We start from the raw sequence: 142,476 nt of genomic DNA on the forward strand, positions 1-142,476 counted from the left end.
TGCTCATTCAAATATACAAGTCTGTCCTTTCCATCTGAGTTCAAATACTACTTCTCCTTGAAACATTTACGGATTAATAGCTGGAAATGATGTGTCCCTTTGGGGGACACCTTGTTTCTGATTACCTAATGTCCCTTCCCCTCGGCTTTATGTCATAGTTCTTGCTTTCCACATTTCTTCCAAGACTGGGGGAGGGGTCCTGGGGGGTGGGATTGTGTTTTATCCCTCTCTCTGTCTCCAGTTGGGCCAAGCACTCTGTCTGGCCCTGATGCCTGCATTTTCACTATTTTAAAAAATATTTATTTGACTGTACTGGGTCTTAGTTGCAGCCTGTGGGATCTAGTTCCCCTGACCAGGGATTGGACCCCGGCGCTCTGCATTGGAAGCATGGACTCTTAGCCACTGGACCAACAAGGAACCACTGATTTTCGTTATAGTTACCTCCATCCTAGCAGTTCCTGCTCTGTTTTATGTGTATGTGTCTTTCTGCCTCAATAAACTATAAATATCCATTGAATGTTTACCAGCTACAAGCCACCAGGGTTGCAGATAAACCAGCCAGAGTCCCAGTCCTTTTGGTGAGCCCAGACTAGAGGTGCAGACAAGTCATGGGTAGCATTGTTGTAAATGGGCTGGCAGATGTGTGTCCAGGGGTGGGGGTGGAACACCGGGCAGAGGTCAGTTCTGCTCTTCAGCAGAATTAGCTCAGAGCAGGTCTGGAAGGATAAGGAGAGTCAGGGGAGGGTTGGATTCTTGGGGGAGGAACTGGAGATGGTCCGCAGGGTGAGACAGACCACTCCACATAGTTTGAAAAAAAAAAAAAAGTGGGGATAGCTATCTTATCAGCTTGTATCCCAGTCCTTGCTGCAGAGCAGACGTGTAGAAAAGGTTGATGCCCTGGTGGTCTGACCGACTGAATGAATGAACCAGGGTTCTTGTGGGTGGGGACCACACTCATTTATCTTTGTTTTTTTGAGTGACAGAGGAGCCTGGCATGCTACAATCCATGGAGAGTCAGGCGACTTAGAGCCTGAAGAGCAACAGACGAGTCTCAGTCTCACGCGCACTGGAGGATGCGCTGCTTTAGCTGAGTGGGTCTCAGCCCTCGCTACTTCGTAGTCACCTGGGAGCTTTCCAAAGGCTTGGGGCAGGGCCTCTCATCCATTCTTCTTAAGAGCACTCAGGATATTGCTGGTATGTACTTTGGATGCAGAGCTGCTCTGAGGACCTCTGATTATGGCCCTCTGGTACCTAGTTGGTATGTCACCCCAGGTGAGAGTCTCAGCATCCCTCACATCACCTCTTGTGGGTCAGTGTTTCTCACCTCTTGCTGTGCATTTAGTCACCTGTGTGTGGGGGTGAGTTTAAACTTTCAATACCTACCTGCCCACCAAGATTGGTTAAATCAGAAGCTAACTGGGAGAGAAAGGGAGTGGAGAAGCTGAGACTGATTATTTTAAAGTCTTCTTTAAAAAAAATTTTTTTTTGGTTGTGCTGGGCTGTGCGTGGGTTTGCTCTAGTTGTGGACAGTGGGGGCTCCTCTCTAGTTGCAGTGTGAAAGCTTCTCATTGCAGTGACTTCTCTCATTGTTAAGGCCCCTGGAACTCATGCGGACAGGAAGCCCAGCCATGCTGATGCACTTAGAGCTGAAGCAGTCATAGACCTCTGGCGGTATGTGGAAGGACAGAAGTTTTCGCAGCCTCAGCTCTGAGAGTCAGGATTGAGCATGCCTGCCAGCTTCAATAAACCTGTGTTTCTGCCTTTAAAAATGGCTGCATGAGCCCTTCTTGTCAGATGCTCTCCCTGGGCCATCATTTCATTATTTATTCAGTATTTTCATAACTGATCCATCAGCCCAACTGTAAAAGTGCCAAGGAGAAAACTTTGTTTTTAATGATTATGCATCTCTTTGGCTTTGTTACCATAATTTCTGCGGGAGCAACAATTACCTTGTGTCTGGCTGATCTGCCTCTGAGTGCAGTGTCCTTCCAGTTGGTTTAAAGGGACCATCGTTCTCTGGGACCATCGCCTACTGCATGCTAATGTGTGGCCTCCAGCTGGGACTTGGGAATCTCAGGCAAGATGTCCGGTTTAGGAATTGCCACATCTATACACGTGTGTTGGAGAAGGCGATGGTACCCCACCCCAGGACTCTTGCCTGGAAAATCCCATGGACGGAGGAGCCTGGTGGGCTGCAGTCCATGGGGTCGCAAAGAGTCGGACGCAACTGAGCAACTTCCCTTTCACTTTTCACTTTCATGCACTGGAGAAGGAGATGGCAACCCACTCCAGTGTTCTTGCCTGGAGAATCCCAGGGATGGTGGAGCCTGGTGGGCTGCCGTCTCTGGGGTCGCATAGAGTCATACACGACTGAAGCAACTTAGCAGCAGCAGCAGCAGCACACATGTGTGTATTTGGTGAATCTGTTGAGCATCTTTTATGTGCCCAGCCCTGTGCTGGGAGCTGGAGATGGTGTGGCAAGTTGCCTCTTGGGAAATATGTTCAAAACCTAAAGAATTGAGAAATAAGTGATTAATCCTGGGGTGTGTGTGTGTCAGCCTGGGCAGCCTTCTCTAAGGAGGTGGCATTTGTCCTGGTTTCTTTTTTTACATTCTATTTTAAGCATCACTGGGTCTTTGCTGCTGCACATAGGCTTTCTCTAGTTGCGGTGAGCGGGGGCTATCCTTCATTGTCGTGTGTGGGCTTCTCACTGTGGGGGCTTCTCGTTGCAAATGCTCGTGGGCTTCAGTAGTTGGGGCACATGGATTTAGTTGCTCTGCAGCATGTGGGATCTTTCCAGAGCAGATATTGAACCTGTGTCTCCTGTATTGGCAGGCAGATTCTTAACCATGGGACCAGGGAAGTCCTGCTGTGGGTTTTAAAAAGTAAATAGGAGTCTCGCTGGAAAGGTTGTATAGCCTTGTGAGTGCTTAGTTGCTCAGTCGTGTCTGACTCTTTGCAGCCCTCTGGACTATAGCCCACCAGGCTCCTCTGTCCATGGGGATTCTCCAGGCAAGAATACTGGAGTGAGTTGCTATGCCCTCCTCCAGAGGATCTTCCCAACCCAGGGATTGAACTCAGGTCTCTCGTATTGCAGGCAGATCCTTTGTCATCTGAACCACTAGGAAAGCCTTGTATAGCCTTAGGAGTAGGCTTCAACCTGGCCAAATGATTAGAATCCCAAGCTACATTCTAGACCGTCAAATAAGAACCTCTAGGGGGTGAGGCCCAGGTGTCAGTAATCTTTAAAGCTCCCTAAATGGTTTCTAAGTTCAGCCAAGGTTGGAAACCATGCATTAAGGCAGCAGTCCCTAAACCGTTTGGCACCAGGGACTGGTTTCACGGAAGACAGTTTTTCCATGGATTGGAGTGGGGGATGGTTTCGGGATGATTCAGGCACATTACATTTGTTGTGCACTTTATTTCTAATCTAATGCCACTGCTGATCTGACAGGAGGTACCAGTCCATGGGCCAGAGGTTGGGAACCCCTTCATTAAGGAGATGGAATGGAGGCCACCTAGAAATTAAAAAAAGAATTAACATAGCCTTGAAGTTCACCCTCCACAGGTTATCAGTTCAGAAACTTCTCTCCAGCTCTTCCCAAGTGTTCCAGAGAAATGAGAGGATGGGGGCCTTGGAGGCAGACAGATGGTATGCTGACTGCTGTAACACAACTGGGCGACTGTCAGTCATTTATTCACGCAGTTGAAAATTCTATAAGTGTTTATTGATTGCTTACTTTGTGTTAGGTTCTGGGAAGCCAGCAGGGAATAAGATCAAGTTCTTCCCTTTAGGGAGCTTGTTGTCTGGTGGGGGAGAAGGACAGACACATTTCTTAATACAGTGTCAGGAGTCAGGGACAGGAAGTTTGGGGAGCCCTTGATAGGAGTACCTAGTGCAGGTCATGGGGTTAAGGAGAGTAATGGCAACCCACTCCAGTATTCTTGCCTGGAGAATCCCATGGATGGAGGAGCCTGGTGGGCTACAGTCCGCGGGGTCGCAAAGAGTCGGACACGACTGAGCGACTTCACTTTCACTTTCATTTTCCCAGAGAAAACGGCCTTAAGGAGATACCTGAAAGTTTTGGCCAGGGGAAATGGAGGAAGGAAAAGATGGAGCCATAAGTTAAGGACACTCCATGTACAAAAAGCCAAAGGCAAGAGTGAATATGGTACATTCAGGGGATTTGCAAGTGTTCACTCTGGCTGGAGTATGAAATGTGATGTGGGAGAGGGGTGAGAGAGAAGCTGAAAAAAACAGGTGGGGCCATATTATAAGAGGTCTTATTAGCTGAGTTGTGGAGTCTGATGTCCTGGTGGTATTGGGGAGCCACTGAAGGGTCTGCCTATGAGATGTGCGTGTTTGCGCTGTGTGATTAGATTGCAGGAGGGTTACAGGGATCTTTGTGAGAGATGACTGTGGTCTGAACTGTGGTGGTGCCAATGGGGATGGGGAGAAACAGAGTCAGAGGATGCTTTGATCTCTGGAGTCCTCTCTCTGGATAGCTCTGTCCTCTCGGGTCCTCTGTCCTGTGAAATCTAGCCGCCTTGGTCTCCTCAACTCAAGAAACCCGCCTAGCTCTCCTTAGGGGACCGCCACCCTGTGCTGCAGCCTGAAAACTACTCAGGGATCACTGTCCTTTGTTACTAATGTCCAGTGTCTTGAAATTTCTTTTTCTTTTTGTCTGGTTTTTGGTTGCTTCAGGCAAGAGGTACATGTAGCCTCTATTAGGCCATCTTGGCTGGAAGCAGAAGTCAGTTTTATTTTTTTTGTCCAAGTATTATTTAAGAAAGTTTTAAAAATTTCTGTGTGACAAGATCCTTTTGTTTTCTGTTGTTATACTCCACCTTTTTCTGTTGCTATACTCCACTCATAGTTATTATAAAATATTGGCTATGTTGCTGTGCTGTACAATATATTTATGTGGCTTATTTAATTTATACATAGTAGTTTGTACCTCTTGATCACCTACCCCATCATGTCCTTCCCCCTCCCTCTCTGCACTGTTAACTACTGGTTTGTTCTTTATTTATGTCTTTATATGTGGTTGAGGAATTATCCCGCATGCCCTGTGGTGTGCCCAAGAAAAACCAAGCCAAACAAACAAAAACATTGGGTGCATGCTTCTTCTTTTTTTTTTTTAAAATTATGAAAATGTAACACATTTACAGGAGACTTGGAAAATACAGGACAAAGTTGCATATAATTCCACTATATATATATTATAATTATTTTTTTAGGTAGATAAATTAAGATTTTTAGTTTGAGTTTCAATTTCAAACTCTCAAAAATTCATAGAATTAATACATGAGAAGTACAAGGATATAGTAGACCTGAAAAGCGCTATGAACCAATTCAACATAATTAAGATTTATACATTTTCACACAATAGTGGGATACAAATTCTGTTCAAGTTCCCAAAGACTATAAACTTGGAGACACTGGAACATATCCAGGGACATAAGACTGCAAAAATCTGATGGTCTAAAGGTATTGAAATCATACAGTCTGTTCTATCACTGAGGAATTATGTTAGCAATTTAATATCAGGAGATATTTGAAAATAGCCCACATATTTTCAGGTGTACTGTGACATTTGCCAAGAGAAGTCTTGGAGTTAGCCATTGAAAGCCTCAGTGCATGTACCTTTTTGGATTAGTATTTTCATTTTGGGGGGATATATATCCAGGAGTGGAATTGCTGGACCATATGGTAGTTCTGTTTTTAGTTTTTTGAAAAAGCCCCACACCCGTTTCCTCAGTGGCCGCACCAATTTACATTCCCATCAACAGTATACGAGAGTCTCTTTTCTCCACATCCTCGCCAACATTTGTTATTTGTGGTCTTTTTGATGCTAGCCATTCTGGCAGGTGACATCTCATTGTGGTTTTAATTTACATTTCTCTGCTGATTAATGGCACTGAACATCTTTCCATGTGCCTGTTGGCCATATGTATGTCTTCTTTAGAAAAAACATTATTCCTTAAAATGTGGGGATATATGTTATCTATCATTCTGCTTTTAGTCTTTAACTGAAAAATTGAGACAACAGGAAAGTTCTATCTAACTTCCTATTATAGCCATAGAGCGAAGCAAATTGTGCTTCCAGCCCTGTCTGAGGCAGGAGATTGGATACTGAGAGTCAGTACTAGTCATCTAGAGAGAAATAACCCAGGAAAGTGGCTTCCCTGGTGGCTCAGATGGTAAAGAATCTGCCTGCAATGCAGGAGACACAGGTTCAATCCCTGGGTCAGGAAGATCCCCTGGAGAAGGGAGTGACAGCCCCACTCCAGTATTCTTGCCTGGAGAGTCCCATGGACAGAGGAGCCTGACCGGCTACAGTCCACGGGGTCACAAAGAGTCAGACACAACTGAAGCGACCTCACATGAAACCCAGGAAAGTAGAAAGAAAACAGGTGGAAGGCAAGGTCCTGCCATCAGGGCGAGGAGACAGGCACCTACAGCACGAGCCACCGCGCACTGTTGGTTTTGGTGTGAGAAACCGCCTGAGAGGACCAGAGAGGGAGGGCCGCCTGGGATGGAGCGTGGGGCTGGGCAGGGCAGCGGCGCAGGTTAGGAAGGACAGAGCGAGGCCTGACTCTCCACGAGAAATGTGTGCTTCCTGCTCCACAGGGTAAAGCCCAGGGCTGCCATTTCCTCCTGGCATCCCAAGTGGTCCCCCCCATTGCTCTTGCCAGTGAAACCTGAGGCACTTCCAGGCTGGAGCTTTATTTATTGGTTTATTTAAATTATTTATTTTTGGCTACACTGAGTCTTCATTGCTGCGCACGGCTTGCTCTAATTGCGGCGAGGGAGGCTTCTCCTTGCGATGGCTTTTCTTGGTGTGGAACACTGGCTCTAGAGCACGTGGGCTTGGTTGCCCCGCAACATGTGGAATCTTCTTGGACCAGGGATCGAACCCATGTCCCCTGCCTTGGCAGGCAGATTCTTAACCACTGGACCACCAAGGAAGTCCCAGTCTGGAGTTTAAGGATGAGTGTGGCTTGTCTCAGAGAAGGCAGTGGCACCCCACTCCAGTACTCTTGCCTGGAAAATCCCATGGACAGAGGAGCCTGGCAGGCTGTGGTCCATGGGGTCGCCCAGAGTCGGACACGACTTCACTTTCACTTTTCACTTACATGCATTGGAGAAGGAAATGGCAACCCACTCCAGTGTTCTTGCCTGGAGAATCCCAGGGACGGGGGAGCCTGGTGGGCTGCCGTCTGTGGGGTCGCACAGAGTCGGATACGACTGACTCGACTTAGCAGCAGCAGCAGCAGTGGCTTGTCTCCTTGGTCCTTTCTTGGCTGGAAGAAGAGGATGCCAAGGCAGAATCTCCAGACAGCAGGAAGTTCTTTCCAAGGAGGGAGGGTACCTGCCAACCAAGAATACCTACATCGGTCTGTTACTTGAGCAAAAAGTAGATTTCTATTACAATAAGTCACTGATGGTTTGGGATTATTAAGGGTTACCTTAATTAATATGGAAGACTTCACGGAGGAGGTAACATTTGAACTGGGCCCTGAATAACATGTAGGATTTGACACTGAGTCTGCCAGAGCCTTGATCTTGGACTTCCCAGCCTCCAGAACTCTGAGAAATACATTTCTGTTGTTTAAGTCATACAGTCTATGATATTTTTGTTATAGCAGCCCGTATGGACTGAGTACTTTTTAACTACAGATAGAGAAACTGAGCCTCAGCTCATGATTTGGATCAAAATAGTTCATTGGATATTTCCTGGGAAGATTTGGCTTTGATTTGTAGTTCAGGAAAAAGGATTTTCATTCAGAGTTCAGAGAATCAGCTTGGTTCTTTCTTTTTAAAAAAAATAATTTTACTTATTTCTTTCTTTTTGGCAGTCCTGGGTCTTCGTTGCTGCTCGGGCTGCTCGTCGTGGAGGCTTCTCTTGTGAAGCACAGTAGTTGCAGTCTCTGGGCTCTGGAGCACAGGGTCAGTATTTGTGGCTTAGTTGCCCCGTGGCATGTGGGATCTTCCCGGACCAGGGATCAAACCCATGTCTCCTGTGCTGGCAGGCAGATTCTTTATCACTGAGCCACCAGGGAAGCCCCTTGGTTCTTTCTTGTTTGGGGTCCAAAAGTTAGTTTGAATTCTTGGCTCTAGGAGTCTCTGATTCTTCATAGGTATTTAAATAAGTTAAAAGCCATAAAATGGTTGTGAAGGCTGTACTTGGGCATCCAGAGGCGGTGAGTTCTTACTCTGCCTGTGGTTCTGGCAGGTAATAGCTTGTGTCCACTGAGATGGATGATGGCCGTGGGGTGTGAAAGCTGAGCGATGACTAATATTAAAGTGGATATGGGTAAACAGAAATGAATTTGCCTGGAGTCCCTTTTATAAGCCATGATCCCAGGCAGGGTGATGGTCCATAGACACAGACAGACCGAGCCCCAGCTGGTGCTGGATGGCTGGCATCTGAGTCTTTGCCCTTTCCAGTTCCAGGGCGAGGGCTGTGCCAGGCGAGGGCTCCTTGGCCAGCCCCACTTAGGCACCTCCAAAGGTCTGACTCAGAAAGTGGGGAGAAATGCCAGAGGCGGAGCTAGGCACAGGCCTGGGCAAAAATCCTGTGAGGCTGAGTGTTTATAACAGTGAGAACCTGGAAATGACCCAAATGCCCAACGGTCAGAGGGGAGAGTTCTAGCACCTACTCTGGGTCTGTGCAATCGCAAGGCTACTGGTCTCTAATTTATGGGTGAAAAACATAGTTGAGGGAGGGGGGGGCGATGAAACCTCTCCAAAAGTCGATCGAGCCCTCTTTTAGCGCAGCTTTGGTTCAAACACATCTCCAAAGGGGCTTGCCCTGCTTTCCTTCACTAGCCAGGACTGCGCTGAGAATCTCCAGGGTATTTTATTTAATTTTCAACCACTTTTAGAGAAGTAAATTTTTAACACCCGCCCCCCCCGACCCCGCCTGTTTTAGGAAAAACTGAGGCTTATTTTTTAGGGAGACGCTGAGGTCCAAAGATAAGAAGTGATTAATGTCGTGTGTGAGGAGGGCATGGCAAACCACTCCAGTATTCTTGCCTGGAGCCTGGGTGGGCTACAGTCCTTGGGGTCGCAAAGAGACAGGACTAATGCGACTTAGTCTGAACACGACTAAAACAACATGCATGTGTGGAGTGGCAGAGCCAGAATTTAAACTTAAATTTTGTAAAACTCCCATCCCTGGGCCTGGCGCCAGAATGTATGGGTTCAGATCCTAGCTTTTCTACTGACTAGTTGTGTGTACCTAGGGAAATTCCTAAATCTCTTGCAAATGGAGGTGATATAAATTCTTGCCTTTCTGGCCTGTTGGGAGGACTAAAGGAGTTAAGTAAACAGTCTGTGCCGGGCACACTCAATAAATGTTGGCCATTGTTCTTTTTATCATTGCTGTTGCTACCACTTCCCTAAGACACATGACTCTAGGAATAATCTTTAACATTGATGGAAACAGACCAGGATTGAATGCTTGCTTGTCTTGGACGCCTTGGGCCAATGTGGTAACAACAGCCTTTGCATATTCCACACATGGAGAAGTATCTAGAATAAAACTCCGGAACAGGACAGTGGAGACTCTGTTCACCCAGGCCAAGGCTGACTTCTGGAGCAGCGCCAAGGTGAGATGAGGATGCTTGTTGATGAAGTGACTGGTTCACATTGGTTTTGTGTCATCTGTAAAAAAAATGAAAGGGAAGTTGGCCTTGACCTGGTGGGTCTTGAGAAGGAGCTCTACCTGTGGTTTAAAGTCATGTCTCGTTTTCCTTCTGTTGCGTTGTGCTCCTTGTGGCTGGCTCGATGAGGTCCTACTAAGAGGCGGGGAAATGGATTAGATAATTGAGCTCTGCATCCTTTCTCCTCCATTTCCCTAGTGCTTCAAAATAATAACCCATTTCACGGAATAGGAGTTTCCAGTGCAGATTACAGACTCCGTACTGTAGACTACCAATAAGTGTGTCCTTAGCTTGACCCTGGTGGAAGACTGTCACTCTGACTGCAAAGCCTGGAGCTGCCAACCCAGTCAGGCCCCCCCCCCCACCCCCGACTCCTCTAAAATCTTCCTGGTGACAGGAGATTACGATGCGTGTAGACACGACAAGCGTGCACCGTGTCCAGTTTTCCTGCCCTCTGGGCACTCAGAAGACTATATATCAGTTGGGTGGGGCCGTGTGGTTCTGGTCAGTGGGCTGTGAGAGGGAAGGACACGTGTCCCTTCTTGGGGGAGGCGTCCAACAGCAGGCGCATGGCAGCTAAAGAGGCTGTGTGGCCTGTGGAGAAGCTCCAGAACAGGGCAGCCTCCTTCTGCTCAGTTCCCGCGTGCCTGCAGGGAGCAGGGCCCTGCCACTCCCCAGTCCTCATGGAATACGAACAAGAGTGAGAAAGAAACTTGTGTTGTGTGAAGCCACTGTGATTTTGGGGGTGTTTCGATAGCCTAACTCAGCCCCCTTAATCAATACAGGGTCCCTCCCCTGGAGGACAGCCTGCAGTGCTCCGGCCACATCCTGCCCAAGTGTACTTCTCCAAGGCGTGGCAAGACTGAGACACAGCGTGCATTTCGCTAGGCCCATGCTTCTGGGTTTCTGCTTTGTGTCTCCTCTGTGTGTCATACCTGGTGTTTGTCCTTGCCCTCTACTCGCTAGAGAAGCAATAGCATTACCTTTCTTAGTTTTTTCCTTCCCCCCAAAATTATCATTAATTTTTTGGCTGCAGTGTGCAGCTCACAACACCTTAGTGTGGCGTGTGGGATCCCCAACCAGTGATTGAACCCATGCCCTGCACAGCGGAAATACGGAGTCTTAACCACTGGACCACCAGGGAAGTCCCTAAAAATTAATTTTATATTTTTTATCAAGGTAACATGAGTATGTGGTTAAAAAATAAAAATTGGAAAGTATCGCGCCCGGTGCCAGAATCCGACTCTCTAGAGTCAAACATCGTAAACTCTAAGTCTTCCTTTGGGCATTTTCTACTGTATTTTTAAAAAATCTGTTTATAATACTGTTTCTCTTCCCTCCACCCCAGTTTTATTGTGATCTAATTGACATACATCACTGTATAACTTTCAAGTGTACACCATGATGGTTTGACTTACATGTATTATGAAATATATTCTCAACTAAAAATTTTTTTCTACATTATCTACTGACCTCCTACTTAAATAGATTTTGCTCTCCTTTTCCAGCCTGACAACTCCCTCTACAACCACTGCTCTCTTCACGCTCTTAATTCAGTTATATTGTGATTTTTGGTTGGACCAATATCTGGTGTTTGCCTTACTGTGAATATAGTTATATTGTGATTTTTGGTTGAACCAGTATCTGGGGTTTGCCTTACTGTGACTATGTAAATACTTTCCATGGTTGAGTTACATGAGGTGCAATTCTTACATCTTATTTCTTATATGATATAGTAGAAACAATGTTATGTGTTCACCCCCTATTTCCTTTTCCTGGGAAAGCAGGAGATGACATCTTCCAGCCTTCTCTGTGGTTCAGCTGGGACCATGTGACTAAGTTCTGGCCAGTGGGAATGCAAGGGGAAGTGACGCAGCCCTCGTCAGCCCCAGGCAGCCCTAGGCCTTCTCCACTCCCTGACCCTCCCCTCCAGGAAGCTGGAGCGGAGGGCCCTGAGATGGTGGCACTGCAAGATGGAAGGGGGCTGGGCTTCTGAGTCCCCACCTGGAGGAGAGCTTCCAACCAGTTTCAGCCTGTGACACAGATGAGACATAAACCTCTGTGTGTTAAGCCGCTGAGATTTTAAGATGGGTCTGTTATGGCAGCTACCATTTAATACCTAATACTTCCAGCTTTTTTTTTTTTTGTTCTCCTTTTGCTTAATATCCTTTCAATCATCCTAATTCATCCCCAAATTCTCCCACAGAATTACAAACCTCCTCTCAGTAAGGGTGAACTCCCAGTCTCTTCAGCTGTACTCTCTGCCCTTCCCCTCCCCACCCCTCAACTAACCCTTTGCCTAGTTGATGGAACTTCAGGCTTTTTCTCTGCCTCACAGAGAAGCAGGAGGCTGGTTGGCAGGGGATACAGGTTAGATTTAAGGAGAGGTGGCCTCACGTAATGGTTAAGACCTCAAGCTTTTCCAATTTAGCAGCTCTATGACTTTGGGTAATTTTCTTAGCATCCTCATCTGAAAAATAGGGATGACAGTGATCTCAACTTCAGAGAACTGTTGTGTGGATTAAAGAAGATATTCTTGTAAAGTGCTCTCAGCACAGTTTCTGGCATATTGCATGCGCTAGTGAATGCTAGTTATTATTAAGATGAAAAAGTCATGGGGAATGACTGCACTTCCCAAGTACTAGGGAATTAACCTGGGAGTGAGTTTTCTGCCTTGTTCCTAACTTTAGGCAGCTGTTCCGCAACTCTGGAGACCAGGGGAAGAAGGACCACTTGGGGAGGGCTGTCCCAAGCTGATAGCAGCAGCCTCCCCAGGGATGGGGACCATCTGCCAGGACTCTTGCTTTATCTCCTCTGCATGGACTGAGCTGGGGCCCTCTGAAGGTCTTTGATTCCCCCACTTCAGGTTTTCCCTCCCTCCCCCTTGGGTTGGGGAGTGGTGCCTCTCAATCTCCTTCCTTCAAGTGGAAAGTGAAAGTGTTAGTCACTCAGTCGTGTCTGACTCTTTGCGACTGCGGTGACTGTAGCCCACCAGGCTCCTCGTCCATGGAATTCTGGCAAGCCACCAGGGAAGCCTTTGAGTGGAGATGGGTGTCAGATAGTTTAATAGCAGATATTTATTGAGTTATCTATTACATGCCAGGTACTGTGCTAGGCGATGGATTATTAGAGTTAACGAATAGAAAGACTTTGGCATTAAAGAGTTTATAATTAAGTGGGAGAGGCAGATGGTGAACAAATGAATGTGTCATTATACACTGTAGGCTGTGCTGGAGTGGAAAACCTTGAGTCCTGGGAGGGAGTATCCGGGGTGACTGACTTCGCCTGGGGGCAGTGAACTGTCGCTATCATCAGGGAAACTTACGCAGAGTCTCACAGACCACAGGAGTTTTGAATTTAATTGAAAAGCAGAGGAGCCCCTGACTGGTTTAATCACGTCGGGGACCAACGTGATTAGATTTGTGTTTCAAAGAGGTCACTTTATCAACCACTTGCTCTCTGCCTCAACTGTCATGGGAAACCATGGTTAAAGGAGCAAGAGAGAGAAGGGAAGGACCGTGAAGAAGGATGAGACTTTAGTAATCTGACTGCGGTCAGCTTCAGCTGCCACATCTCTTGGTCCCATCCTGGAGAGTGGGTGTCACCGTGGCAACCTAAGTGGATGGACGTCTCAGGCTTTAACAAATGTTGACGTATCAGCTACCATCCAAGCAGATCTGTGTCAACGCAAATACGCATGTCTTCCCCAGCAAACCTCTTCTCCCCATACATCTGTCTGGAGGCATTTCTGATTTTGAAGCTTAGCTGATTTCTGTTCATGAGAGAGCTACACTGTGTGAGGACAAGCAATAATTAGGCCTTGAAACTGCTTTTCCGCTTAGCATCCAGAAAAATGGCTGCACCAGACTGAACCAGACCCAGCATGGTCCTGGGATAAGCAGAGCCAAAAGTTCAAAGCCAAAGGCCTGTGGATAGTCAGTCTAGTTCTCTTTTATCAGAGGTGAGAAACACCTTTGTCAGTAAGATGTCGGCAATAAACAACTTTCCAGTCCACCCCCCAGCCCCTGCAGGGTTCATGGTCCCTTCTTGGAGTTTCCATTATACTGTGAACCCATCTGTATTATGGTATTTATCACACTTCATTCACCTGTTGGTTCATTCACCAAATATTAAACGTCCAATGGTCAGATATCGTGCCAGGTGCTAGAGATGGAGTGTTGAACAAGACAAGACCCCTTTCGCATAGACTTATATTGTAGTTGAAATGTTAATAGATGGACAATGGTTCAGTCACCAAAGCGCTAAGTAAGATCCCTGCAGACAGTAATAGGGTCTCAGACAAGTAGAGGTAGTGTTAGTGGTAGCTCCTAATGTGGTTAGCAGTGAGAGACTCTTGCTATTTCTTGGATATGCTACCTTCATTCCCACATCAAGGCTTTTTCTACTTGCTGTTCCCTCTCTGGAAATTTCTCCTGCACTTTCCCAGGTGGCTCCCTTCAGCTCATTTTTGGTCTCAACTCAAAAGTCCATGCCTCCAGAAGGGCCCCTCTGAGTACCGTAACCTACCCTTATTTATGCCTTTCATTGTTTGCGACCTGACTCTGCCCACTAGAAGTACAAGTTCTCCTGAGGACAGGTTCTTTGATTTGTGGGCTGTTGTTTTTCAGCTGTGGTTTGGTCGGGAAAATAAACACTACTCTATGGATTCCACTTTTGAAGGGTTTTAATTCGTGGAATTGGAGACTCACAATTACTGGAAGGGTGATGGGAGTTAAGATGGGGTGGGCAGCCACAGGTGGGGAGAGGAAAAGTGGATGGCTTTCAAGAGCTCTCCAAGAGGCCACTGTGAATTTTGAGAAATACTGGAATTGGTGGTCAATGATTTCAGTCTGTTGCAACAAGGAAAGTAGTTTTCAAGAGTCTGCCCAGAAGCTGCTGTGAATCTTAAAGGACTTCCAGGAAGCTGCTGCTGGCTAGCACACTTGCCTGCAAGTAGGCTTCCCTGGTGGCTCAGATGGTAAAGAATCTGCCCGCAATGCAGGAGACCTGGGTTCAATCCCTGGGTCAGGAAGATCCACTGGATAAGGGAATGGCAACCCACTCCAGTATTCTTACTTGGAGAATTCCATGCACAGAGGAGCCTGATGGGCTACAGTCCCTGGGGTCCCAGAGAATTGGAAAGGGCTGAGTGACTAACACCTGGAAGTTGCTACAAGCTTCACATCCACCACTTTGAATCTGTCTCATTGACAGCCTCAAACCCAGAAATATACAGGGGAGGAGATTCTGGGAAATATGGGTCTTGTTTTTCCATTTGTAGAGCAGACTACAGAAGGAGATGGCAATTATGCCAAGTTGAAAACATACAATCCAATATGCCATTGTATCACCAGTATCTAGAACAGCTCTTGACGTATAGCTGGTGCTTTGGTGGTAGTTAAAAGACTGCAAGAATCATTCCTGGTCCTTGGTGGGGTCAAAATTTGAACCCTCAACTATCTCATTCCAAAGCCCATGCAATCTTATTCCAATACCAGCTGGACAAGCTAGGACCTTGACCCTGGAGCTCAGGCTGGAACTGCTAATAAGTCCACAGACAGGGTCTGTACCCCACGTATGCCCACAGCACTGTGCATATTAGGGACAGGAGCGGTGAGGGAGGCTGGAGAGCCCAGGGAGGTTTTGAGAGGGTAGGCTGAGAAACAGATCTCTAACCCTCTGTGATCAGTGCTCAGAAACTTATGGAGGTGGTGGCACTGTAGAGTGCACTGGGTTGAGGGAGAAATACTGGGGCTGCTCCGGGGTGGCCATCCCTGACAGCCACTTAAACCCTTGAGAGCCTGAGCATTTGGCCAGGAGTAACCTTCCTGATGGACTTCCCCAGTGGCTCAGTGGTAAAAAATCTGCCTGTAATGCAGGAGCCACAGGAGACATGAGTTCGATCCTTGGATTGGGAAGATCCCCTGGAGGAGGGCATGGCAACCCACTCCAGTATTCTTGCCTGGAGAATCCCATGGACAGAGGAGTCTGGCAGACTATAGTGTATAGGGTTGCAAACAGTCAGACACAACTGAAGCGACTTAGCGCACACACACGCTCATGTGCAAACTTCCTGACGTTAAAAAAAATTGAGAGTCTTTCATTTTACCTTTTAAATTTGTGTGACTTTCTCATGCTCTCCTATAATGCGTCTGATTGCTTTGATATGAAAGTAAGGCTGTTCTGCCCCATTCTGGAGTCACACTGATGTTCCAGGTGGTGTGTTGGGTTTAGTTGGGGGTAAGGGTGGAAGCTGCAGGTGTACCAGGCCCCAGGACCAGCTACCGTGGGGCCTGGGGCAAAATGAAAATGCGGGGCCCCTTGTTCAAAAATTAGAATTTCAGGACTGCACCAGCTGAGCATTAAACCAAGCATGGGGCCCTTCTGAGCATAAGCCCTGTGGAGCTGGTGACAAATTACTCTACACTAAGTGGCTTAAAACAATACCAATTAACCTCTCACAGTTCTGGAGCCCAGAAGTCTGACATGGCCTCACTGAGCTAGATTCAACTGGTTTCTCCCTTCCTCCTGAGACTCTAGGGGTTTCCTTGCTGCCTCTAGCCTGTGGAAGCCTCTTGCATGCCTCGGTTTGTGACCCCTTCCTCTCATCACTCCAATTTCTTGCTTCTGTTTGTGGTCACACCTCCTCCTTCCTCTGTCGTCAAGTCTTTGCTACTCTCTTATATGAGGACTGCATTTGGAGTCCATGCTGGATAATGATGATCTCAAAATTCTTAATCACATCTGCAAAGTCTCTTATGCCAGTGGTCCCCAACCTTTTAGGCCCCAGGGACCAGTTTCATGGAAGACAATTTTTCCATGGGCCCAGGGATGGGGGCGTGGTTTTGAGAAGATTCAAGCACATTACATTTATTGTGTACTTTATTTCTATTATTATTACATCAGTAGTATAATATTATTTTATACTATATTTATATTATACAATTAAATATATTTTTATATTATGTAAATATATATATATGTTTGGTTGTTGTTCAGTTGCTAAGTCATGTCCGACTCTTGCAGCCCCATGGACTGCAGCATGCCAGGTTTCCCTGTCATTCACCATCTCCCTGAGTTTATTCTAGCTCATGTCCATTGAGTCAGTGATGCCATCCAACCATCTCATCCTCTGTTGCCCCCTTCTCCTCTTGCCCTCAGTCTTTCCCAGCATCAGGGAATATAATATTCCCTGCTGCACCTCAGATCATCAGGTATGAGATCTGGAGGTGTGGACCCCTGCCTTAAGCCATAGAAGGTAACATTCACAGGTACTGGGGGTCAGGACCTGGTTGTCTTTCAGGGCCATTATTCTGCCAACCCATGTGCCCTTGAGCTAGGCCCTGCCAGGCTCACAGCTGAATCCTCAGGTTTGAAAGAGCAGCTTTTGAGGCTCAGAGCAGAAAGGCGAATGGGACAGATGTGTGAAGGAGCTGGAGAAAAACTGTCTCCCTCACCTGGACCTCTGTGCTGGCCACAGGGGTCCAGAGATTCATGGCTTTTGGGTTGCCCCTGTACTTGCCTGGTGGCTCAGACAGTGACGAATCTGCCTGTGATGCAGGAGACCTGGTTTGATCCCTGGATTGGGAAGATCCCCTGGAGAAGGGAATAGTTACCCACTCCAGTATTCTTGCCTGGAGAATCCCATGGACAGAGGAGCCTGGTGGGCTACAGTCCATGGGGTCCCAAAGAGTAGGATACAATTGAGCAACTAACACTTTTACTTTTTCACTTCATTAAGGTTGCCAGATTTAGCAATTCAAGTTGTAGGACACCCAGATATTTTATTAGGCTACTCTGTCTCTGATTCTTTATATATATATATTTAAAAAAATATATTTTTCAATTAATGGATAATTACTTTACAATATTGTGATGGTTTTTGCCATACATCAACATGTGACAACCTAGAGGGGTGGGATGAGAAGGGAAGGGGGAGGGGACGTATGTCCTCGGTTCTTAAGCCACACCACATTGCCTGCTGCCAAGGGCTGGGCTCAGCTGCAGTCTCCTGGGCCTTAATGAGATCCCAGTTGTTTTCCTCCCAGTGGAGTCTCAGGTGTGCGGCCAGAATAAGAGAGGCTGGGCCCAAGGGTTCAACGGCAGGCAGAGGGTTGACAGGGACGGACCCCAAGGCACCTGGGGAAGGAGCCTGGATTTGCTGACCTTAAGGTAAAACAGCACTTCCTTACAGGGAGGGCAAAGAATTTCCAAGGTGATTACTAGCTGTCCCACCCCACACGCACAAAGACATCATGTCCCAGCCCTGGAGGGGCCTTGAGTCTGGTGTGGCCCTCCGAGGGTCACGGGCACCCCCTAATTGCAGGACGCAGGGCTCATGAAATAAACACCACGTTTCACTTCCTCTGCAAACATCGCACATCTGAGAAACTCATTTCCGTTTCTGAGACACGTCTTTCCCAGCTGTGCAGGCCGGGGTCAGGCTTAATAAAATAGAAGTGGTGGGACAGCAGGCTGATGGAGCTGATGCCCCCCAGTATTACAGTCAGTGTGCTCCTGTGCTCTGTGAGGATACGGATCTGTCCAAGTTCCCTTCCCTGAGACAGACCACAGAAAAAACAGACCACGTGGCTCCTGTTCTCCTTCTTGACAGGATTCCGCAGAACCCGAGATCTGATGGTGATGGTAAGAAGCTTTGCCATTTCAGGTACTGACAAAGAAAGAATGCCGCCAGCTGTCTGTACTGCTGATTGTAAGGTGCACTTCAATTTCAGGGTTGTGAAACCGTGGAAAGGTGGGCACCTTGGAATCAATAAGATACGGCCTTAGGTTTACCATCAGCTCACAGCCAGTGGAATGGAACCATCTGACAGCCAAGCAGTGCCTGTGTTTGAGCTGTGTGACAGCGCCCTTCTCTTTAACAGTTAAGAAAGCTGGTTCCAAGTCAGGTGTGTGCGTGGTCGTGGATTGACTGAAGCCCCCGTCCCGTGTCCAGGTTTCTCTTCTGGGACCTCTCGCTTTTTTGTTTGTTTTTATTGCTTTACAATGTTGTGTTCTGCTGTACCTTGAAGTGAATCAGCTATGTATATGTGTGTACGCACATCTCCTCTCCCTCCTGGGCCTCCCTCCCACCCTACTCCCATCCCAGCCCTCTAGGCCATCACAGAGCACAGAGCTGGGCTCCCTGAGCTATACAGCAGCTTCCCACTCGCTACCTGTTTTACACCTCCTAGTGTATGTACGGCAATCCTAACCTTGCGGTTCGTCCCACCCTCTCCTTCCCCACACTGCGTCCGCGTGCTGTGTCTAGCTTTGGTTCCCTCTGTCTACTGAATTCTCCTCTGCTCCATCTCCCTGCCCCCGACCATGTAGTCAGGGGCCTCCCAGCTTCTGGGATCTATTGCCTGATGATCTGAAGTGGAGCTGATGTTATGATAGAAGTAAAGTGCACAGTAAATGTAATACACTTGAATCATCCCCAAACCACCCCCTCTTCCAGGTCCATGGAAAAATCATCTCCCATGAAACCAGTCCTTGGTGCCAAAAAGGTTGGGTACCACTGATGTAGATCACTGCCATTTTTAAAAAAGACTGTGATGATCTAAAGGGGTGGGATTGGGGAGGGGAGGGAGGTTTGGGAGGGAGGTTCAAGAAGGTGATTCTGTTCAGTTCAGTCGTTCAGTCACGTCTGACTGTTTGTGACCTCATGGACTGCAGCAGGCCAGGCCTCCCTGTCCATTACCAACTGCCGGAGTTTACTCAAACTCATTTCCATTGAGTCGGTGAAGCCATCCAACCGTCTCATCCTATGTCGTCCCCTTCTCCTCCCACCTTCAGTCTTTCCCAACATCAGGGTGTTTTCAAATGAGTCACTTCTTATCAATTATATCACTTATTCTAATTATATCAGGGAGGTGATATAATTATACAATTCTGACTGATTTGTGTAGTTGTATGGCAGAAACCATCGCAACATTGTAAAGCAATTTTCCTTCAATTAAAAAATTTTTAAAAAGAGATTGTGACAAAATACACATAAAATTTACCATTGTAACTATTTTAAAGTGTGTAATTCAGTGGCATTTAGAACATATCCAAGGAAGTCTTGCTTCTGCTACACCTCTCCTCCAAGACCTGGTTTCTTTTCTCTGCCCTGTATGGAGTCTACCAAAGAATCTGGAGTTTTCCCTTGATTTATCAGCTGCCAGCACAGGCTGTGGGGTATTAGCAGATGATTACTGAAAACCTAGCTCAGTTGGTAAAGAATCCACCTTCAGTGCAGGAGACCCTGGTTTGATTCCTGGGTCAGAAAGATCCCTTGGAGAAGGGAAAGGCTACCCACTCCAGTATTCTGGCCTGGAGAATTCCATGGGGTCCCAAAGAGTCGGATATGACTGAGCAACTTTCACTTTCACTGAAAACCTGAAGGAGTCAGAAGGGGGATGGCCCGCCCAGCCCAGCCTTAACTCTTAACGCTCTGTCTTCTTCCAGCCTCTGGGAGACACTGGCTGCCTCGTGGCCTCGAGTCTGCCTCCCAAGGTGTTCCCCACTTTCTCTCCTCCCCTCCGTCTCAGGCCTTCCCACCAGCTGCTTACTGGGCTGCCAAATTCCTGATTTTATCCAAAGGAGCCATTTTGCTGTCTCTTCTCTCTGACTTCTTCCCACCATCGAGAGTGTCCACCTTTCACAGGTGTTCTCTATACAGAGTCTGCCTGGCCCAGAGAGCTTAATTCCCCAGCCAAGGAGAAACCTGCTCAGCTGTCAGAGATTTTGCCGTCTCGCTGGTTGCTTTAGACATGTCTAGGCTGCCGCTTCTGCCTCACAGAGCTCTGCTCTGCAGCCATGGTTGCAAAGCCAAGTCTACGCAGTGACTGCTGTGCTCTGATGTGGGGGCACTCGGAGCCTTCCAGAGTGGAGAGGAGGGCTCCTGACTCTGGCAGGCCGGAGGCTGCAGGCTGATTTTACCAAGTTTCTGAGTTCCCGTTCCTCCATCTGGTATTTGCTCCTAGAATCCCTTTGGGAATCACAGCTCCTGCTCTCCCTGCATTTGGTTGGAGGTGGGCCCAACTCATCCTCGGGCTCTGAGGCTGAGCACACGCCACCTCCAGCCTGTTCGGCCCATCAGAACATTTCTGATACCAATGACTCGGTTCCGAGAGAAGCATGGGACCCAAGCCAGGCCAGTGAAAGCAACCTCAGGCCTTGGTCTGGAACTACTGCTGGGTCAGGGACGCTCCCATGTTGCTAGGGCTGCTCAGTGGTGGGCCGTGAGGCTGGAGACACTGATGGCCACCTGGTCACCACATGGAGTGAGCCCCCTGGAGAATGACGACAAGGTGGAAGCTGGCATCAAGAGCAGGAGATGAATGACTGGATACCAGGTGGGAAAGCCAAAAACATCACTTCTCTGCATCATGAAGCTTGAATTGGGCTTTTGTTGTCTCTGAGAACCCTGATTTACAGGAGTCTGCCAAGTGGGAGATGACAGTTGAGTAGGGCTTTGAAGTATGAGTAGGAGTTTTCAGGCAGCAAAGGTGAGGAGCACATTCTAGGCAGAGTGGGTAGCATGTGTGCAGGTGGGAAGGCAGGAGACTGGAGATGCAGGAGGCAGCTGGGTGATGGAAAGCCTTGAACTTTAGACGTGGTCTTGGAGCTGGGAGCTGTGCTGGGGTTTTTCTTCTGTGAGTTTATGCTTCCCCACCCTGCAGATGAAGGAACTGAACCTGGGAGGCATCAGGCAGGTTTGCTGTTCAATATCTCCACTAGGGGTGCCACCCAGGTCATGAGGCTCAGCCCCTCCAGGGACGCAGAGGAGGAGAGTTTTGCCGTGGCAGTCACAGGACAGAGAGATCAGGCCACGAAGGGATAGGGAGCTGCCTTTGGCCCCATGCCCAGCCCCAGACCCCCTTATGAGTCCTTCCAGCTTAGTTTTCTGGGACCATGAAGGGTGAGAAATTCTGCTGATTGCATAGACGTTCTCACTTTGACTGCACTTGAGTATCCTCCTTGGGGGATACGGGGTTAAAAACTAGAGGCGCTAGAGCAGCGCAGACCTGAACTTGGTGTGTTTCAAAGCCTTTTCAGGTGACTTTAATGGACTTAATAGATTTTCACCACTGCCCCAGGTCAACGGTTCTCAATCACCTGGTGAGATTAAGGGAGAATTAACAGAGGAGGAGCTTCCCCTGTGGCTCAGTGGCAAAGAATCTGCCTGCAAAGCAAGAGAGCTGGGTTTGATCTCTGGGTTGGAAAGATTCCCTTGAGAAGGAAATCGCAACCCACTCCAGTATTCTTGCCTGGGAAATCCCATGAAAAGAGGAGCCTGGCACTACAGTCCACGGGGTCGCACGAGAGTCAGACACGACTTAGTGGCTAAATAACAAGAACAAAACAACAGCAGATTAGTGGAGAGAAAGAACACCCCCTGGGAGTCACTGATGGACTAGGCCCTGTGCTGGTTGCTGGACTACGAGTGTCTTGTTTAATCCTCCAACAGCTTTATGGTGATATGATTCCCATTTTACAGAGGTGCTCACTGAGGCTTGGAGAGGTGTGGCAAAGGGCTGAGGCCACAGAGCTAGTATGCAGAGGAGCTGGATTTTCAACCCAGGTCTTTGTGACTCTGCACACGTGTGCTCCATCCTGGCCTCCTGAGTGGATGTCCAGTCTGTCTGGGCGAGACCCACCTTGACTGAAGCCGCTAGGGGCTGCTGTTCTCTAGCGAGGGGTCCCAGTCCTTGTGAACTGGGGCGAGGGGGAATAGGAGGAGGCTGTGCTTGGAAGCTGGGCGCCTGTGTCTTCCTCTGCAATGCTGAGGAGCGTGGGTCAAGTCACTGCCTCTCTCTGGGCCACTGTACTAGTCAGGGTTTTCCAGAAAAACAGAAGCAATAGGGTGTGTGTGTGCAGATAAAGCGATTCATTACAAAGAGCTGGCTTATGTGATTATGGAGGCTGACAAGTCCTAAGATCTTCAGGTGAGTCAGTGAGATTAAGAACCCAGGCGAGCTCAGGGTGTTGTTCCCTCTGAGTCTGAAGGTCAGAGAGAGCCAGTGGTGTCGATTCCCTGAGAAAGCTGGCAGGCTTGAGACCCAAACTGAGGCTTCAGTGTTTTGTTTCCATTTTATTGAAGTATAGTTGATCTACAATGTTGTGTTAATTTCTGCTGTACAACCAAGTGACTCAGGCACATGGATATATTCTTTTTCATATTCTTTTCCATTATGGTTTATCCCAGGATATAGACTATAGTTCTCTGTGCTATACGATAGGACCTTGTTTATCCATTCTGTGTATATTAGTTTGCATCTGCTAATTCCAAGTTCCCAATTTTTCCCTCCTCTACCCCACCTCCCCCCTTGGCAACCACAAGTCTTGTCTACATCTGTGAGTCTTTTTTGCTTTGTAGACGTGTTGATTTGTGTCATATTTTAGATTCCGTATATAAGTGGTATTGTATGGTATTTTTCTTCCTCTTTCTGACTTCACTTATGATAATCTCTAGCTCCATCCATGTTGCTGCAGATGGCATTATTTCATTCTTTTTAATGGCTGAGTAATACTCCATGTAGGGGCTTCCCAGGTGGTGTGGTGGTTAAGAATCTGCCAACCAATGCAGGAGACTCGGGAGACTCTGACTTCCCTTCCTGGCTGAGTGTGGCTGGCAGACCCTGTGGGAGCCGGGGCTGGATCTGCCTTCAAGGCTTCCTGAACAGAGGATGGTCTTGGGCTGCATGCGTGCTCTCAGTCTGGCCAGGAACAGTGGACCGAGGCCCAGTATATCCGGAGGACTGGAGGACCCCTGTGGTCCTGCCGTGGTGTGTGTGGGGGAGGTAGGTCCTGCCTGGAGGGTGACTTCTGCTTGCAGGGTAGCTTGTTTGGACATTAGGGACCCCTCTGGCTATTCTGTGTACAGTAGCTCAACATGCCTACCCCTGCCCTTAGATTCTGATTCCAGAACCTTCCATTTCTTGCTTTTGCTGCTGCCATCTTTCTGAAGCTTCCAGCTCATTCATAAGCAACACTTTGACTTTCAAGCTGTCTAAGGAAGGAGCCCCTTTTGTCAAGGCAGACCTGTGTGTCCCTTATGCTTTCTCCCACACTCTTCTGGGTTTGACATGCTTTGGTTTCTTCAGTGCTGGGTCTGTGAGGATGAGAAAGAGGAGTGAGTAGTGGGGATCACCCTCCAGATTGATGGAGAAGGACCCAGGAGGGGTGAGCTGTGAAAAGCCTCAGCGTCCCTGCAAGGGGGCTGGTTGCCTCTCAAGAGGCCCTTAGAAGGGCCACATCCCTGGGAGTTGCTGCCTAGGGTCGGGGAGGTATAGAGGGAGTGCAGGTGGCGGAGAAAAGGAGGCCTTTGGGGGTGTGTTGTTCCAATGATTCTAGCTCCATTCACTTAATAGCATCTGGGGATGCAAGTGATAACCATGGGGAGACACTGGTACTCAGCCACCTCAGGAAAGCAGGTAGTATATCTTAAGTGGCGTTCACATTAAAACATCAATTAAAAAGAAGAAAAAATGTGGGACTTGATAATACATAAACCAATATTTTTCAGAAGTATAGGCATGCCTGGTGTTTGAAGAAGTAGGGTGTGTGGAGGGCTTTGCAGAGGTGTTGGTGTGTCCGGTGGCTGAGGAGGTGGGGTACGTGCAGGGGCAGTGGGCAGAGAAGGCAGCTGGTGTGGCTGAGAGACTGGTTACATTGAGCAAATGAATGAATGAATCGAGGCTAATTGCAGTCAAGTGTCTCACAATTAGAAAAGTGATAGGCAAACATGGAAAGGGGGATGTCTAGAAAGAACCCTGAAAGGGCTGCATAGGAATAACCTCACTGACATATACATATTTATACACATATTAACACTTAGGAATTTCGTGTGTATGTATGTGTGCTAAGGCGCTTCAGTTGTGTCCAGCTCTTTGTGACCTTATGGACCGTAGCCCTCCGCACTCCTCTGTGCATGGGATTCTCCGGGCAAGAATACTGGAGTGAGTTGCCATGCCCTCCTCCAGAGGATCTTCCCAACCCAGGGATTGAACCCACATCTCCTGCAGCTCCTGAACTGAAGGTGGATTCTTTACCACTGAGCTGCTGGGAAGCCTCTGTGTGTGTGTGTGTGTGTGTGTGTGTGTGTGTGTATATACATGCAAACTTATCCACATATACACAGTGATAGGTGTTTGTACATATACTTACATATGTGCATGAATTTCCTATTACATAATTTGTAGAGGACCTAGAAGCAATAACGTTCTAGGTGTGGTGAACACACCAAGCTCCCAGATCTTGGTTTCTTTCTTTTTTTTTAATAAAATTTTTATTTATCTTATGTATTTTGGGCTGTGCTGGGTCTTCATTGCTGCACACGGGCTTTCTCTAGTTGCAGTGTGTGGGCTTCTCATTGCAGTGGCCTTTCTTACTGTGGAGCCAGGGGGTCAGTAGTTGTGGTACACAGGCTTAGTTGCCCCACGGCATGTGGAATCTTCCCAGACCAGGGATCAAACTCGTGTTCCCTGCACTGGCAAGCAGGTTCTTAACTACTGGACCACCAGGGAAGTCCTGACCATATGGATATAGTTAAGTAAATAAATTAATGGGAGAAAGGTCAGCTCTTTCTTATAAGAGATTGTCAATTACTGATGGGAATAGGAAAAATCCACATTAGGCACCCATCACAGTGATAGTGGAAAACAGGAGCCTGGCATGCTACAGTCCATGGGCAGCAAAGAGTCAGATGCAACTTAGCAACTGAACACAGCAACAGTGATGGTTGATTCAGGCTGGACTTGTCAACAATGCTAAGACCGGCAGGTGAATGTTTGAAGAATAGTCAAGTGTGATGCTGGAATGTATCTCCAGAAAATATTTCCCAACTACAAAGGGAAAAACCTGGCAGACACCAATCTGAGCAGGTGTTCAAAATGAACCAGGGCCCGATAGGCTGGGGTCATGGGCCTCCTTAGGTGATAAAGCGTCGTTTCTGTTCTATTCCTGTCAAGAAGGCATGGCCTAAGTCTCATTGAGAGGAAACAACAGTCAGCCTCAAGTTGGGGATACCCTATAAAATGAAAGATCTACACTCTTTAGAAAACAAACAAAAAAACAGCTGTCAAAGAAAGACATGAAAGATGGGGAAAAAGAGAAAATGTTGCAGTTTGAGGAGAATGGAGAGACACGACAACTAAAGGCAAAGTGTCTTCCTAGATTGGATCCTGGACCAGGAAGGAGAAGGAGACAGCGGGATAGCTGGTGAAGGGTGAGGGGGGCAAAAGTGAGAGGCTGGCGCTGTGCCAGTGTTGATTTCTCAACTGGGAAGGTTATGTTGGAGAGTATTCTTGTTTTTAGGATCTTCAAGGGGTTCAGAGAAAGACTAAGGATTGTAGATGCTGTGTGTGTGTAAAGAAGCACTGTGTGGGGGATTCCCTGGTGGTCCAGTGGGTAGGACTCGGCGCTTTCACTGCCGAGAGTCTGGGTTCAGTTCCTGGTTGCGGGACTGATATCCCACAAGCTGTGCGGTGTGGCCAAAAAAAAAAGAGATTGTGTGCACGCATGCACGCAATGAAGCAAATGTAGAAAAATGGTAACATTGGCAAACCTGAGTAAAAGGAATATGACAGTTTTTATTTTTCCTACAGATTTTCTGTAAGCCTGAAATTATTTCAAAATACATTATTGTTTAAAAGATAAACCAGTCATAACCCAACCAATCTACAGGGAACTGTATAAAGTTTTAGAGCATTTCTTCCTGGTTTATGTGAACTTTTATGTAGTTAAAATAGTGTTCTACATACAATTTTATATCCTACTGTGTCATTTAACATGGTAACATAAACATTCCCCAGTGTGTTTATTATTAAGGCTCCATAAACCTTGTTTTTAATGGCTCCATAATGCCCATTGAGAGGTTATATTGAAAATTACCATTCTAACTATTGTTGGACAGTATTCAGGTTATTTCCTTGTTAAAAAATTGTAAATCATACTGCAATGACTATCTTTGACAATAAAGCATTTGATGTGTGTCTTAGGGTAGATTTCTATGAAGGGAATCATAAAAGGATGTGAGTATCTTTCAACGATTGGTACAGTTGTTTTTCAAGAGCACACAGTCATGTAATAGTTCCCAACAGCCGTGAGTGAATACTAGTTTCCACACACCCTCACCAGCCTTTTAAAATTCTTTGTTCTTTTCTTAGGTGGAGGGCAATGACACTGTCTCATTGTTTTTTCCTTCTAATTTCTAGGAGATGTTGCAAATTATACTAGTGGTTTGTTCTTCACTGATGTCACCATGCTTTCCTTTGGCTCTACTAGACTGGCTTCTTCTCCAAGGACTGGATCCGAGTGATCTTTGTATCTAGTGCAGGGCCCTCCTCCTAGGACTGCTGGTCCCTGGTGCACATGTCTGGCTCTTCCTGGAGCCATGTGACTCCAAGGTTGCTCATGTGCCTGGCTCTTTCTTCTCCTCAGAGACTGTTTGAGGAGCCATGACTGGGTCAGCCCGTGCTGTTTCCCAATTAGTCCTTCTGGTTCCTTCCAGCTCCCAGGCCTGTGGGCTACTCTCACCCACTTTCATTAGCCATTTCCCTGTCTTTATCATTTTTGAAAAAAAAATTGGATTATTGATTTTTTTTCCCTCCTATTTATAAGAGCAATATAGAATCACTATAAAAGTTTAGGTGCTACAGAAAGGTATAAAAAAGACCATGACCTCCAGGCTTATATACCCCAGAGCTAATTGGCATTAATATTTGGAATTTTTTTTTTACAAATTTTTTTCTGTGTGTATAGGTATAGATTAACTTTTGCAAAAGCGGTCTCACTTTTTTAACATTTGATTTTTTAAAAGAACCCTTTAAAAGCCTATTTTTAAAAGTTGGCAATAGATCTCAGATTTACATATACAATTTGCATTCAGTACTTTTTTGGGTAAAATAAACCTGAACAGAGCCAAGTATCTGTTAGCTTTCATGTTAAAAACAAATTTCTGTTTGTAACGGGCAACATTCCTGAACCATTGCAGAGATTTTACTTGCATGTGTACATGTGTTTAAGAAAATGTGGTTTAACAAGTGCTTTCTTAAGCCTCAAAAACATGTTCTGAAAAAGTAAGAAAGTTGGGAAGAAAACTTCAGGTCATATATAGTCCATAAAACTTTTAGGGATCGTGGGATTTCCCTGGCAGTCCAGAGCTTTAGACTTCACCCTCCAATGCAGGGGGTGTGGGTTCGATCCCTGGTGGGGAAGCTAAGATCCCACATACCTTGCTGCCAAAGAACCAAAACATGAAACAGGCAATATTGTAAAAAATTCAATAAAGACTTAAAAAAACGGTTTAGGGATCAGCCTCCAAATACCACTGTGCCGTGTTGATTACCAATCCATTTACTTAACTAAGCACTTGCATTTGGCTTGAGCTATCTTTTCCTTTGTAAAATTATTATTCGTTTACTGCAACTGTAGGTTTTCATTAATTTTAACATGGCAGTGAAAGTCGCTCAGTCGTGTCCGACTCTTTGTTGACCCCATGGACTGTGGTCTACCACACTCCTCCGTTCATGGGATTTTCTAGGCAAGGGTACTGGAGTGGGTTGCCATTTCCTTCTCCAGAGGCTCTTCCCGACCCAGGGATCGAACCCAGGTCTTCTGCATTCTTTTTTTACTGCAATTGTAGGTTTTGAGTAATCTTAACATGGCGACATATTAGCAAATCATTAGTGGTAACAGGCTTTCAGTTTAAGATTATAAATTGCAATTAAAATGAAAACAGTATCTCCAGATGACAGATGGGTCCCCAGATCACACAGTGTTTCTTAAAGTAAGTTTATGACACTCTAACCAGGGAGCTGTAGCAATGAGCAAACTGTTGACAAAGGACAGCCAGGGAACATTTATCTCAGTACAGGCTGGAATCTGTACTTAAGAAATTGGATGATTATATTTGAAGTAGTACAAATTGCAACCAGTAAGAATCCAGTATGAATGTTTTCTCAGAACTCACAATAGAGTTAAAGTCAGTCAGATGAAGAGTCAAGTATGGAATGGCCTCCTTCATTTAGGAGATTGTCCAAAGAGCCAGCACAAAGGGAGCAACTTCTAATCAAGAGATTATGGGTCATATCAGTTGTTAGCTTATAATGCTGATTCATAAAGGCATCAATGAGGGTAAAAGTTCTGTGTGTTTAGGCTGGATCTCTATAACATAAGAACTGAAATCCAGATTACCCTTACCATAAATAAATACATTCATTTTTTGCACATATGTAAGCTGGGGGGTTTAGAGAAATTCAGGTAATAATTTGAATAAGCTCTTCTGAAAATTGGACAATGGGAAAAAACCTGTAAATAAAAAAATAGTTTGAGAAAAGACGTGTAGTATTTATTAAATCAAATGCCCCAAATCTCAAAATCCCTGAAATAGGATATAATGTTTACCAAAAGTTAAAGATTGATAGATGTTAGTGAAATGTAAAATATTTTGTAAAATGGTGATAGTTCTTTTTACCTCATTCATTGTGTAAAGATACTTTATAATCTTTTCCTGAGTATGCTCCAGCAAAGCAGATAGCTACCATCTGGGAACCAGTCTCTTTATGGTGACTGGGACCACAGAGGCCAGTTCTATGATGGATGAGTGGCCATATTTTATAGTTAATTTCAGATGATCTGCCTAAACACATCTGAGAAAGCCATGCTTCATCTGATTTCCTGTCCCCTGCCTTTTCCAGTGTTTGTTTCTTGGCTGATTGTTGTCTTTTTAGTTTGTTTTGCTTGATAGCCTCCGCTTATCTTCTTGATTCCTTTTCACACTTGATTGGCACAAACGTGGGCCCAGCCTTGGCTGTATCTTGCCTGTAGGACGCCCCCATAGACATCTTCAGCATGGTCGCCCCCAGATTGCAGGTGCTGTTTGGCGGCCACTACCACAGGTCACCAGAAGGGCTTGGCTTCAGCTAGTGCTCGGCCTTCTTGGTGAGCCGACGCGGCCACTGGTCTCATTTTGTAGCTTGGGTGCATATGTGAGATTTTTTTTTTTTTTTTCCCCTCCATCCACTATTTGTGCAAAGTAATGAAAGGGAAGGGATTCCAACCAGGGGCTTTATGGTTCTTTGTTTTTCCTCAAGTTGATTTTCCTCCAATTACTATGGGAATGAAAATCATTATAGAAAACAAGAAAAGCAAAGGGGGGAAGAAAAAAAACCCCAAGGCACCCATGCCCTTCAACAGCTGCCAACAGTTCATCTCTGATGGCTAGGTCCTAGACCACAGAGAAAGTGTTCGTCATTTACTGCTCATTTCCCTATTGTTGATATGTTATTAGTTCCGTCCTTCTATACCATGCTTTCTGTGCACAGAGGTTTTAATGGATTGTTTACTTATATATATTCTTAGAAGTGGAATTCTTAGAAGAGGATTCTTCTTAGAATTACTGGGTTAAGGGTTTTGAGACCTTCAACAAAGTGCAGTGTTTTGCTTTTGCATTTAAAGAAGACAAGCTTTATTTTTCAGAAGTGCAGCTACTAGGCAAAAGAAGAGAAGATGATGTGTTTTGAGTAGTTTGTGATTTTTAGACGAGTGGACCATCATTATGGAAAATCACAACCCAAATGGTGATGGTATTTATGGTATTTGAGTCAACAGCACAGGTATACCTGCCCATGTTGTAGCTGTTGATTCGTGGTATGATATACAGATGTATTGGGCTTCCCTTGGAACTCTGCTGGTAAAGAATCTGCCTGCAATTCCAGGTGATCCCTGGGTTGGGAAGATCCCCTGGAGAAGGGAAAGGCTACCCACTCCAGTATTCTGGCCTGGAGAATTCCATGGACTGGATAGTCTATGGGGTTCCAAAGAGTCAGACATGACTGAATGAATTTCACTCACACACATACACATGTATTAAACACACACACACAAAATAGTTGAATTCAGTTTGCTTGTATTTAGAATGTTAAATGTTAGGTTGAATCATATGAAATTCCATTTTCATAGGTTAAAAGCAGTTCCATTATCCGCAGTTTCACATGGTTCAACTTACCATTGTCCAACTTTCTTTTTAAATCAATTTGCTTATTTATTTATTCATTTTTGGCCCCACGGTTCAGCATGTGGGATCTTAGTTCCCCAAGTAGGGATCAAACCCATGCCCCCTGCAGTGGAAGCACAAGGTCTCAGCTATTTTACCTCCTGGGAAGTCCTCAAATATTGTCCAACTTCTTAATCTAAACTTATTTCTTCTTAGTCTTTGCAAGCATCTCCCTACCACATGCCCAAGCACTCACGTGTTGAAGTGTTATTTTATTGCACCCCTTTTATTCTGCATTTAAATTGCAGGTCGAATATCAAGTCTTTTCAGTTTCGTGTAAATGGATCATTTTTATCACTGAGTTTCATTTAAGAAAGGCAAAGGCGACGCTGAAAATGTTTATGAAAAGGGAGTATTGGCTCTGATGAGGCTGAGAAATACCAAGTGAGGTGTTTGCCTTCTGCAGACAGGATCTATAACTTCGTATTCTATCCAAGTGTGCTGCTTGGAAAAGTATCCACACTGTAGTTATCATGTTATCTTACAACGTGGCAAATCAGTCTCCCCACTGAATTCCTCAATGGTGTCTTAAAAACAGGAGAGGAAAACCAGCATTGAAAGGGTCTACCCACCATGTACTTGTAGTAAGAGACATTATTTCCTCTGATGCTCACAGTAAGTCCATGAGGAATTAGGACTGGCCACAGTGTGCAAATGAGGAAATTGAAGCATTGAGTAGTAAAGATTCTTACCTACGATGGTCAATCAGAGAGCAGGCATTTGAACTCAGTTCTATGGAATTCGAAGGCAACATTGTCAGATGAAATACAGGACATTCAGGTTAGTTTGAATTTCAGATGAATAGTGACTTTTTTTGTTTGTTCTCAAATGTATTATATTTATTAAAAATTTTTTTTCTTTTTTTAAAATCAGTGTATTTTTGGCTGTGCTGGGTCTTCGTTGCTGTGAGCGGGCTTTCTCTAGTTTCAAAGAGCAGGGGCTACCCTTCAGCTGCGGTGCTGGGACTTCTCACTGTGGAAGCTTCTCCTGTTGTGGCCCTGGGGCTTGGTTGCTCTGAGGCATGTGGGGTCTTTCCGGGCCAGGGGTCAGATCTGTGTCCCCTGCATTGGCTGGTAGATTCTTTGTCACCAGGGAAGTCCTGTATTTCTTTATTTAGATTTACAAAAGGTTTTTTAAATCTGTATTTTTTTGAAGTATAGTTGATTTACAATGTTGTATTAATTTTTTCTGTACAGCAAAGTGACTCAGTTATACACACCTATATCTTCTTTTTCATACTTTTCCATTATGATTTATCACAGGATATAACAGTGACTCTTAATGTTACAGAAACATGTTCCAAACGTTGCACGGGGCAGACTTATACTAAAATAGGACTTGTTTCTCTTAAGTTTCAAAATCAGCTGGATGTCTTGCATTCTTTTAAAGTCTGGCAACCCTATTCTTTCCCCCTCTGCCACTTCCCTTGCATTTTTTACTCACAGTGTCGCTCCCTAGATTTTTATTCCAAAAATGTCTTTCGGGTCCCAGCATGAGTCACAAGAGAGGCAGCGAGAAGTAACAGCCTTTCACAGGAGCGATGAGGCCCTGGGCCCCGTCCCGACCGTGGGAAAGATACACCTTCTGGAACAAGTTTTCTCATCTGTGGGGAGTTGAACTGCACCATCTCAAGGGTCAGGGAATGTCCACTGGGTTCTGAGCACGTGCCAGGCACTGTTCTGGGCTCTGGGGCACCATCAACAAACAAAATTGACAAGGTTTGCTGTCCTCAGAGAGCTAACATTCTAACGGGGGAGAAACAGACAAACAGGTAGCAGTGCCTGCTACCCTCCGCTCAGGTGCCGTGGGTCAGGCCCGCTGCTGGGGACTTCACACACAGGCTCCTCTGGTGTCCCTCTGTGCCCACCCGATCCAGGGCAGGGCTTCCCAGGTGGCGCTAGTTGTAAAGAACCCGCCTGTCAACACAGGAGACACAGGAGACCCCGGTTCGATCCCTGGGTTGCGAAGATCCCCTGGAGGAGAGCACGGCAACCCACTCCAGCCAGTATTTTCGCCTGGAGAATCCCGTGGACAGGGGAGCCTGGTGGACTATAGTTCATAGGGTCACAAAGAGTCAGACACGACTGAAATGACTTAGCACGCGTGCACATCCAAGGCATGTGACATGTTGCTGGCACACAATGGCAGCAGGGCTGGGCTCAGGTTTTGTGAGCCTGAGGACCCTCTTTAAGAAAAGTGTATAACATTACCAGACCCTTCTCAGGATCCTGGAAAGAGCCTGTGCAGGAGAGGCTCTGAAACTGAAGCCTCAATAGCGTCCCCGAAAATATGGCTCTGGGCTCAGCTGGTGATTTTTAAAATTTTATTTTATTTATTTGGCTGTGCTGGGTCTTAGTTATGGCATGTAGGATCTTTAGTTTGTGGCATGTAAACTCTGAGTGCTGACATGTGAGATCTAGTTGCCTGACCAGGGACTGAACTGGAGCCCTCTGCTTTGGGATCGCGGGGTTTTAGCCAAATACTGGACCACAAGGGAGTCCCTCAGTCAGTGATTGTTGAATGAACAACTATCTTGTCAGGTAGCTTGCCCATTTTTGACTGGGGATACTGAAGTTCAAAGAAGTGCGAGGATTTACTCAAGTTCATAGAGCCAGTGAGTGGCAGCACTGATGGTGACGTGGTTCAGCAGGGAGAGAATGTGGAACGCTCCCAGTCTTTGGAGCAAGAAAGACCTGGATTTAAATCTGACCCGTGTGTGGCCTTGCTGGGTAACTTTGGCCAAGTGTCTTAACCTCTCTGTGCCTTTGTAGCCTCATCAGTAAAATGTAGAAAGCAGTACTGCTCCTATAGGGTAGCTAGAAATGAACAGTTAATGCTCATTTGGGGGAAGGATCGTTCCCCGCTGCAGGGAAGGCCTGGGTCTCCCCTAGTGCTCTTGGCTGCCTTGGGTCTTTGGAATCCACACTAAGGACCAGTGGGGTTGGGGGTGGGACTGCCACAGGCGGCCAAGAAGCGCATTTTTGGAATGACTCATCTTTGACCTCCTTCCTGGAGGGTTCAGCCTAATGGGCTTCTCTCCAGGAACCCCTGTCAGTGTGGGCAGAGGGGAAGCACAGGAAAAGCCAGAGGTTCCTGCCAATACTGGCCATGTCCAATCCGGATATTTAGAGAAAAATCCAGGACAAATATACAGCAACAGTTTCTTTGAGTTACACACAGGAGGAGAACTGAATGGGCAAGGAAGGGAAAACTACCATTGGTGAGCCCCCTACCCCGTGCTAGGGTTTTATGTATATTTCCTAACAGTTACCAAAAATGTATATATATATTAAAAAAAAAACCAAACCTTCTTGTGTGGACTGTGCTCAGCATATTACCTGTATTAACACATTAAAACCTTACAACAGCCCATTAATGTAGTGTCTACTCCCATTTTTTTTGATGAGGAAAACTGAGCCATAGAAAATTAAGGAACTTATTCTAGTTCATATACCTACCTGATAAATGGTGGGGAAACAGGATTTAAACCCAGGTGGTTTGGCTCCACAGTTCACATGTGGTGGCCCTTATAAAGCAGGTATGACAAGCCCCTTTGACAGGTGAGAAAACTGAGGCTTGTATGAGTTCAAGCCAAGATCACACAGTAAGTGTGTGGTTAGTCACTCAGTCATGTCCAGTTCTTTGTGACCCTGTAGACTGTAGCCCACCAGGCTCCTTGGTCCATGGGATTTCTCAGGCAAGAATATTGGAGTGGATTGCCATTTCTTCCTCCAGGGAATCTTCCCAACCCAAAAATTGAACCTATGTCTTCTGTGTCTCCTGCACTGCAGGCAGGTTCTTTACCCGCTGAGCCGTTGGGAAAGCCCCCACGGAATAAGTAGCAGAGTTTGATTTCAAACCCAGGGCTCCAGACTCCAGTCAGTTCAGTCGCTCGGTCGTGTCCAACTCTTTGCGACCCCATGGACTACAGCATACCAGGCTTCCCTGTCCACCAACTGCTGGAGCAAGCTCATGTCCATCTCATTGGTGATGCCATCCAACCATCTCATCCTCTGTCATCCCCTTCTCCTCCTGCCTTCAATCTTTCCCAGCATCAGGGTCTTTTCCAGTGAATAAGTTCTTCCCATAGGGTGTCTAAAGTATTGGAGTTTCAGCTTCAGCATCAGTCCTTCCAATGAATATTCAGGACTGATTTCCTTTACGATGGACTCATTTGATCTCCTTGCAGTCTAAGGGACTCTCAAGAGTCTTTGCCAACACCACAGTTCAAAAGCATCAATTCTTCGGCACTCAGCCTTCTTTATAGTCCAACTCTCACATCCATACATGACTACTGGAAAAACCATAGCTTTGACTAGATAGGCCTTTGTCAGCAAAATAATGTCTCTGCTTTTTAATATACTACCTAGGTTTGTCATAGCTTTTCTTCCAAGGAGCAAGTGTCTTTTAATTTCATGGCTGCAGTCACCATCTGCAGTGGTTTTGGAGCCCCCCCAAATAAAGTCTGTTTATTTTGTCACTGTTTCCTTTGTTTCCACATCTATTTGCCATGAAGTGATGGGACCAGATGCTGTGATCTTAGTTTTCTGAATGTTGAGCTTTAAGCCAACTTTTTCACTCTCCTCTTTCAATTTTACTAAGAGGCTCTTTAGTTCTTCTCTTTCTGCCATAAGGGTGGTGTCATTTGGATATCTGAGGTTATTGGTATTTCTCCCTGCAATCTTGATTCCAGCTTGTGCTTCATCCAGCCTTGCACTTCACATGATGTGCTCTGCTTTTAAGTTAAATAAGCAGGGTGACAATATACAGCCTTGACATACTCCTTTCCCAATTTGAAACCAGTCTGTTTTTCCATGTCCAGTTCTAACTGTTGCTTCTTGACCTGTATACAGATTTCTCAGGAGCCTGGTAAGGTGGTCTGGTATACCCATCTCTTGAAGAATTTTCCACAGTTTGTTGTGTCTAGACTCCAGAGCCCATGCATTTTCTATTCCACCTGTATCCCTCAGCTCTTGCAGGATGTCTGGGATTCATTTCCTGAGATGCTCAGATTTCAATTCTGGTCTCATCTTGATCCTAGCCCTAGCTCGTTGCAGGATCCAATATCAGTAGAAATTAGGCCAGGTAATGTCAGAGGTGGAATGCCCTTGCTCAGTGTTAAAGTTCTGGAGGATGGGAAGTAAGACGAGGCCCTCAGCCGCCAGCTGTGCTAACTGTCAGGGCTGCGTCCCCTTTGCTGCGGTCTCTGCTGTCCAGTCCAGAGGAGAGGTACTCAGGGATGCTGAGAGAATGAGCCAGGGGGACAGGTCTCCCCAGTGCTTCCTGTCTGTGACAGTGTTTGGACGGCTGGTGCCTTGGAGGATGCAGACCTGGGTTTGAGTCCCCATCTACCCCTGTCTGGCTTGATGACACAAGTGCTCTCTGAAGTTCAGTTCAACAACAATCCCTACTTGAAAGGATCATTTTGAGAATTAAATGAAATGGTACATATGAAGAGTCCACCCAGTGCCAGGCTTAGCAGCTGATGGACTCTCGATACATATTCCCCCTCCTCTGCCCAGGGCCTGAGAGGCTCTCCTTTTTTGCCCTATCTGCACCCCCCCCTTTTTTCTTATTTTTTAAAAAATTGTGGCAAAATATATATTGGAGAAGGAATGGCAACCCACTCCAGTGTTCTTGCATGAGAAATCCCATATATATAAGTGCCATAAACTTACTATTTTAACAACTTTAAAGTGTACAATTCAGTGGCATTAAGTACCTTCACTTGTCTAGGCAACAAGTGAGCCAGAGAAAGACAAATATCAAATGATATCACTTATGTGTGGAATTGAAAAAAAAATGATACAAATGAACATATTTACAAAATAGAAATAGACTCACACACATAGAAAACAGATTTATGGTTACCAGAGGAGGAAGGGGCTGGGGGAGGGAAAACTCTGAAGTTTGGGGTAACAGATACACACGACTATCTATAAAATTATAAGGTCTTAACTGTATAGCACAGGCAGCTATATTCAGCATCTGAGTGAATGAGCCATGGAGACCATCGTCATCATCCATCGCCAGAACTTTTTCATCATCTCAAACTGAAACTCCGGACCCATTAAACAAGCTCTCTCCCTGTTCCTCTCTCCCCTCAGCCCTCCGTAATCTCTCTCCTGCTTTCTGTCTGCCTGAATCTGCCTGCTCTAGGTAACTCGTAAGTGGACTTATACAGTATTTATCCTTTTTGTGTCTGGCTTATTTCACTTAGCACATGTCTTCCAAGTCGTCTGTGTTGGAGCAGGCGTCAGAATTCCTCCTTTTTAAAGGCTAAATAATACTCTGTCATGTGCTTATGCCACATTTTGTTTATCCGTTCGCGTGTCCGTGAACTCTTGGGTTGCTTCCCCCTTTTGGCTGTCGGGAATAATGCTGCAGCGGGCAGGGGTGTGCAAGTATCGGTTTTAATCCCTGCTCCATTCTTTTCGCTATATACTCAGCAGTGGGATTGCTGGACCATATGGTAATTTTATGTTTAATTCTTTGGGGCCTCTCCCTTTTCTTTCCTCTTGTTAATTTGTCTTTTATTTTGAATTGAAGTATAGTTAATTTACAGTATCATGTCAGTTTCAAGTGTGCAGCAAAGTGACTCAGTTACACATATATCCTTTTTCAGTTTCTTGTCTATTATACTTTATTACAAGATATGGAATATAGTTCCCTGTGCTATACAGTAAGACCTTACTGTTCATTTTATATATAATAATGTGTATCTGTTATCCCAAATTCCCAATATCCCTCCCCCGCCCCCTTCCTCCTTTGGTAACCATAAATTTGTTTTCTGTGTCTGTGAGTCTGTTTCTATTTTGTGAATATGTTCATTTGTATCATTTTTTTTTCAATTCCACATATAAGTGATACCATTTGATATTTGTCTTTCTCTGGCTTATTTCACTTAGTATGATAATCCCTAGGTCCATCCATGTGGCTGCAACTGACATTAGTTCATTGGTTTTTATGGTTTAGTAGTATTCTATTGTGTGTATATTTGTATTTATACCACATCTTCTTTATCCAGTTATCTGCTGATGGACATTAGGTTCCTTCTATGTCTTGGATGCCACTCCTTCTTACACACACACACACACACACACACACACACACACACCGTACATAGTCTGTACCATCTGACCTTCATCTAGGAAGTCTTCTCATGTGTTATTTCTTCTTGATCTGGTGCACCTTTGGGAAGCTTTGAGATATCACTAGTGACTGAGACCTGCCTCCCTCTCCAGGCCCCTCCTTGCCAGGAAGTGAAAGTGAAAATGTTACTTGCTGAGTTGTGTCTGACTCTTTGCGACCCCATGGACTGTAGCCCACCAGGCCCCTCTGTCCATGGAATTCTCCAGGCAAGAATACTGGAGTGGGGTAGCTGTTCCCTACTCCAGTACTCTTGCCTGGAAAATCCCATGGACAGAGGAGCCTGGTAGGCTGCAGTCCGTGGGGACGCGAAAAGTAGGACACGACTGAGCGACTTCACTTGCACGCATTGGAGAAGGAAATGGCAACCCACTCCAGTGTTCTCACCTGGAGAATCCCAGGGACGGCGGAGCCTGGTAGGCTGCTGCTGTCTCTGGGGTTGCACAGAGTCGGACATGACTGAAGCGACTTAGCAGCAGCAACAGCAGCAGCCATTCCCTTTTCTACGGCATCTTCCTGACCCAGGGATTGAACCCAGGGCTCCTTCATTGCAGGCAGATTCTTTACCATCTGAGCCACCAGGGAAGCTCCTCCTGGCCAGAGCTGGTCAGCTACTCTAGGATCTGGAGGCTGTCTGGTTGGGACTGGTATCTGAGCAGCCACCCAGGCCCCGCAGAGACCCCTCTCTGACAGTAGGGGAAGCAAGACTTTGTGTGTGACCCCGGGTGCTTATTGCTCTGACTCAGGACAGGCTGTGCTTATTGCTCTGACCTCAGGGCATCTCTGAGCAGAGCTGCTCACACCTGACAAGATCACTCAGCAGCCATCTCCTCTACTCACCAGTTAGACTCAAAGGTGATTCTTCCAGGAGACAGCCTGGTGTCTGGGAAGAAACTTGACCTTGGGAGTCAGCTACCTCATGTTGAATCCCTACTCCGTCTCTTCCTTGTGTCACCCCTTGGTGAGCTACGCAGTCTCCCTGAGCCTCAGTTTCCATCTCTATCAAATGGGAATATCAACAGTCCCCACCTCAGTGGCCTGTTGTGCACACACGTCGATGATGCCTGTGCAGCTCTTGGCCCCATGGAAAGGCCGCAGTTACCCTTTTTGTTGACAGCTCAGAGAGCTGACAGGGACTGCTGCAGGCCAGCGGCCCCTGCCCGAGTCCTGTCCACTGCTGTCTGTCTCTCTGCCCCTCTCATCCTACGTCCGGTCTTTCCAGCTCTGAAATGGCTTTTCCAGATATTTGAATGAGAAATAAGATATCTTTTGGGAAATCAGCAAAAGGATGGCCTTTGGAACACTCCTGGTGTTGCAGCTGTCCTTTCAAGCTTGACCCAAGAATAACAGCTACTCTGTGGAGGCTTTAAGGGCTTCTTGGCGCTAGTGGTAAAGAACCTACCTGCAGATGCAGGAGACGCAGGAGACATGGGTTCCACCTCTGGGTTGGGAAGATCCCCTGGAAGAGGGCATGGCAGCTCACTCCAGCATTCTTGTGTGGAGAATCCAATGGACAGAGGAGCCTGGTGGGCTGCAGTCCATGGGGTTGCAAAGAGTCGGACAGGACTGAGGGGATTTAGAACACGAGTCCCTGGAGGCTTGACAGGCCTCTCTGGGTCTCTGGATGACACCCCTGCTGATCTTCATGTGTTTTCCAGCTCCTGATGTTCGCTCAAGCCTGGTGGGTGGGGGGGTGCGTGTGTGGGTGGGTGGATGTGTGTGTGTGTGTGGGGGGGTGGGGGGGTGGGGGTGAGCAGTGGTTTGCCCATCTATCTGTTTTAAGCTTCCATTTTGATCTGTGAGGAAGGCATGAATCTCTCTTGGAAGGTTTTGGGGTTTTTTTTTTAGGTCTTTATTGAACTTGTTACAACACTACTTCTGTTCTGTTTTGGTTTCTTGAGGCACATGGGATTTTAGCTGCTGGCCAAGGATTGATCCCATGCCCCCTGCATTGGAAGGCGATGTCCCAGCCACTGGACCCCCAGGGAAGCCCCTTTGGAAGGTATTTTAAGTGGAATGAATTTACTGAAAAAGCCTGAGGAAGAGGGTGGGGAATGGAGGAGGGTTAACAGGCCAGATAGACCAACTCTGGCCTCGCAGACGCGAGCATGCGCGCACGTCACCTGACGCAGGCGGTCTGGGGCGGGGCCTGAGGCTGGCCGCTTCTGACCCGTGGTACCAGTGCGGCCGGTCGGGGGTCCATTCGGTGAGTAGCCTCGCTAGACCTGCTCGTGTTTTCTGCGGTTTTCCACAGGCCGCTTGCCTCTGCTTCGGGCCTGGTCTCACACCACACCCTGGCTTCTTTTTCCAAATTTCATTCCTCAGCCTTTTCCTCATGCTATGCAGCCCAGTTCAGGTTTCTGTAGCAACTGGATCCAAAGCCTACCCCTGGCCCTCAGCTGGGTTTCTAAATTCAATTACTTTCAGAGAAATGAGGCTTTTTAACTGAACAATAATAAGAGCACTATTCACCCATTACAGGAAACTTGGAAATTGCTGAAAAGTTGATGGGAGCAAATGAAAAGTTATCCAGGATCCTGTAACCCTAAAATAATTATTGATGAGATTAAAAAAAATAATAAATTCTTTTTCTGTGCTGAGTCTTTGTTGCAGCACACGCAGACTTCTCTTGTTGCAGGGTATGGGCTTAATTTCCCATGCCATGTAGGATCTTAGTTCCCTGACCACAGAGTGAACCCATGTCCCCTGCATTGGAAGGCAGATTCTTCCCACTGGACCACCAGAGAAATCCCTTACCCATTTTTAAAATTGAAGTATAGTTAATATACAATGTTAGTTTCAGGTATACAGCACAGGGGTACAGTTATGTACAGGAAATCCCTTATATATGAATGAGTTCCATTCTGCAGAGTTATCCTAGGTACCAATGAGCACAATTGACTATATAGGGCAGTACTGTAATAGGTTTATAATATTTCATACAAATAATACATTAAAAACAACCCTCCAAAATAAACATTTTACATGTTACAGAACAGTGCCTTGAAAAGTACAGTAGTACAGAATAACAGCCAGCATACAGGGGCTGGCATCGAGTGAACGCACAAGAAGCGTTCCTGGCTGGAGGTGGGAGATGGCAGAGCTGAAGGACTGTCAGCAATAGGAGACGGAGGGCAAGCTGCAATTTCACTCATGCCTGACATCGATGGAAAGCATGTTCGTCTCTTTGAAAGCTCACAGCTTGAAGGTTCTTATAGGGAACTTATTGTATATGTTCTGAATATATTCTTTTTCAGATTCTTTTCCATTATAGATGATTGCAAGGTGTGGACTTGTAGTGCCCTGTGCTGTATATTGATGAGGCTTTGCTTCACTCTTTTCAGTTCCCTTTTTTCTTCTGCATGTCTATATTTTAAACTTTAATTGAAATAATACAAAAGGAACAAATTCAGGTATTGCTAAAGCCTGCTTTTCTGTTTTATGACTAGTTCTTTGAAAACACACAAAAATGACTCCATATACCATTGTTGTTCAGTCACTCAGTCATGTCTGACTCTTTGTGACCCCACGGACTTCCTGTCCTTCACTGTCTCCCAGAGTTTGCTCAAACTCATGTCCATTGAGTCAGTGATGCTATCCAACCATCTCGTCCTCTGTCACCCCCATCTCCTCCTGCCCTCAGTCTTTCCCATCATCAAGATCTCTTTCCAATGAGTTGGCTGTTCGCATCAGGTGGCCAAAGTATTGGAGTTTCAGCTTCAGTCCTTTCAATGAATACTCAGTGTTGATCTCCTTTAGGATTGACTAGTTTGATCTCCTTGCTGTTCAAGGGACTCTCAAGAGAGTCTTCTCCAGCACCACAATTTGAAAGCATCAGTTCTTCCACACTCAGCCTTCTTTATGGTCCAACATTCACATCTGTGTAAGAATACTGGAAAAACCATAGCTTTGACTAGATGGACCTTTGTCTGCAAAGTGATATCTCTGCTTTTTAATACACCAGCAAGATCTGTCACAGCTTCCCTTCCAAGGAGCAAGTGTCTTTTCATTTCGTGGCTGCAGTCACTGTCTACAGTGATTTTGGAGCCTAAGAAAATAGATACAGATAATTGCTATTGTTTATCGAGTCCTTAAGACATGAGGGTATGAGGTAAATGCCTGCTCATTGTCTCAGTTAAATAATCCATCATTTGTTTAACTGGTTTTCTGTAAATAATGCTGTGATGAACATCTCTGTGCATACATTTTAATCTAGCTTTCTAATTAGTTCTTTAGACCAGGAGTTGGCAGACTTTTGGTAAAGGGCCAGATAATAAATATTTTAAGTTTGGTGGGCCATAAAATCTCTGCCATAATGACTCAGCTCCCCATGGTAGCACAAAAGCAGCCATTAGCTACAAACTAAGCAGCCATGAAATTAAAAGACGCTTACTCCTTGGAAGAAAAGTTATGACCAACCTAGATAGCATATTCAAAAGCAGAGATATTACTTTGCCAACTAAGGTCCATCTAGTCAAGGCTATGGTTTTCCAGTAGGCATGTATGGATGTGAGAGTTGGACTGTGAAGAAGGCTGAGCGCCAAAGAATTGATGCTTTTGAACTGTGGTGTTGGAGAAGACTCTTGAGAGTCCCTTGGACTACAAGGAGATCCAACCAGTCCATTCTGAAGGAGATCAGCCCTGGGATTTCTTTGGAAGGAATGATGCGAAAGCTGAAACTCCAGTACTTTGGCCACCTCATGTGAAGAGTTGACTCATTGGAAAAGACTCTGATGCTGGGAGGGATTGGGGGCAGGAGGAGAAGGGGACGACAGAGGATGAGATGGCTGGATGGCATCACTGACTCGATGGACGTGAGTCTGAGTGAACTCTGGGAGTTGGTGATGGACAGGGAGGCCTGGCGTGCTGTGATTCATGGGGTCGCAAAGAGTCGGACATGACTGAGCGACTGAACTGAACTGAATGAGTGTGGATGTGTTCCAGTACAATTTTACTTATAAAAACAGGTGGCTGATTGGATTTGACCCACAGGCCATAGGTTGCCCACCCTGCTTTAGACTAACCAGTCAAGGATGGGCACATTTTTTTCAATAAAAGGCAGATAGAAAATAGATTTAGCTGTACCCAGTACGGTCTCTGTCATTTGCTATTTCTTCTGTCCTTCCCCTCCCCCATCTTTTCCTTCTTCTCCTTCCTCTCTTGTTCTTCTTTCTCTTCCCTCATTCTTCTTCCGACCTTTTAAGAATGTAAAAACCATTCTTAGCTTGTAGACCATACAAAAACAGGCCTTTGCCGACCTCTGGATTAGATAAATGGACGTTGAATTCCTGATTTCAGACAGTATGAACATTGAACAACCTCTTGATGAATTTGGCCTGGTTGCTTTCCAGAATGGTGGCAGTTCCAATCTAAACACCCCCGCTGGCTGTGCAGGAAAGTCTTCATCCTATTCTACCCTCACCTCATCAAGAAGTTTCTCTTATTCAATCTTTGCTAATTCAATGGATCAGCCTATCTCATACTAATTCACATCTGCTTTGATTACTAAGAAGCTGAGCATTTTTCCTCTTAATTATCCATTTGTGTTTCCCATTCTGTAAAATTTTTTGTGTGTTTTTTGTCTTTTTGTTTAAGATTTTATTGTTTTCCTTTATAGTTTTTGCATTTTGTCTTTTTGACAAAGAGAGGATTTGGAGAGTTGTCCTATTTGTTGCAGTGATTCTCCCCAGTGTTTTCTTTTGTTTGTCTTTTGATTTTAATTGTATTTGTGATTATTTCCAAGCCTTTTAATTGTAGTTGTGATTATTTTGATGGCTAGAAGTGCTTAATTTTTCTTTATCTTTTCCTTTGTGAGTTCCACTTCCTCTTTGAAACTCTTTCTTTTGATTTTCTGAATGTCAGCCACCCCGCTTTGCCCTCAGCCTCCTGATACCCCATAAGCAGTTCAGGAATGCTGTGAAGAAATGTGTCAATTGTAAATGCTTTCAGCTGAGTCTCAGAAAAGCTGATAAACAGTGGTTTAAGCAAGGCGTTCTCAAACTGTAGCACACATCAGAATCACCAAGGGGCTTCGTAAAAGTCAGATTGCAGAGCCCTCCTGTAGAATTTCAGGTTCTTATAGGTCTGGTTGGGGCCTGAGAATGTGCCTTTGTGACATATTCCCATATGCTGCTAGTGCTGCTGGCCTGGGAACATTGAGAACCACTGGCTTAAACACTTGAGAGGTTCAGTTACCTCACAGAACAAAGAGTTCAGGAGAGGGTGGTCCCAGGGCTGGTTTAAAAGCTCCATTGATATCGGGTTCTAGACTATGGCTTTACTTTCTATTGGCTGTTTCCTCAGGGTTGCAGGATGGCTGCCATAGCTCTGGGCCTTTCCTACTTAAACCAGCATTCCAAACATGAAGAAGGGGGAACATGGGGGAAAAACACTTTTCCTTTTGGCAGTGTTTGGTACGTTGGCACTTTGACCAAAGCTTATAGGTAAATATTTAGTGAGAAGAGAAGGTAGATTTTGGGTAGGAGAGAGTCTCTGCTTTAAGTGCTTTCTTGCACTGAGTGGAAAAGCACATAGTTCAGGTCCTTGGAGGCTTCCCTGGTGGCTTAGTGATAAAGATCCACCTGCCAATGCAGGAGGTGTGGGTTCGATTCCTGAGTTGGGAAGATCCCCTGGAGGAGGGCATGGCAACCCACTCCAGTGTTCTTGCCTGGAGAATCCCACAGACAGAGGAGCCTGGTGGGCTACAGTGCACAGGGTCGCAAAGAGCTGGACACGACTGCGCTTGTACACAGCTGTCCTGTCAGGCCCTTGGACCCTCAGCTGCAGCACCAGCTCTGTCTTGATGTCTTTAAGGACCCAGAGTCAGGTCAGCTTGGCCTCCAAACTGGTTTCTGATATTTTCATCACTGAAGTCTTTGGACTTCTGCCTGGTTTCTGATATAAAGACTGAACTGGCCCCTTCTTCTGGTATTTGGATGCTTTCTTGCCTGAATTCTTTGCTAAATAATTGGCCTGGCTCTTTCTAAGTTGGGAATCCTGCTTGCTTCTGCCAGTTCTTCTCCTAATCAGGAGTCCTAGCCCCAGGCCCCAGTCTGGTGCTGTGGAGCCTTCTACCTGTTGACAGGCCTGCTAAGTACCACCTGCCTGGATTCCTGGAGACACCGCTCAGTCCGGCTCTCAAAGCTCCTGAGAGCAGGAGCCTCCAACGGCTTGCTTGGATTGATTGGCTGCTGCACTTTGCCTATTGATTCAGCTTTCTCTTATCACCTGTAACCCATGTTGGAATTATTCCCATTCTTCCTTGGAGGGCAGGGCTTGCTCCACCAGCACCATCAAGAATGGAAACTGGGAGTAGGAAGTCCCTACCTTCTGCTGTGCTGTGTTTAGTCGCTCAGTCATGTCCAACTCTCTGCAACCCCATGGACTGTAGCCCTCCAGGCTTCTCTGTCCATGGGGATTCTCCAGGCAAGAACACTGGAGTTGGTTGCCATACTCTCCTCCAGGGGATCTTTCTAATCCAGGTTTCCTGCACTGCAGGTGGATTCTTTACTGTCTGTGCCACCAGGGAAGCCCAAGAATACTGGAGTGGGTAGCCTATCCTTTCTCCAGGGGAATCTTCCCAACCCAGGTATCAAACTGGGGTCTCCATCACCTGAGCTAATAGGAGATACCAAAGGCTCAAGAGGAGTGGGCTAAGGCAGGATCTATCAGAAAGTGTCAAGGTCCCAGTGGAGGGAGAATGAGGTAATCCTAACTCCATGGGAAGCCAAGGTAGATTATCTGTTAGGACCCAGCCTGGTTTAAACAAGTTAATTGGGAAGTCCAGGGGTAAACCTGGCTTTAAGAATGGCTCATTGCTTGGGTTCAAATGGTATCACTAGAATCCAGTCATGCCCATCTTCCCGTTTAGTTTCTTCTTTATTCACTTCTTTCTTCAACTGGCCCTGACCTCATGTCACAGGGTGGCTGCCAGCAGTGCTGGGGACTACATCCTTCCCACTTTCTTTCCAGAGGAGAAAAAGAAAATCAAAACTCCCAGAACTAAGCTTCCCGGTCTGGGTCACTGTCCTTCCCTGAAGGCAACCACCAGGGTCAGGAAAATGTGATGTATGGATTCATTAAGTGTTGAGTCAGAGGATTCAGCCCTAGGTTTGGGGATAGAATCGATCCCACCCAAAACCACATGGCTGAAAATGGAGGCAAGAGCACTCTCAAAGGACATTCAGGCACACTGAAGTGGGAGAAGGAGGGAATGGAGGTGGGGAAGTAAGTAAGTAAGTGAAAGTCGCTCAGTCATGTCTGACTCTTTGCGACCCCATGGACTATACAGTCCCTGGAATTCTCCAGGCCAGAATACTGGAGTGGGTAGTCTTTCCCTTCTCCAGGGGATTTTCCCAGCCCAGGGATCAAACCCAGGTCTCCCACACTGCAGGCAGGTTCTTTACCAGTTGAGCCACAAGGGAAGCCCGGATGTGGGGAGGCAACCTACAGATATTCATTCTACTTGGAGGTTGAACTTGTGTGGTGGTAGCTGAAGACTTCAGATGATGACAGGATCTTAAAGCATGCAGGGATTAAGGGATGGGGAGGAAAGGTGCTTGACTGACCTCCAGGAATGGGGTGTGTGGTTGGGTCAGGTTGCTTAAAGGGCCAGGAACAGGTGGGCACCTGGTTATAGTCCTCTCCTCTCCTGTGTGTGCTCCAGCTTCATCTGTAGGTCCAGATCAGGTCAACAAGTTCTACATCTCAGCACCTTCCAGACTGCCCATCTGGCTACAGTTAACTCATCCAGGCCTGGGATGAGCTGGACGTCTTCCTACTCAAAGGACACATGATTCAGTCCAACAGTATGCTCATTCTTTTGGCAGCGAAAATGCTGTGTAGAACGTTCATTGCCATTCTGGACACCGCCTCCTTCAAAAGCCCTTTGCGTTTACTGCTCTTGTTATTCTCTGTAGCTCAGATGTAATTTGTCAGCCCCATGTAATGTATTTCATCTTGAGTGGAGTCTCAGGGAAAAAAATTTTGTGGCCACAGATGCATTTGAATGCTTTCTATCATCAGAGGATGAAACTAATGTCAAGCTAGTATTTTGCCCACATGGGGCCAAATCGAAGCTCCAAGTCACAAATCAGTTTTTTTCCCTCAGGTGTCTGTTGATCCATACTCTCCCTGCTACCTTCATGGTCTTGTTGCCTTTTTTTGGTCCCTAATTATCATAGTCACCACTGTGTTTAGTCTTGGAAGCCTCCTAAATCCTTTTGGAATCAATCAGAGAGATTTCAAGGGAAGTAAATAAATACCATGTGATTTGTTTTCCCTCATGTATTGGTTTTCTCAGCAGGGAAGGGAAAAATGTATAATTCAGATGTAAACTTTGTCTGATTAAGATCAAATGAGATTCTCCTATTCTTTTTTTTCTTTCTGTTAACCCTTCTGCCTGCTTCTTCTCTCTGTCCCCTCCTTCCATTGTGAAAGAGTGTTTGATCCTTTGACTGAAGGGGAAGGAGAAATGTTGGGAGCTCAGAAGTGGCTGGCGGAACATGCCTGCTTCTCAACTTCCTCTGGGGTGGAAATTCATTTAAAACTTGCAGTTTCCAAAGTGGTTGCCAAAGCCACAACATGGTGAAGGGGGAGGGGCCCTTAGCATCTCCCAAGGACAGGCTGGAGCCACGCGGTGGGGGTGCAGAGTGGGCACGCCTTGCAGAGACTGTCTTTCTGAAAATGTCCCCAAGGTGTAACAGGGTGATGAGTCCAGATCCCCCGACTGCAGTCTTGTGGAGTGGGTCTCAGTTTCCACCCTGTCACTGTCTCTACTGAAACCCACAGAAGTTTCCTATTTCCTTCTTCACTAAACTCAGCCTCCTCTTCCTGATTTGTAAAAACTCTCCACAACCTGGGTGCATTCTATCAAGAATATGCCTTCATCTGTATCACCATCCAGCCTGACTGTAGGCTTTAGTGCTCTTACCTCCCAAGACGCACAGAGTTCATGTCTTTGAGTTGGAGGAGAAGACTTGAACTTGAGTCCTCAGTCTACTACTTACTGCTTGGTTGTCTTGGGAAAGTCGTGAAACCACTCAGAACCTCAGGTTCTCTTTAGGACATGGAACCAGTGACTATTTACTGAGTCCAGGAAGCTCTGCATTTATGTCCATGCATTACTATCTCTTTGGTAGCTATGCCCTAATTTTCCCCTGGAAACATCTCTGTCCCGCTTTTGGTCTGTGAACTTCTGGGCGGAGTTAGTTCTGCTCCCAGCATCAGGAGTAGAACCCATGATTCAACCCAAAGCTGAACAGTGTATCACAATGCCCCCTGATTGCCTTGTGGGTGGATGGTGGGCAGGTGACCTAAGCTGGTCTAACCAGAGTGAATTGCTGCACTTCTGCTGGGACACTTGCTCTTTTTGGCTGAATTTGGATGTGGTTGCAGCAGCCTGAGCTGGAGAATCAAGCCTGAAAATGAACTACCCTGAAGGAGTAGAGCTGAGCTGAGCAGGGGGTGGGGGGAAAGAAACCTGGTCTCAGTTAGTGCTGGAGGACCGTTTCTCTATCTGCATGAGCCATCAAATGGCTTCTTCCTCCCCTTTTGTCTGTTCAAAGCTTTCCTGATCTTTCCTCCCCTCCTTCCTTTCTTCTTTTCTGTCCCCACTCCTCTTTTAATTTGCAAAGAAAATCATGGTAAAATACACATAACATGAAATTTACCATCTTAACCATTTTTAAAGTGTACAGTTTGGGGGTGTTAAGTACATTCATGTTGTGCAACCAATCTCCAGAACTTTTTCATCTTGCAAACCTGAAACTCCATATCCATTCAACAATTCCCCATTTCTGCATTCCGTTAGCCCCTGGCAGCCACCATTCTACTTTCTGCCTTTGAGTTTGATTCCTCTAGTATACACTACCGCATATAAGTGGAGCCACACAATATTTGTCCTTTCATGTCTGGCTTGTGTGTGTGCTAAGTTGCTTCAGTTATGTCCAACTCTGTGCGACCTTATGGACTGTAGTCTGCCAGGTTCCTCTGTCCATGAAATTCTCCAGGCATGAGTGGGTTGCCGTTTCCTTCTGCATGGAATCTTCCTGGCCCAGGGATTGAACCCCTGTCTCTTATGTCTCCTGCATTGGTGGCACTCTTTACCACTAGTGCCACCTGGGGAGCTATTTCATGGAATATAATGTCTTCAAGATTCATCCCTGTTGTAACATGTCAGGATTTTCTTCCTTTTAAAGGCTGAATAATATTCCACTGAATAGATATACCACATTTGGTTTATCCATTCATCCATCAGGGGACATTTCACTTGTTTCCACTTTTTAGCTGTTGTGAGTAAGGCTGCTATGAACATGGGTGTACAGATATCTCTTTGAGACTCTGTTTTCTGTTCTTTGTGTGTATACCCGGAAGTGGAATTGCTGTGTCACATGGGGTTCTATTTCTACTTTTTGGAAGAACTGTCATATTTTCCATGAGTTGCACCCACAAGGCACAGGTTTCCAATTTCTCCATATCCTTGTCAAAACCCTTCCCAGCCTTTTTAGCCAGCATGAAGTTGTCTCCCCTGATCTCTGACCCCCACGTCCCTCATTGGTACCCACCACTGAGCGCACCAGGGGTGCCACACAACTCAGCTCAAGGTTAGATGTGAGCCTCTGTGGTTTCTAAATTTTTTAGGTCTTTCTGAGCAGAGCAAGAGCTTCCTGGAGGTGAGGTCTGTGAACCCCCATCAGGAGATGTCAGCAGGAGGCTAAGCTCCCTGGAGGTACAGAATCATTTCCTGTTTGACGTCTTTATGGGACTATTCTTTGGAGAGATTTTGTTTTTCAAGCATCTCCGTCTGTCTGGCACACAGAGGGCAGGCAGAGCCATGAAAATAGCGGTGGGGTTTAGATTCCCACCCCCGAGCTGCCCTGGATAACTGTGTGACCTTGGCAAGTCACCCACGTTTTCTCAGCTTCTGTTCTTCAGCTCTAACATGAGGCTGCGTTACCGCCCACACAGGCCTGTGTGTTTATTGAAGTAACTGGTGCAGGGGCGTAAGGGCTCTGGGAGTTCCCTCCCATGCCTTCCCAAAACTGATAGAAGCAAGTGTCATGAAAGTGAGATACAGAGTTCCTTGAGAGTCTGATACACTCAATTTTGGAATATTTGAGGATAATTGGTATTCCTAGACAATCCCCAAATTTGTTTCAGCTGATAACACTATCTTGGAGGTGGGGGGACCCAAGCTGCTAGTAAATGACTAAATAGTTCAATCAAGTTTTATGTTGATGTAACCACTGATACTTTCAAATCCAACTCAAGTGCCACTGCAAATATTGCTTCCTCCAGTAAACCTTTCTTAATCCTACAGCACTTAGACGCATCTCCATGTCAGGTTGATTGGCTTATTTCCTTGATGGGACATGTCAGCTGACATCCCCTTGTGCATTGAAGCCAGCACATAGTAGATGCTTAGTAAACATTTGTTGAATGAATGACTGAATGAATGAATAAGTTTCAATGCAATATAGGGAGGCTAAGGAAACAGCCTGGAAGATTGTAGCAGGAGAAATACCCAGAAGGGAACCTGGAGAGTTCATAGCAGACTCTCTGGATAATTGAAGGGTGCCCTGATTTCTCCATTCGAATTTCAGCTCTTAAAAAATCACTGCAGATGGTTACTGCAGTCATGAAATTAAAAGGCACTTGCTCCTTGTAAGAAAAACTATTACAAACCTAGAGAGCATATTAAAAAGGAGAGACATCACTTGGCTGACAAAGCTCCATCTAGTCAAAGCTATGGTTTTTCCAGTAGTCATGTACAGATGTGAGAGTTGGACCATAAAGAAGGCTGAGTGCCCAAGAATTGATGCTTTCAAATTGTGGTGCTGCAGAAGACTCTTGAGAGTCCTTTGGACAGCGAAGAGATCAAACCAGTCAATCCTAAAGGAAATCAACTCTGAATATTCATTGGAAGAATTGATGCTGAAGCTCCAATACTTTGGCCACATGATGTGAAGAGCCAACTCATTGGAAAAGACCTTGATGCTGGGAAAGACTGAGGATAGAGGAGAAGGGGGAGACAGAGGATGAGATGCTTGGGTGGCATTACCGACTTCCTGCACTGAGTTTGAATATACTCTGAGGGATAGTGAAGGACAGGGAAGCCTGGTGTGTTGTGGTCCATAGGTTGCAAAGAGTCAGACGCAACTGAGTGACTGAACAATAACAAAAATTACACAGCATAGCCAAAAGTGAAAGTCTCTCAGTTGTGTCTGACTCTTTGCAACTCCATGGACTGTACAGTTCTGACTCCAAGCCAGAATACTGGAGTGGGTAGCGTTTCCCTTCTTCTCCTGGGAATCTTCCCAACCCAGGGATCGAACCCAGGTCTCTCGCACTGCAGGCTGATTCTTTACCAGCTTATCAGCATAGCCAGTGGGCCCCTAAACTGGAATATGGCTTCAATTCCTGACTCCTCCACCTACTAGCTGAATGACTTTAAGCAAATTACTTGACCTCACTGGGCTGCCAGTGTGCAGCCCAGTTAGCCCTCGTTCTGGCTCTGCTCAGAGCCCCCAGCTTCCCTATCTGGCCCTTTGGGGCCGGCCTCTTCTCCAGGCCGCCTGCCGTTTACACATCTGAGAATTATGCAAGCCAGTGGAAGCACACATCCTCCAGCCCACTCGCTCCTCACGCAGGGGATTAAAATCTGTCTCATCTTCCCAGTTTGGAATGCTGAGTATTTGGTCAAGGATTCAGCTCCCCTTTTTTATGAGGCTTTAAGAAAACCCAAATTAAACCCTGATTTGTTTTTAAAGATCAGAATCCTTAATCTTGCAGCATTTGGCTCATTTTCCTTACAGGCTTAGGAGGGAACATTAAACAGATTCTGTTTCTTAGCACACTCTGCTTTTTCTCTGCTGTGTATTCGAGGGGGTGGACAAAGCTCTCGAGATTTCCTGTAGTGCTTCAGCCTGCTGGATGACCTTGGCCAAGCCTCCTTACTTCTCTGGTCTTTGGTCGTCATCTGTGGAATGAGGGTGCCGAGCATCAAGGCCTGTGTACTCTTTGAGGGATTGCTTAAAACTCCTGTGTTGCAGATGGGTGCTCAGAGAGGGGAAGGGACTTACCAAAGGACACACAGCTATTTATTGGGCAGAACCAGCTCAGGGCTTCTGGTTTTGAGAGGAGATATCTACCCCCTAGAGACTCCATTTTCTCTAAGAAAGAAGCATGGGAGCATCAACAATTCGTGTTTAATTTTCAAGCCTCCTACTTTCCTAGGTAGAGTACATAGACTTCAGGATGAAGTTAGTGTTTTCAGGGCTATAAAAATGCAGCCATGAAATTAAAAGATGCTAGGAAGAAAAGCTATGACAAACCTAGATTGTGTATTAAAAAGCAGAGACATTACTTGGCTGACAAATAGTCCATGTGATCAAAGCTATGGTTTTTCCAGTAGTCATATATAGATGTGAGAGTTGGACCAAAAAGAAGGTTGAGCACCAAAGACCTGATGCTTTCAAATTGTTGTGCTGGAGAAGACTCTTGAGAGTCTCTTGGACAGCAAGGAGATCAAACCAGTCAATCCTAAAGGAAATCAACTCTGAATACTCATTGGAAGGACTGATGCTGAAGCGCCAATACTTTGGCCACCTGGTATGAAGAGCTGACTTATTGGAAAAGACTCTGATGCTGGTAAAAATTGAGGGCAAAAGGAGAAGGGGACAGCAGAGGATGAGATGGTTAGATAGCATCACCAACTAACTGGATATGAATCTGAGCAACCTCTATGAGTTGGTGGAGGACTGGTAAGCCTGGTGTGCTGCAGTCCGCGGGGTCACAAAGAGTTGGACGTGACTTAATGGCTGAACAACAACAGCCAAAAAAAGGAAAATCCAGAAATGGGGAAGTCAGGATGTGTTGACATATTCTGTGCTTCAGATGTACCAAAAGGAAAAATGTTTGATTTAAACCAAAATGATGTGAAAACTAGCAGCCAGCAGCCGTCATAATGTTTCCCTAGCTTCGGATAATTGCCCAATATAGTGACACATTTTTCCACTTTGCCTTGGACTGAAGGGTTTCTGAGATGTGGGACGAAACCTGGAAAGTCCCAGGCAAACCAGGCTGACTCAAATGAATGGACCACCCTACTGGCTGGCTAGTAGGCTAAGAGAAAGGGCTTTAGTAGGGAGCTTGGGCTGCTCTGAGTAATGGATCAGTCACTTCTTTGCCGTGCAGCTTTGAGAGGGCCGAGCTTGACAACTCTCAGTGTTCTCATCTGATAGTTGGGCTTGAATGGGATAATTAGTTTAAACTGTCCACTTCAGTAACGGGCACAGAGCAATCACCCACTGAATGTTCAGTCTCTTCCTTCAAGGTGGGGGAAAAACTCAGTTTTTTCATTTTTGGGGGGGTGGTAATCACTGTGGGGAGAAGGCAATGGCACCCAACTCCAGTACTCTTGCCTGGAAAATCCCATGGGCGGAGGAGCCTGGTGGGCTGCAGTCCATGGGGTCGCTAAGAGTTGGACACGACTGAATGACTTCACTTTGACTTTTCGCTTTCATGCATTGGAGAAGGAAATGGCAGCCCACTCCAGTGTTCTTGCCTGGAGAATCCCAGGGATGGGGGAGCCTGGTGGGCTGCCGTCTATGTGGATTTTTCCCCCCAGCTTTATTGAGTTATAATTGACAAATAAAATTGTAAGGTATTTAAAGTAAATCAAAACAGTTAAATGCAAATTGTGGTGATATGTAAGTACCCCTTGTGAAAGGATTCCCACCATTCATGAACATATCTATCACCTCACATGTTTATCTTTTTTTTGTATAAGAAAGGTGGTGTTTTTTTTTTTGTTTTGTTTTGTTTTTGTTTTTTTTTCCTGCTTTAAATTCCCAGCCTGTAGTAAAAGAGATTACAGGTAGTGAGGGAGGATTTTATAAAATCATGCAGTATTTTCTCCAGGGTTGGGTTTTGAGTAAATCACCACGTATCCTGTTGCACTCTCGGGCAAAGCAACCATATTGTCAGTTCTTTCTCTTTTAAAATGTTTAGGGTCGCTGCTTGGCCTTTTGGCTAAGATGAAGTGTTACATCTGTTCTTATCAGTTGTATACTTATAGCTGATTCACGTGGTCATACAGCAGACACCAAGACAACACTGTAAAGCAATTTTACTCCAATTAAAAAATGTTTAGGAAAGTCATGGCTCAGCCTTGGGGTGCGAGAGGGAGCAGTGGGGTCCAGCCTTACACACAGCGTGGCTGATGCAGGCAGCAGAGGATGGTTGCTGGCATGAGATCTAGGTTAAAATTCCGGTTCTGCCCCACTTTGGCTGTCACTCGCGTTCTCTCCTGTGTCAGGTAAAGGACCATCTGTATTTGGCAAGGTTTTCATGTGGCCTCTGAGAGAGGGACACTTGCTACCTCCTGGGAGCGTGTGACTATTTTAGTCCTGTCAATTTGGGTTCCTGTCTTAGACAGTCAGAGGGTCTCAAGGTCTTCCCTGTGCCATTTGAGGCTGGGTTAAAACAGGAGCGTATGTGTTGGCTGGGGTGGGAAGCCAGCTCTCGTGGTGAGATGATTTCCCCTTGGATACCTGAAGATAAAATCCAGACCTTTGGGGACTTCCTCGGTGGTCCAGTGACTAAGACTCTGTGCTCCCGATGCAGGAGGCCCTAGGTTTGATTCCTGGTTGGGAAACTAGATCCCACCTGCCACCACTAAAGATCCCACATGCTGCATCTAAGACCTGGCGTAACCATATAAATAAAGATATTTTTTAAAATCCAGACTTTCGACTCCAGAGCCACAAAACAACCTGGCCGCTCTTGGCAGCTAAGTCCAGGGTTTCTGTCCATCCAAATCAGTAAAGAAAAGGTCAGAGGTGCTGAAGTCAGAGTCAGCCACCCCACTGACCTTGCTGGCAGGCTGTCTCAGGATTGGTTCATATCTTAGAGCCCTTTGTCTTTACTTCCCCCCAAGCCTGCAGTTTTAAGCTGTGGATATGTCTGCAGGCTGTTGCAGGGCTAGGAATGGCCCCTCTGGCCTCTTCTCTTTCCCCACCAGCTTTGAGAGGCAGCAGTGAAAAAGTGAAAGTGTTAGTCAGTCGCTCAATTGTGTCCAACTCTTTGTGACCCCATGGACTGTAGCCCACCAGGCTCCTCTGTCCATGGAATTATCCAGGCAAGGATACTAGAGTGGGTAGCCATTCCTTTTTCCAGGGGATCTTCCTGACCCAGGGATCGAACCTGGGTCTCTTGCATTGCAGGCAGATTCTTTACAGTCTGAGCCACCAGGGAAGCCCAGTGCAGGGTAGCCAATAAATGGTTCATCAGTGGCTGTGGCTCTATTCATGTAGCCCTTCCACTACAGCTGAACACTTAGGAGGCTTCCATTATAAGTAACATTGGGATGAGCACTGCAAATGGGCCTAAGTAACCCTTTAGGAAAGTTGGCAAAGAGAGAGGTAATGCTTGATTTACAGATGAGATTTCCTGAGAAGGAAAGTTGAGCAATTTAAAACAAATTCGCAAACATTTGGAAGGAAGTCTTCCTCAAATATATCTCATCCTTCCTGCCTTAGCCAAGCATTCTGATGAGACCCTTTCTCTTGCATTGGGATCAAAATTAGAGTCCTTAGTTACCACCCTACGGTGCTATAATTGCTGGTGCCTTTGAAATTAATATGAAAGCTACTTCCAGAGTCTGGGCTGAGAAGCAAGCAAAATCTCCCGTCCTCACTCAAGGTACATTGGTGGTAACAAACCTTATGTGCTTCAACACGAGACAGAAATAAACTTCAGCCCTGGCTCAGTGTCAGCTCTCCACTGCCCCAAAACACAGACCAGAAAGGGACAGTCTGTGATGCTGGCATCTTGTCTAGTCACTTTGGTTATTATATTTTCAGTTTAGTAAATTCAGTCATTTTATTTGGTTCGTTTCCATATCTGACATGTTACTGCTTATAATGTCAAGTGTTCGGCCAATCTTTTCAAATTTAGCTTTTATCTCTTTGAACATAGCAGGCACAGTTATTTTATGGTCCTGTCTGATTAATGCCAGGATCCAGGCTCCCTATTAATTTATATCTCTTGTCTATTTTTTCTGCCAGTTTTCACTCATGGTGTCTTGTCTCTTGTTTATTTGGTGTAGGAGATGGTATTGGAAAAAATTATTTGTAAAACGATGCTTTCTTTTAAGAAGATTTTAAATTTCTTTGGTAGGTGCCTGGGGGCTCTAGAATCTGAGATTAACCTGATCCAAATTTGGGGCTTGAGATTCCTGGGTTCCTCAAATATCTTGAAGCAGGTGGTGGTCCTTGAAAGAGCTGTTGGCCCACCCTTGGCTAGGGGAAGTGGGCTTTGTGAATTTTTCTACTCCCCCTACCCACACCGTACTTGCTAAACCTTCTACATACTCATCATAGGACATTTTTTTAAAAAATTAGAACAAATAATTATGCAAACAGAGATGAGAGAGGTCATTCAGTCTTAGGGTTTCTACATGGGAAAGTGCCTGGTTCTAGAGGATATCCCAGTCATCTGAGTGTCCAGAGACAGACATGGTGGATTAGCACTGGCCTGAAGAAGGCAAAAATGCTAAAGGAAATCCATACCTGCTGAAACTGAGAACAGAAACCAGAGACTGTGACCTCCTGCTCCTGCTTGGTGACCTCAAATCTTCCACCAAATCACTTGTGTATAGCACATGTCTCCTCCCCACCCTCCTCACAGAGTCCCGCAAGGAGTGGACATCACTATACAATCATAACCCTTGATTTGGGTCTTCCACCTGTTAGCAAAAACTTCCAGTAGCCAGATAAGACCCAGTACTTTGAATGACCCACATTTTACTTGATGGTTTGCCTAATGCTGACTCTCTAGCCTGTTTATGTCTCTGCTTCATTATGAAATACTTATAATGAACCTCTTTGTGTCTGGCTCTTTGCCAGCATTTTGAATGATTTCTTTGCGGGGAGATTCCTAACAATGGATCAAAGGATATGAACTCTTGTCAGGTTTCCAATAGGTATCGCCAAGTTACTTTCTAGAAAGTGTATTCCAATTAATACACCCACCAGGAGCATGCAAGAGGGTCTGCTCTGTTCCTTACCACCACCAGATATATAATTAAAATAATTTAGGAGCCTAATTTGGTAAGTGAAACATGATAGCCCTTGTCATTTAATTTGCATTGTGCACTGTCTCTCTGATGCAGATCCCTTTTGGTGAAATTACTTTTTTGTGTACCTCTTTGACAGAAGCAACCTTGAAAATGGGGGCAATTATTCCAGTGTCTAAGAGCTTTCTCTTCTTAGCTTTTATTTTAAAATATGTACAGGCTTCCCTGGTAGCTCAGTGGTAAAGAATCTGCCTGCCAATGCAGGGGACATGGGTTCAGTCCCATATGCCGGGGACTGAATGAGCCCATGTGCTACAGCTACCGAAGCCCACATCCTCTAGAAGCCACGCTCTGCAACAAGAGGAGACACTGCAATGAGAAGCCTGTGCGTCACTAGAGAAAGGCTGCACATAGCAACAAAGACCCAGCGCAGCCAAAAAGAAATCAGATTTTAAAAAAAAAGTACGTTGCATAATGCACTACATCAAAGTGTTCCATACTGAGGCCTTTATGCATCTTTCTAGGGTTCTAGCTGTTTTCTTTCTTTGAGCACGGGGTGAAATCCCAAGGCAAGGAGAGTACATTTGAAACTAGGAGGGTTAGGGATATTAATTAGAACTTCTTGAGGGCAGTTTCAAGGTGAGTCAACTGGTACTAACTTGCCTCACCTCAGAATTTCCCTTGAAATGCTTTTTATCCATTTACTTATGATTCAGAGCTCAGCCTAAGGATTGGTGGTAGGAACCGGCCTCTCAAGAGCTGCCTTGGGCCCTGCAGCCTGCCCTCCTGGCTGGTGCCTCTTTGGCAGCTACCTTGGAACCAAAGAAGTTCCAGAAAGCCCCCAAGAGTCCAGGCTGGGATGGGTTCCATCAGGCTTCAGCATCCAAGCTCCCACCTCCGGCTCTGTCCCTGGCTGAATGAAACAGCCAGAGGCAGCCTGGGAAGGACTCTGGCTTGGGCATTAGAAGTCCAGGTTTGTGCTGGGTCTTAGTTGCAGCATGTGGGATCTAGTTCCCCAACCAGGGATTGAACCCAGGCCCCCTGCATTGGGAGCTTGGAGTCAGCCACTGGACCACTAGGAAAGTCCCACCCAGGTGGTGCTAGTGGTAAAGAACCCGTCTGTCAATGCAGGAGACGTAAGAAACTCAGGTTCCATCCCTGGGTTGAGAAGATCCCCTGGGGAAGGAAATGGCAACCCACTCCAGTATTCTTGCCTGGAGAATCCCATGGACAAAGGAACCTGGTGGGGTTCAGACATGACTGAAGTGACTTAGCACGCACATATGTACATATCTCTGGACATCTTATGTGAGATAAATAACCCTGAATGTGCTGGAGTCTGGGTTAGCTGAGGTTTTTGCTACTTGTAGCCTAGGGGAGTGGAACCCTGACTGGATGAGGAACACTGCTCCTCCCTGCCAATCATGGGGCAGATGGGTCAGGACCGTTCTGATACAAAACCTCAGCCTCCACTGCAACCCAGGACCCTATGCTGCTGAGGGAGTGGAAGCTTTTTTTTTTTTTTTTTTTTTTTTAAGCCTCTTGCTGCCTTGGATTGCTGTGGGAGGGAGCGGGCAAAGGCAGCCTGGCAGACTGGGAAAGGGGCTGGTTTGCCATCAGAAGGTCAGGAGTTGAGACTGTCTCGGGTGGACATTAGCTCTGTGCTTGGGGCATGGTAGACCTTGCGGGTGGGTCAAGGGCCTTAGCTATGGGACAGGGGAAGGTGCTGAATGGTCACAGCCCAGTTAGGATGGAGGGCAGAAGTTCAGAGGAGTGCAATTGCACCGTTTATATCAAAGAAGGCTTCCTGGAGGAGGGGCCCTTGAAGGATGTAGCTGATTTGCTTGGAGAGAAGACCACAGCAGCAGGGAGGACCACATGCCTCTTGGGATGACATCTTTTTACTTTGACTCATGCAAGGCCTCGCTGGACTGTCTCTGCCCATACCTGTCTCCTCTCCATTTGTGTATTTTCTCCACCAGCCAGCCAATGAGCTCTGGAAGGGGAGGGACCATGCCTCTGTCTCGGTAGCCTGGCAAGGGGCCTTTCTTGAATTGGTGATGCTGAAAGGACTATAGGGAATGTGAGACCTTAGGGTGTCTCCAGGCCTGGAGAAGGTGGTGAGCTGATGAGTCTGGGGGTACAGTCTCTGCAGAGAGGGCAGATTGGAAAGGGAGATCTTCAAACTGTGCTTCCTGATGATATTTCAGGCCGATTCCAGGGCTCTTCCCCAAGAAGACTAGGGGTATTTTTTTCCTTTTGGTACCAGCATTAACATGCAATAGCATGCTTCCCTCTGACCACAGGCTCTTTGCATCTGACCTTGAGCTAGAGAATCTTGGAATGAAGTAGCTGAGAGCAGAATGCCTCCCATTTCCCAGGAGTTCATCTCATCTCCTGGGATCGCAGAGATGCATCAAGCTTGCTCCATGATCACTGTGACTCTGAGAGGGGGCATGTGTACAGGAGTACAAGGAGAAGAGGCCTGGATGCAGGAGGCTTAGGGTCCTGCCCTAATTCTGCCACTGACCACCTGGGTGGCTTTGAGCCGGTCTCTGCCTTTCTGGGGGCCCCAGTTTCCCTATTGGGTATGGATGACCTGCCAGCTCTGACAATCTAACTTGTCCCTTTGGGATTCTTTATCCTGGCTACCAGAATACTGGGCCCCGAGGCTGTGGGTGGAGGCGGCCCTCTTACTTGGGAGCTCCTGAACGTCCATCTTCCAGAATGGTGAAGAGGCTGGAAGTGCTAATGATAGCTGGCGTTTACTGAACATAGACATTGTGCGAGGGGACCTTGCATGCATCCTCTCACTGAACTGCCACACAAGCCCTGTAAATGATCGAGCTCCTGGCCATCTGGACACGTAAAGGAAGGCGTTATTTGTAGTATCATGAAGTGAATATCGCCCCATGTTTTGCTAGGTCAGATAACTTTACAGCGATGGAGGAATAAAGGTCTGGCTTTATTAAAGGAAATAACGGAATAAGAAGCAAGGTGGTCAGAAGGAGGATGAGTTCAAATGGAGGAAGGAGCCCCGAGAAAGTGGGATGGAAAGGTGGTGTGGGTGGAGCTGGTGTGGGGGTGAGGCTGGAAGGGACTTCTGAAATTGCTATATCTCTGGGGTCAGGGCATGGTACCCAGGTTCCTCCCACTCTGGGCCCCCAGTGAAATGACCAAGGCCATGAGCACCAGTTCAGGTTTGAGTTGCCCGGGGCTTTGCTGGGGAAACCACTAGATTCTGAAATCAGCCTTTAGGACTGATTTTGGGTCTAGCTGTTGGGTGAGCTATAATTATGTCCATTATACCTGTCTCGAATGATTCACAGATGGTAGGGGCTTACGTAGGAGCAATGTTCCTCTTAATTTTTTTTTTTTAACTTACATTTTCCGGTGACTCACTGGAGTTGAGAGTACAGTCTCATTGATGGGAGAGAAGAAAAAGTGGGGAGACAGAAAACAGGAAAATGTCATCAGGTCCATTGGAGACAAATGAAATTGTCCAAACCGTGTCCAGGTGATTCTGTCCTATAGGTTCAGACCTGTCGCCCACTCTCCCGTCTGTTGACTCTCCCCTTCCTGGAGGTGGGAGGGAGCCCTGGAGGCAGTGGAGGTACATCTGATGCTGGGAAGTTTGTGTTTTGAACCAGAAGCATCTGGCTTCAAATCTCTGCTCTCGCCTTAATGCTTGCTGTGTGACCCTGAGTCACTTTTTAAACCTCTCTGAAATAGATGGGGAAACAGTGGAAACAGTGTCAGACTTTATTTTGGGGGGCTCCAAAATCACTGCAGATGGTGACTGCAGCCATGAAATTAAAAGACGCTTACTTCTTGGAAGAAAAGTTATGACCAACCTAGATAGCACATTCAAAAGCAGAGACATTACTTTGCCGACTAAGGTCCGTCTAGTCAAGGCTATGGTTTTGCCAGTGGTCATGTATGGATGTGAGAGTTGGACTGTGAAGAAGGCTGAGCGCCAAAGAATTGATGCTTTTGAACTGTGGTGTTGGAGAAGACTCTTGAGAGTCCCTCGGACTGCAAGGAGATCCAACCAGTCCATTCTGAAGGAGATCAACCCTGGGATTTCTTTGGAAGGAATGATGCTAGAGCTGAAACTCCAGTACTTTGGCCACCTCATGGGAAGAGTTGACTCACTGGAAAAGACTGTGATGCTGGGAGGGATTGGGGGCAGGAGGAGAAGGGGACGACAGAGGATGAGATGGCTGGATGGCATCACTGACTCGATGGACGTGAGTCTGAGTGAACTCCGGGAGTTGGTGATGGACAGGGAGGCCTGGCGTGCTGCGATTCATGGGGTCGCAAAGAGTCGAACACGACTGAGCGACTGAGCTGAACTGAGCCTCTTTTGTCTCTCCTGCAAATTGGGAAAAGAACAGCTTTGCAGATTGCTGGGAGGATGACATGAGGTTATATATGTTAAGAACTTGACATATAGTAATGTTAGTCACTCAGTTGTACCCGATTCTTTGCAACCCCATGGACTGTAGCCTATCAGGCTCCTCTGTCCATAGATTTCCCAGGCAAGAATACTGGAGTGGGTTGCCATTCCCTTCTCTTAAGAGATCTGCCCAACCCAGGTCTCCTGCATTGCAGGAAGATTCTTTACTGTCTGAGCCACCAGGGAAGTTCAGTAATAAGAATAACAGCAAATATTTATCAGCAGTTATAATGCACCAGGCACTTTACGTGTGGTGTCTTAGTCCTTTCGATAATCCTTAGGGTGTGTACTATTATTACCCTCAGTTTACAAGGTGAGGAAACTAAGCTCAGAGAGATTAAACAATTGAACCAAGACGACACAACTCGTGAATGGAAGCGCTTTGGGGGCTGGCGCTCAGTTTAGCTGACTTTATTTTTTAATTAATTTACTTTAAAAAATAATTTTTACTAATTTTTGGCCTTCCTGCATAGCATGTGGGATCTTCAGTCCCCAATCAGGAGTCAAACCCACTCTCCCTGCAGTGGAAATGCAGAATGTTAACCACTGGACCTCCAGGAAAGTCCCTCTAGCTGACTTTAAAACCCACTGTAGGAAGACCTACTGTATAGCACAGGGAACTCTGTTCAGTGTTATGTGGCCACCAGGACGAGAGGGGAGTTTGGGAGAGAATGGATACATGCATGTGTATTGCTTTGTCCCTTTGCTACTCACTTGAAACTGTCACAACTTTGGTAAGTGGCTATACTCCAATATAAAATAAAAGCTTAAGAAAATCCACTGTAGGAAAGTAGACTTAAGCCGCAACCCCAGTGCCTTGTCCTTCCTGTTCCTCAAAGCAAACCTGCCTGAGTTTGAGCCCCCAGACTACTCTCTTCCTGCTAAAGGCCCCACCAGCCTCTCAGACAACCTCGTCAGAAACTCAGGGTCAAAAAAAAAAAAAAAGAAAGAAACTCAGGGTCGTCTTTGGCCCCTCTGCTCACTTGCCCATCCCTGCCATGTCATACTTGCTGGCACCATTCAGCCAGGCGCCAAGACCCAGATCTGTATGTCTTCAGAGTAGGTTTGTTTCTTTATCTTCTTCTTCCCCCTCCTGCTGAGTTCTTGCCGTATCTCCCAGCTCCCATTGCAGGCAATTTCAGCCATCCCCTAGTCGGTCTCTTCTCTGCCTATTTCAGGCTTGTCACTCCCTCCCTGGAACCTTCCCTGGCTCCCCAGTGCCTGCTACACTTAGCTCCAGCTCCTTAGCCCGACCCCGACTCCACGTAGGCCCTGGCCCACGTGTCAGTGTCCCTGGCCCAGTCCTCCCCACTCTCTGGTCCCAGTTTCCCCAGCTGTGGAACAAAACCCTGCCTGGGTAACTTTTCCACACTCATAAGGAGAACAGATCCAAGCCAAGTTCTGGGACTTCCCTGGTGTTCCAGTGGCTAAGACTCTGCTTTCCCAATGGAAGGGGCCTGGGCTCGATTCCTGGTCAGGGAACTAAGATCCTGCATTGTGCAACTACGAGTTTACATGCCACAGCTAAAGAGCCTGTGTACTGCACTAAGACCTGTCATAGCCAAATAAACACATATTTGATTAAAAAAAAAAAAAGCTAAGCTCCCACATGGGAGGAGGGGCCCAGGTCTTGGCTGTGCTGCCCGTGTCTGGGGTCCTGGGGTTCCCTGGGACACAGTGATGACCATTGGGCTGGGTGACCTTTGAGGTCTTTTGGGGGCCATGTGCTTTTATCCTGAGCCTCCCTGGGGGTCATGAGACGTGAGTGGGTGCTGGGTTTCTGGGCCCTCCTAACTGGAGTGTCTGAGGGGGCCGGTGGTTTGGAACCGCCCTCCCATGTCTCACCCACTTTGGGGCAGTGTCAGGAGGAAGACCCGAGGAAGGTCTCCGTGTCAGTGGGTTAGCCAACCAGCTGTCCAGCCCCAGCATCTCAGTTGCCAAGGCCAGGGTGTTGGCTCAGCTCACAGGCACTGTCATCCCCTCCCTGACCTCCTATCTGAATAGAAGTGAGGCTTTTCTACACTGCAGGAGGTAATCTCCCCCAGGGCTTCTTGGCTACTTCCTGTTGACCTCCAGCTGGTGGGTCGTTGTGGGGGGTGGAGGGCGGGGTGGCTCCCTCCCTCGGCTTTCCCAGAAGAAATCTGGAACGTCCATTCCACAGAGTGCGCCAGGCTCTGAGAGCCCTGGTCTTCAGGCCAGAAAAGGGGAGAGGGCCGAGCCAGAGGGGGAGCCAAATGGCCCAGGGCGGGCGGGCGAGTCTTCCCAAAAGTGAGTTTTACTCTGAGGCCCACACTGGGCGCCCCGGGATGAGGGGAGACCCCAAGGGGTCGATGCCTCGTGTGAGATGTGGCTGCTTCTGGTTCTGAGGAACTGGCTAGTCTGACCGGAGATGCAGTGTGAGGAGCCCAGGTGAGAACAGAGCGACCTGGGCATCGGTTCCTCCAGCGAGCATTACTGGGCCTGGGACCCTGCAGGTGCTGGGGACAGACAGCAACACATCCTCCCCACTCAAGGAGCTTACAGTCCTATTGTGGAAACAGAAGCCATCGTCCCGTGATTCGTGGTTTATTGGAGAATGTTAATTCACAGGCGTCTAAACAGGAAGCATTTTTATTTTTTCACATTGCTTTCCATTATGCTAGGTGAAACCCCCCTTTCCTGTCCCTTGACATTTTTGGGGTGGCTTCCTGAGTCCTTTCGGGGCTTGTGCTTTATGGTGCCTGGGCAAGCCCTGCCTCCCCTTCCCAGTGTGGAGCTACCAGGTTCTTAGCTCCTTTTGTTCTCAGCTTTGGGACTTGGCCCTGTTCTGGGCCAGTTGAATGCTTTCCATGATCCGTGATTTGATGGAGTACAGGGACCCGTGGAAGCCAAGAGGAGGGCGCCCAGCCTGGCCTCAGGGGGATCAGGAAAAACTTCTGGGCTACCTCTCCCCACCCTGGGCTGGACTCAGATTTCCTCTGGGCATAGGGCTTCATTATCCTGATGGTGGTCTCCCCTTCGACAAGTTTCCTAAGATTTCTGAGTCATTGTGAACTTGAGGGCAGGGGCTGTCTGTGTCCCCAGCGCCCATCAGGCATGCCGACTGTAGGGGAATGAAGGAGCTGATTCTGGTTGAAGAGTTTTGTTTTCCCATGCCTCAGTGGATGAGGTCTCTTGGGATCCTAGAACAGTCTGAATTTTTTGGAGGAATTTCTAGAAGGTGAGATGGCTTGGTCTGATCCAGGGAGTGGCGGGCTGTGAGTGGGGCTTAGCTCAGCCTTACGGGAGGCTGGTCCCTGTCAGTCCCCTGCAGCATCTGCCTCTTGCTAAGTGTCTGCTTCCTCTTCCACCATAGCCCGTCAGGGCGCTCCCTCTGCGTTTCTCTTGGAACCCAGTTCTCAGGTATGTGGCACCTTCTTCTCCCTCCAAGGTTGTGCCTCTGGGACTGTGTCCTTTCCAATGACTTTCTGATCGCTGGTCTATTTATAACAATGACTCACCCACCACCTAAACTGCTACAGGAAGAGTTGGCTTAGCAGCCAGCTCCCCTGGAATGTAAAACAATTTGTGCTTGTAAATGACTACCATTTCATTTCCCTGAGAAGGGTGCTTCCTTGGCCTCCTCTTGACCCTGTGGCCAGATCTCAGTGATCCTCCCACCCCGACCCTGCTCTGGTGCCACCGTCCCCTCTTGTTTATCAGAATTCCTGCTGACCCTGTGACCTGCACGGCCGGGCGAGTTCCTCTTTCCCCGTTAACCTTGAGACCGAGACTTCCTCGCTCCGCAGAGGGGAAGGCCCCTGCTGGATAATTTTCCTTTGTTTTCCTAGCATTTGCTTGTGAAGGAGCTCCAGTTGGGATGAGGGCAGGGGGTGGATGAAACTGGGAGAGAGCCCTTACCCTTGACCTGAGACGGCCTTCCCTCCTGGGACCCCAGCCTCCGCCAGGAAGGCGCCCACGGAGGCCCCTTGTGCCCTGGTGCTTGCAGGCTGTGCCAACTGTAAAGTGGCCACTGGCCACAGGGGCAGTCATCCGCCAAAGCAGGTTATGCCTCTGCTCCAGACAGGAACACTGGAGGGTTGCCATACCCTCCTCCAGGAGCTCTTCCCAACTCAGGGGTCGAACCCATGTCTCTTTACATCTCTTGGATTGGCAGGCGGGTTCTTTACCACTAGCGCCATCAGGAAGGGGACGACAGAGGATGAGATGGTTGGATGGCATCACGACTCAGTGGACATGAGTTTGAGCAAGCTCCAGGAGATAGTGAAGGACGGGGAAGTCTGGCGTGCTGCAGTCCATGGGGTCTCAAAGAGACTTAACTGAGCGACTGAACAACAACTGCCTCTTCTCCGGCCACTCCGGGACAGCCTCTCAGCATCCCCTGCGGCAGCTGTCTGCTGTCTCCTATGGTGGCTGAACTTGAAGGACGCTAGCACGGACAGGCATGTGCAGTCAGGCTGGGGAGACGAGGTGGCCCCCTCCCGTTTGTCGGCAGACACCCTTGTTGCCTCTGTCATAGGAGAATATAATATAGACCATTCACGGAGTCCTTTGGTTTCCTGTCCATGTCCCAACTATAAGCTCCCCACATCCCCAGCCCTCCCAGCCACTTCTTTCTGGCTTCTATCTCATGGGATCCTCCCTTCACCACATCGTCAATGATTGTCACTCCGTCCAGAGTTCCACCCCTATTGACAGTGAATGTCTGTGTACTCGCCACCCAATTTGGGGAAAAAGAATATGACCATCACTTTTTAAAATAATTTTGTTTATTCTTTATTTACGTTTGGTTGTGCCGGGTCTTTGTGGCTGCGCAGGCTTCTCTCTCATCGTGGCGAGTGGGGGCCACTCTTGGCTGCAGGGGCGGGCTTCTCATTGCGGTGGCCTCTCTGTGGAGCGCGGGCTCTAGCGTGCATGGGCTTCCGTGGCTGCAGCCCATGGCCTCAGGAGTTGTGCCTCGCGGGCTCCAGAGCACAGGCACCATAGTTGTGGCACATGGGCTTCATTGCTCCTTGGCACGTAGGTTCTTCCTGGACCAGGGATTGAACCTGTGTCTCCTGCATTGGTGGGCAGCTTCTTTAACACTGAGCCACCAGGGAAGCCCAACCATCACTTCTAAAGTCCATCTGAAACCCTCCTCATCCCATCCCCTTTGCTCCCTTCTCAGAGGTAACCAGGATCCTGAGTTGTGTGTTTGACATTCTGGCTTTTCTCCATACTTATGCCAAATGTATTTGCATCCCTCAACAATAGGTGGTTTAGTTTTACGGTTTTTTTTAAAAAACTTTATGTATATGAAATGCACAGTTTATGTTCTTCTGTGGCTAGTTGTTTAACATTTTATTCTGACATTGTGTCTGTCCTGGAGTTCATTTATTTTCACTGATGATTTTTATTCCGTAATATGAACTCACCATACAGTAAGTCCCCTACACACAAATGAGTCCTGTTCTGAGAGCACGTTCATTAGGTTCAGTTTGTTCGTTAAGTCCAACAAAGTTAGCCTAGGTACCCAGCTAACACAATCAGCTATGTAGTCCTGTCCCATAATAGGTTTATAATACTTTTCACACAAATAATACATAAAAAAATAAGTACAAAAATGAAACATTTTTAATCTTACAGGATAGTACCTTGAAAAGTATCATAGTACAGGACAACAGCTGGCATACAGGGCTGGCATCACGTGAACAGGCAAGAAGAGTTACTGACTGGAGGAGGGAGCGGAAGTGGGAGATGGTAGAGCTGAAGGATAGGAGATGGAGGGCAAGCTGCAATTTCACTCGTGCCTGATGTGATTGTACACGCAAACACGTTCACGTCTTTGAAAGCTCGCAATGTGGAGGTTGGTATGTAGGGGATTTCCTGCACTTAATCTGTTCCCTTGCTGATAGATGCAGTAAATATTGTTAGACTTTCCCTTTCCTCACCTGACTTTCATTCTCTTTTTCTTTTTTCTCCTGTTGTAAACAGTGCTGCAGTGAGGATCCCTGCCGGACACACGGGAGAGATGCAGATGCCGTCCAGCTGAAGATCCCTGGGGCACACCTGGCATGGAACTGTAAGGTATGAGCATCTTCACTATTCCCAGGTACCGCCAATCTGTGTTCCCATGCTCGGAGCAGGGTATCCAAATCCAGTTTTTCTGTGGTCTTACCAGTGCTCAATATCCCCAGACTTCAAAATCTTTGTGCGTCCAAAGGATATGAAGTGCTGTCCTGGATATGGGATGACTTGGATATGGGATAAAGGATATGACTGCTGGTGAGGTTGAGCACATTTTCTTAATCTATTCTCTTGCTGATAGATACAGTAGATATTGTTAGCCTTTCCCTTTCTTCACCTGAAGAAAAAAAATATTTTTTTTTTCTTCTGTGATTTGCTGGTTGCTGTCCTTTGCCTGTTCTATTTGATGATTTTATTGATCTGTGGTGGTTTTTTATAGCTTTTTAACATGAATCTCTTGGCAGGTAAAGATCTTCTCCCAGGCTGTAGTTTGTCTTTTAGGGGGAATGGGAGGTTTGTTTGTTTTTCTTAAATACGGTGAAACACACAAATCTTAATGGCTGCAGTTTGGTGGGTTTTGACGGATGTATGGAACCATGTAGCCTACTCCTCTGTCGTGTCGTGGAAGACTTCCATCACCACAGTAGAGTCTGTTCTCTTTTCCAGGCAACCACTATTTTAGCATCTTTTACCATATTGTATTAATCTTGCTTGATTTAGAACTTTATATAAATTTAATCATACAGTGAGTGTGTCCGGCTTCTTGCTCAGGATAATGCTGTAAGATTCATCCATGTTGTTGTGTAGATTTTTTTTATTGCTGAGTAGATTGCTGTTGTATAAATACACCGCAATATGTTTATCCTTTCTCCTGTTGATGGACAGTGTGGTTGTTTCAGGTTTTGGCTACCATGGATAAAATGGCTATAAACATTCTTGTACCTGTCTTTCTGTGGGCATGTGTTTTCATTTCTCTAGGGTAAATAACTCGGAGTGAAATTGTTGGGCTGTAGAGAAGGTGTATGTTTAACTTTGTGAGAAACGCTGGGTTTCATCTTTTGACTCTGTTAAGGTCAATGTCTGTCATCAGATTTGACAATCTTTTCCTTTATGGTTTTTGCTTGCTTTTAAGCACTCTTTTTCTGAGGTCATAAAGATTTTCTGCTGTATTTCCTTTGGAAGGTTTTAAACTTCGTGTTTCACTTTTGGGTCTTGAATTCACCTGAAATTGATTTTTGTCTACTGTGTGAGATAAGAATCTGTTTTGCCCCCGTTCTCCATTTGGGTAACCAATATTCCCCAAACTGTTATTGACTAGAGCATCGCCCCCGCCCCCAGTTGCAGTGCTTTGTCATAAATGAGATTTCCACATGGATTTAGATTTGTATCTGGGCTCTATTCTGTGCCATTGGTTTATTTTTCTATCCCTATGCCAATACCACACTGTGCTAATTACTGTAATTCATAAAATGTCTGGCTATCTGATCGGGTAAGTCATTCTACTTCATTCTTGAAAATCAGCTGGTCTACTTAGGGTCTTTACTCTTTCTTATAAACTTTAGGATCAGTTTGTTGGGTGGCAGGCATGTGTGTGCGTGTGCAGGCATGTGTATATGTGTGCAGGCATGTGTAGGCATGTGTGTGCGTGTGCAGGCATGTATGTGCGTGTGCAGGCATGTGTGCATGTGCAGGCATGTGTATATGTGTGCAGGCATGTGTAGGCATGTGTGTACGTGTGCAGGCATGTGTGTACGTGTGCAGGCATGTGTGTGCGTGTGCAGGCATGTGTATATGTGTGCAGGCAGGTGTGTGCGTGTGCAGGCATGTGCGTGTGCAGGCGTGTGTGTGCGTGTGCAGGCATGTGTGTGCGTGTGCAGGCATGTGTATATGTGTGCAGGCATGTGTGTGCGTGTGCAGGCATGTGTATATGTGTGCAGGCATGTGTGTGCGTGTGCAGGCACACACATTCAACACAGCTGAAATTCGTTTAATTTTGTCTGCATCTGCATTGTATTTATTGATTTGGAGAGAAGATTGCCAATTTTATGACTCCAAGTCTTCTCATTCATGAACACAGTTTATGTCTCTTTTTTGGTTTCCTAAGGTCTTTTAATAAAGTTATGTGCTTTTTCTCTTAAAGACGTTTGTGCATTTTTTGTTGGATTAATTTTTGGTATCTTCCAGTTTTTTTGTTTTTGTAAATATGATTGTAAAAATGACATTTTAAATCATCTGTTGCTGATTAGAGGAGCATAGTTGATTTTTTGCACACTGGTGGTTTAGCAAGCACTTTTCTGAACCCTTTTATTTGCACCTATGGTTTGGCAGTAACTGCTTCTTACATTTTCTATATGGACAATCCTATAATCTGTAGTGAATGTTTCATTTTTTCCTCTCAAATCTTTAAAGCTTTAATTTTCTCTCTTGTATTTGAGCACTGTCTAGAACCTCCAGAATAATGGTGACTAGAAGGGGAGATAATGGATCTCCTGGTCTTGCTCCTGCCTCTGAAGGAATGCTTTTAATATTTGCCCATAAAGCTTGATGTTCATTCCAAACTTTTCATAGATACACTTTAAGTTATAAAGTCTCCTTCAAATCTTAGTTTGCTAAGACCTTTATATCATAAATGGATGTTGAATTTTTAAAAGAATTTTTCTGTTTATTGAATAGTCGTATAATTTCCCTCTTTGATCTATGAATTCTATAAATAGATTTTCTAATATTAAATCATCTTTTTATTCCTAGAACCAACCTCACTGGTTTATGTTGATGGTGGTTATTATTGTACATAGTATTGTACAATGTACAGTTGTATTGTGTATTATATTGAATGGCAAATGTTAAGATTTTCGCATTTATGTTGAAAAGTGAGATTGTGCTGTAATTTTCCTTTCTTATGTTTTCCTTGCTGTTGTTTTTGGTATTTAGGGTATTTTTACCTTACAAAATAGTTGGGGGAAATTTCTTTCTTTTCCTAGTCTTTGGAGTAGTTGGCATGAGGTTGAATTACCTATTCTTCAAATGTTTGATAGAACTAACTTGTAAAATCACTTGGGCCAGGCTTTGTGTGTTTGTGTGAATGTGTAGGTTTTTAAAACATGGATTCAGTTTATTTAATGATTATTTGTATGTTCAGATTTTCTAGTTCTTATTCAATAGTTTTGGTGAGTTTTTATTTTTTTCTGGGGAAATTTCCATTTCATCTAAACTTTCTAATTATTGGCATAATCTCATTCATGGTATTCTGTTGTTTTAAATTTTCTTTCCTCCCTCTTTCACTTCTAATGTTATCTATTTGTGCCTTTTCGTATTTTGATCCGTCAGTTCAGATGTCTGTGTATTTTACTGATATTTTCAAAGACCCAAACTTAATTACCTCTTCTGTTATTCCTTTGTTTTGCATTTTGTTAATACCTGGCTCTTTCTTTATGATTTCCTATTTTCTTTGGATTTACTCTGTTGTATATATAACATCCTGAATTTGTTACTTAATCCATTAATTTTTCCACTGTCTCCTACTACATGTTTTTATGGTGTGACTTCTAAGTGCCATTTGTAGCTGCATCCCAAACTTTGATGTGTAGAATTTTATTAATTCAGTTGGAAATGACAACCCACTCCAGTATTCTTGCCTAGAGAATCCCATGGACGGAGGAGCTTGGTGGGCTATAGTCCATGGGTCGCAAAGAGTCGGACACGGCAGAGCGACTTCACTTTCACTTTCTAAATATTTTCTTTTCCTATGTTAATTTCTTCTTTGATTCATTTGTTGTTAAGAAGTGTGCTAAGATCCCAACTTCAGCTGTCATGGTTTATTTAGATTCATCTAAATTTATCAATTTAATCAATTGAATTGCTCATCATTGTTTATTGCTTCTCCTTTCTTTTCTATGTTTAATTTTCTTCTCCCTGAATACATCCTTTAGGTCTTTTTCTCAGCATGAATATGGTAAACTCTCTTCTTAGTCTGAGCAAACATAGTTTGTTTTCTTACATCTAGCTGGGTATAGAATTCTTGGTTGAACTTTATTTTCTCTGAGCAGTTTGAAGGTATTTTTTCATTGTCTCCTGGTTTATGTTGAAAAGTCTGCTGCATTCTACATTGTTTGCTTTTTAAGCAATATGTGTTTTCTCTGTGATTGTGGCTTCACCAGGATCTGGTTTGCCCTGGGCAATCCTGATAGCACCTGTTACCCTTGCATAACTGTTAAGAGCATCTCTCTCATTCTAAAAAATATCCAATGTAGAGTGATAAATTATGTGATCATCCTAACTATAATGTACATAAGTATAATTTCATTTTCACTTACCCTCTAAGGACTCGCCGTGTGCTTCCTGTGTCTGAAAATCCATCAGTTATAGTGAGTGCTTAACCATTTTCTCTTTTTAGAAGGCCTGCATTAAAAACCTTTTATTTTACTTTGTATCATAAGACAAAAGTTAATATATCATCAACTTAATATGTCCTTTTCTTCTCCAATTGTCTGATCTGCCAGTACCCTTTAAAGCTATCATGACTGCTATTATAACACGCTAGATATTGTTACTAAGTCCAAGCTCATATTGCTCACTACATAACAGGTCAATAAATTGAGAGATGAATTGTTGGGGCAAGGACTAGAGACTTTATGTGGAAAGACACCATACTGAGAAGATGGTGAATTAGTGTCCTAAAGAACCATCTTCTTTGAGTTAGAATTCAGCCTTCTTCTATACTAAAAGATGAGGGTTGATTGCTTTAAACTTCTTGATGCCAGAATCCTTTGTTCTTGCAGCTGTCCATGTATGTCTGGGTACAATGTTCCTGTAAACCTTCAACAAGACAAATTGTATTATCTGTTCTGCAATGTTTTATTTCTATTTGAATGAAAAAGTGTCATATCTTTAAAGGTCAGAGCCTTGAGAATGGGCTGTCCTGTATCCTTCAGGCTATAGGCAACATTCTTCACTTGCAGCAAAAGCAGCAGACTACAAAGGCTAAAGTAAAAGAAACAGATCCAATATGAAGCCAGATTTGTCCTTCTCTATTACAGTATCACATAGAATGGTCCGTTTTTTTTTGCAGCCTCAGTTCTGTGACACTTGCTTTAACCCTCTGTGTGTTTACTTTTATCGTGTATCATACATAAACATGTATATAAAACATATTCCAAAGAATGATGCACTCAGCATTCAGGTTGACAGAACATTACCTAATACCTTATATCCTCCTTTTGTGCCTCTGCTCAAGGGCATCCTGCCCCACTCTCTGTATGTGTTTAAATTTTTAATTTAGGCACCGTGATTGTAATCTGCGGTTCCTTTACTCTCAGTTTTGTTGAGCATGTTCTCATATTTATTTCACATTTGTCTTTTCAGTGGGATTCCTGTTTTTGCCTTTCATCTGCATCCTTTGGGATTATTTTCCTTATTCTTATTGATTTATAAGCATTCTTTACACGTTCTGGAAGTTAATCCTTTGTCATATGTGTTGCTTTTCATCTCCAAGTTGGTGGCTTGTTTTTTCTCATTCTATATGAAGTCTCTGGAAAACCAGAAGATTTTTTAAATATTAATTTTGCTCCAGGTCTTAGTTATGATACTCAGGATCTTCCATCTTCTTTGCTGCATGCAGGGTCTTTAGTTGCAACATGCAGGAGCTAGTTCCCAAACCAGGGGTCAATCCTGGGTTCCCTGCATTGGGAGTGCACAGTCTTAGCCCCTGGACCCCCAGGGAAATCCCCAGAAATTCTTAATTTACCTATGTTGTTGTTGTTTTTAAAGGTAAATGCTTTTTTTTTTATACCTTATTTAAGAACTCCTCTATCCCGAGGGCCTAAAATTATTATTCTATATTGTGTTCTAATTTTTGTTACAGTTTTATCATTCATATTTGTGTTTAATCTGCCCTGAATTGATTTTTATGTAGGACATGAAGAAGGAATTAATCTTTTTCTGTATGGATAACCAGCTGTGTCAGTATCATTTGTTATAGTCCATCCTTTTCCTTGTAAATCTTTAACATCTGTTCTGCTATAAATCCAGTTTCCATATATGTCTGTGTGTGTTTCTGGGCTCTCTCATCTGTTTCATCAGACTGTCTGTCTATTCCTGCACCGATACCACCTGTTTTGGTTAGCTTTATCCTGATATCTGGTAGGGCACATCCTTCCTTCTTGTTCTTCCTCAAGGGTAACTTAGGTTTCGTGGTCCTGTAGCTGTGCACACAGATTTTGGAGTCAGCTTGTTAGTTTCCTTGAAGCTGTCTATGATGGACTTGGTTCAGTGCTGTGTCAAATGTCTTAGCTGGTCCCCGTGGAAAGTGGTGTTGAATTCAGGGCTCAGTGTTTATCTTTGTGGTCAGCAAGCTGGACTCTCACAGGGGCTGTAGGCAGAGCAGCCATGGTGAGTGGGGCTCTCTATTGCTGACCCCACGCCTCACCTCCATCACTCCCACCCATGGCTATTTTTCCATGAGGGCTGGGGGGGCGGGGGGAAGTGTGCTGGGGAAAAAGGCCAAATGATGCCTGTAGAATGGGCTTTCCTCCTTGCTGATGTTGGAGCCCTCTTCTGAGCCACCCACGCAAATACACTCATTTGGAGAGATCTTCTCACACCCCTATATCTTTGTTGCAGACTATCCCATCTTATTATTTCAAAGTCCCTGCCTATCCAGCCAAACTGTCAGCTTCTATGAATAAACATAGTGTCTATACCATTGGCCCAGTGTGAGAAAGGGGAGGCACGAGAGACTGGGAGAAGCCCCTGATTGTAGGACAGTCTGAGAAACTACCACCCCTTGCCACTATGACTGTGAAATATGAGTTTGTAGAAAGGCTGTGAACAACTGCTTTTACACAACCTCAGAGTGGTAGCTTGTTGAGGCATTTTGACGCCATCTCCGACCACCACAAACTTCTGGAAAAAAGTGGCTAATATTTCAGTTATTTCACCTTATATCTCTTCCACCTTCCAATCTTGTTCAAATTTCTCTCATTGGCAAACTCTAACCTGGGGCCATATTGGGAAAAGTAATTCTCTGAGTTACAAGAAGTGAGGATGGTGGAGCAGACCATTTTGCCTCAATTGTATATATTTATGTGGCTTGCAGTCATTTCCATATATAAGTAAGGGATCACTAGCCATCCTGGCTTAGGAATGGCTTCCAGGGATAATAAATACTACTGTTCACTGTGTCGGTTCACCTGGAATTGTGGCATAAGGTGCAGGGGCCAGACATCATACTATGACCAGTCTTACAATGTTCAGTATTAGAAGTGTGAACTCCGAGAACTCCAGGTGAACTCCGGGAGCTGGTGATGGACAGGGAGGCCTGGCGTGCTGCAGTTCATGGGGTCGCACAGAGTCAGACACGACCGAGCGACTGAACTGAACTGAACTGATTAGAAGTGTGTGAATACTGAAGGAGAAATGAGGTTCGAAATGCCTGGTACCAGAAGCTAGTCTTTTCAAAAGTGTGATAGGGATGTGTTTGACAGTTAATGTTAAAAAGTCATTACATCTGTGTTTAAAGCAATCAATTTCTCTTTGTTTATCCTTTGAATGAAGAGTCTTAAAATGACACTGCAACCTATAACAACATAATTCTGTTCAAAAATGTTCTGTTGCATAAGAAGCAATAAGGTTAATTATTAACAGAAGTACCTTCTAGTGCCCCAGTCATCTCTTCAGCTGCATTTAATTTGCTATTTAACTCATCCATTGGGTTTTTAATTTCAGTGACTTTCTGTGTTTCTCTAGCAGTTCAAGTTAGATATTTTCCAGATATGTTTGTTTGATCCAAATATGTCTGTGAGATCCAAAGGACAGGACCAGAGGACTTCTTTTTCTGTCTTCTTATAACTACAGGAATAGATAATTTATGGAAAACACAGATAAGTAAACAAATGATATCAGTTAGAAATCACCTTAGCCAGCAGTAAACTACCAGAGACTTAAATGATTTTATGTCTCTGGTCTGAGTTCTCCTCTGTAAAACCTATCCCCCCAATTCATTCCACAAATATCTTTCTCTTTCCTTTCTAACATTCCTTCCTTTACATTGTTAATTATTCAAGATATGCTTAGTTTGTAGACCGTGTGTTGTTCTAGTGGTTAAAGTCTTGGTGATGGCCTGGGTAGAGTGGGGATCAAACCCTATTGCTTATTTTGTCTGAGTCTTGCTCACTCATCTTCTGATTTTGGATTATGAGCTCATCTACTGCAGCATTCTATCTGTGAGAATTATGTGCAGCCTTGGTTGAGGGTGTGCTCTCTTGAGCGGTTTCCTATTTGTTGCTGTCAGGAATCGGAGGGGTATCACTGTCCTGAGACTAATGTTACCATGTTACCTTACCAGTCTGGGAGTTTCTAGACTACTGGGGTAGGGTTCCTCCCACACAGCTACAGCATTAACTAAAAACTTTATTCCTTTGATATTTAGTCCCCTTTCAATTTCGGCTCCTGAGGAATTTCTTCCTTGAGAACTTGGCTCTTTATTTCAAAGGATGCCTGTTTTACTTTATCCACAGTTTCTAAGTGTTTATTAGTGGGAGGAGCTTCAGGTTATTTAGCAAACCATATTTCCAAAATTGTAAGGCTTACGATTTGTTTTTGTTAATTGTTGTGGCCCTTTTGCCTATCATAATGCCTGAGGGAAAGATAGTAAATAAGTATTCTTTTGTTCTTTATTTGTGTCCCCTGGTAACTGGGATCCTTAAGCCTTTGCCCTTCCCTCAGTGCTCAGCACAGAGCCTGGCGCACAAAAGGCACTCAGGAAACATTTGTGGAATGAATTGGGAGGACATGTTTTACAAATGAGGACTCTGAGACCAGAGACAAAATGACTTACGTCTCTGGCAGTTCAGTGCTGGTTGAGGTGATTTCTAGCTGATATCATTCATTCATTCACATATCTGTATTTTCCATAAATTATCCATTCCTGTAGTTACCAGAAGACAGAAATCCTTTGGTCCTGCCCTTTGAATCTCATTTTATTGGAGAATATGGTCCTCCCATTCCCTTCTCCAGGATTCAAGACATCAATATGTTTGCCTAAGGGGCTCAAGTCTGATGATCTTGGAGGACTTCTGGATAATAGTGGCTGAGACTGTGAGAGATAAAGTGGGGAAGCTGGAGAGGGTGGCCAACCCCCTCTGGCCCCTGTGTGCTTCCATTGCTTCATCTCTGGCCCACGTGCCATTGTTGATTTCTGTTCTCCTCTCCCCAACCTCCCCTCCCTCCACTGGGTTTTTTTTTTTTTTTTTTTTTTTGGTGAAATTTGAACTCTTGGTAAGAGGCCAGTTGTCTTAGCTAAAAATGATTCTCTTGATTTATTCTTCTTGGTGTCAAAGAAAATCAAACTTTGCCATAACATGAGCCCTCCCTGGCTGGCCGAGAGCGGCAGTTACCCTGGGCAGCATGAGGGTGGTTGTGGAGAGACCCCCAAGCCAAAAGCCCAAAGCCCTTAGTTCTTGGACCATCACCACCCCTATGTGACCTGGGGCAACTCACTTGCCCTCTCTGCACTCAGTTTTATGATCTAAAAAATTGAGAGGATGATTTTTAAAATCCTCTCCAGCTATGACATCTTGAGGTTACAAAATCAAGTAAGGTACTAAAAAAGGGTTTAGGTGCTAGAATACTGGTCTGTGTATTAGGGGTGCCTGACAAAAATCCCCGAGCTTCAGTCTCCATCTCTGCCCTTGGCTCAGGCCTGATAACAAAGTTGCTTGATCATGCATGCAAACATAGGGGCAAGGGGCTTGACATTAGTGCCACGAGTTTAGAATCAAGGGCCCTATCCCCTAGTATGTAGGTGACATCTTGTGGAGACCTCGAACAAAACCGAGGTTCTGTAGTCAGGAAGAGCTGGAGATGGGGATTCATAGCGCTGTCCCAAAGTAGGTCTGTTCGTGTCATTGACTTTGATGTGACCATTACGAACAGCATTTTCAGAGACTTTCTAAAAACACAGCCAACTGATCGTGCTCTAATGGTAAGTGAAAACACACAGGTCACAGATTCATAGATTCAGAATAAACAAAGCCAGATACGAAGGAAGCATAAAAGACTAGAGGTAGAATAACGGGTGATTTCTCTCTCTCTGGGGAAGCTAGTTTGCTCTGCTCATGGCGTGTGTGTGTTTCCTACTGTGAAACTGTATCACGCTTATAATGGTAAACGAACTGTATTAAAATAATATTTTAAAGAGTGTTCCGTGTTGTGCTGGAGGGAGATGGGAGAGCTGGTTGACCCCATGTTCACATCTGGACCCACCAGGGACATCGGCGCTGGCGGGCGGCCAGGAAGGGTGTTGGTGATAGTGGGGGAGTCGCACAGCTGACCTCAGGGAGCAGCTGTCAAACAGAGGCTGTGTTGCTTAGAAAAATAAGGACGAGGTCACGATGATGCCCTGAGATGGTCCCAGAGAAAAGGAATTAGACACTGTTGGAGGGGATGAAGAGGGCAGAAGCCATATGACTGGGGGAAACCCCAGGCTTGCAGGGACCCACCCGGCTTTAGGCTTAGTAGAAGTAAGAGTGGCTGGCTTTGGGAATTGTCCAAGCTTAGCACCAACAGCCTTGGGAGGTGGTGAGCCCAGCCTCACTGGGAGGGTTGATGGAGGCTGCTGCCCATGGTCAGGGACATTGCGGTGAGCTTTCCTGCAGTGCCGGGAAACTGGAGAAGAACTGCTCAAAGTCCCTTTCCATCTGACAAAGGAGAAGGAAAAAGTTGGGAGGAGAGAAATAATTACCATCGTGGTTAGGAGAGGGGACCTCCCAAGTGAGTTCAGATCCTGGATCTACTAATTGTCTGTGTGATCTTGGATTAATTTACCGAACCTCTTTGTATCTCAGTCTTCTCATCTGCGAAATGGACATAAAGTCAGCGTCACTGTGGTAGATGAATGAGAGAGGGTATAAAGGGCTTGGTGCAGGGCCTTCTATACAGTGAGCACTCAATCAATGAGCTGGACGGCAGCAGGTTATTTTTCGGGCCCCCTGCAACTTGCTCAGCACCCAGGTCACTCACTTCCTCACGTGTCAGCCATACCGTGTTTGGCATCAGCCTCTGTGGGTCAAATGTCATGTTCTGTATTTGGCTGAACTAATTTTATCCCAGATTATTTCTGACAGAGTCAACATTCTTCCCTCTCCCGCCTCCGAATCCCCTCAAAAGGTACACAATCTCTGGGCAGGCTGCTCTCTGAGCTTGGTTTCCTTGGCCTCTCTCCCCACGTCGGTGCCCAGAATGTAATAACGAACCCCGTCTCCCAGCCAGGAGCTGGGTGCCCAGGAATTCCGGCTCCGCTCGGCCAGGTCTGTTTGCCAGCGCATCTGTTTCTAATCAGCACGGTGCAGTGCATTCTTTCTGCCGAGCGAGCGTGCAGGCCCGGAGCCTGGGGACTGCGCTAATTGATTGCTAAATGGATCCTGTCATTTCCAAAAGAGGCCTCTGGACTTGCCCTTCACTCTGCCTCTGCTCCCCCTGGGCTGGAGAGCTTAAGACTTAACTTGTCCGCTGCTTTTGGAAGAGAGGCACTGCCAATCTTGAACCTCAGTTGGAGGAATTCAGGAGAAGCCTTAGAAAAGCCCCCGCTCTCTGTAAAGAGATTTTCAGCTTAAAAAGCTCTTCCGTGAACATGATCCTCTTTCATTCTCCCAGCAGCTCCCTGGAGTTGGCCCAATGGTGTTGGAGACATGAGAAATATCCAGGTTTAGGCTGTGAGTTGAGTGGCCCTAGGTCACATAGAGTTAGTGGCAGGGAAGAGACTGTCTTGAACCCGACTTGTGCTGGGTCCAGGTTCTTCCCCGAAGCTCAGCCCATCAGCAGTGTCTGGCCAGGGTTTGTCACTGAGGTTGCCAGGGAGAAATGGGGACAGCCCAGAGTCTGCTGACCGGGCTGCCTGGGATGTCCTGACATCCCAGGCAGCCCAGAAGTGCTGTGGGTGTGTCTGGATGGCCTGTCTTATGAGAGCACCAGGGTGAGGAAGGTGCACATTCAGGGGTGAAGGACAGCTACCTCCCCCCAGAGAGGTCACAGTCTTCCTCCCCCCACAATAGCCGCCTCTCCTCCCACGCCCTTGCTCCAAGGGCCCCAGGCTTCCCCAGCACTTGCCGGAGAAGAAATCGCCGTTTGTGTCCTTATCTGTCCCCTCAGCTTGGAGGCAGGGATGGTTATCCTTTTGTCTCTAAATCTCCTCCTGGAACAGGGTCTGCTCATAGTAGGTGGTCAATACATGAATGTAGAGCAAATGACTCATCCTGGACTTTTCCCTCTGATCTCATTCTCCTTGCGCTCTTGGCAGAGTTGATCAGCCAGGATGAGATTAAAACCTGCTCTCAGCAGAGCAGTTTCACACTCTGGTGCCTCGGCGCCTGTTGAAAACCCCCGAGCTTCAGTTTCCATCTCTGCCAAGTGGCGACGATTCCATGTGTGTCTACCTGGGGCTGCTTGCAGACCATTTGAGCTAATGCAAGTTTGAATGCTACACTCATGTAAAGAGGGGTGTGTGTGTGTGTGTGTGTGTTCATTTTAATCATTAATGGATTCTGGGCTCCACTCTCCTCCAGAAGCTTCTTCATTGGTCCAGCTGCCAAAAGAGCTTACTATAGAAACTGGGGTGCAGAGCAGTTCCATCAGTCTGTAAAACTATGAGCCCTCAAAATAAGTCTTGGCTCAGACTAAGTGCCTCAGAGGGGCAGAAACCAGAAAGGGAGGGCCTTGGCTCCATGGCCTGGATCCTGAGTCCCCACTGCTTCTGTCTCCTCTCCTGTATCCTTACCCTCGCCCGCATGTCAATTCTAACCCTGCTTATGAGATTGAAGAGAACTATACTTGGCTCCTGGAACTCCATCTTCATTGCTGTGTGACTTTGGGGAAACCATTTAACCTCTCTGATCTTATAATGTATAAGATAGGGATAACAGCACATCTTACAGGATTGTTGAGAAGAGTTGCTGAAATAATGAACAAGAATAAGCTTGACAGTGGGTGAGTGTGGGCTGTTCCTGCCATGCTGCAGCGAGCTCCTCGGCCCCTGTCTCTTCTCCCCAGACCTCTGCCATCTGGTCCCCCGTGGACACTGCTCTTGCCATGACCTCCTTTGTGTCCCGATTGCAAAATCCAAAAACTGCTCCATTCGAATCGGCTAGGCCTCCCTGCAGCATTTGGCACTGTGGCCTACTCCTTCCTGAAAAGCTCTCCCTGAATTTCTGGCCTGCAGTACTCCCTTGGTTCTCCTCCGACTTCGCCGGCCGTTTCTGCCCTGTCTCTTCCATGCAGTCGTCTTCTTTCTCGGCCACAGTCCCAGGGCCTGCTCTTCCGTGGAGTCCTGCATGTACTTTTCTCAGTCTGCAGTCAACAGAGTTTACACAGAGAAAACGCAGTCCTTGCCCATAAGAGCTCCGAGTCTGACGATAGCCTGCTCACTGCTCCTGGAGACTGGCAGGGGCAAAGTGCTATGCTCATTGCTTCTGGATATTAACCCATTTGACACTTGCAGAGTTTGATGGATTGGGGCTTGAACCCAGCCCCACGGCGGACACTGGAGTGGTGGCAGCAGATAGTCCCTGGCTCGTCTCACCAGCGGGGGAGGAGCTGGGAAGCAGGCCCAGGCTGCACTGTCCATGCCCTGCAGCGCCTGGGGATGGTGTGGGGTGGGCCTGCCCATCAGGCTGGACACAGAGAGAAAACGCTGGGGACTCAGAGCTGCAAAACTAGCATCTGATCTGCTTTGCCGTTTTCTTTTGTGTGACCCTGGGACAATCATTTACCTCTCTGAGCCTCAGAGGTGTCAGTGAGGCCTCGTACATAAAAGCATGTATTAGAAAATAAGCAAATGATTGTCATTCTTGAAGCCCTTTGGACCTCACACGTGGTGCTAGTGGTAAAGAACCCACCTGCCAACGCAGGAGACACAAGAGACGTAGGTTTGATCCCTGAGTCGGGAAGATTCCCTGGAGGAGGGCACAGCAACCCACTCCAGTATTCTTGCCTGGGGAATCCCCATGGACAGAGGCGCCTTAATTCCTGGGCTACAATCCATGGGGTTGCAAAGAGATGTGATGGAAGCAACTTAGCGTGCACAAAAACACTTTCAAGCAGGCGTCCCCAGTCTCTGGGACCTAATGACTGATGATCTGAGGTAGGACTGATGTAATAATAATAGAAATGAAACGCACAAGAAATGTCCTGTGCTTGAATCATCCCGAAACCATCCCCTGCAACCTCAGTCCGTGGAAAAGTTTTCTTCCATGAAACTGGTCGGTGGGCCAAACAAGTCTGGGGACTGCTGCTTTAAAGCACATGATCCGGTTGGATCCTGACAGAAAAGGGACTTGCTGGAGAGTCCTGTGAGCCGGAGACCCCCCCTGGATCTTCAGAATTCAGTGGGGGACACCATTCCCTCAGTTCCTCAAGGCAGTGGGGTGTGGGGGGGACCGGCTCGTACCAGGCTCTTCAGCTTTGCTATCGAATTTGCTTTGGACAGAAATCCTGGCAACAGTACCATCATGTCCGTTGTATAAAAAAGAAAGGTCAGGGCCCCCCGAGAGGTTAAATGACGTGCCCGTGTCCACACAAGGGGTGCCTGGGAGCCAGGTTCTGCCCCAGGGCTGTGCTCCTTCCATCTGGCCCCTGCCACTCGAGCGCCTTCCCCCGCTCCCATTCACCAGTCACCAGCCCATCCACGGGCTGGTTTCCTGAACACGCCTGCCTCCTGGGAGCTGGGTTAACCAGCCCGGTCCAGGCATTCATTGCCCATGGCCCACAGGGAGAGCTGTAAACAAATTAATATTTGGCGGCACCATTTCCCAGAACTTGCTCATCCCAAGGGGAACTGGGAAAAAAGCAAATGAAAGACGTTTTGAATCCGAGACGGGCTTGTGGGACATCCTGGGACTTTTCAGAGCTCCGCACCTCCCTGCCTGTTCCATCACGTCAGGTGTGATGTATCAAGCACATGTCTCCTGTGCCGAGTGACTTTGTGTGAACTGTCTCACTGAATGCTGACACCGGTCTCAGGTGGCAGGTACTATTTTTATTCTCAAGTTACAGATGAAGAAACTGAGGCTGGAGGGGGCACAGCGAGTAAGTGGTGGGACCAGGATTCGAACCTAGGCAGTTGGGTTCCACAGCCTGAGGTTCAAAGCCTCACAGTAGGGAGGATCAGGGAGGGGCTCTGGGGTGCCTCACAACTCTGTGATTGGCTGGACCTCCTCTCTCCACCCATCCCCATTTCCAGCTGGCCTCTTTCTCCTCGTTCTGGAACCTTCCTTCCGTCTCCACTTGGCCGCGCCGCAGGAGATGCTGGCGGAGCCTAGGAGGCCACATCCGTGCCTGGTCTGTGCCCAAGCCTCTCTCAGTGTCCCTAGGTTCCTTCTCAGTCCACGGCAGAGTTGGCTAGGAGTTTGTTAACATGTTGAAGATTTATCCTGCTCTCTGAAGCTTCTCTTCCTTTGCCTTGCACTGTTTATTGGAATTGTTCATAGGACACTGTTAAAGGCTAAAACAAAAATCAATAGAAAAATATATATGGGCTCTGGTAGCACTGCTGCCATATAATGACACTTGAAGATGGTTCTCTGAGGTTTGGATTGTGCTGTCTCCTGATGCTGGGGGCCGGGGCGAGAAGATGGGTTGCGGGGGGTGGGTGGGAAGCAGGGACCCACTTCTTGGCTTGGTCCTATGGTTTTACACCCTGCTTCCCAAGGATTCAATCTGATGATTCTTCCCGCTTTTGGAGAACTGTGGATTTTCTGAAACCAGGCCTCTCCCAGGCAAGGTAGCTCAGGAGCCAGTTCCAAAGGTCCTTCCCTGGCTTCTTCCTACATGTTCTGTATTAAGTGTAAAGTCTTCATCATCTCTGGTGTGCAGATGACGCATCCTAGCTTCCCATGTGCGTGCAAGAGTTTCGTCTGCTCGTTATTTCTGTCATAAGCTGTGAAAAGAATTGAAAGTGTGTCTCTGTCTTTTTAAACTTTTGTTTTGAGGCATAGCTGATTAACAATGTGATAGTTACAGATGAATGGCATGGAGACTCAGCCATACATATACCTGTATCCATTCTCCCCCAAACTCCCCATCTGCATAACATTGAGCAGAGTTCCCCGTGCTATGCAGTAGGTCCTTGTTGGTTATTCGTTTTAAATACAGCAGTTTAAAAAAAAAAAAAAAAAGATGTGTCTCAAACAGCTATTTTTCCCAAATTTTAAAATGCAGGTTTCTAAAAGGAACTGTACTGAAAAAAATTTTCTTTTCCTCCAATATGTGTCCCCAAGTGGTCCAAGGGGGCCAGGGTGGGCCTAGGGAAGGTTCCAAGGACAGAGTGGTCACCCAGGGCCGAAACTCAGAGGTGCCAATGGGCCGAGGCTCTCTGGCCTGAGCTGGGGACTCAGGTAGAGAAGGGGAAGGGAGGGCAGCAGAGCTGGACTCACGGGCCTGCGGGTGCCTGCAGTGTGAGGTTCGGACAGGTGAACCTGTGGGGGTGTGGGAGGTGTGTCAAGGCCAGGCAGGACTGTGAGGCCCGTGCTGGGCTTCCTGGTAGGGGCGGAGGGCCCAGCCAGGGCAGGGGGCTGCAGTCAGGGGCCAGACCAAGGACCTGAGTTTGTTGACTATAAACCCAAGTGGAATGAAGTGTGTGATTCAGAGGCAAAACCAAGCCAGCGCAGTCTCCAGGGTGCTTCCAGGGCAAGGGAGGGCAGAGCCTTCAGTTCTGAACAACACATTTTAAATATTAAATGAAGAGAAATAAGAGTTACATTCACAGGGTTCAAATGTAAAAACTAAAACACACCAGAGACTTCCCTGATGGTCCAGTGGTTGAGCTGTGCTTCCAGTGTGAGGGGTACAGGTTCCATCTCAGGTTGGGGAAATAAGATGCTGTGAGGTGCAGCCAAAAATAAAATGTAAAAAAACCCCACACAAACAAGTAAACAGTGAAAAATCTCCCCCTCTTCCCTCTTCCCCGCTCAGTCCCCTCTGTAACGATTGTCATTAGTTTCTTAAATATTCTCTGGACTTATATAAGGCTTACATAAGAGACTATAAATATGTTTTTTGTATAAATATCTCCCCTTTACATACTAAAGTTGGAAGAATGTACATGTCTCGAGCTTGCTGCTTAATCCTTTTTACATCTGGACCACGTATGTTAACGTCATCACCCAAAGCATCAACTAAACGTTTTGCATCTGTGACCGGAACTGTGATAAGCTGGTTCTTTGCAGGGTCTGAACCCCACTGAATCCTCACAACAATCTTATTTGGTAGGTGCTATTTTTATTCCTATTGTGTAACTAAGGAAACTAAAATGAGGAGACGTTAAAGGATCTAACTCACGTTTCCCACCGCTTGAGTGGCAGAACTGGGATTTGAACCTGGGAGACTGGATTCCAAAGTCTGTCACTACCTCCCGTTCTGACAAGCATGTGGCTGACCCTCTCTTGGCGGGCAGGTCGGTCTCTAACATTGGTGGGGCCAGGGTAAAAGTGCCAGTTAATGTTTATGTGCCATGCATCAAAATAGTTAAAAGGTATCAATCAATAATCCAAAGTTACAAGTCAAAACTGTTCATATATAACACACGAAGAGCTTAACTATGAATTAACAAATTGTCGTATGAAATATCCAGCCTCCGCTCATTCAAATACATCTTCGTAACAATACAATTGACATACAAGTTCAAAATATAATTGACAAAATGAAAAATCAATAGAAAGCATATTCTTTTATTTAGAGAATACTTTATTAGTTTCTGTAATCAAACCCATGTAGGTAAGACTTTACATATTTAGTGTAGTGTGTTACCCCTGACTCTCTGTGACCCCATAGACTGCAGCATGCCAGGCTCCCCTGTCCTTCACTGTCTCCCAGAGTTTGCCCACTCATGTCCATTGAGTTGATAATGCCATGTAACCATTTCATCCTCTGTTTTCCACTTCTTTTGTGCTCAATCTTTCCCAGCATCAGAGTCTTTTCTGATGAGTCAGCACTTCACATCAAGTGGCCCAAGTATTGGAGCTTCAGCATCAGTTCTTCCAATGAATATTCAGGACTGATTTCTTTTAGGATTGACTGGTTTGATCTCCTTGCAGTCCAAGGGATGCTCAAGAGTCTTCTCCAGCACCACATTTCGAAAGCATCAATTCTTCAGCTCTTAGCCTTCTTTATGGTCCAACTCTCACATCCGTACATGGCTACTGGAAAAACCATATCTTTATTTGTTAAATATCTTTATTCTGTGTGCATTTGTCATAGGCAAGCCCACATCAGGGGCTCTTCTTGCCCATGTAAGGTTGATTCTGGTAGGAGGAGCAGTTTTCAGTTAACGGAGGTCAAGGTTGCAGGACTTGGGATGTTTAGCATGGGGAAGAAATTATCCCCTTTTTTCCTCTGCCTTGTCTTTACCCCTGTATCTCTCCTTTCCCATCTTGTTTCTTCTTCATTTCCCCCTTTATTGTCCCTGAAGGGGTGTCATGGACACACTCATCCTATGCTGTTGCAGAAAGTAGGAACCATACGAGGGAGTGGGCAGTACATAGAGGGAACTTTGGAGTCAATTGGAGTCGAAGGTTCTAAGTCTGTCTAGCCTGACATTAGATTGAGCAGCTGGCAAAGGAGGTGGGCTCCCTGCCCCCAGAGGTACCCAGTCATGGGTTTCTGGTACAAAAGGATTTCTGCATTGGGTAGGGAGTCAGGTTAAAGAGAGAGTCTTTGATTCTGATGCTCCAAGGGGGCTCTCATTCAAGTCTCTGAAGTATCATCCTTTCCAGTCTTGGCATGGCTGCTGAGTGATGGGTTCAGTTCAGTCGCTCAGTCGTGTCCCACTCTTTGCGACCCCATGGACTGCAGAATGCCAGGCTTTCCTGTAAATCACCAACTCCCAGAGCTTGCTCAGACTCATGTCCATTGAGCCAGTGATGCCATCCAACCTTCTCATCCTCTATCGTCCTCTTCTCCTCCTGCCTTCAATCTTTCCCAGCATCAGGGTCTTTCCCAGTGAGTCAGTTTTTCACATCAGGTGGCCAAAGTATTGGAGTTTCAGCTTCAACATCAGTCCTTCCAGTGAATATTCAGGACTGATCTCCTTTAGGATGGACTGGTTGGATCTCCTTGCAGTCCAGGGGACTCTCAAGAGTCTTCTCCAATACCACAGTTCAAAACCATCAGCTCTTCGGCACTTAGCTTTCTTTATGGTCCAACTCTCACATCCATACATGGCTATTGGAAAAACCATAGCTTTGACTAGACAGGCCTTTGTCAGGAAAGTAATGTCTCTGCTTTTTAATATGCTGTCTAGGTTTGTCATAGCTTTTCTTCCAAGGAGAAAACGTCTTTATATTTCATGGCTGCTGTCACCATCTGCAGTGATTTTGGAGCCCAAGAAAAGAAAGTCTGACACTGTTTCCACTGTTTCCCCATCTATTTGCCATAAAGTGATGTGACCGGATGCCATGATCTCGGTTTTTGGAATGTTGAGTTTTAAGTCAACCTTTTCGCTCTCCTCTTTCACTTTCATCAAGAGGCCCTTTAGTTCCTTTTCAATTTCTGTCATAACGGTGATGTCATCTGTGTGTCTGAGGTTATTGATATTTCTCCCAGAAATCTTGATTCTAGCTTGTGCTTCATCCAGCCTGGCATTTCACATGATGTACTCTGCATGTAAGTTAAATAAGCAGGGTGACAATATACAGCCTTGATGTACTCCTTTCCCAATTTGGAACCAGTCCATTGTTCCATGTTTTGGTTCTAACTGTTGCTTCTTGACCTGCATACAGATTTCTCAGGAGGCAGGTCAGGTGGTCTGGTATTCCCATATCATGAAGAATTTTCCACAGTTTGTTGTGATCTACACAGTCAAAGGCTTTGGCATAATCAATAAAGCAGAAGTTGATGTTTTTCTGGAATTTGCTGGAGTGATGGGTAGGGGTATGGCTGGTGGCCAGGTTTGAGTGGAGATTTGAAGATTAGCCAACCGCAGACCAAAATAGCCACCCCTAACCTCAGTGCACCTAAACTCAAGGATTGAGATTCCCAGCAATGTCCTGGGTAGGATATGCCCCAGCCTCCCATCTCTGCACCATTTCCTGAGAAGACATTTGCTTTCCCAGTCAAACCTGCTCCATTATTAATGGTCAGAAACTCACTGATAGGAGGCAGCCTGAGTCTGTGGGGAGAGAACTTCCTGCCTCAAAGTCAAAGAAATGGTTCAGTCCCAGTTCTGCCACTCACTAGCTATGTGAACTTGGGCAAGGCAGATATATTTATTGAGACTCAGTTTCCTCTGCTGTCAATGGAAATAGTAACAGCCCCATCTGCTATACAAGGGTGTTGGCAGGGGCAAAGGGGAGAATGGGTCTGAACATGGTTTGTGGATCAAAGGATATCTTTCTGCTCCCCCACTGGCTATCTAGCGTAAGAGGTTGTCCCTGTCCTATTTGAGAGGACTTTCAGAATTGATAGGAAGCAGGCCCTCTCTTACTAAGAGAAGCAAAGGCAGAAGATGGTCTTCTCCTCCACTCCCTGGCACATAGGGAAGGCCAGTGACCTAGATGCAACTCTGTGCTCTTGCCTGGGTCCTTGAATTCTGAAGGAGTGACAAAAAGACCCTTTGTCCTCCCAGGGAGAGTTAGAGATTTCTCACATAGTGGTGATAATAGAGGGGTCTGGAGTCCAGTGCTGGTCACATCAGGAATGGCAACTATGAAAGTCTAACCACAGCAGCACCAATTATGGGTACAGTACACAACTGGGTTCCTTCACAGTATTTCTTTTCCTTCTTAAAAGAATCACAATTTTATTCAGTTATCATTTCTATCCCAGGTGGTTCATGTCATGCCTTAAAGGAAAACTGATCCCATTCCAACTTTAGGGATAGAACTGATTGATCTAAATTGAAGAAATCTCATCTCTCTTAACAGGGATAATTTCAGAACTCCAGAATAAGCCAATCAATTCCTTTAACCATAGCTATTGGTCAGTGCTGGGCACATGAGTTAGGTTGGACCAATCAGATGAAGAGGGAGACTTCAATTCCATGATTAGGGAAGAGGCTCATTGGACTTGAACACCTAGAATTTTGACAGCATTCCAAGAAGCCCCTGTGTGTACCTTTTCCATTAACAAGCCGCTCCTTCCTCTCAGAAATGACTACCATTCTGACTTCTCTTACTTTTCACTTGATATTTATCTATTTAGCAGTGATGGCTTAGTCGCTAAATTGTGTCCAGTTCTCGTGGCCCCATGGACTGTAGCCCACCAGGCTCCTCTGTGCATGGCATTTCCCAGGCAAGAATAATGGAGTGGTTGCCGTTTCCTTCTCCAGGGAATCTTCTCTACCCAGGGATCGTACCCAGGTCTCCTGCATTACAGGCAGATTCTTTACCGACTAACCCCCCAGGGACTGTGGCACTCAGAATCTTTAGCTGCTGCATGTGGAATCTAGTTCCCTGACCAAGGATCAAACTTGAGCCCCCTGCATTGGGAGCATGGAGTCTTAGCCACTGGACCAGGGAAGTCCCCTTTCATCTGATTTTAACACCCATGTATTTATCCCTAAATGATATCAATATATTTTGAATGTTTTGACATATGTAAGATTTTTAAAAGAAATTGAATTATGCCAAATGTGTTCTTTTGTATTGTTTGTTCAGCATATTTGTAAGCTTTATGTTGTCACATATATAGCTGTAATTTGCTCATTTTCATTTCTGTACAGTACTCCATTTATGAGTATATTAAAATTCATTGACATGGAGGTTTAACTTATTAACAAGAAACCTGCTGCGAACGTTCATTTTTCATGACTCTTGCTGAAGAGATACATGAGTCTCTCTAGGTATGCTTGTATTCAGCTTTACCAGAAAAATGCCAAGTTGTTCACCAAAGTGGTTACAGGGGGCGCTCCGCAGAAAGAGAGAGGCACTGGAACTTCCCTCAGGAAAGCCAAGAAGGCGCCAGTGAGAGCCAATCAGAGGCAACAGGGGTTCCATCTAAGCAGTGCCGCTTTATTGCCACAAACTCTTGGTTTATATAGGCAAGCGGGGGGGGGGGGGGGGGGTTGTCGAGGGTTGGACCAATCACGTTAAAGGTCAAATTGTAATATGCCCATAGTTGCACCAATCACATTAAAGGTCAAATCTTAATATACCATAGTTGCACCAATCACGTTAAAGGTCAAGTCGTCATATGCTTCATTGTAACAGGAGTCTACAGTGTTCACCTGCTGTCCACCTGCACGAAAATCAAGAGAGCCAATCAAAAGTTTTAACAAACAACTTAGGCAGCGCCCTCACCTCCTCCGCCCAGGCGCCATCTTAGCTCTAAACCGCAAAGCTAGCCCTTTTTCAAGGTTTCCCATTTAGGGCCCCACAAGTGGTAACACCAACTTACATGTCTTATAAGAGAGTTCCTGTAGCTGCGCATCCTCCCTAAACGCTTGGTAGTGTCAGATTTTTATTGTCAATGTGATATATATATAGTAATATCTGTCATTTGATGTGCAGTTTTCTGATTATTAATGAGATTGAGCACCTTTTGACATGTTTATCAGCTGTTTGTATTTCCTCTTTTACGAAATGTTTAGAAAAATTTTTGACCATTTTCTATTGGGTTGTCTGTTATGTGTACAGTGTTTTTTATGGGAATTAATTTTTCCTTTTCATTGTGTTAAAATACATGTGACGTAACATTTACCGTCTTAACCATTTTTAAGCTTATGATGCAGTGGTGTTGCTGTGTAGCCACCACTACCACCCACCCCCATAACTCTTTCCTCGTATAAGCCTGAGACTCTGCACCTGTTGAACAATAACTCCCCATTTGCTGCTCCCTCCCAGCCCCTGGCAACCACTGTTATTTATATAGTTTTGATTTACTTTTTTGGATCAGTTCTGTGACTTGCAAAATATATCTTCTCTCACTCTGTGAGTGGTCTTTGTTGCTCTCAAGAACAGAGGTTCTTCCTTTTTTAATATAGTTGAGATTACTAATGTTTTCCTTTATGACTTGTGCTTTTGTCCATGTGTTTAAGAATTTCTTGTCTACCTTGTCATCTTGAAGATATTATCCCAAACCATTTTTCTAAACTTGTTGTCTCTAATATTTAGGCTTTGACCCTATCTGGAATTGATTTTTGTGTATGGTGTGAGGTAGGGGTCCAATTTTCACCCCCTAATCCCCCTGTCCCAGCACCATTTATTGCAAAGTCTGCTCTTCCGCTCATGCTTTGCAAACCATCTCAAGTGTCCATGTAGCACACGCCTATTTCTGGGCTCTCTTCTATTTCATTGGTCTGTCCCTGAGCCAATACCACCCCATCTTAATTACTACAGACTTACAATAATCTTTATATTTCATTAACCAAATTCTCCCACACTGTGGGAAACATTTGAAGAATGTCTTGATGGTTCTTAGTCCTTTGCATTTCCATATAAAGTTTAGAATTAGCTAATCAAATTCCACAAAAGAAAACAAGCAGCTGGGATTTTTTAATGGGATTGCAGTGAATCTATAAATCAAACTAGGGAGACTGTTGAGTTTGTCAGCCCACAAACACGGTGCATCTCTGCTTTTATTGAAGTCTTTTAAAATATAGCTTTCCCAGAGTAAGACTGACATGCAATAAACTGCACATATTTAAAGTGTGCGATGTGATAAGTTTTGACATCTGTGCGCACCCACGAAACCAGCACTGCAAACAAGGGTGACGAACAAATCCATCAGCCCCGGAGGTTTCTGCATTTCTGATGGTGATCCCTCCTCCCCGGCCCTTCGCATCTTCCTCTCCACAGTGCTGAACTGCTTTTTAGGTGCTTATTTTCCATCTGTGTATCTTCTTTGGTGAAGTGTCTGTTCACATCCTTTGCTCATTTTTAACTGGGTTGTTTTCTTATTATTGAGTTTCAAGAATTTCTTATATTCTGCATGTAACTCCTTTGCAAAGATCTTTTCTCTCAGTCTGTGGTTTGTCATTTCATTCTCTTAAACAGTGTCTTTTGAAGAACAAGGTTTTCATTTTAATGAAGTCCAGCTCATCAGTCTGCTCTTTTATGAGTTGTGCTTTTGTTCTTACATGTAAGAAATCTTTGCCTAACCCAAGATTGCAGAGGTTTTCTCCTATGTATTCTTTTTGTTGTTTTAGTATTGACATTTAGGCTTATGGTTTGTTTTGAGTTAACTTTTTTTTTTTTTTTTTGAGTTAACTTTTATATATGATACAAGGTATGGCTCAAACAAACATGGGATATTTTTGTTCTTGAAGTGAAGTGAAGTGGGGTCCGACTCTTTGCCACCCCATGGACTGTAGCCTACCAGGCTCCTCTGTCCATGGAATTATCCAGGCAAGAATGCTGGAGGGGGTTGCCATTTCCTTCTCCAGAGGATCTTCCCAACCCAGGGGCTGAACCCAGGTCTCCCGCGTTGTAGACAGACGCTTTACTGTCTGAGCCACCAGCAAAGTCCCATTTTTTTTTTTTTGTTCTTACTGAAGCCTTTTAAAAATCTCAATACAGGTTTACAATTATACCACAAAGAGACTGCATATTTTCTGATAATTTTCTTCTCTATAATTAATATTTCTTTGCTTTTGTAAATAGTATATTTTAAAAACATTTTTTATACTTTTGGTTTCTGGTATAATAAAACGATGAATGGCTTCACACATACTGGTTTTTATATCTAACAATATTGTCAAATTTACTAATTTTAATAATTCTTCTGTAGATCCGTTTGTATTTCCTGTGTGCAAAATTTATATTTGCAAATTATGACAGTTTTGTTTTTCCTTTCCAATTCTTTTACTTCTCTTTTTTGCATAAAATTTGTAACATATTTTCTAGGTGAATTGAGCCTTTTTGCCACTATGAAGTGACCCCCTGTAGCTTTCGTAGTGTCTTTTAACCTAACTGAATGTTTATTTTGTCTGATAGTAGTAGAATGACTAATAATGAATGCACTATACGTCAGCTTTCTTGGGCTTTCCAGGTGGCTCAGTGACACAGAATCTATCTACTAATGTAGGAGACGCAGAAGATGCGGGTTCAATCCCTGGGTTGGGAGGATCCCCTGGAGAAGGAATGGCAACCCCCTCCAGTATTCTTGCCTGGAAAATTCCACGGGCAGAGGAGCCTGGCGGGCTACAGTCCAGGGAGTCTCAAAGAGTTAGTTGGACACCACTTAGCAACTGAGCTGCTGCTGCTGCTGCTAAGTCGCTTCAGTCGTGTCCGACTCTGTGCGACCCCATAGACGGCAGCCCTCGAGGCTCCCCCGTCCCTGGGATTCTCTAGGCCAGAACACTGGAGTGGGTTGCCATAAACTTTCTTAGGGTAGAGTTTACATGGTTTATCTTTCCCTGTCCTTCTGCATTCACCCTTAATGTATTCTTCTGTCTTTCGTAAACAGCACACAGTTGGATTTTTCTTTTTACTTTACTCATTTATTTATTGGCCACGCTCAGAAGCACGTGGCACTTCCTCACCAGAGACTGAACGCATGTCTGCTGCAGTGGAAGTACAGTCTTAACCACTGGACCACCAAGGAAGTCTGGATTTTTCTTTTAAGCATGTTGATAATCTTTATCTGTAACTGGAGTATTTATATAATTAATATAATATGCATATATATTGGGTTTAAATTTACCACCTTATTTTTGCTCTTTGTCCTGCCTGTTCCATATTGGTTTTTTCCCCTTCCTTTCTTGCCTTCTTTTGAAATAATTATATCTATAAAAAACTTAATTCCACTGTTTAAAAAAACCTCTTTTTCCACTATTTTAATGAATATACTGGAAGGTACAGCATGCATTCTTAACCTATCAAGGTCAAAAGTTAATCCAAACCTTTGCTTTCCTCCCGAACAATAGAAGATTCTTAAATCAGTTAGACTCTGTTCACCCCCTCCCAGTGTAGACTGTTGCCTTGTACATTTGCTCTGTTATTTCTGTGTGTGTTGTTCAGTCTGATGTGAGAGTAGACATCTAGTCATTAAAATGTATGCTAGGCCCCTTTGGGAAATTTGGTTATAAAATTGTTGGAAGGCCTGGAGGCGCAAAACTGGGGCTTGAAGGTGAAGGGATAAATCGGGAGTGTGGGATTAACATATACACACTACTAAATATAAAACAGATAGACAATAGGACCTACTGTGTAGCACAGGAAACTATATTTAATAGCTTGTAATAATCTACAATGGAAAGGAATCTGAAAAAGAACAGATCTATCTATATGTATACACACACACACACACATATATATAACTGGATCACTTCACTGTACCCCTGAAATTATCACAACGTTGTAAATTAACTATACTTTAATTAAAAGCTCCGTAAAAACTTGGCTGTCCTATCCTACTCGCAATCATGAGAGAGGGGGCAGAGGGTCCTGCTCTCCCTTGGGAGTTGAAATCCAGGCCTTGGCTCCTTGCTTCCAGTCCAGCACTCGAGGACCTTGTAGTTACAGCTTCTGCCCGGCGCCCCCTCCCCACTGGGTCAAGGTGGGGCTGCCCCTTTCTCTTGAGCGCTTCTCTCTTGCTGTACTAGAAAGGCGAGGCTGCAAAGTAGGACTGCTTTGTACCACCCCATCCAGTCTCTTCTCCCATGGCCTCCGTCCTTTATTCTGCACCTGGAGTGTATAGTTCTGGGTTAGCCAAAAAGTTCATTTGGGTTTTCCTGTAAGATGTTACAGGATGAACAAAAACCCGAATGAACATTTTGGCCAACCCCATAACAGGCAGAGACTGAGCTGGCTCCAGCAGAGAGTGGACAAGCCATGTTCTGGAGGACAAGCCATTCCTCCTCTGACGCAGGAATTCACAACTTGAAGGAACTCAAAAGTGCCTCAGTTTGCCCCCAGAGGTGCCATTGCCCCCATGTGTGGGTGAAGATGTAGACACCAGCTCTTTGTGTACTGGAATCAGGGTCCAGGTGAGGGTGTTAGTGGAGGGGACCTTGGTCTCACTTTGTGCTCACCTCAGTGGGATGCCCTTGCCACTAGACCAGTGAGCAGGCAAATTCTCAGCGCTCTGGGCGGCTGCAGCTTGAGTACCTGGGACAGAGTGAAGCAGCCAGCTCCTCAAGCTCCATCCTGAGGCTCCTCCCCCAGCCTCCATGGACACTCTACCCTGTCTCTGTTTTACATCTTAGCCAGCTGGAGCCCACACTTGCTTTCTTTTTTTAAACATTTGTTTGATTAAAAGTCATTTAATTTAATTGCTTAATATACAAATACAAATAGTACAGATAAATTCCCCCTTGACCTTCCTCTCCAGAGATAATGGGGATTCTGTTATCAGTTTGGTGCTTATCTTCCCAAATCCTTTTTTATGACTTTATATACATGAATATGTATATATAACTGCTTTGTCTAATTTGTTAAATAGGAATGATATACTATGCATTGTTTTGCGATCTGTTTTTCCCCCGTTATTTATGTATTTATTTGGCTTTGCTGGGCCTTAGTTGTGGCAGTCAGGATCTTCAGTCTTCATTGCAGCATGTAGGATATAGTTCCCTGAGCAGGGATCAAACCCGGGCTCCCTGCACTTGGGAGTGTTGAGTCTTAGCCACTGGACTAGCAGGGAAGCCCCTGCAATCTGTTTTTTTTTTAAAATTAGTTTTAGAGGTCAGTCCCACCAGTGTAATTATCTTTCTATCCATGTTCCTTTTTGGCGTGCGTGTGTGTGTGTGTAATTGACATATAACATTTTATTAGTTTTAGGTATACAGCATAGTGATTCAATATTTGTATATATTGAGAAATGATTACCATAATAAGTCTAGTTAAACGTCTGTCACCATGCATAATTACATTTTTTGTATGTGTATGGTGATGAGAACTGCTAGGATTTATTCTCATAGCAACTTTTAAATAATATAGCATCATTAGAGTCATCATGCTGTACATTATATTCCCATGACTTATTAGTCTTATAACTGGAAGTTTGTGCCTTTTGACTCCCTTCATCTATTTTGCCTGCGCCCACTCCCTTATCTCTGGCAACCACCAGTCCATTCTCTGCATCTGTGAGTTCAGTTTATTTTAGATTTCACATATAAATGAGATCATATGGTATTTGCCTTTCTCTGTCTCACTTATTCTCCTTAGCACAATGCCTGTAAGGTCCATCCATGGTGCCCCAAATGGCAAGCTTTTCCTTCTTTTTTATAGCTAAGTAATTATCCATTGTGTGTGTGGGGGTGTGTATCACATTTTTTTTGTCCATGCATCCACTGATCGACATGCAGGTTGTTTCTGTACCCTGGCTATTGCAAATAATGCTGCAGAGACCACAGGGATGCAGTATCTTTTCAAATTAGTGTCTTTGCTTTCTTTGGATAAATTCCCAGGGGTAGGATTACTGAATATTTTCAAGAAATTGAATATTGTCATTAAATTTTTAATTTTTTGAGGAACCTCTGTACTGTCCTCATTTTTAAAAGATAGTGCAGAGACTTCTTTGGGAAGGTGAGGCTGTTATGGTCTGTGTAATGCTTCCTTTATTGGTGGGCAGAGTAGGCAGTTTCCAGGGCTTCCTGACCACCAGGCGTGCAGCAGTGACCATCACTGGCTGTACCTCTCTGAGGCTGAGAGTGCCTTCTCCCCTGCTTTGCACTGTATCCTTGCCGCCTTCCGCTTCCTTCCCCACCTCTGAGGCTGGTCAAATTCGCAGCCACATCCAGTAAGATAAAGGCTTTGGCAATTCCTTCATAGATCAAAGTTCCAGTCAGTTCTGGGCTTCAAAATCTCCCACTTTACGAGTCAGTAAGCAAATTTCTGGAGCCTTCCATCAGGGGACAAGTTCTAGAGCCCTATCCCCTGACCCCTTCTCTGGTTGGATTCCCAAGGATGCCAGGGCTTTTTTTTTTTTTTTTCCCCTGGGGTGGGTGGCAGTCCTGCCACAGCAGAAGTGGGCTATGTGATTTAGGCCAACAAAGCCAGCCACACGACTGGGCATTTCTCCCTGACTGTAGTTGACACGCGTCACACTCCTATCGGGATATATCCTTTTCTGCTCAAGTCTGATAAATTTCCTTTTCTCTCATAAAAGGAAGCTGGAGTTGTCACTTCCATTTTTAGTGGTGGATGGGAGTTGGCTCGCAGCGTCTGGGGTGAGGGATTTGGGGAGGGCCAGTTAGACACGAGAACGAGGACGTTATCTCTCGGTAGCTGAGCCAGGAATGAGAAGGAGGACCATAGTCTTAAGAAAAGAATCTTCTACAGTCGAGCGAAGTTACCCAGATGGTGGGCGAACCTTCTAGATGCTGTCCACCAGAGTGGGTGGCTGTGCTCTATTTTCTTCAGGGGGATACCCCGTTCATGTGACCGACGTCACAGAGTCCGCTTCAGTGGGGAAAACATGGAATTGTGAGTCTGGAGACGTTGGTCTGAATCCATATGACTTCTTCAACCTCTCCAAGCCTCAGTTTCCACATCTGTAAAATAGGGAGAGTATCATCTACCCCCACCCCCAAATAGTTGCTAGAATGGTCAAATGAGATCACTTAGTTTTAAAAAACCTTTAAAAACCTAGCAGGGTGTCCGCGTGTCATATGATGGAACTAGAATCTGATTCATCTGTAACGCAGCCAGCATGAGGTCATGCTGGAAAGATGGGAGTGCCAGGGGACGGGTGAGAAATATGTCCAATGGAGGGAAGGGCCTTGAGTCCAGAGCTCTGGGTTTGTCTTGCTGCCTTTGTTTCAGTTCAAGGCTCACCAGGCAGCCTCTGGTTGCTAGTTTGCTTTCCTATTGACCTTGATCTGGGCTTCAGGACAGGAGCCACCTCTGGGATATTAGGCAGGTTCATGTTGGTTTATGGCTCATCTTAACTCTGCACTATGTCTGATTAACCCCTTTTCACTAGGGAGAAAACCAAAGCTCAGAAATGCTAGGGGGCTGGCTCAAAGGCACTCTGTTGGGAAGCACAGAAGCCAGGGTCTGTCTGACCCCAGCCTCCCGTGTCCTCCCATACCATACTCCCCCCCAGCAGCATGGCCTCAACCCTGGAAAGGCATTACTGTAGCTTCTGAATGGGCAGTGGAGACTTAACCTTGGGGTCTTGTTTCTCATTCCCCTTCTTTCCAGCCTGAGCCCCACCTCTACCCTCTAGTGACTTGAGAAAAATGAAGCTCCTGAATTTCCCAGACCTTGAGCCTGTGTGACTCAGCAGCCCCGAAGGAGAGGGCCCCTGAGGTCCACCTGTCACCCACAGACATTGCTTCATACGGATAGTCTTTCTTAACAGCTATGAACCCCGCCAGCTGACAGGGTCAGGAGCCTGCCAGCTCGGCTGGGGCTGGAGGGCGGACAGCAGCCAAGCCCACTGCTGGGGTTTGTGTAGCTGCCCTGCAAATAGGGTGACTGACTTGTCCTTGCTTTCCCAGGGAAGCCCTAAGTCCCTGGAAAATCTGGATGGTTAGTCCCCTCCCTGCAGGCCCATGGAGAGAGATGTGGACAGGCCAGGGGGTGGCTCCATTTGCCCTGTAGGTTCACCCTCTGACCTGGATACTTGGCAGAAATGGGAACCTGTCACTCTCTTCACTCTAAAGACCCATGAATGGGCTCAGAGCATGCAACCATCAGGGGAGTCAGCCCAGCTTGCACTCACGTAGCAGGGTCCGTGGGGACAAGGGAATAACAGTTTTAGGGGAAAGTAGGGCTGGACTTTTTCAGCTCTCTTCTCCTTTTCAAAGACTGTCCATGCTGCCTCCTTGGCCAGGGCCCTGCCCACTTCTGTCTGGCCCTCATCCAGTGCTCTCCTTTGGCACCAAGAGGTCACCTCTGGCCTGGCTCTTATAAGCACTGCGTTTTATGGCGAGCATGTGGTTGGGGCTCGAGGGGACACCACGACCTTTGTCCTGCTCCTTCAGCCTCTAACGCTCAGAAGGTCGGTGCACGGGACATTGCAGGTCACGCCAATGAGTGGCCAGTGGGAGGAGTCGCTCTCACTGGCCACTGCTGGCAGCTCAGAGCCTGGACTTTGAAGGGGCCATGAAAAACAGTTTGTTCCCTGATGATGATGAGCAGTCTGGGAGCTACTGTCAGGGTCTCACTCAGGCAGAATAGCAGCCCCTAAAGATGTCCGCCTCCCAACCCCCAGAACTGTGAGTATGTTACCTTCCATGGTTAAACGGACTTTGCGGGTATGGTAAAGTTAAGGATCTCTGCATGGGGAGATTAGCCTGGCTTATCTGGGTGGGTTCAGTGTCAACACTGAGGGGTCCTTTTATCAATAAGAAGACGAGAGGTCAGAGAGTGCAGGCAGTAATGTGACAGCAGGCCAAGGCTGGAGCCATGTGGCCACTGCTGCCTTCCAGCAGCGTCTAGGAGCTGAATGAGTCAAGGAACCGATTCTCCCCTGGAGCTTCCAGGGGGAACCAGCTCACCAAATCCTTGACTTGAGCCCCCTGAGATTCATTTCCCACTTCTGACCTCCAGAACTGAAAGATGATTTGTGTCATTTAATGCACTGAGTTCGTGGCGCTTTGTTACAGCAGCCACAGGAAACTCATACAGTGTGGTGCAAGTAATGTCTGATCACTGTTGCTGAGGTTCTGAAAACACAGGGGCCTCCCTTTACTCAGTGAGGTGGGGTGTGGATCAACTTAGCATGGAGCCTGGAGCACACACCCAGTGCCCAGTGGAGGGGCCCTCCAGACCTTATTCCTATCCTGTTGCAGAGGAACAAGTTGGTACCCTGAAAGGGAACTGATCAGACTTATTTTTTTTTTTAACGTTTTATTTTGCATTGGAGTAGAGATGAACACGGCTTCCCTTGTAGCTCAGCTGGTAAAGAATCTACCTGTAATGCAGGAGACCCCAGGTTGATTCCTGGGTCAGGAAGAGCCACTGGAGAAGGGATAGGCTACCCACTCCAGTATTCGTGGGCTTCCCTGGTGGCTCAGGTGGAAAAGTATCCTTCTGCAATGTGGGAGACCTGCGTTGGGAAGACCCCATGGAGAAGGGAACGGCTACCCACTCCAGCATTCTGGCCTGGAGAATTCCATGGACAGCATAGTCCATGGGGTTGCAAAGAGCTGGACATGAGAGATTAACAGTGTTGTGATAGATTCAGGTGGACAGCGAAGGGACTCAGCCATACATATTCATGTATCCATTTCCCCTAACTCCCCTCCCATCCAGGCTGCCACATAACAGCCCAAGAATGGATCTGACTTCTGATCTAGGTCGTTGCTACTCAGAGTTGGTCCACAGAGCAGCAGTCCCAGCACTACTTGGAAGGTTATTTAAACTACAGACATACTGAGTCAGAACCTATAGTTCCACAAGATCCCCAGATGGTTCGCACACACAACAGTGCTTGAAAAGTGCTGACCCTGAGGGGTCCCTGGGTCCTCAGATCATCAGTGAGACAGATGCAGCTCTTACCACCAACAGGCAGAGCAGACAGACAGGCTGAGTGAATTGTTAAGGCACACACAACTGGTGAGCGGAGGGTCCAAGACTCACATGCTGGCAGGTCTGACTCCAGAATCAGTATCTTTGCCAGCATTCAGCAAGGTGTGATATAGAAGTGGTCCAGGAGCATTGCCTCTGAGTTCCGCTGCTTCCTGCCCATCCCCTGAATCATGCTCATCCTTTTTTAAAAAATTTATTTATGGCTGCACTGGGTCTTCGTTGCTGTGTGTGGACTTTCTCTAGTTGTGGCAATGGGGGCTACTCTTCGTTACGGTGCCTGGGCTTCTCGTTACAGTGGGTTCTCTTCTTGCCGAGCACAGGCTCTAGGCACACAGGCCTCAGCAGCTGCAGCATGCGGGCTCAGTAACTGAGGTGCGTGGGCTTAGATGCTCCATGGCACATGGGATCTTCCTGGACCAGGGATGGAACTCGTGTCCCCTACATTGGCGGGCAGATTCTTTACTGGATCGCCAGGGAATGCCATGCGCATCTTTATCTTTCTGTTTCTCTCACTTCTCACCATTTTTCCTCCCTCCTTGCTCCGCCTTCCTTCCTCCTCCTTCTTCATTTCCTTATTTCTTCCCTTCCTTCCTTTTCTCACTCACTAAGCACTCCTCTGAGCCGGGCCCTAGTATATAGGAAAAGCCTTGCTTTCAAGGGACCCACACCTGGTTGAGCATGACAAGCACCTGGGGCTTCAACTTAAGTTTCTGATACCTGGCCCCACCCCAGACTCCCTGAGTCAAATTCTCACAGAGTGGGGCCTGGGCTTGAATATTTTGACATTACTCCTGTGGTGATTCAGATGCAGCAGATCCACGGATGAGAGCTGAGAAAAAGTGTTGAGTACAACAGTAAGCAAAGAAAAAGGGGCAATCAACCCTGGTGAATGAGGCCAGGAGGGTCCACTGCTAAGGATCAGGAGGACTTCACAGAGGAGGTGACTGAAGTGGATTTCAAGGGATGCCTAGGAGTTTCCCAGGGGGACAGGGTTTGGATGGGGGTGGGAAAGGTTTCTTTGGTCAAGAAAACAGTTTTTGCAAAGGCATGGACACAGGAAATAGTGACATATTTGGGAAACTGTAAGTAACTTAGTGTGGTTGAAGGGTCAGGCAGAGAAGAAGGCTGGAGAAAAGCCAGAGTCAGGTCATGAGGTCAAGAGGAGGGTCTGGAGGTGACCCTGCAGAGATGCGGTGTTCAGACTGTCTCCAAGGGGCACCTTCTCTGGACCAGTGGGCTTCACCTGCTCTGTGAATTCTGGCATTGTCTCTTGTTATTCTTTGCTCTTGAGCTCCCACCCTCTGTTGGCAGCCTTGTCACCTGGGTGTTAAAGTGAGTCTTCATTTCCACTTTTTATTCTCACAATCATGAAGCTGGTCTACTCCCTGACCTGTGAGAAAACTGAGCCCCGGAAAGAGAAAGTGACTGAAAGAATCCCTCAAAAAACCTGGAGCAAGGCCCAAACTGGAGCCAGGCTGCTTGCTGCTAGCTGATTACGACCTTGTGCACTTGTATGCTCAGGCTGTCCTTCTGTGGTTTTACCAAAGGAATGAGTCAGGAAGCAGCCTCAGACTGTTGAGGGGTGGGACAGGTGAGGGCTTCAGCTCCCCTGAATCTCAGAAGCTTTGCGACTTCTTGGCCTGCCTGTGGGCCAGTGGCTGGGGGTAACTGCTCCCAACAATGGTCACCTGGAGGGCTCAGCCCACTTCCTTCAGGGGTCGCACCACCCTGAGCATGAAATAGGACTGTGTCAGGTGAGCGGGAGGCCTGGCATGCCTGCAGCAAGCTTGCCGAGGGGCAGCTCACGGAGCCTGGGGAGCCCTACGGCCCACAGTGCTGACCTTTGCCAGTGAGCCTGGGCCTCAGCCACGGCCTCTCTGGGTCTCCTCTCCTAGCAACACAGTCCCAGCTGTCTTTATCTTTCCCCAGATGACCCTTTTTGTCCCTTAATCATCATTTTTTGCTTCTCTGCACCCTTTCCCCACGTTTTTTCAAATGTCTCAATCCCACAGGGACCTGTACTCTGCCAGCATCTAAGACCGGAGCACACGAAGCCAGAGCGTGTCATTCAATCCTGAGTCCATCCACTAGCACCACATTTCCCAAGGGGACTGGGCACCCTGGTGCTGTGATGGGTAATACAGAGAAGCCACGAGGCTCGGGTTCAAACCCCAGCCCTGCTTCTGAGCTGTGGAACCTGGAGTTGGATACCGAACCTCTCTGAACCTTCATTTTCTTCTTTTTCATATGGGGCCAATACCACCACCCACTGCCCTGGAGGAAGCTGGGCTCTCCCAAGTTTATTTCCCTACCCATGCCGCGTGCCCAGGGTTGTTGTGGGCATGAAGCCAATGTGGGCTCCTTCACCTTCTGAAGAACCTCATTCACTCCCAGCCAGCTGCTCTCTGTGAAACTTGCAAAGCTTCTAATAACATGCTTTTAGTGACCTAATATGCAGCATTGGCACGTAGATGAAAGCCACATGACTGTGGTCAGGTTCCTTCCTCTCTGAGCCTCTACTTGTTCATCTGTAAAATGGGGATAGTCATCCCGGAAATGGCTGACCTGGATATGTAAGACCCAGATATGATACAACTGACTGGCAGATGTCATCCCTTATATGACCTTGCTTCAAGGCCACAGTGACCTATCCTGGCCAGTTGGAGCCCTTCCCTGGAAACTGCCATGCTGGGTTCAGGAGGAGACCTTTCTTTTGTGGGCAAAGCTGTACAGGTGAGAGTCTGAAGGCTACTTGGAGGCCATTTTCCTCTACCATATGGGAACCTGGTCTGTGGTGAAAGATCAGCTCTACTCAAGGAGCAGTCTCAGAGGCAGAGAGAAAGCCTGACTGCATCTCAGATCCTGTTTCCAGTCGGATGTGAGCAGGCTCTGTCCCTGCCTTCTCAGCTTTTGCACTTGATTATTTTCCGGAAACTGTCCGCCATTGTTTCACCCATTTGCTTAATCTAGTTCAAATCATGATTTTGTCTCTTGTACCAGACAGAATGATAGATCAGGTTTGTGCTATCAATCCTATTTTCAAGTGAGAAAACTCAGGCTCAGAGAAAGTTCCAGAAGCTGAGGCTTGCCTAGAGTCACTTGGGGAATGAAAGCAGAGCTGGGATTTGAATTTGGGACCACCAGAGCCCAAAGCCAAGCCTTTCCCACTGGCCCATGCTGTCTCCTGTGGGCCACGTCAGGCTTCTGGGAGGAACACCTTTGTTTCTTTCTGTATCAGCAGGAGTCTGGCAGGAAGACAGAAATCACGGCAGAATTTCTTCAGAGGAAATTTAATATAAGTATTTATATTAAGCAGAAAAAGAAATCTGGAGAAAAGAACTATAGAAAGCAGCTTTCACCTCCTGGGAAGAGGCTGAGGTACTAGAGTCTAGGAGCTTGGAGGGGCCCCTGGAGCTGAAGCTTAGACACTGAGGAGGGAGGCACCTAGCTCTGTGGGTGCTGCTGAGCTGGCTGGCAGGGCTGGTTCTGGGGTGATGAGCCCGAAGTCTGGACTTTGGGCTCCACCTCAGTATATTGTATGAAGGGAGCAGGCTTCCCACAGTCTACGAGGCTGACTCCGGGGTGCTGGGGGAACACCTGTACCCCACCCCAGCTCCCCCAGTACTTTGTCTAGGTCTTCTGCAGAGGCTCAGCAAGCCTGGATAGCTGGCATGGTGCCATCTGTTGAGTCAGCCAGTCCCTGGTGGGATTCACTGTGGCCGCAGGAACCTCCCTATTCTCTCTGGAGGACACCTTATCCCAGGTGCGTCTGCTCAGACACAGGGGCTGACAGACCCCCTCCCTGGGGCCCCATCCCTGCCCAGGCACATGGGGTCCTGTCATTCACTGGGCTAGACTTTGAGGCCTGGGAATCCTCCGGGTCCAGCAGCTGTTCGCCCCCTAAGCTGCTTGAAGCAGCCACTCTCTCCCCAGTCTAGTTTTCTCTTCCTACCCACTTACTTTTCTTGTCTGATGTAGAAGAAAGAGGACGAGATCTGGGCATTAGTCATCCTTGACACTATCACTTCCTGACTGACTACTTGTACTCTCATGAAATATAAAAACCTTGCAACTCTGTGGGCCCATTAACCATGACCCCACCCCAGTTGTCCTATATATCATATCTACATACACTGCAAACCCACAATTTATTGTTACATGGTTGCTTTACACAGTCACATGTGTCTTAAGAAAAGGGAAATGGGGAATTTCCTGGTGGCCCAGTGGTTGGGACTCTGAGCTTTCACTGCCAAGGACCTGGGTTCAATCCCTGGTTGGGGAACTAAGATCCCACCATCCAAATGGCACAGTCCTCAAAAACCAAAACAAACAAACAAGCAAAAAAAAAAATCTTTATAAAAGAAAAGGGAAATAGTTTTTAATATTTACCCAGGTTTACCTGTTCGTTTGTTCTTGGTTCTTCCTTTGCCCTTTCTTCCTTCTGGAGAACTCGGGCTTCCCAGGTGGCACAGTGGTACAGAGTCTTGCTGCCAGTGCAGGAGACATGGGTTCCATCCCGGGGTCGGGAAGATCCCCGAGAGGAGGAAATGGAAAGCTGCTCCAGTATTCTTGCCTGGGAAATCCCGTGGACAGAGGAGCCTGGAGGCTGCAGGCTGTGGAGTCACAAAGTGTCAGACACGACTGAGCGTGAACGCGTGTCTGAAGCACTTCCTGTAGCATTTCTTTTGGATGAGTCTCCCAGTGAGGAATTCTCTTGTCTTTCCTGTATCTGAAAATGCCTTTGTTTCACATTCGTTTTTGAAAGGTATTTTCACTGGATATAAAATTCTGAGTTGACAGAATTTTTCCTCTGGGCTTTAAAGATGTTGTTCCACTGCTTCTTGGCCTCCATTCTTTCTGATGAAAAGTCAGTTTTACACACCATACACACACACAAAGAAAAAACATTTCTCCTTAGGATGAAGTGTATTAAAGAAGGCTGAACACTGAAGAATTGGTGCTTTTGAACGGTGGTGCTAGAATAAGTCTTGAGAGTCTTGAAAGAGGTGCTGGAATAAGTCTTGTGAGTCCCTTGGACTGCAAGGAGATCAAGCCAGTTAATCCTGAAGGAAATCAGTCCTGAATATTCATTGGAAGGACTGATGCTGAGGCTCCAGCACTTTGGCCACCTGATGCAAAGAGCCAACTCACTGAAAAAGACCCTGATGCTCGAGAAGATTGAGGGTGAGAGGAGAAGGTGGCGACAGAGAATGAGATGGTTGGATGGCATCACCAGCTGAATGGACATGAGTTTGAGCAAACTCTGGGAGGTAGTGAAGGACAGGGAAGCCTGGTGTGCTGTAGTTCACAGGTTTGCAGAGTCAGACATGACTTAGTGACTGAGCAAAAACAACATGAAATATGTTGTTATTTTCTTTGTTTTCAAATTTTTTTCTTTGTGTTTTTTTGTTGTTTTGGTAGTTTGATTATATAAGTGTTTGGCTATAGGTTTGTGTGGTTGATTACATGTCTATAGGTATGCATTTTATATTCACAGACTGTTGTGCATAGGCAGATGGGGGGTGCAGAGGCAAGGAGGGAGAAGAGAAAGCAAGCTGCCTCGCTCATTGGTCCACTGAAAGAGGACCTATAAAGCACTGTGAATGAGAAGCAGGAAGTTCTGAATTTGACTCTTGACCCTGCTCTTTCCCAACTGGGAGGTGTCAAATGAGCTTCTGAGCTTCGATTTCCTCATCCATAAATCTGGATTAATCTTGGCCTCAGGGAATAAATGCCAGGTTTAAATCTTGGCTCCACCTCTTGTGAGCCATGTGGGCAATCTACTTGACCTTTCTGGGCCTAGTTTCCTCATCATGGGGATTGTACTTGCTGTAACCACCTCCTAGGGATGGTGAAGGGTCAGAAGACTTAATATCTATAAGGTACTCTGGGCAGTGTCTGAGATGCATAAGTGCTCTCTGAGTGTCTGTTACCTTAGAAGACGGTTGTGAGATTTTAAAAACATGATATACTTAGTAAAGGCTCAAAAAGAGTTTCCTTCTCTCCCTGAATCAGACCTAGGCTGAAGGTTGCAACATCTTTCTGAACCTCTCCCCTAAAGCTGGATCCAGGATAAAGTCCCTTGCATGCATGCGTGCTCAGCTGTGTCTGACTCTTTGTGACCCTGAGACTTACCAGGCTCCTCTGTGCATGGGATTTCCCAGACAAGAATACTGGAGTGGGTTGCCATTTCCTCCTCCAGGGGATCTTCCTGACCTAGGAATTGAACCTGCGTCTCCTGTATAGGCAGGTGAATTCTTTACAACTGAGCCCCCTTGGAAGCCCACAGTCCCCTGTGGTGTGCCAAAATAAAGCAGAGATGCTGGGCTGTGTGGATGACCACAGGGATGATCTTCAGCAAAGAAGGTGGAGGTGGCCTCTGGGCCCCAGTTTCCTTAACAGAAAGGAAGAACTCCTTGCTGGAAGGACCAAATGAAAAGAGGGTCATAGAAATATTTTGGAGATAGTAAAACTCCTAGAGTTGTAACGTTTTGCTAATGTTTTTCTCCTGGGTGACTGTCAGCTTTCACGCATACCTGAAGGGCCTGCAGTCTTCTTTCTTTCTCTGAGTCCAAACAGAAGCCCTCCAGGTGCTCATCAATGTCGATATCAGACACTTGAGGCCTCCAGGCTGGGAGTGGAGGAGCCTGGGACCCACTGTCGAGCCACCTGCCAGGGCAGAAGCATGCTAAGCTCTATGAGGAAGTGAGGAGAAGGCCTCATGTCATACTTTGTGGAACGCTTTGAGATACACTCCTCAGAGTGGAGGAGCATTTAGTACCAATGTCATTCAAAGGTTCCGGTGAAATAGCTCTTTGAGCTTTTATTTGCAGCCTCATCTCTGCCTGGGATTCACGCAGGACTTGAACTCACCCCTCCGCTCTGATCTCTGACCCCTGAGTTTCAGTCCCTGAGCAGACTTGAGTGGGCCTGCTGCCTTTTCCCTGTTGGATACAGTATCTCTTTGGATAGAGTCATGGGCAAGCCTGTCCTATTGGTTTATCAGATGTGCTCAGGAAGATCTACTCTGCAGCAGAAATACAGCCCTGGCCAAAACTGGGCCCGTATCCTTCTAGAATGAGGAGGAGGGGCACAGCCAGTGATGAGCCTGACACAGCCAGTGATGAGCCTGACACAGTCATAGGCCATTGGTGCATGAAACACATAAATAGTAAAAGAAGCCCTTTTGCAGCTAATTAAGCCGACTGTGTGCTTTTCCCTCTGGGGTCCCAGTGTGCAGTGGCTGCAGACAGCAGCCTCCCTGGTAGTGTATGCGGTCAGTTGTCTGTACAGGTCGCCCTAAGGGATCTTGAAGACAACTCTTTCCAGTGGACATTCCTTTGCCAACAAAGGTCCGTCTAGTCAAGGCTATGGTTTTTCCAGTGGTCATGTGTGGATGTAGGCCTGTGTCTCAGTAATATTTGTCTCTTGGTGCTGCGGCAGCCTGGGTAGGGGCCTGTGTGATTTTAACTTTGGCTTTCATGGTGGTGTTGAAGAGGATAAGTGGGCCATGGGAGGCAGGAAAGCCATTGAACAGCTCTTGTAATTTTATTTTTCTCTTCTCTGGTTTCCAGCTTGACTTTTCTATCTGTATTATTGGTATAAGTTGGTAAAGAGCAAAAGTATTTAACTTACTGAGGTTTAGGTTAAACCTTGGAAGTAATGTTCAGGCAATCTAGTTTAAAGGTATTTATGTTTTGAAACATGATACAAGAATCCTCTTGATGAATAGTTGTTTAAGTCATTTTAAAGAGCAATAACTGTATCAGGCATTTAACCCCATTATTTTACTTGTTCATTTGGAATCTCATACATTGCTATACACATATATTTTTCAGTATTATAAGCAGAGATCCCTACATTGCAGTATTTTTTAAGATTTATTAAAATTTTTTTTTGTTAGGGGGGCACTGTGCTGGGTCTTCCTTGCTCTGTGTGGACTTTCTCTAGCTGTGGCAAGCAGGGGCTAATTTCTAGTTGCTTGTTGACATAATGGCTTTGGGGAACCTGTGAAACATCTGTTGGAAAGGTTGAGATTTCCCCCCTTTTCTTTCCTTTCTTTTCTCTTTCTCTCCCTCTCTTTTTTCTTTTCCTTTTCTCTGTCTCTCTCTCTCTCTCTGCACAAAAATGGACCAATGTGGCACTCCAGTGTCACAGTGAGTCTCAAATTTTTGAGAAAGACTGAATCTGATTGGTCATTGACCAGCCAATAGATTGCCTCCCCTTGGATTAGGTGACTAACTCTTCTCCAATCAGATATGGCTGGAAAGGAGTGGTGAGTCACTTGGTCTCAGTTCAGTTCAGTTCAGTCGCTCACTCTTTGCGACCCCATGAATCGCAGCACGCCAGGCCTCCCTGTCCATCACCATCTCCCGGAGTTCACTCAGACTCATGTCCATTGAGTCAGTGATGCCATCCAGCCATCTCATCCTCTGTCGTCCCCTTCTTCCCCTGCCCCCAGTCCCTCCCAGCATCAGAGTCTTTTCCAATGAGTCAACTCTTTGCATGAGGTGGCCAAAGTACTGGAACTTCAGCTTTAGCATCATTCCTTCCAAAGAAATCCCAGGGCTGATCTCCTTCAGAATGGACTGGTTGGATCTCCTTGCAGTCTAAGGGACTCTCAAGAGTCTTCTCCAACACCACAGTTCAAAAGCATCAATTCTTTGGCGCTCAGCTTTCTTCACAGTCCAACTCTCACATCCATACATGACCACTGGAAAACCATAGCCTTGACTTGACGGACCTTAGCAAAGAATGTCTCTGCTTTTGAATATGCTGTCTAGGTTGGTCATAACTTTTCTTGCAAGGAGTAAGCGTCTTTTATTTTCATGGCTGCAATCACCATCTGCAGTGATTTTGGAGCCCTCCAAAATAAAGTCTGACACTGTTTCCCCATCTATTTCCCATGAAGTGATGGGACCGGATGCCATGATCTTTGTTTTCTGAATGTTGAGCTCTAAACCAACTTTTTCACTCTCCACTTTCACTTTCATCGGGAGGCTTTTTAGCTCCTCTTCACTTTCTGCCATAAGGGTGGTGTCATCTGCATATCTGAGGTTATTGATATTTCTCCCAGCAATCTTGATTCCAGCTTGTGTTTCTTCCAGCCCAGCGTTTCTCATGATGTACTCTGCATATAAGTTAAATAAGCAGGGTGACAATATACAGCCTTGACGTACTAAACTTGGCTAATTAAGGCTGCCCTTTCAGCACAGGGTAAAGAAGGGAGGAGTGTTTCCTGGAGCATGCATTGCAGACAGAGACGCACTGTCCACATATAAGAACCCTGTCTTTAAAATGAGAAGTCAACAAGGTAGTCTCTTAAGGGTCCTTTGGCTCTCAAAGGTTTGTGGGCCCACTTCCATCTGTGAACAAAAAGGACTGATTGGAAAACTGCCCACTATGTGGAGCTCCTTCTGGGCTCCAGACAGTGAGAAACGACCCCTCCCTCTCCCCCAGTGAACTTGGCACAGCACAGGTTTTTTGGCCTTTGCAGGTGAGAAATTCCAGTTTTCAGCTGTTACTAGAATTCACGGGCTTCTACCCTTGGGAGGACCACAAGGGGAAAGCCCATTCCTGGACAAGAGAGCTAGCTTGTGACTTTCCCCAGTGATGGAGCCTACGGGTGACATCATCCTGGTCTATGCTCAGCACAACTGGGCCTTATCCTTTCTGGGTTCCCACCCTACCCATCGCTCCTGTTTCCCAGAGACTTGGAGTCATGGGCTGCCTGCCTCCTCAGCACTTCTTACCTTCATTGTCAGCCCGATCAGGGAGATTTATGGCTCCGGAATCTCAGCACCTGCTTAGTCTGGCTGCCAGCCCCTAGTCGTGTCATGGCATCTGCCGTCAGTCCCCATGCCTGGACCACTGTCCTCCCCGCTGCCCTGCCCCCCTGCCCCTCCAGAAAGAAACCTGCTCACCCCCATGCCCTCCTTTACTGACCTGAGTAAGAACATCAGCCCAGCCTCATGTGCTAACATTTGCCGCATTTTCCTTCTGTGATACTGTGATTTATGATAAGAAATATATATTTGGTCTTCCTCTTGTTTCTGGCACAGAACTTCTAGAACACTTGGAATTTCCTAAATGATAAGAGCAATGACGGTGTCTTGTTATATTAACTAGATGACTTTGGGATACACCCAAGGATGGGGGTTGATTGCCAGTATCCTTATCTCTTGGATTAGAAATGCACATTTTTGGCCCCAGCTGAGTCAGAAACTCCATGGAACCTGGCAGTGTTTTAGCCAGCCTTTCAATTGATTCTGATGCACACTTGAGCTTTGAAGGCACTGTGCTGAGCGGACTACTCTGGGATGTGAGCTGTGAATGGAGTCTGGTCTGAAGGGACAGCCTCCTCCCTCCCTGAAAAATCAGATCCTGTTTCCCTTTGACTAGATTTGTTGACTTCCCAGTTTCATCAAACAGAGGTCCCTTGAACATTTGTCTGTTCTTTCTCAGTTTCCAAAAGCTGAGAAAAGCGAAGCAGAAGGCAAAGGAGAAAAGGGAAGATATATCCAAAAGACCATCAGTCACCTTTGTCCCCCTTAATGGTTCCGATTTCCACAGGTTGGCTAGGGCAACATGGTTAGGATCATTGGATTCTAGAGCCAGGTGAGGCCTCCAGGATGCACTAACTTGTCCCCAGCAAAGCTTCTCAGTGGAGGATAATGTCATCTTAGAGAAAGAGTCTTGTCACCTCTCCATTTTACAGGAGTTGAATCCCAGAGAACCAAAAATGTCTTGCCAGAGTCAGAGCAGAGGGCAAAGCTGGTCCCGGAACCAAGTCTGCTGGCTTCCGGCCCAGCAGTCTTCCTACTGAACCAGAGTTTCTGGAATTTTAATATGCATGTAAATCCCTGGGGAGCTTGCTGAGATGCAGATTCTGATTCTGTGGGTCTGACGTGGGTCCCAAGACCCTGCCTCCTAAGGAGCACCCAGGGGATGCAGGGTGCAGCAGATGCTGGTGCTCAGGACCACGTGTTGAGTACCGAGATTCTTCACCACACTGCTTGTCACCCACCCCTCCTCCTCAGGTCGGTTTCTGAGAGCCTTCCAGCCTGCAAGAGTCAACGCTAGCAGAAGAGAAACCGTCCCTTACTTGTGGTCGTAAAGAGAAAGCAGTGGGACTGGTGGGGTTTGAGGAACTGCAAGGTCATTTTGCGCCTCCCCAAGTTCCACGTTCAGCCAGTGCTGCTAGAAAACCTGCTGATTCTGGGCCTCGTCCCGAGCTGGAATTCACTGACATGTCTCTCTACCCCCTGTTCCCAATAGCCCCCCCACCCGCAAGATGCTGCAGTCCCTGTCGAGGGTCTCCCAGGCCCAGCACCACAGGAAGCAATCACCATGGCAACAGACAGTCCCCCACGCCAAGCACATTCATTAGAAAAGCTGGAGAGAAAACAGCCCAGCTCTTCCTGACCCGGCCTTTCCTCGGTGGGGTCGGGGGAGACTTGTAGGACTGGGAGAGAGTCTCCCCACCCCAAACCCCAAGTAAAGAGCCCAGGACAGCCCCTAGAATCTTAGTGAGAGAAGGAATGTTGAGGCTTCACCTGAGTTTATCATTTTCTGAATGATGCTGGGGAGGGCATATGACTCATTCAAAGCCACACTTCCATTAAGAGCAGGCTGGGGTGAGACCCTGATCTCTGAACTTCCAGCAAGGCCTCTATCCCCCTGAAGGAAGCTCATTGAAGGTCAGTGCCACGGTCCAAATCGTATCTCCCTTCATATGTGGAAGCCATTACCCCCACCCCACCCCCTGGCAGTTTGACTACAGTAAGTCCCCTACATACAAACCTTCAAGTTGTGAACTTTTAAAGAGGCAAATGTGCGTTCACATGTCCAGGCATTCACATGTGCAGGCACAAAAGTTAGTTCACGTGACTGGTGTACATTGTCATGTGCGTGCGTCCTCTACACGCAATTGCGGTTTCATATAGTTTACAGTGCTGTATAGGGTACCATAGTACAGTACCTTTATTTCAAGCCCAGGGTACCCAGAAGCAAGGGTAAAAGCAGTGGTGACTGAGCTGGTACTACGGTGCTTTGCAAGGTACTGTACTATAAGATTAAATTTTTTTTATATTTTGTGTATGTGTTTCTTTCTCTGTATTATTTATGTGAAAAGTGACGCATCTCCTCTGTCCATGGAATTCCCTAGGCAGGAATATTGGAGTGGATTGCCATTCCCTTCTTCAGGGGATCTTCCCAACCCAGGCATCAAACCTGAGTCTTCCACATTGCAGGCAGATTCTTTACTGTCTGAGCTATCAGGGAAGTATTATAAACCTGTTACAGTACAGCACTATATAACGGATTGTGTTAGCTGTGTACCTAGGCTAACTTTGTTGAACTTATGAACAAACTGAACTGGTTCATATGTAGGGGACTTACGATGTACCTAGAGACAGGGTCTTTAGAAGGTAATTAAGGTTAAATAAGATCATAAGGGTGGGACCCTAATCCAATAGGACCCTGGCCTTATAAAAAGAGGAAGAGAAAGAGATTGCTCTTTCTCCCTTCCTCCACAGTGTGAGAATACAGTGAGAAGGCAGTCATCTACAAGCCAGGAAGAGAGACCTCAGTAGAACCCGACCACGTGGGCACCTTAATCTTGGGCTTCCAGCCTCCAGGACAGTCTCTTGTTTGAGCTACTCAGCCTGTAGCATTTTGTATGACAGCCTGAGCTGTCCAAGACAGCCTTTGGGTCAGTCACATTCTCCTTTAGCTTCCCTGGAGGAACATGGCCCTACTGTTCTTCAGGGCACTTCCAGAACTCATTATAAGAAACCCTTCTTCTCCCCGGCCAGCTGGCAAGTGACCTGGCTACCTCTACCTTCGGGAGTGAATCTGTTTGGCTTGATTGTGTTAGGTTGGTCCAGGGAGGTGAAAGCAGGTTGCACTGGTGTGGATGAGAGTGTGGGACAGGGGGTCTGGGGGCAGAGGGGAGGGGACGAGAGCCTCAGTCCGACCTCTCCTGCAGTATCTGCACTCGGCTCTCAGCACGGCCCCACTTCCACCTTCTCCTCCCTCAGTCTCCTCGTCACCAGCTTCATCCAGTGTCTTGTGATGTCCTCCTCTTCCAGCCTCTGTGCCTTCCTTCCTGTTCCCTTGGCAAACCCTCAGCCACCCTTCAGACCCAGCCCAGGGGTCTCCTCCTCCACAGGCCTCTTTCACCAACCTTCCTTGATGCCCATTCCCTTGTAAATAAGCAAACGCATAACAAATATTAATATATATAGTTGAGCATGCGCACGTACACAGATGGTTCTTGGTTACAAACAACAAAACCCAGCTCTGGCTAATTTAAACAGAAAAGGGCTTTTAATATTTAAAGGATATTGGATCATCTCCAGGATGAGCAGAGCATTGGAGACCCAGGTTCCAGGCTATCAGCCAGGCTTCAGGCTATGGCACCTTGGAACCAGTGTGAGACACCATGGGCTCTGAGGCTGGTACTGCTTGCACTGGCCCCTGGCACTGGACTCTGGCCCAGTGGATCCAATTGGCAGTACCTGGGTTGCATCCTACATCCCGGTCTAGAGTAGGAGGTGGGCTCCATGCCTGCCAACACCTCTGAGGTGTAGGAAGCAAAATTCCCTAAATTACAGAAGGAGGTTCAGTTGCTGGGTAGCCAAAAATTGTAACAAATTTTTCTTAGATGTAGAATATCCATCTATATATATATTTTTTCATCATTCATGGTAGCTATGCTCTAAGTTGTTACCGATGCTAAAGTAATGAATGCTGGGGAAGTCCCTGGCAGTCCAGTGGTTAGGACTCTACCATTCCACTGCAGGCGACACAGGTTCGATCCTGATTGGGGAACTAAGATCCCACATGCCTTGCAGTGCCGCCAAAATATATAGATATGTATAAACAAGTGCTTAACCATTGGCTTCTGGGGGAAATAGAGTTCATTGCCTGTGCACCTCTGGTGATATTTTGCTAACTGACTAATACACAGTCTTGTTTTATGCATGTTTCTGATTTTTTAAAAAATATTTATTTATGGCTGCGCTGGGTCTTCTTTGCTGTGTGGGCTTTCTCTAGTTGCAGTGAGCTGCTGGGTCTTCTTTGCCATGTGGGCTTTCTCTAGTTGCAGTGAGCTGCTGGGTCTTCTTTGCCGGGTGGGCTGTCTCTAGTTGCAGTGAGCTGCTGGGTCTTCTTTGCTGTGTGGGCTTTCTCTAGTTGCAGTGAGCTGCTGGGTCTTCTTTGCCAGGTGGGCTTCCTCTAGTTGCAGTGAGCAAGTGCTGCTTTCTAGCTGCAGTTCTCGGGTTTCTCACTGCGGTGGCTTCTCTTGTTGTGGCGCGCGGGCTCTAGAGAGGGTGGGCTTCATAGCTGCAGCTTACAGGCTTAGTTGCTCCACGGCATGTGGGAGCTTCCTGTACTAGGGATCAAACCCGTGTCCCTTGCGTTGGTAGGCAGAGTCTTAACCACTGGACCACAAGGGAAGTCCCCACGTTTCTGTTTAAAGATGTCTTATTTAAAACATACTGTTGATTGACTCACGTTGAACCATGGGTCCTGGCTCTATAACTGCTGCCCGAGTGACGCTGATCTAACATATATTTTCTCTGTAAGACCCAGCACAGCCTTCTTGCTCTTAGAACTACTACCAGCACTTCAGCCCTACACTAGGGAGCCATTTTAAGCTGTGAAATCACCCAAAAAAGCACAAAAATGCAGAAAGGATATCACTAAGCAGACTGTGAAAAGGACTCTTGCTTGTAGTATGAGCCTTGAAACAAGAAGGCAGAGCGTCACCTCATTCACCCTCAGCTGGGGGCATGGTGGGGAGCTTAAACGTGTTGCCTCTTCTCTTTCTGTATATGACTGACAGCCTCACGAGTATCGATTTGAGGGTTATTGACAAATTTTATCAAGTGGGCAAATTTGGAAGTACAGAGCCTGTGAATAATGACTATAAAATTGTGGTATGAATAATGACTGTGAAATTATGGTAGATATCTATATATTTTATACTTAGAAATATGATCATATACACGTTTTTCCATATGGTTTCCGCACCTATAAATCTTTCTAAAATTATTATTGAAATATAATTGATTTACAATGTTGTGTTAGTTTCAGGCATACAGCAGAGTGATTCAGTCATACATACGTATATTACACTTTCTTTACATTCCCTTCTATTGTAGGCAGAAAGTGTAGGGCATGCAAAGAACTGGACATGACTGAGCAGCTAAACTGTACTGAACTGTTGTAGGTTATCACAAGATGTTGAGTATGGTTCCCTGGTGCTATACAGTAGATTCTTGTTGGTTATCTGTCCCACTTCCCCTTTGATATCTGCGAGTGTGTTTTCTGCGTCTCTGAGTCTATTTCTGTTTTATAAATAAGTCCATTTGTATCATCTTTTTTAGATTCCACGTACAAGCCATATCACGTGATATTTGTCTTTGGCTTACTCCACTTGGTATAATAATCTCTAGATCCGTCCACGTTGCTGGAAATTGAAGTGTTTCATTCCTTTCTTGTGGGTGAGTAGAATTCCATACAATGGTTCGCACCGCATAAGATGGTGCAGGAAGATCTGAGCGAACTTTCTGGCCAACCCGATATACATCTCATCTTCTTTATCCATGCGTATACCAGTGGGCTTGCTTTCTGCATTCTGCGTTTCTTTGGGCGCCGTGAGAAGTGAAGGGAGGAGCCGACGCTGGCTGTTCCGTGTTGTCATCTCTATGATGCACCATCCTCGTGGTTTATTTACTTTGTCCTCAGTTGAGCTTGGGCTTCCCTGGTGGCTCAGACGGTAAAGAATCCACCTGCAACGCAGGAGACCCAAGTTCAATGCCTGGATCAGGAGGATCTCCTGGAGAAGGAAATGGCAACCCACTCCAGTATTCTTGACTGGGAAATCCCATGGACAGAGAAGCCTGGTGGGCTACAGTCTATGAGGTCACAAAGAGTCGGACACGACTGAGCGACTAAACAGCCAAATAGCAAGGCAATGAGCCTGCGAGCCGGGCACCGTGGAGAGCAGTAGTTTTCCTCCAGTCCTCTGGCACAAGAGGCGTCTCGCATGGAGGACTCCGTCTTCACTTCCTCTGTGAGCAGGTGGACTCCAAGGTCACTGCTCTGGGGCAGAGGGGGTAACGAGCCCTAATAGGACCTCTTTCAGTTGCTGCTTGGGATAAGAAATGTGTAAAGAGATATGGAGACCCTCAGAACATCAAGCTAGTGGCTGTTTATTCAGCATTTGAATCTGTAGGATGGAGTCTTTTTCGTTGCTAAGTCTGAGCTGGCCTGGCTCCCTAGGAGGCTCATAGGAAAGGTACATCAGTTATAGAGAAAGAAGTGATGTTTTCTTTCCAAATCTGAGTATAGTGTGAGTATGTGTTCAGTCCTGCTTCACATTAATCCAGGAAACCTTTGGATGTTTAAGTGCCAAGCACTGTCCTAGGTGCTGGAGATGCATCGGTAAGTGAAGTAAATGAAGGTGAGATTTGCATCTTGTTCTTTTTTCTTTTTTTAATTTGGCTGTGGGAAGATCCCCTGGAGGAGGGCATGGCAATCCACTCCAGTATTCTTGCCTGGAGAATCCCCATGGACAGAGGAGCCTGGCAGGCTGCAGTCCATGGTGTCCCAAAGCGTTGGACAAAACTTAGCACACATGTGCCTGGTCTTAGTTGTGGCATGTGGGATCTAATTCCCTGACCAGGAATCGAACCCGGGCCCCCCTTCATTGGGAGTGCAGAGCCTTAGCCACTGGACCACAAGGGAAATCTCTTGCATCTTGTTCTTAAAGGAATCTTCCGCCCTGGGCTAGCTGGAAAGTGGAGGTCAAGCCAAGGTGAAGGGAGATGAAACTTGGCTTGTTTGAGCATCTGCCCCAGGGACAGCTCTGTACCAGCATCCTGGGGCCGTGCCAGGAAGTGGGGTTATCCCTGCCCTCACCGTTATAAGAAGATGGCATGGATGAGAAAAGGGTCCAGATGCGTATGTGAAAGTGTAGAAAGATGCAGACAACAGAGCAAGGTCTCATGCCTGGGGTTCCAAGGGACCAAGTGCTTACTGGTGACTGAGGATCAGTGGGATGCAAGCCAGACAGGCTTCCTGGAGGAAGAGACTTCAGAATGGCCTTCAAAGTTCAGGGTCTTGGGGAGAATGAGCCATCAGGAAGCACAGTAGGGTGAAGCTGCATCAGTTAAAGCTGTCCAGCTTTTGGCTACAGGCTCTCTTTTAAACAGAGGGAAGCACTGACATCTCTGGTTTTAAATCCTGCCTACAGGGAGCAGCTTTTATCCAGGGGGAGCACCCAGCCCCAGCTTCTAGGCAAGAAGGGGCTCAGAGAGTGGCAGGCTTCAAGATGTGGGATCATGGGATGTAGGACCACTGGGCTACCAGTTCACTAAGGCTGTTTTGTGCTTTCCAAGCTGAAAGATTTGTTCCTAATAAGTGAGTTGAAAACTATCCTCTTTCCTGGTTACAGAGGCATAGACTGACCCTTACCAATGACATTTGCTCTCATCAGCCCTGTGGTCTCCAGCCAGGGGTCTGCCCTGTGGACCAAGGCAATCTATTTGCAAAGCGCTCTACTTCCCACAATCTTCACTGGGCATGGGAAGGGCAAGTTGGGGGAAAGTGAATGGTCCAAGACAGTCTTGCCGTGCTAAGGGGTCTTCTATCCTTAGAACAGAAAACACACACCAAAAAAGGGAGAAAAATGTCAACGATGACAAAGTGAAAGAAAAAAAAAAAGTAAATTTTTGTATAGCCAAGAAAAAAAAAACCCTCTAGTTAAAGGAGATCAGATTGTTGTTTAAAATGTGATTCCAAAGTCCTTGAGAGTCCCTTGAGAGCCAGTGAGCTGTCTCCACAGAAGGACCCACTAGGAATGGACTGGAAGGCATTGCTCACCCCTTGGACCATCGTGTTAGAGTTCTAGGCCAGACGGGTGGGGTGGAGATAGAGGGGAGGGTGCGCTGGTTTGGAAGTTTGCAAAAATGTTTCCAGCCATTAGCTCATTTAATTGTCACAACAGCTCCTGGGAGGTAAGAAAGTCAGCAACAGTTACTCTGTTTATTTGATCATTAAGCAGATGCTCAAAGACGTGAAATGACCCATCATGATGCTGGCTAGTAAATTCCAAAACTAGGACTTGCCATCAAGGTTATCTGATCCCCCAGCTGCTTCTTGGTGGGAAGGGTCGGGATGTGAACAGAGTGGCAGCATCCCATGTTCTTTAGATGCACTGTGTGACCTTCGTGAGAGTGCCAGATTCCTGTATTCAGCTGAGGAAGAAGGCTCAGGTGTCCTGCCCCCAGGGGCTTGTGCTAGGTGTGTCCCCAGAAGCTGGCCTGCCCGTAAGGGGACCCAAGGCCGTGGAGTATGTCACCATCCGCGCTCTGGGCAGAGGCGCCAAGGAGCCTGGAGCATGTAGGCTGGGCCTCAGGGAAAGGCAAGCCATCTGGGGTGGGGTCAGGCCAGTCTGACTACAAGCGTCATATCACTCTGCCCCGAATGCTTGGCGGTGTCCCTCCGGGTTCTGCCCCGCCCCCCTTCCTGACAGCTCACCCCACTGCAGGCCTCTGTCGGCCAAAGTCCCACTGGGCTGAACTCTGGGACTTAGAAGGTGGTAGCATTCTGTCCCCACCTCCCCACCAGGCTGCTGCTGTGTCCAGCCTGTCTCCTTGTCCTCAGCCAGGCAACAGCTGGGGCGAGGACCATGGATGCTGGACTAGGTGTCTGTCCTAATCACATCAGTGCTCCAGAGGTGACTCTTAATTAGAACTGAAAGTCTCAAAGAGTTGGCTCATGGACTGTAGCCCACCAGGCTTCTCTGTCCATGGGGTTCTCCAGGCAAGAATACTGGAGTGGGTTGCCATTTCCTTCTCCAGGGGGTCTTTCCTGACCCAGGGACAGAGCTGAGCTTTGTCTCATTGGGTCTCCTGCATTGCAGGCAGGTTCTTTACCTCTAGCGCCACCTGGAAGCCAAAAGTTCATGGAAGGAGCAAAGTCAAATCAAGCCCCTCTGGGCACTGGGCTCTGGTGACCCAGTGACATGGTCCTTGCCTTCAAGAAGTCTAGAGACTCCCAACTGAAGTGCTGGCTTAGAGGACACTTAGAAATGCCTGGGGCATCTGGGTTGTCCCAGCGAGTGGGGGCACGCAATGGGCTGGGGCCAGGGATGTTAAATATCCCATAATACACAGAATAGTCCTTCACAAAGAGGACACTGCCTGCCCTCAGGGCCAGCAGCCCCTCTGATGGATGTCTGGCATTTCTGCCCATTTTGCAGATGTGAACCTTGAGGCTCAGGAAGGTTAAGGCCCTAGAACTGATCTGGTCATACCAGACTCTGCCTCTCCTAAGCCTCTGGGTAAAATGGAGCTCTGATTGTACCAACCTCTTTAGGATGTCAGCAGGCTCCTGGACACAGTCCCAGAACAGCAATCCCCAGGCAAATGGTAAGAGTTATCAGTGGCCTTGGGAAAAACCTAGGATGACTGGCTAGGAGGTACAGGCTGTTCTGTGTAGCTTTGGCAGAGGGAGGATAGGAGCAGAGTGGGTCTCTGGACATTGTCTGTTTTTCTTAAAGCAGCAGCTCACAGAGTCCTGCTGGAGGCTCACTGGGGCAGATGACTATCCCAATGGTCCATCTACCCCAGAAATAGCCCGGATCCTGAAGAACAATAGAAAAGGTCAGAACTCCTTCCGAGCTGACCCCTCCCCACTGTGGGCCTTGGAGAATCATAGTCGGCTGTTTCTTTGGTCCAGGGTTTCAGATGATCAGGAGGGTGTGCAGAGGAGGGGAGTGGCTGGGAGGGAGGAAGGACCTGCCTCCACGCCCCTCCAAGCCCCTGCTCCACTGCCCTGGCCTGGGAGGATGCTTTTTGGTATCCTTCAGACACTAGATCCTCCCCGGGCATCTAACTGCCCCAGGAGGCCAAGTGTAAACAGTCTGTAGACATTCTTAGGTCCAAGTCCTTGAACCTGATCAAACCTCCAGACTGTGTGCCCAAGCAAACCAGGTGGTGTGTTTCTAGATGGAGCTGCTTCCTGGCGGGGCTGATTGAACTGCATGAGGGACTCAACACTGGGTGGCAGAGAGGCCACGGGGCATGTCATCACATGCTGTGTGACCTTGGGGAGAGCACTTAACCTCCCTGAAACCAAGAGAGGAAGGAGAGTCATTCATTCATCCTCCCTTGCCCCCTTCCTTCCTCTCCCCCTTGCCTCCTCCCTCCCTGCCTCCCAGTATTTTTTAATGGAGTAGTTCTAGCATCAGAATAACAAGCACCCCTTGTCCACTTACCTGTTCTGCTAAGTTTTTTACATTTTACCAGATTTGCTTCCGATTTTGAAGAAGAGCAACCTCACAGATACACTTGAAGATCCTGATGAGCCTTCCTTGATGTCACTTCCCTCGTTTCCACCCTCCTGCCCTTTCCAGGGGAGACTGCTATCCTGAATTTGTTGTTTATCATTCTATGTATGTGTGCATCCATCCACCCCCGTGACTAATGGGGATGCCGGCCTTGTCCTGCTCGCCTAATGACTTTAGTATCAAATTGTTCAGGAAGTTGGGGCAGAGAAGGAAAAGAAGAGGAAGGCGTTCTTATTGATTTTTAAAACTCTGTATATTAAAGGCATGGATCCTTTGTGAATCACCTATGCTGTATTTAATTTTCCTAGTTTGATATTTGCCTTTTCAATTTGTTAATTTTTAGTCCAAAATAACCTTGTGAAAATAAGTTTGTTTTATTTTTGGCCGTGCTGGTTCTGTGCCGAGAGGGCTTTTTTCTAGTCACAGCGACCGGGAGCTACTCTCAAGCTGTGGCATGCAGGCTTATTGTGGTGGCTTCTCTAGCTGCAGCTCATGGTCTCGAGGGTGCTTGGGCTTCAGTAGTTGCAGCACATGAGCTCAGTAGCTGTGGCTCCTGGGCTCTGGAGCACAGACTTAGTAGTTGTAGTGCGCAGGCCCAGTTGCTCCTTAGCATGTGGGATCTTTCCAGGTCAGGGATCGAACCCAGGTCTCCTGCATTGGCAGGCGGATTCTTTACCACTGAGCCACCAGGGACGCCCCAAAATAACTTATTCATTTCAATTTGTACATGTTTGTTATAGAAGAGTGATAAAATACGGAAAAGCAACAGAAACCACATTCTACCACATATAAAACATCTGGAGACAAGCTCATCTTTTTATCTTTCCAGACCCTTTTCTATAATTCCTTTTCATTGTTGCTTTGTTTGTGTTTTCCCTAGAGTTAAAAATATGTATTAAGTAATAATACATATAATATATATTATTATAATAATACACTTATAATATGCGGGTTGAGAGTGAAGAGTACAGAGATACATACATTTTGTCCTTGCTTTCCAGGAATTTATCATCTAGTGTAGGAAACGCCTTTTAAGACAATTAGAATGCAAAAAAGCAGTAATTATGAAACACAGAATTTGAAGAGTTTTCTGGATCGTTGGGCAGCACCCCTGTACTATCTCATGAACTCCTAAGGGCAAAATTAATGATAATCAATATGCTACTAAAATTACTGTTTTTTTTTTTCAATTAACTTTCTTTTTTATTTTTTATTTATTTATTTTTTACAGTTTTTTAAAATTATTTTTTAATTTTACTTTACAATACTGTGTTAGTTTTGCCATACATTGACATGAATCTGCCACGGGTGTACATGAGTTCCCAATCCTGAACCCCCCTCCCACCTCTCTCCCCATATCATCTCTCTGGGTCATCCCAGTGCACCAGCCCCAAGCATCCTGTATCCTGTATCAAACCTAGACTGGTGATTCGTTTCTTACATGACTGTATACATGTTTCAGTGTCATTCTCCCAAATCATCCCACCCTCTCCTTCTCCCACAGAGTCCAAAATTCTGTTCTATACATCTGTGTCTCTTTTGCTGTCTTGCATACAGGGTTATCATTACCATCTTTCTAAATTCCATATATATGTGTTAGTATACTGTATTGGTGTTTTTCTTTCTGGCTTACTTCACTCTGTATAATTGGCTCCAGTTTCATCCACCAGAGATAAATCCACACACCTATGGACACCTTATCTTCGACAAAGGAGGCAAGAATATACAATGGAGAAAAGACAATCTCTTTAACAAGTGGTGCTGGGAAAACTGGTCAACCACTTGTAAAAGAATGAAACTAGAACACTTTCTAACACCATACACAAAAATAAACTCAAAATGGATTAAAGATCTAAACGTAAGACCAGAAACTATAAAACTCCTAGAGGAGAACATAGGCAAAACACTCTCCAACATAAACCGCAGCAGGATCCTCTATGATCCACCTCCCAGAATTCTGGAAATAAAAGCAAAAATAAACAAATGGGATCTAATTAAAATTAAAAGCTTCTGCACAACAATGGAAACTATAAGCAAGGTGAAAAGACAGCCTTCAGAATGGGAGAAAATAATAGTAAATGAAGCAACTGACAAACAACTAATCTCAAAAATATACAAGCAACTTATGCAGCTCAACTCCAGAAAATAAACGACCCAATCAAAAAATGGGCCAAAGAACTAAATAGACATTTCTCCAAAGAAGACATACGGATGGCTAACAAACACATGAAAAGATGCTCAACATCACTCATTATCAGAGAAATGCAAATAAAATTACTGTTTTAATGACTTTTCTATTGAGCAGTTACCCTTGGGGAAGAAGTCCCCAAGGTTTTCCTATACCGTTGTAGACAAAGGTTTTGTTTTGTTTTGTTTTGTTTTGTTTTGTATACAAACCTTTGTATACGGAGTTTCTCTGCTGCTGCTGCTAAGTCACTTCAGTCGTGTCCGACTCTGTGTGACCCCAGAGACGGCAGCCCACCAGGCTCCCCCGTCCCTGGGATTCTCCAAGCAAGAACACTGGAGTGGCTTGCCACTTCCTTCTCCAATGCATGAAAGTGACAAGTGAAAGTGAAGTCGCTCAGTCGTGTCCTACCCTCAGCAACCCCTTGGACTGCAGCCTTCTAGGCTCCTCCCTCCATGGGATTTTCCAGGCAAGAACACTGGAGTGGGGTGCCATTGCCTTCTCCAGTGGAGTTTCTCTATACCTTCTCAAACAAACACCAGTGAGCTCTTTGGAACTGGCTCTTCTCAGTTCGGGGTATCCCACACGGCCTTCCTCAGGACTGCCTGTGTTGATGTGCGTCACCACTCCAAATGGCTGGAGGTGTTCCATTGTATGTTGTTCAGTCGCTCCACTCCTGTCTGACTCTTTGCAACTGTGTAGATGTATAATATTTATTTATTAACATATCCATTGTATTAACATATCCATTGTATTAACATATCCATTGTATCCATAATATTTATTTTATTGATATCCCATTGTTAGATACTTCAGTTTGTTTTGATTGTGTCTCAGCAATTTTATACCTTTATATAGAGAAGCCTGTAAGTCTATTTCTCTGTGGGTTTTTTCCTTTGACATCAAGCTTAGAAAGCTTTTTCCCAGTCTGAAACGCATTCATTTAACAAATATCGATAATAAAGTTTCCACCAGGTGCCAGGTTCTCTTCTAGGTACTTTGGATATCCCTGCTTTGTCCTCAGTTCCCCTGGAGCTTTGTGGGGGTAGGTAGGGAAATGGTGGGGGGTGAGGGGGCAGATACTATACAATAAACATAAAAAATAAGTGTTAGAAAGTGATGAATGATATTGGGGAGAAAGGATGGAGCAGGGTAAGCGCACAAGTGGTGCTGGGGAGGGGGAAAGAGAGGGGACTAGCCAGATACAGGGCAGTTGTGTCTTTGGGGCTTTGTAGCCAGGACGTATGCTGAAAGCCATGCATAGCAGGGGGTCTGGCTTCTGCTGGACACATCGTCTCTTACTCACTCAGCACAACACAGTCCTTCCTCCGTTATGGGGATGGATCCCGGTTTCTTTGGTTGAGCTCTGGAAAAGGGATTGGCTTACATCAAGGCCACACTGGAAGAAATATCGAGTTGGCCAAAAAGTTTGTTTGGGGTTGGAGAACCTGAATGAACTTTTTTAGCCAACCCAATACACGTGCCTTTACATTTTTGGAATCACATTCAGCTCAACAAGATGCTGACTGTATACTTGTCACTTGGGGTCTGAGAGCAGCTGATGGGGCAGACTGTTGTCCCTGACCCCCCCCACCCCCATCCCCCCACCATCACATGATCCCAGTGGTTCACCAAGGGGAAGAGAAATCAAAGTGCCTTGTGCTACTTAAAACACAAGTACTTGTTTCTGAAAACACAGCCTGCCAAAATGTAGAGAATGCAGTGAAAGTTCTTAGAGGAAAAATTATAGCTATAAACACTATTTAAAACAAAAAAGAAAGCTCTAAAATCAAAAATATTACAAAAGATTTTTAAATTTGTTGACTAAAAGTTATATAGCAATATAAAGTTCAAAATGTACAAAAGACTGTCATGATATAAAAATTGCCCAGCCATCCCTGTTTTCCAGAACCTGGTTTCCTTCTCCATAGATGATTGACCTCTGTTGCCAGTTTCTCAGGCTTTCTTTCAGAGATACGCTGAAAGAAACGAGATGTGCTTGCTTAATACGTTTGCCCAATCGTGTCTAACACTTTGCGACCCCACGGGCTGTAGCCCACCAGGCTCCTCTGTCCAGAGGATTCTGCAGGCAAGAATACTGGAGTGGATTGCCATTTTCTCCTTCAGGTTATCTTCCCAACCCAGGGATGGAACCCCCACCTTCTGGAACCCGTGTCTGCTGCCTTCCAGGGGGATTCTTTACCATTGGGTCACGTGGGAAGCTCCCTTTCAGAGATACCATATACGTGAATGTGTGGTATGTGAAATGTGCAGGCTTTTCCTTTTTGATTTGACTAGATATTACTAGATCATCTTCCAAAAAAGGCTCCAGCAATTGACATTTCCACCAGCAGATGTATGAGTGGCCTAGCTACCCTCATCCTTAACCAAGACTGAACATTATCATTTGCGGGGGGGTTGTTTTTCTGTTTGTTTTGCCAATCTGATGGTATCTCTCTCTGTTATTTTCATGTCCATTTCCTTGACTTCTGGAGAGCATGAACATCATTTTAAAAAATATCTTTATTAGACATTTGAGCTTCTCTTCTAGGAATTGCCTACTTACATTCACCTATTTCTATCAGAATATATTTCTTAATCAATTTTTGGAGCACTTGAAATGTTATAGATTTGATCCTTTATCTTCCATATGTATTGCAAAAATAGTTTCCCCCAACTGTCATTGACTTTGTTTATGATTTTTCAACATGTGCAAAATTTAATTTTGCATAGTGAAATATAATCTTTATTTTTCTTTACAACATTAAGAATTCCTGTCTTATTAAAATTATAGTGTTTAAATTTTCTGCTAATTTAATTTTTATTTAAAATGTTAATCCAACTGGGATTTATTTTTTGTTTTTAAAAATATTATTTATTTAACTGCATCAGATCAGGAGGTGGCTGAGTGGTAAAGAATCTGCCTGCCAAGCAGCAGACGGGAATCCGACCCCTGGATCAGGGAGGTCCCCTGGAGAAGGAGATAGCACCCCACTCCAGTATTCTTGCCTGGAGAGTCCCATGGACAGAGGAGCCTGGCAGGCTGCAGTCCACGTGGGTCACAAAGGAGTCGGACAGGAGACTTGGCGACTAATGCACACACAGGTCGAGGCTTAATTGCGACGCGTGGGAGCTTTGTTAACCTCACGTGTGCTTGGCTGTGTTGAGTATGCATAGTGGTGGTGCATGCTCTAGAGCACCTGGGCTCAGAAGTTGCCGTGCATGGGCTTGGCTGCTCTGCAGCATGTGGGATCTTAGTTCCCTGACCAGGGATCAAACCCACATCCCCTGCACTGCAAGCTGGATTCTTAACCACTGGACCACCACCAAGGAAATCTTCACATTTTACTTTGTGTCCTCTTGTCCATATATTTTATTTTATAAATTTATTGTGGGTTGTCCTTGTCTCTTGGTATCATAACTGATATTCTTGACTGTACTCCTACCAATCTTATTTTATACCTGTTCTTCATTTTACTTTTTACTATTTCTCCCCCCCTCCCTTTTTTTTTTCTCATTTTCTCTTAGTCAAACTAGTAGCTCTTCTTGAACTGATAGAAGTCACATGAGAAAACTAGGCAGATTGGTTACTGCGGAAAATCAAATTAGTGGCTTGGAAGATCAATGAGTAGAAACACCTCACACAACAGGAGAAAAATAGACCTAGAATCTCTGCAGATCTTTCCTGCCTCTCGGTTGGGAAGATGCCTATCCTCTCAACTTTGGCTTGTATCCTTAAAATGCCTGAGTTTGTTCAGAGTTCCCCAGGATAGACATGTTGGTTTCTTTAACTGGCTCTCTTTACCCCAGAAATGTCCAAGCTCGTGTGTAGAACTTGTTTCACACATTTCTCCACATGTTTTATGACCCTTCCCAAAGTTAAGGCAGTGTTGCACGTCCTAGTCTCTGCTGTGATCACAAATGTTGATACTTTGGACCCCCAAAGTGGGGAAGAAGAGAGAAATGGGATGAGAAGCCAAGTTATAAATGCTATCCCCAAGAAGACTGAAAGAAAGGGAGAAGTCATGGAGATAGGGACCTGGAATATGAGCCTGACCCTGCCAAGCACTGTGTCCTTGGGAGCCATTGTAAGTTCCCAAATCACATGATCCTTTTGAGAGACAGTGAAGTCAAATGGAAAAGCGTTAGAGCTGGAATCAGCCCCATCTGGGATCTAACTCTGCCTGTACAACCTCAGGTGAGCTGTTTTACTTCTCTAGGTCTTATTTTTTTCATATAAGATGGATTTTTATTAGTTCCAAATTTTTCCTGCCCCTCTCTCAGAGCACTATGCACCTCCACCCCATTGCCATCAGCTTTGGTCACATGACTTGCTTTGGTCAATGAACTGTGAGCTGAAATGACATGTTTCAGTTCTAGGCAGAAGCTTTACCAACCAGTGTACTTCACAAAGCCTGTCTTGTTCTTCTGTAGCCGGAGTGGTTGTCCGCAGTAGTCTAGAGCCTTGCAGGGGTACTTTAGATATGCTGTTGAGGTGGAGGGAGAGTGTATGTGTGTGAAAACATTGGTTAGTATTAAACTGTTTATTTTAAATCATAAAATAACAGTGGCTTAAATAAGATAGAAGTTTGTTCTCTCAAATGTTTACTTCTTTTACAAAGTTCAGAAGTAGATATCTCAGAGCTGGTGTGGCGATGTCACAGGTTATCAGGGATGTAGGCTCTCTCCAGTTCTCTGCTCTGCGATCCCTAGGAGGTGGCCCTTGTTTTCATAATCCAAGATGGCTGCTAGAGCGCCAGCTATTGCATCTGAGTTTTAGGTAGTGGAATGGAGGTGGGGGTGGGGAAAGGAAATTCTTCCTTCTTTTTAATGAGATCAGAAATCATATACAACATTTCCATTTATTTCTTACTGGCCAGGATGTAGTAGTCACCTGACTGTACATAGCTGCCAAGGAAGCTTTGAAAAGAGTCTCTTCTTTTCTAGGCAGCAGAATGCCCAGCTTAAAATAGGGCTTCTGTTAACAAAGGGGAAAGAGGGGAAACAATGATGCTGTGGACAAGTGGTAGGCCCTGCTGCAGAGGGAGCTGAGACCTTAGGGATCTGAATTCTTCTCTATTTTAACCAGAGCTTACTTTTATCTGCTTAAAAGGCTGGTGTCACGGTAAGATTTAAATGAAAAAACTCTGCATTTTAAAGATAAAGAATCAGAACCCATTGTGCCAAAGCAAGAGTCCCTAGCTTATAGAACAAGTGAACAGAAAAAATATATAGAGCTCCAAATATATGTCCAGCTGCTTTGTGGGCCTGGGGATGGAGCCAAGGAGGAGGTGGGATCCAGATTCATGGTTTCCATCTCCTGGAGAACCTCTTGTGGAAGAAGGACTGGTCCCCTCTGAGATGAATCCAAACCTTTCAAGCCAGGAAGGAAAGGCTAAGCCAAACTCTGGAAGATAAATGGCAGGATTGTGTATCAGGGGAGCTTAAGCTGTGGAACAAAGATGCCAAACATTCAGTCACTTAACCAAGAAAAGGCTTCTGCCCCTCACATAAGAGTCCAGGGTAAAGCCTTAGGTTGGGGTGGCTCTTTGCCATGCTGTGGGGTCCATTGGTTAGTGTGAAGTGAAAGGAAGAAGCATTTAAAAATACATGTATTGTATTATGGAAGATTTCAAACATCTACAAAAGTGGAATGATATTATGATGCATTTTCAGAGAAATCTAGACTGTTCCCCTTCCGCCTCCTTCCACAAGTTACCATTGTTGCTCAGTCACTGAGTCATGTCAGACCCTGAGCAACCCCATGGACCGCAGCATTCTAAACTCCTCTGTCCTCCACTGTCTCCCAGAGCTTGCTCAGACTCATGTCCATCGAGTCGGTGACGCTCTCCAACCATCTCATCCTCTGCTGCCCCTTCTCCTCCTGCCCTCAATCTTTCCCAGCATCAGGGTCTTTTCCAGTGAGCTGGCTCTTTGCATCAAGTGGCCAAAGTATTAGAGCTTCAGCTTCCACATCAGTCCTTCCAGTGAATATTCAGGGTTGATTTCCTGATCTTGCAGTCCAAGGGACTCTCAAGAGTCTTCTCCATGACCACAATTCAAAAGCATCAATTCTTTGGCACTCAGCCTTCTTCATGTTCCAACTCTCACATCCATACATGCCTACTAGAAAAACCATAATTTTGACTATATGGACCTTCGTTGGCAAAGTGATGTCTCTGCTTTTTAATATGCTGTCTAAGTTTGTCATAGCTCTCTAGAGGTAATCATTCAAAGAAAACTGGTTACTATCCCAGTTAAAAATGCTCTGTGTGTGTTTACACGTGTATACATGCTTCCTCCCTCCTTTCTTGAATAAATGGCTATATACTAAACATACTTTTCTCCACCTTTCCCTTTTTTTTTTTTTCTTTCGGGTAGAGAAAGGGAAGCCTTTATTCCTAACAGTTTGTCTGTTAGTAGCTTGTCAGAAGCATCCCGTATGAAACAGACAGAAGTGCTGAATGCTTCTGACTCCTCTACTCAAATCACACTTTACATACCATTAACTCAGTCTGCTCGTGTGTGTCCGATTTAGAATCTCCCCCGTGTGTTTGCTTTTTAACTGTTTAATACTTTTATTGAAGTGTAGTTGTTTTACACTCTTGTGTTATTTTCAGGTGTACAACAAAGTGATTCCATTTCACAGACATATATATGGGCATATATATATGATTTTTCAGATTCTTTTCCATTATAGGTTATCATAAGATACTGAATATAGTTCCCTGTACTGTACAGTAGGTCTTTGTTGTTTATCTAGTTTACATAGAGTACTGTGTATCTGTTAATCCCAAACTCCTAATTTATCCCTCCCTCCCCATCCCATTTTCTGCTTTGGTACTGTAAATTTGTTTTCTGTTGATGAGTCTATTTCTATTTTGTAAAGAAGTTCTTTCGTATCACTTTTCTAGATTCCACATCTAAGTGATATCATAAGATATCTGTAATTCTCTAATTTCATTGACTTGGTGTGATAATCTCTAGTTGCACCTGTGTTGCTGCAAATGGCATTGTTTCATTCTTTTTCATGGCCGAGTAATATTCCATTGTATGCATATGTGTGTATATATGTATGTATGTAATTACATATATCCAGTAGTTACATTCCATTGTATGTGTGTGTGCATATATACACACACACACACGTCTTCTTTATCCATTCATCTGTCAGTGGACATTTAAGTCGCTTCCATGTCTTGGCTCTTGTAAACAGTGCTTCTGTGAACATTGGGGTGCATGTATCTTTTCACATTAGAATTTTCATCTTTTCTGGGTATATGCCCAGGAGTTTTTTGAGGAACCTCCATACTGTTTTCCACAGCGGCTTTATCAATTTACATTCCCACCAACAGTGTAGGAGGGTTTCTTGTCCACACGGTCTCCAGTGTTTGTTATTTGTAGACCGTTTGATGGTGGCCTTTCTGACCAGTGTGAGCTGATACTCCACTGTAGTTTGGGTTTACATTTCTCTAATAACTAAGGATGCTGCGCATCTTTTCATGTATTCACCACCTTACTTGTTTTCACTTAACATTGTAGCTGGGAGATCACCCCAAAGCAGTGTATCTAAATGGTCCTCACCATTTTAGCTGCTGCTTGGAACTCCACTGCATGGATAGACCATAGTTTACTCAACCAGTCCCCAGCTGATGGGCATTTGGATTGTTTCCAGCCTTTTGCTGCCACAAACCACACTGCAACAAGCAGCTTTGTGCATATATCTTTTCTATTTTGCCATTGTGGATTTTGGACAGATTCCTAGAAGTTGGATTACTGGGTCAGAGGGTAAATGCATATGTAATTTAACTAGGTACTGCCAAATTCCCTCCTATAGGAGGTCTACTGTTTTGCATTCTTGCCAGCAATATATAAGCACACTCAGAAGAATTACTCTCCCAATCTTATGTTTTATAGATGAAAGAACAGAGTACAGGACCATTAAATAACATGCCCAGGTCATGGAGCCATTAAGTAGCAGAGCTGGAACTTGGCCCCAGCCAAGAAATGTTTCCCCAGTGGATGAGATGTATGGCAACAGGCTGGGACGACCTTATTCTCTACCCTTTGGGGAGAAGGTTTAGGGAGGTTAACCCCTCCATAACCGGCATCCTGGCCTCCGGTGACTGGCTCAGTCTCCAGTAGTTACATTCCAGTTCCGGAAAAGCTCTGTATGTTTCCCACCTTTGGGGCCTCTCAGGATGGGGGTGTCATCCCACCAGGGTGACCCCTGTTAGAAGCAGCCTTTCCTTCCTGTCCCCTGTGAGTCATCACTGAGCAGCCACCAGTCTGGAGCTCATGCTTCTTTCTCTCCTAATTAGAGCATCTATTTTCATGCTCAAATGTGATACATGCATGCAAAGGGGGAACAAATGTTCCCGACGATCAACTGCTTCTCTGGAGACAGAGTCATTTCAGGGAGCGCTTACATTTTTTAAATTTTGTAATGAAATGACTCAGTGTCCCTCAGAATGCATGGAGAGGATCATGCCACCAAGGACAAGAATAAAGGGAGGTGCAGAAAGCTTCACACGTAGAGCCCAGTACATTCTTCACGTCAGTAACCCTCACACCATCCTTCATTGTGGGTATTGTTACTTTCTTTTCACAAAGGAGTGAACTGAGGCTCAGGGAGGTTGAGTGAGTTGCCGGAGCTCGCAGAGCTGGCTGATGGCAGAGGTGGTTCGTATCTAGCCACTCCGGCACTGTGTTTTTTCCTAGAGCTTTCACTTCCTCTTCAGTGGAAGATCCAGACTATACACAGGGAAACTTCTGGGGCTGCTGCCTTCAGCAGTCACAGCCCCCTTCCTCTGGGTCCACTCACCCCCTGGTTCAGCTACACTCTCTTCCAAGAAGATGGTGTCTAGCACCACGTCTGTTATATCCACTGGGTTGTGTGGAGCTGCAAGAAACAGAGGTCATAGCCCAATCTGGTTTAGATCCTTGGGTGGATTTCTTGTCTCACAAAACTTTGATGCAGAGTAGGCTTCAGAGACTGAAAGGCCTTTACCTCTCGGTCTCTCCTGCCTTCTGCTCTACCTTCCGCTGTCTCAATCCGTCATCCTGCAGACTGCCCCACCCCCACCCAGCTGGCAAAATGGCTGCCAGTGGCTTTCAGATTATTCATGTTCAGGGAGAGAGGGGAGGTTTCTTCCAGAATATTCTCGAGAGGGCCAGAAAGCCTTAACACTTGCCGTCTTTAGTTTGATTGACTCAGATAGGATCCAGTGCCCACTCCAGACCAGTCACATGGCCAGAGGATGGGGGCCCACTGCTGCTTAGACTTGAGCATTGTATTCCGTTCCTAGTGCATAGATGGAGTTATTCCCCCCAAGCACAGGGAGGTGTCAACAGAGTATAAATTAGGGAGTCATCATGAGAAAGGGTATGGGCATTGGACAAGCAATCCCCGTGTCCACTGCTATTCTCAAACTCATACCTCTACCCTGACCTCTGAGTTCCAAACTACTAAACCCCATTAGCTATGCAGTATCTCTACTTGAACGTCTAGCATGCACCTAAGGGTAACATGACCAAGAAAGGTCATTTGGTTCACTTCCCACCAGCTAGCTCTCCCTCAGTCTTCTCCATCTCAGTAAGTGCGTAAACCATTCACCCAGCTGCTGAAGCCCTAAATGCATCCATCTCTTATCACTCACGCCTTCACACAGCAAGCCCTAGTCACATTGGTATTATTTGGGTTCCTAGAATTGTTCCCACCTCAAGACCTTTGCACGTGCTATTCCTTCCGCCTGATAGACTGACGGCTTAAGCTTTCATGGCACGCTGGGGCTTATCATTCAGGCCTTTGGTCAGATATCACCTTTCCCGGTCACCCTGTCCAAATTCAGTGCCCACCCTGTCCCTCACCTGTCACCGTCTGTCATGTCACTGCTTCGGCTTCTTCTAAGAACTTATTACTGTGTGAAACAATCTTGTTCATTCATTTTGTTTGCTTGTTTATTTTCTGTCCTCTTTCTAGAAGGAAAGATTTATGCCATCAAAGACCTTGCCTGTCTTGTGCAACTCCGTTTCCCATGGATCTATGCAAATATCTATCTGTGTAATGCCTATGTGAATATCTACATCCACACTGCTCCCTGGAGTTGTACAGCATCACAGCCCCACCTGTATCCCAGAACCTAGAATATGCCTGGTACTTAGTAAATGGCTAATATATGCAGATAGATAGTTGAATGGATGTGCAGGTAGATGAGTGGAAAGATGGTTATATGGGTGTACAGGTGGATGAATGGATGGTTTGATGGATAGATGGGGTGGAGGGTATCCTTAGTTATAATCCTGCCTGTGAGTAGAGAAACTATATGTTCAATAGGTTCTTATGGGGCCAGAGATGTTCTCTGGAATCCAGAACCCGATTTATTGCCTTCCCTCTACCATTTCATTCTTCAGTTAGGTTTTGAGTGGGAAGAGTGTGTTAGCTTTGAAACCCTGAGTGATTTCAATTGTCCATTCCTATCAGTTTCAGTTCAGCCACTCAGTTGTGTCCGACTCTTTGTGACCCCATGGACTGCAGCACCAGGCTTCCCCTGTCCATCACCAATTCCCAGAGCTTGCTCAAACTCATGTCCATCAAGTCAGTGATGCCATCCAACCATCTTATTCTCTGTCATCCCCTTCTCCTCCTGCTTCAATCTTTCCCAGCATCTGGGTCTTTTCCAATGAGTCAGTTCTTTGCATCAGATGGCCAAAGTATTGGAGCTTCAACTTCAGCATCAGTCCTTCCAATGAACATTCAGGACTGATCTCCTTTAGGATGGACTGGTTGGATCTCCTTGCAGTCCAAGGGACTCTCAAGAGTCTTCTCCAAAACCACAGTTCAAAAGCACCGATTCTTCGGCACTCAGCCTTCTTTATGGTCCAACTCTCACATCCATACATGACTACTGGAGAAACCATAGCTTTGACTATATGGACCTTTGTCGTTAAAGTAATGTCTCTGCTTCTTAATATGGTGTCTAGGTTTGTCATTGCTTTTCTTCCAAGGAGCAAGCGTCTTTTAATTTCATGGCTGCAATCACCATCTGCAGTGATTTTGGACCCCAAGAAAATAAAGTCTGTCACTGTTTCCATTGTTTCCCCATCTATTTGCCATGAAGTGATGGGACAAGGTGCCATGATCTTAGTTTTTTGAATGTTGAGTTTTAAGCCAGCTTTTTCACTCTTCTCTTTCTCTTGCAGCAAGAGGCTCTTTAGTTCCTCTTCACTTTCTGCCCATAAGGATGGTATCATCTGCATATCTGAGGTTATTGATACTTCTCCCAGCAATCTTTATTCCAGCTTGTGCTTTATCCAGCCTGGCATTTTGCATGATGCATATTTATATGCAGACACATAAGTTAAATAAGCAGGGTGACAATATGTAGCCTTGATGTACTCCTTTCCCAATTTGGAACCAGTTCATTGTTCCATGTCTGGTTCTAACTGTTGGTTTTTGACCTGCATACAGATTTCTCAGGAGGCAGGTAAGGCAGTCTGGTATTCCCGTCTCTTTCAGAATTTTCCACAGTTTGTTGTGATCCACATCAGCAAGGGCTTTGGTGTAGTCAATAAAGCAGAAGTAGATGTTTTTTCTGGAATTCTTTTGCTTTTTCGATGATCCAGTGGATGTTGGCAATTTGATCTCTGGTTCTTCTGCCTTTTCTAAATCCAGCTTCAACATCTGGAAGTTCACAGTTCACAAACTGTTTAAACCTGGCTTCGAGAATTTTGAGCATTACTTTGCTAGTGTGTGAGATGAGTGCAATTGTGTGGTAGTTTGAACATTCTTTGGCATTGCCTTTCTTTGGGATTGGAATGAAAACTGACCTTTTCCAGTCCTGTGGCCACTGCTAAGTTTTCCAAATTTGTCCATTCATATAACCCCATGTGATTCCCAGTCCAGTAGTGCATTTTGACCCAGACATCTCACTGCCACCCAGACAGGCTGATTGTTGCTCATTACTCTGCCTTAAAAAGTGTCAAAGGAATAGCATCCTAGAACTAAAATAATAGCTATTATCATAATAACTAACATCTGTATAGCACTTTATAGGCTGCAAGATATTTGCATAGATTATCTCAATTATTCTTCACAATAAATCTGGTGCTATTGTCATTATTATTATGTCGTTGAGGCTCAGAGGGAACCTTATAGATGATCTAGTCCAGAGATAGCAAACTCTTGACACACAAGCCATCACCCTCTAATCTGCACCTGTGGCAGACATTACTAATTGATCCCCTGTTTTCTATTTAGCCCAGTCTGAACCCTGGAATCCTTCTCAGTATTGCAGCCCAAGCAGCCACCTCCAATCAATCAGACTGATACACATGACAGGAAGTGTTTTCTCTGTGGGCTAGTCCATGTCCCTCATTTTGCATGTGTGAAACTCAGGACTAGAGATGCTGCTCAATGGGTTAGTGGCAAAGCCAGTGTTAGAACCCTGGACTCTTGGCCCACATGCACATAGTCAGAGGTCTTCCCAATGACTCCTGCACATGATTCAAGATGATTACGATTCTGATTTAATCGAGCACTGGGGGCTTTTAAAGGTCCTCAAGAGGCTCTAATTTGCACCCAAGTTTGAAAACTACTCGAGTTTTCTCCATCTATAACAGTGCTGGTCATATTTTCCTGATGTTAAGAAGTGCCTGCGGCCACTTGTTATATGTGTACTGTGTATTTGCAAATACACAGGTCTCCCTGCAGGAGAATCTGATTCAGATCTGGCACGGGGCCCAGGAATCTGCATTTTTACAAGCATCCCAGGTGATTCTGATCAGCCGGGAAGCTGGGCCATGCAGCTCTGGGCATGCGCACCCATGACTGTCTTTGGGAACCCTGAGAATGAGGCCAGTCAGCTCCTGAGTGGCAGGAGCTGAGGAGTGGCCTGGGCTTTGGCTCTAAACAGTGGCAGAGATTTCTGTCCATTTACCAGGCAGTTGCCTTTCTTTTTTGAAGTCTCCAGTCTAGATTATTATGTAATCTATCTGAAGAATTTATAGGAATAATATCAGCCTCATGCCTGGCTTCTGTAGGCAAAAGAACAGCAAGGAGAGAGAGAAAGTAGAACACAGAAGTAAGAATGAAATGAAAATTATTTGTCTGTTTTAGACAAGCAATTTTCTCTAATGTTCTGTTCTCTTATGTGGTTGTCCTTCTGAGAGCTCAAGGGCTTTTTAAGGTGGGGCAAATCCGGGGGTTGTTCTTGAGAGAGACAGTTAGCCTTGGGTAGCTTGAGAATGTGGGCAGGCCTTGCTGGGATCAGAGCCAACATGTGGGCCAGGAGACCCCATCACCCACCACCTGTCCCTGAGGGATGGGACAGCACAAAAGTGCTGAGACAGACACTGTGTGTCAGACATTGAGCTGGGTTCCTTTTACCTCCAGGAAAATCCTACTATTAATAGCTCCAATTTACAGATGAGTAAACTGAGTTTCAGGCTTCCCTGGTGGCTCAGTGATAAAGAATCCACGTGCCAATGCAGGAGACATGGGTTTGATCCCTGGGTCAGGAAGATCTCCTGGAGAAGGAAATTGCAATCCACTCCAGTCTTCTTGTCTGCGAAATGCCATGGACAGAGGAGCCTGGCGGGCTACAGTCTCTGGGGTCACAAAGAGTCAGATGTGACTTAGCTACTAAACAACACCAGCAACAATATAACTGAGGTTCAGTAAATGACCATGTTTGGGGCTTGACCTAGAAACTTTTCACTCTAGAAGGGGAAAACAGCATTTAATTCAATTCCCAGTATTATCAGGAAGAGCCAGGCACACTGGAATATCAGGGTGAGAATATGCTTGGATATGTTTAGTGCTTTAATACTAGAAACTATAGAGACTTTTTTTTTTTTCCAACCATACATATTAATGGAAAGGCATAGTCTGGAGCATTACAAATAGCAGAATCTCTACCTAAATTTATTTGTCCTTGTAAAGTGGGTGATAAATCCAGAGCATAAAAGAAATGGGTCTGGAATTAAGAACAGAGCACAAAAATGCACCAAAAGCTTTGAATATGTACACACCCTCTGGCCCAGCAATTTCACCTCTAGGAACTTACGCTCCCCAAATAGCTGAGTAAGTGGGCCAAGAAGTATTTGCAAGGCAGCATTGTTTACATTTTTGAAAAACTAGAAATAACATAATTGTCCAACACCAGACTTAATGACAATATAGCACACAGAAGCAAATACCATATATCCATGAAAAATAGTGTAGATCTGCTGAGACAGAAAGCAGTTCACCCTCATTTGCTGCAGGACAAAAAGCCTGTGCTGAGTAGCACGGTGATTGTGGTTGTGTTAAAATAAATAAGTAATATTCCAGTAATGATAAGTGATCTGATATCTATATTAGTTGCTACTGTTTAAGTCGTGTGCTTCTCTGCAACCCCATGGACTGCAGCATGCCAGGCTCCCCTGTTCTTCACTATCTTCTGGAATTGGTTCAGACTCATATCCATTGAGTCAATGATGCCATCCAATCATCTCATCCTCTGCTGCCCCCTTCTCCTTTTGCCTTCAATCTTTCCTAGCATCAAGCTCTTTTCTAAAAAGTTGTCTCTTCGCATCAGGTGGCCAAAGTATTGGAGCTTCAGCTTTAGCATCAGTCCTTCCAGTGAACATTCAGGATTGATTTCCTTTAGGATTGACTGGTTTGAACTCCTTGCAGTCCAAAGGACTCTCAAGAGTCTTCTCCAGCACTACAGTTCAAACGTATCAATTCCTCAGCACTCAGCCTTCTTTATGGTCCAACTTTCACACCTGTGCATGACTCCTGGAAAACCCATAGCTTTGACTACATGGACCTTTGTCGGCAAAGTAATGTCTCTGCTTTTTAATACACTGTCTAGGTTTGTTATAGCTTTTCTTCCAAGGAGCAGGCCCCACCTCTGGTAAGCACAAATCCAATCTCTTTTTCTATGAGTTTGGGGTAGTTTGGTTGGTTTTTTAGATTCCAAATATAAATGGGATCATAAAGTATTTGTCTTCCTCTGTCTGACTTATTTCACTTTAATGCCCTCTGACCTTGTTGTATCCTCCTTTTCCGATCTCCTAGCCAGTGTGTTTGAACTGTGGTGCTGGAGAAGACTCTTGAGAGTCCCTTGAACTGCAAGGAGATCCAACCAATCAGTCCTAAAGAAATCAGTCCTGAATATTCATCGGAAGGACTGATGGTGAAGCTCCAATACTTTGGCCACCTGATGCAAAGAACTGACTCATTGGAAAAGACCCAGATGCTGGGAAAGATTGAAGGCTGGGGGAGAAGGGGACGACAGAAAGTGAGATGGTTGGATGGCATCACTGACTCGATGGACATGCGTTTGAGCATGCTCTGGGAGCTGGTGATGGACAGGGGAAGCCTGGCGTGCTGCAGTCTGTAGGGTCGCAAAAAGTCAGACACAACTGAGCAACTGAACTGAATTGAACTGAGTGCCCTCAAAGTCCATCCCTGTTGTCACAATTTGCAGGGTTTCCTTTTTAAGGCTGAGTAATATTCCATTGAATATACATAGAAACAACTTCTTTATCTATTTGCCCGTCAATGGACACTTAAGTTTCTTGCCTCTTTTGTTCCTTCTTTCCTTCCTTCCTTCTTTCTTACTATTTTTTTCCTAATTTTTTCTCTTCAGAGAACACATGTCACTTGCCCACCTAGGTAGAAGTTAAGTCCACGTTTTTTTTTTTTCTTTTCTTTTGAAACATAGGTATGTTCTCACCTTTTATTTATTTATTTTTAAACATTTCTTTCTTTTTGTGCTGGGTCTTTGTTGCTGCATGCTGGCTTTCTCTAGTTGTGGCAAGCAGGGGCTGCTGTCTAGCTGCGGGGCATGGGTTTCTCATTGCAGTGATCTCTTGCTGTGGAGCACAGGTTCTAGGGTGCATGGGCTTCAGTAGTTTCAGCATGCGGGCTCAGTAGTTGCAACTCCCAGGCTCTAGAGCACAGGCTTGATAGTTATGTTGTACGGGCTTAGTTGGGCTTCGCAGGTGGTACTAGTGGCAAAGAGCCTGCCTGCCAGTGCAGGAGACTTAAGAGAGAGATTCAGGCTCGATCCCTGGGTCGGGAAGATCCCCTGGAGGAGGGTGCAGCAACCTCCTTGCCAGGAGTATTCTTGCCAGGAGAGTTCTATGGAAGCAGGAGCCTGGGGGGCTATGGTCCGTAAGGTCACAAAGAGTCAGACACAACTGAAGTGACTTAGCGCACACGTGTGGGCTTGGTTACTCTGCAGCATGTGGGATCTTCTTGTACCAGGGATCGTACCTGTATCTCCTGCATCAGCAGGCAGATTCTTTACCACAGAGCCACCAGGGAAGCTCTTGGCTTACTTTCAAAGGAGGATACCCCCAAGATCCAGCAAAACCGCCCCTGGTCTGTGGTTTCTCAAGAAACTGGGCCACAGGGAGGGGGGTTATTAATTCCACCAGTGAGGGGTAAGTAGGGGAGAGATCTGGGGGTGGGCAGGGGTAGGAGACATCAATATCAGGTGATCTGGCCAGATTAAGAGCAGGGAGGTGTAGAGACCTCATAAACAGTCATGAGCCCACCTCACAGACACCCCAGCTGACAAGCCACGTGAGCAGGTTCCATCATGCCTTTCAAGCTGCTTCATGGCATGTGAAGCTCAGCACCTGCCACACCGTCGGTCCCCACCACATGTCTACATGGGTCAACTGAATTATGTGGGCGGGAGGGGGAGACGGGGGCGGGGCTGGGCAACCTCTTTGGAAGAATCACATAAGCCTTGAACCACGCACACAGCTGGAGTCATTCATACTGAGAATGGTGGGCCACCCTGGAGATGATGGGCTAAGTGGGATGGGGGTCCCTGAAGAGAATTCATGAAGAAGTGAAGAGCCTCTCGCACAGGTAGGCCCACTTAGAAACCGGCCTCTCGTTAAGAAGAGTGAAAGAACGTAATAATGCTGTGTGCAGCACGTGGATGGACCGAGAGGCTGTCCTACCAAGTGAAGTAAGTCAGACAGAGGAGGAATATCACATAGCATCCCTTATATGTGGACTCTAAAAGGAAACGACACAAATGAGCTTACAGAACAGGAACAGACTCACAGACTTGGAGGATGAACTCATGGTTGCTGGGGAAGGAATAGGGGAAAGGGATAGTTGGGGAGTTTGAGATAGACACGTACACACAGCTGTATTTAAAACGGATACCCAACAAGGACCTACTGTATAGCACAAGGGACTCTCCTCAATGTTATGTGGCAGCCTGGATGGGAGGGGAGTTTGGGGGAGAATAAATATCTATGGCTGAGTCCCTTCACTGTTCACCTGAAGCTGTCACAACACTGTTAATCGGCTATTCCTCAATACAAAATAAAAAGTTTAAATACAAAAAAAAAAAAGAGGAATTGCGGAGATCAAGCAAACATTACATTTTCAACAACTGTAGCTATAAAGAGAAAAAATAATAAAATGATAGCTAGAAGGAAAGAAAGAGAAGAAAGAAGCCAGCCTCCGTGGTCTTGGTGAGGATGGTTCCATGTGTGATGTGGCAGCTGCCCAGCCTGTGAGGGGTCTGTGCTCAGGGCAGGGAGCACGTATGCCACCCAACACCCAGGAGAGGAGCAAACGCCTGCTGTTCCTTGGAGAGTGTCAACATTTCCTGCTGGGTGACAAGCAGGGACCTCCAGATCTGGGGTGTCTTGGGGAAGCCCACGTGAAGACTGTAGGCAGCAGAGGCAGCTGTCTTTGAGTCACCAAGGAAGCGGCCGTGGGCACTAGAAGGGGCAGAGGACAGCCAGGATGGCCTGCAATGGATCTGAGTGGCCATCTGTCCCTGGTAGTCAGCTGGTTACAGCAGTATTCCTTTCCTGTAGCTACTGTAGCAAAGTACCTTAGTTTTAATAGCTTCAACCAGATTTATTCTCTTACCCTGCTGGAGATCAGATGTCCTAAGGCATTGGCAGGGTCACATTCCTTGCAGGAGAGAATCCATTTGCTTGCCTTTCTGACTTCCAGAGGTTGCCCGCCTGGGTCATGGCCTCTTCCTCAGATCGCTCTGACCTCTGCCTTCTGTCCTCTGCTCTATCATTGCGTCATCTTCTGGGACTCAGGCTCTCCCACTTCCCTATTATAAGGACCCTCATGATTGTATAGGGCTCACCCAGATAATCCAAAATAATCTCATTCTAGGATCCTTAGTTTATCACATTTATGAATTTTCTTTTGCCGTTTAAGGTAACACATTTCCAGGTTCTTTGGATTAGGACGTGGAATTCGTTCAGGGGTCATGATGAAACCTGGCACTTAACTGGAGAAGGCAGGTTGGACATCTTGGGGGGCTGTCAAAAAGATGTGAGGGATTCACATGGCTGGGGTAGAGTTTGGGGCTTGGAGTTAAGCATTCATATTAAATAGTCATTCAGATTCACAGGGTCGTGAAGCTCACTTAGGGGTCAATACAACTGGGGAAACTGAGGTCCAGGGGCGTCTAAGGACCTGTTGAAAGTTGTTGGACTGGGTTTCCTGCTTTTCTGCTTACTGTCTGTTTCATTCAGCTGACTTTAGAGAAAGGGGTACTGTCTTTTTTTCCAGCTGTTTATTTTGTACTGGAGTGTAGCCAATTAACAGTGTGATAGCTACAGGTGAACAGCAAAGGCACTCAGACATACATACATATGCATCTATTCTCCGAAAGGGGTGCTGCTGTCTGTGGTCACTCTTGTTTAAGGCAGAGAACAAAATCTACCAGATCTTTTGTGGGGTGTGCAGTGGTCCTTTGGAAAGGCCTGGAGCCCCTGAGTGTGAGCAGCCTGCAGAGACTTGCAGGGCCTCTGTGCTCTCTGACAGGTTCCCCCACCTCCAGGGTTTCCCATCAAGGGCAGATGGAGAGGGCCGGGCGTGCCCAGAACCACTGCAGGGAGCGATGGCAAAGGGCCAGTGCCCCTGAGGCCGCCTGGCCACTGTGGGCACTGCCGGCTCTTTCCACAAGGAGGGAGCTTTGCCTCCTGCGCCAGATTTAGCTTGCAGGGTGGCTTCTGGGGGTGAGGGGGAAGCACTTGGAACCCAGGCAAAAAGAAGGCATTTCTCTCTCTCTCTGACCCTCTAGGGAACCCACAGGTGTGTGTGCCTGGGTGTTGAGGGGAAGAGGGAGGCTAGTCTACATGCTTTTTCTTTGTGTGTGTGTGTGTGTAATTTTTATTTACTTGGTTGTGCCAGGCCTTAGCTGCAGCATATGAGCTGCTCTAGTTCCCTGACCCCAGGCTCCCTGCGTTGGGTGCATGGAGTCTTAGCCCCTGAACTGTTTGTATTCTTGAGTTGGCCAGTTTCTCAGCGAATTCGTCAGAATCACTGATATCAGAACACCGGGGTTTTAGTCCCACCCCTCTCTCCGGGTATATGACTCTAGATATGTCATGTGACTTCTCTGGGCCTCAGTTTACCTGTCTGTGACATCAAAGGTCAGAATGGGTGATCCCCCAAAAATTCATCCAGCTTTTGTTTGAATGCTTCTAAACAGCTCCCCCGTCTGTCTCCCCACTTCCCGGTACTCCTGGCTCTCAAGCCCAGCTGGTCACTAGGATCAAATCCCCAGACCACACTTTTGATCTCCACTGCGCCCAAATGGCTGGCCTGCAGCCTGGCCCCTCAGCAAACCAGGCTCTGTGAACAAGTTGGGCATGAGTCCAAGGATGAGGCCCCAGGCAAAGGGGCCCGAGTCACACTGCCCGCGCCCAGGGAGGGGAAGCCCCTGGTTCTGGCTCCCTTCTGCAGGGGAGCTGCAGAATCCCAGGAAACCAGTTGTTAAGGAGCCGGCAGCCGGGTACCAAGTTAGATAATGAGTGCTTGGGTTTTTCCACCGCTGTTTACCTTGGGTTAAGTATACGAAAATGATGTCATCTCTGCACCCGTCCAGCTGGCTCTGTCGCCGGGGTCTCGGGCTCATCAGGGGCTCCTCCCCTCCCCATTCCGGTCACCCCCACCCTCATCAGTATGGGGGGGGATGTGGAGGGGGTGCAGTGAAGCCAGTCAACCTCACATCCTCGCTCTCCCGCCCAGCCCCCCGTCTCCCCCTCCCGAGTTCATCCACTCTCATCTCTCACCAGGAAGACCGCGCTGGGGTCTCACTGGCCTACCTTCTGCCAGCCTGTCTCCTTCGACCCCTTCAACC

The 142,476-nt window shown here is 46.1% G+C and overlaps 2 long non-coding RNA genes and 1 other non-coding gene across 3 annotated transcripts; 2 read left to right on the top strand and 1 right to left on the bottom strand.

Annotated features, from left to right (window-relative positions):
* Positions 1-18,072: 18,072 nt before the first annotated feature.
* Positions 18,073-120,436, top strand: LOC105606871 (uncharacterized). The gene is made up of 4 exons (XR_003590750.3): positions 18,073-18,340; positions 67,357-67,449; positions 115,184-115,300; positions 120,113-120,436. It is a non-coding gene; the product is annotated as an uncharacterized LOC105606871 (long non-coding RNA).
* LOC114116907 (uncharacterized) lies at positions 93,513-104,745 on the bottom strand. The gene is made up of 2 exons (XR_003590751.3): positions 104,191-104,745; positions 93,513-96,805 (listed from the first exon to the last, which is right to left on the bottom strand). It is a non-coding gene; the product is annotated as an uncharacterized LOC114116907 (long non-coding RNA).
* Positions 106,978-107,112, top strand: LOC114117052 (small nucleolar RNA SNORA70). The gene has a single exon (XR_003590847.1). It is a non-coding gene; the product is annotated as a small nucleolar RNA SNORA70 (small nucleolar RNA).
* Positions 120,437-142,476: the final 22,040 nt, after the last annotated feature.

The sequence above is a fragment of the Ovis aries genome, chromosome 11 (assembly GCF_016772045.2).
Source record: "Ovis aries strain OAR_USU_Benz2616 breed Rambouillet chromosome 11, ARS-UI_Ramb_v3.0, whole genome shotgun sequence".
In the NCBI taxonomy this organism is placed as follows: Eukaryota; Metazoa; Chordata; class Mammalia; order Artiodactyla; family Bovidae; genus Ovis; species Ovis aries.